Here is a 121,896-nt window from a genome sequence, read left to right as displayed (position 1 = left end):
ACCTCTGAAGATACTTATTTCCACTTAAGGTCAACCCTGAAATGCAGTTTTGAGGCCCCTCGCCATTTTGAAATATTGATGCCTACACTTCCCGAAAAATAGACCGTTTTCAGACACAGATATCTTCCAAATATCACTGAGACGCTAGCTTGTATACTCTTTACCCGTCTAAATTTGACTTTTCTACAAATCTTCAAGTTCCTGGGCCGCAAAATGCTCTATTTCGTTGAGGATTTGCGTGCACACAAATTGTGATTTGGCTAGCGAGAGCAAGCAGTTTTCGGCCTATTTACTCTCCTGCATCCTTTAGAAAACGCCAGTTTTGACAATTTTCCCCAAAACGTGTAAAACAGAGGGGGAAAAGGTTCCAATATCGGTTTGGGGTGAAAAATTAGGAAAGGTTGTCTCTCATCCAGGTTATGGGCCTATGACCTAAGGGCTTATAGTGCAAAACTGCGTAGTTTGGCCGTTAGGCTAACGTCTGTGAATTTCCAACTTTTTCAACTGCTGGAAATAATCGCATGTGACTGCAAGCTAGGGTCAATTTCTGCTGCGCTGATGAGCGTCAGGGTTTTGCCGACTGTTGGTTCGAAATTCGCAAACAAGGTTTGCCCTTGACCGGGGTTGGGCGCAGTACAGTACTCATGTTTTGAAACTTAAACTCTATGCTGGACCAATCAGGCCTTTGAGTTTCAAAATTCAAGGCAGCCCATCGCTCTCCTATCTTGTAATAGCACATTACACCCACCAGTCAAAATATTTAAATCGACCAAACGTTTTCAGACAAGCCAGTGGTTGTTTCCCAATCCATCAGCCTTGAATATGGAAATGAAATTTGCTCAAGACAAGCCCCTAAGCCCTGGCCGCCGAGTCGACCATACGTCTCGAACCTGTACTAAGGCGCTCACCTGGACTTCGCGGACAGTCCCAACAGAAGAGCTTACCCGGTAGGCTAAGGTACTGATGGTATTTGACAGGGTGAATTTAGCGTCTCTTATAGCTACTGTCTGACAGCAAGTGCTGGGAAAATAAAAAGGTACCGCTGGGATTCGAACCCACCGACTATCGATGTGAAAACCGCGCCTTTAACCATTTGGCCATTTCAAAGAAGTTGCATTTCGCTGTTCATATCAACTTAAGGAGATAACAAAACCATTAACCTTACTGTATAGAGAATGTTTCTGCGTACAGACTGAGGGACGAAAACTCTACAGTAGTGCATCACGTAGCCAAAAATACACATAAAACAATGGTCGTCAACATGAAATGTTTTTCCTGACAGCTTCTCCTTAGTATTTCATAAACGCGCGCATTAACACGGGCAAGTGCCCGTACCGTGCACGTCTGGACACCCGTCTACACGCATGAACTATTATGTTAATGCACGCGATTTTTTCTCCTTTTTTTGGAGGGGGGGGGGTTTATTTGCACAAAATGACAGCCGAAGGTTGGATCATGACCCCAATAGTTCTGCTAAATAATATGTTAAGTGGTGGATCTGATTTGTGGTGTAGTTCTCAAGACACGTTCCCCTGCCCCGTGAATGGTGCCTCTTAAAGTGAATTTCTTCTCTATAAATATGTAATTGAAAAGTGAGTAAATTTCCTGTCATGTTATAGTTCATTTTTAACATATGGACCTTGAGTTGTCGTATTTTCAGTAGTGTGAAATGTCAGTGCGCTTCTTCCTATCAATACTATCTTGCGTTGAGGATTTCTCCCGGGGTAGCATCACAGTTGTGCCATGAATTTCGAAAAACTCGTAGCATGAAAAACAAAAAGGCAATAAAACACCCTTTGAAAATCTTGAGACAAAGTTGAAATTAAGGTTAACTGAGACAGAAAGGTGCTCGTTGAAGGGTTACATTAAAGACATTGTTTATAAGCTGTCCTTTGTTGCAAATTCAAATTGTCAAAATGTAACTTGATGCAAGATAGGTTGTCACTGAGTATTCAAATTGTATAAATCACATGATCGCGTCATCGTTTTGTGCCATTTTGCACATGTCAGTCTGAGTACAAGCCAGAGTTGGAGCAAAGGGTTTGATCCTCAAGGCCAAGACTTTGACCCACAAGCCTTACGTCCAAGGCTTTATTAACCCTGAAGGTCAAGGTTCTGCATTGTACTACGTCTGTAAATCATGTCACATCATATCATGACTTGAGTATCGCCGGATTGGCAGTTGTTCTCAATGCCAGCCAAATTAGATTTATTATTTTATTACAGTGATATCAAATCGTCGGTTGTCGCCATGCTATGTGACTGTTATGCAGCATATAATTGTGCCGTCGCGTCGTGCCGTTGCATCGTATTATCCTGCCGTCGTGTCGCACTTTGGCGTCCGATCGAGCCTTGCGTCGTGCCGTCTTGTTTGCACATTGTGCTGTTGCGTTGTGCCGTCGCAACGCACGTTTGCGTCATGCCGGCGAGCTGTCGCGTCGTGCTATTGCAGTGTCGAGTCTTTGTCCTGCTGTCGCCTCACATTTGTGGAAAATAGACGCACCCTTACAGACGTCGCCCTGTTCCTACAGACTCATTAAAAATGTCTGTAGACCGACAATAGAGGCTGCAAGAACGTAGTCTCTATGCTCGAGTTCGGGTGTCCTGTTCTTCGCGTTCTCGCGCTCGAACGGCGGGAACACGACTCAAGAACAATGTTCTCGGAACAGAAGCACACACCACCTTGTCGTCAGGTTTTTACAGGAACACACGGGAGAACTCGTGAGATTTTTATTTTTGAACCAGCCGCCAAAAATAGCGAAATGGTTCACAAAGCCAGAGACACTTCTTTGTTATTTTCCATAACAAAGAAATAAATGTTCCTTTTTAAACAGAAAAAACTCTGTCCAATTTTCTAAAGTTTACTTTGAAAGAACGTACATGGATGCCGCCATGTTGCATGCAACAGCCAGCGATGACTGGTTGTACATTCCCGGCGTTCGAGCGTCCGACTAACGAGCACCAAATTGAGCTGTTCGTGAACATACAATGAAGCCGCCCGAACTCAGCCTCCGGTTGCACTCACAGGTTATTTATGTCTATGGTTGCAATACAGCAAATACGCGCCCATAGAAAACAGCGCAAAATCGGACCGAAACGGTGCCGCGCCGCCTGTTGACTCTCGTGGAGAGGTTGGCCTCCATTTTTCAGCAGCAAAAATATGCGCTCAGCTCTGAATGTAGCCGCCCGCCTCTATCCAAAATAGGCCCGCAATTTTGGGCTTTTTGTGAAAGAAATTCCCCGAACAGTAAACTATTAGTCCCAAATTCGCGATCTGTAGAAATATTTCCACGTTCCCTCCTGATTATGGCATGTCTTATAGTAATATCCCCGTGGGATCACAAAATATTAATGAGTTCGCGCGCAGAAATACATGGAACATGGTGGAATAGATAATACCCTAACTTCAAAACATCAGGAAAAATACTCACGAGAATCTCAGGCGTTTTAAATGCACTTCAAATTAAAGCCCAGTTCATGATTTTCAAATTTCCATTCATTAACCGATGACCTCTGAAGATATTTATTTGAATTTTATCGCTGGAATATTCTTTAATTGTGCATAATTAAATTCCTTATACCGAGGGGTGAATTTGGCCACACTTTTTGATTTAGTCACGGGCCATCTATTGCACAGACATATAAACGCATAGACCACCAGGTCCTATCAAAACTACAGCGGTTTTTCGCGACCTGCGCGGCGCCCGTCTAAAATCAAAACTATGAAGCAAACTCACCCTTCGATATAGGGAATTTACGCACAGTTAAAGAATTCCAGCCATAAAATTCTACGAAGCCATTTTGATTGCAAAAAAACCTCTTACTTAATCTGGCCCAGAGGGATTCAAAACAACAGTGCGGTTGGAACAGTTGAAAAGAAGAGATAGCTGTACCCGGCCGGGAAGAGCAAAAAAGGCGAACGTATTTGGGAGCACGTGTAAAAAAGTACCGGCACTGAACGTGCTGCCATCTATCGTTTCGCCTTTGTTTGGCCATACTAGTTTTTTTAAATCATGGGTATACGCCCAAGACTTGGCGGTCTAGACATGCGTTTTTGTCTGCGGTCTGTGGTACCAATCATAGACTTAACCAACGGGTTGTCAATAACGCCCTCTTTTGATATGCACGGCGAGGATAATGATCAACCGTTGCAAACGAGCGTGGGAACGGCTGCTATGTGTAAATAAAGAGCGTCCTCAATTGACAATATTGAAGCATTCACCTTGTACGAAGTTATACGTGTACGGTGTAGGCCTAGATTTCTTTCCCGGACTTTTGAAAAAGTTCTACAACATGTCCAAGAATACCGCCCAGAGCATTGACAGTCACCAGTCAAACATGTATGAGATCAACATGCAACGAGAATCGTGGTGCACAGTGGAGATGAATAGTCGGCAGGACTGGTGCAGAGCCGAGCGGAAACACAGCAAGAACGCTTTCAAAAGCACCGTGTTCAGCGAGGGACAGTCACAACCCGAAAGCGATTCCCGCTGTACCTTTGAAGTTAACGACAAGACGCACAAGGAGCGGAGGCATTTCCCGAACAGATCATGTAAGTTCTTGTGGAAGATTGTGAACTCGATTACCATACAAAATAAAAAGGAGCAAGCATTGCCCCTTTTCCTTCCCACAATGCCTTTCTACTATTGTGCAAAATCACCCATGCAGTATTTGCGATAAGACTCAGGCCTGGGCCTGTGTAGGCCGACAGGGTGTTGGTCACCTTGCCCCATTTGAATCTGAAAATTGCCTTTTGCCTTGTTTTTCTGGCCACTACATGTAGTACAAGCTTTCCGTGTCCACTTTGGCCCACTGAGTTGTCAGGTTGTGCTTGATTGTTTTTGAAAATGTTGATAGCAACGAGCAACGGTACGTGTATGTGCTTAGCTCTGAATGTAGCTGCCTGCCTCTATCCAAAATAGGCCCGCAATCTGGGGCTTTTTTGTGAAAGAAATACCCCAAACTGGAAACTGGAAATCAATCCCAAATTTGGGATTTATAGAAATATTTCTATGACTCTTGCTGATTTTGACATGTCTTATTGTAAACACCCCGTGAGATGATGAAATATTAATGAGTTTGCATGCAGAAATACAATGATTTGGTGGAATTCACCCTTAGCCATGTGACAGTGGATTTGACAATAAAATGGAACTAATGAAAGAAAGGATATAATTGATTTCAACTGTCATCAAACTTTCCCCCATAGTCTCTCATGGATCGACCCCGGTCTTTTCTTCCATTTCAGTCCTTCCATTTGAAACATTTCACGATAGGAGCAGTAAAGTTTTTGGAATCCGTTACAAACAAACTTGACTTGTAAATGAGACACGGAACACAAAATTGAATTTTAATTAAAAAACACAACAAAGACATCACCAGGCAGTGAGAGATCATCTTACCAGTGTGCACTGCCTGATACTTGAGATTGCTTGACATCACAAATGCAATATTCACATTATGTGATCAATAAAGAGTTGAAGTAAACCAAAGGTTTCGATAACTAGTATATTTTGATGCAACTAAGTATGTGCATTACAACTCTTTTCAACATAACTTCGCTCCTAAAGGCAAAGACCATCGCTGACTTTGCCAAATCGAAAGAATTAGATAAATTTGTTGCCTGGCCATGTTACTCTGTATTGCATTACTTTGCATAGGCTTGTAGGCAGAGATCTTATGGACCATTATGTACATGTAAGCTTTTCTTTGGCAAATTTCCTAAATTGGAATCTTTTGGGCATTAACCGTCCAGGTTGCAGCATCTGCCTATAAGTTCAAACCAAAACTAAAAGTAATGAAGTTTACACTGGGGGTGAATTGGTGACCTGTAGGGTGAAATGGGGCAAAGTGGGTATAGTGCAAATTAATTGAGGATAAGTGGCATGTCTGGGGGCACACATTTTTTCAGGGCACAACGAGAAAAGAAGTTACAGCTGCATAGTTATTATTCACAGATTCCAAATGGAGGGAGCACATGCATCCACTTGGCAACCCCCCTCCCGTTAGGGCAAAGGGAAATGGGGTGAAACTGTAAAGTCAGGTACTTCACCCACAGCTCAAGCCCCGTTGTCTCTATGATTTAATTGATTTGGGTAATGCTTATCAAAATACAGGTAATTGCTTATTCTACAGACTACAGCCATCTAGACATTTAACTGCCAAAGAAACAGTGGGCCATGTGCAACACTTAAGTGAATGGGCAAGCTTCAAGTCATCTTCACTGGACACTGGGCTGACGAACTGGTGACGAACTATGCTGGTGTGTGCTGACACAGAATTAAACTTTCTGCTGGCCTCAGGGTTAGTTTTTTGGTCAGTTTGTAGTCAAATCATCACAAGGCCTCATGAGACCATCAAAAGACTTCCTAAAATTCCAGTCAGGCTATTTAAGCGCACTGCAACAAGGGCATCATTTATTTTACTTGTAACTGTTCATGTGGACATCTTGACAACACTGATTTTAGTTAATTAAGGGGGTAATACCTAATCTCTGTTTGCTGCTGTATTATTATTGGAGGTCGGCTTTTATGACTTTAACTCTATCACTGTAGGTAGCTCTGGCCATACATAAGCACATGTACAGGGCGTACATTACTAGAAACTGGTTTCACTATAATTTTTTGTAATGCTTTGAAACACTGCATAACCATGATACAATCAAAGTGTACATATATTTTGTATATAAATTGCTTTTCATTTGTGTTTATTTTCTTTAAAATGCATCTGAGAAGCAATGTAAGGGGTGAGATTTGTCCAGAATTTTCTTGAATTCCAAATTTCTTAGCAACATTTTCCTGATTTCGGACTTTTCAACCAATCTTAATATCTTGAAAATCCTGAGTTGATCACTAAGGCATCTTAGAAACTTAATATATAAGCTGATGTGGAATACAAGATATGGGTGTTTTTAGGACGCTTTCAGGCAAACAAAAATGAATACTACAGACTCTATGCGACCCTCAAAACGTCTGGTTATTATTTTGTAAAGATTTTATTTCCTACAATACAATGTGTAAACAATGTACACATCAATAGCTGACCTTGCAAAATCTACATACATTGTACATTGTTTAAGCAAGATTGTGACAAGAGCATAGGCCTAGTATTTATTCAAATGCTGTAACTAATGTCTATCAGGAAGCCAATCAGCAGGCCTATTCAACATACATGGAGCAAAAGCTTAGCTACCATGCGGCAATTTATTAATGTTTTTAAAACGCATAGACCGCCAAGCCTTGGGTGTATACCTATGATTTTAAAAAGTATGGCCAAACAACGGCGAAACGATAGATGGCAGCACGTTCAGTGCCTGTCCTTTTTTTACACGTGCTCCCAAATATGTTCTCCTTTTTTGCTCTTCCCGGCCGGGTACAGCTATCTCTTCTTTTCAACTGTTTCAACCGCACTGTTGTTTTGAATCCCTCTGGGCCAGATTAAGTAAGAGGTTTTTTTTTCAATCAAAATGGCTTCGTAGAATGTTATGGCTGGAATTCTTTAACTGTGCGTAAATTCCCTATATCGAGGGGTGAATTTGCCCCGTAGTTTTGATTTTAGACGGGCGCCGCGCAGATCACGAGAAACCCCTGTAGTTTTGAATAGGACCTGGTGGTCTATGCGTTTATATGTCTGTGCAACAGGCAGCTCGTGACTATATCAAAAAGCGTGCCCAAAATAAACCCTCGGTATAAGGAATTTAATTATGCACAGTTAAAGAATATTCCAGCGATAACATTCAAGGAAGCCATTATCGATTGTGAAACTTCCTCTGTTTACTTATTAAATTTTGCCCATGCAGATTCGAAACAATTTTGCGGCTGCAACATTTGAAAAGAAGAGATCATATCAGCATTAAAGACGGAAGGTATTTTGAGAGCACATGTAAACAAACACATGCTATCTAACTGCACCACACGCAATTCACACGGAACGCACTTGTAGACTTTGCGTTATGTCTGTGATTGGTACGCACCACATTAATACGTCATAAGTAAAACTTATTGTGTACTATTTATGACACATTTCTGCCCCTCTCGCTGTAGGCAACGCAACTGTACGACGAAACGGTATGACGGCTTCCTTGCGTCGTGCCATCGCGTCGCATCGTCTCCGCGTCTTTATTGCCATTACGCGGTTTGTATACACGACGTCGCCTGTCACGTCGTACAGTGAGCCAGCTCAAGGTCAAACTGCGCCAAAATTGTTTGGCGTATTTATTTGTGCTAACATGAAGGTATTGGGGGTTTTATGACCAGCGAAAGACAATAGACATAATTCCAACACGCTGTGACGTCATTTAGATGCTGAATTTTTATTGGCTGAAATAAGAGTGCGTCTTTTATTGTGTTTTTGACGAGAATTTGAAAATGTCTTCTTTGATTAAGTTTTTAGGTATTTTAATTGTTATACAAATGTATGTCAATGGTTTATAATCTCATTTGAAGCAATGTTCATAATATTTTATAACCATTATAATTTTGATTTTGTATTACCACTCGATCGTTGTTTTCAAAATAAAAACAATCAGAACTGAACAAATTAACACATTTTACTCAACACTATGACAAAATATTTATTTTGTCGAGGTATGAAACCAAAATAAAAAAGAAAAATTGATTCTAAGTAAACATAAGAATTAACCAATAATCATTCATTTTGCGGCGTAACTCATTTCTACCTATTTGTGTTTGTTATTTAGTAGTTCAAATCAACACTTATCTTCTAAGCACGTCAAAACAAAATATAGTTTTAGGCAATATCGGTTAGAAAGCAGAATTATGCATGTTCACTTTATGTCCAGTCACATAGCATGGCGACAAGCGACGATTTGATTTCACTGTAATAAAATAACCAAAAGGCTGGCATTGGGAACAACTGCCAATCCGACGATACTCAAGTCATGATTGTTACTGAACGTCATCGTCAGTGCACTGGTATTAGACCTTACTTTTTAAAAGAATATTGCTACTATCCCTGAATGAACCAGGTTTTTCTTTTCGGACCATCTCACAGGCGGTGTTTGTGTATGTGGGTGGAGGGGGGGATAAGCCCCAAGAACTCGGCCGTCCCATGCTAGATCAATCTAAAACTCGGGGTGCATTCAAAAACATGGCGTTTGAGTGCATCTGAATTTTTTTTGGTGAAGTTTTTTAGAAGCTGTATTTCAACACAACGTGATGTTTGTTGTTATGGTTTGCAACCTCAAGAGCGTCGGAAAGCGTCCGTTGAACACGTCAATGGGAAAAGTTCACATTAAATTTTGGTGGACATGTCTCGGGGGAAAAGGTGGTTTGCGAAAATCGTGAGTCCAATTTTCATAAAATTGAAATCGATGGGTTTGACAGAAAATGTATTCGCAACAACATCAATGAAAATGTGGGGGAGGGGTCGGGTTCCAAGCCGGCTGTGTAAAGGTCAAAGGGATCGGCGTTTACTTACTTGCTATACGGTAAACCTCGGCTAATAAGGAACCCAGGAAAACTTGACAATATGCTTATCGTGTCATGCATGCACATTACAATGCAGCTATACTTTTAATGGCATGAGTTCTGTATAATTATTATGAAAATTCTCACTTTTACCGCACCCTCCAGTTTCAAGTCACTAGGTATTTGTCAACCCACTTTTTGGTCCGTCCCATTAAAAAATTTGATGAAAATAATTAAAAATACATGTATTGTCAAAATACCAGTACGTGATCAGCGAGAGTTAAATTATAAGGGTGCTCTGAAGTGAAAATCATGGACAATTCGGCTCTGAAAGTGAAAATGGCACAAAGAACTCCGTATCAAAAACAGCAAGACTTCCCCAGCAATGATATCTTAAACTTCTCTAGTTCTTACTTTAATTGTAGCTTTGGTACCTTGTATGTGTATTTGTTTTTTCGGGGGAGGGGGTGTAAACTTGTGGCTCAAAAACGGTCAGAAAGTGAAGGGAGTCGGAATGTATCGCCCATCTCAAGTATATAAGCATACAAGTGTATTGAGCAATATTAAAAATAAGGCAGCACTTTAGGATAGGTTAAAATAGGCCCAAGTATCTAGCCAAAACCTCCACACCCGGCAACGGTTTTGGAATCAATCATGTTCGTATACAGTATATCCGAAATTCAGTGGTTATGTCGGGGGTGGGTAGGACCGAATGGTATTGCTGGTTCCAAATGTCCGATTCCGGGTATCAAAACGGGTCAAATTGCTCGTCCCTATGACGACTGATAAAATCAACGACAAGCAGAGGGCCGTTATCACCGAATCCTCAATTGCATTTGGGAGCAAGGAATTAAAAAACCAGAAGCGACCACGGTAAGTGGTAAAAATGTTACGAACGAGCTTGAGGGTGCATCTTTATATTTTCAAATTTTATGTACGCATGCATTTAAAAAGCATTTTGAAAACAACATAAAAACGGTGAAATGGTTGGGCGTGGTTTTTTGACATGACTGACAATTAAAACAACCACGGTAATACATATGTAAATTACAAGATAGTGGTCGTTAATGGAACTTTTAAAAGTCTCCAATTTTAATGTATGCGTTTGTAGCATGTGTCCTCTACAGTCACTTGTAAAACGGAAGGATGCAAAAAAATATCTTCTTTTCCAGTTTTGATGATTGGTGATTGAAGTTTTAATGCTAATTAATGAAAGACAAATGCTTTGTCAAACGTTTCATGCACAACGGCTGTTGTTACGGGGTCCTGTCCGTCTCATCTGAACTATTACATGTATACATGTTTTTCGAGAGTTAACTTGATACTTGAAATAAATACCACACTATTATACACACAAGCTGCACTGAGATTGTAAACAAATCTATTTACATCAGTTTGTAAACAACTTCGTAAAAAGGCTGTACACAGGCTTACACTGCCTGACTGAAAACGTAACATGGAAATTTGTTTATAAAGTGAGTTTAATGACAAGGAACGAGGTTGATATTTTCAGCCAATGTTTATTGTGTAGACAATTTCAGCTACGTTTGGCAGTTTATCGCATGTTGCTGCATGCATTATTATACCATATAATATGTTATTAATATAACAACATGTAAGCACAACCTTTTTAAAGAGTCATGCAATGCCAAGTTGGATGCTGTTCCTACAAATGGATATTTTTACCTTTCGCAAATTTTGTTTACTTTGGTAAATTGTTGGCGCTGAAGTAAATCTTTTCCATTGTGCACATTTTGGATGCACCAATTAGAAAATGACATCACAGCTGCAGTATCCTCATTTGGCAGGGAAGACGTGGGCCATTTCAAATTTGTTGAAGTGCACTTTTAATTTATAGGGCAACCTAAATGATGGCACATAGCTTTCTTATACGTCTAAGAGTTGTGACAAGTTGCACATAACATAACGTTCCTGGTGAAAGCTCATCATCAACTCTTTTTTAACGGGCGAGAGTGTGTAATTTCATAAAGTAAAGAAGCAGAGGTGAAGTGTAGTTGACAGGTTTGATGCCCTTTTTTGAAAGTGGGTATCTTTGTATGTAATGCATAGGCCTCATAAAGTGTATAATGTGTTAACCTTATTGTAACGTCCTTTAACGGATATTTGTAGGTTCCCAACTTGCCCTGAAAGTTTGATGGCAACATGGCAGACTCGTAATTATGGCGATACTCCACGCTTTTTCGGTAACACACGCTCTATAAAGTATATTTAGATCGAGAAAATAATAAAGCATACCTTTGTTATATGAAAGTATAGTTACAGTGACATTCGACACTCAATGCGTCTTGTCTTTGTTTTTCACGGGCCTCAACCCGCAAATTTGAACCTGTGCAGTAACGACATTACACGAAGTTTTGATGTTGTCAGCAAGCATGTATTTCTGCCAAAACTGGTTAAAACCTGAAATGGAGTTTGATCTAAATAATTAGAAAAAAATGAAAAAAGAACGCGCTCGAGACCACTGTAAGTTTTTGTGAATACTTGAAGATGGCGCAGTGTTGAAAGTGGATAACAGGGGGTTGGGGATTTTCCCTTGCGGGAAGATCAAACGGAACGACCGGCAGCAGAAATGGGAAAACCGATTTGTGGCAGCCATAACATTCTTTATACGTTCTTTTGAAAGGGAACTTTCGAGTGCAAAAAAAAAAAAAATTGCATGGCATTTTTATACGGTATGCACTAAATTAACCCATTAGCACCTGTACATATACACAATATTGATATCTGCTCATTAGAGAATATTGTGAAAAATAGGAACTAAAGGGTTAAATGGATATAAATACTTTCTGCAGAACAGCTTCAGGGGAAAGGTGTGCGAATAAAAATTTGAAAAGCTTTCAAAACGTTCCTTAACGGTCTGTCCCTTAATGTATCCTTAAAATCGCCCGAAATGGATTTTAATGGTCTTAGTATCAGGAAGGATTATGGCTCAGCGACTTGATATGCGACAGTGTAACTCAATTATCAAACCCACTAGAAGTCTGAAATGCGATGACGGGGATATCCAGCGGGAAGGGGGCAAACCGTTTTGTGAAAACTGAAAACTCCAGCACTTTAGAAGTATGGTAATGGCCCTTTTGTTGAGGATGTATTTGATCATTTAGTTAAAAAAGAACAATCATTCAAGAAAAAGAATCCCAATTTTACTCCCATGGACTAGAGAATGGTTTCCGCATCGATGTAAGAAACGCAGAGAGCAACGCAATTAAGACGCAAACCACAACGCCCACAAATGGAAACATTTGGTGCGTTCGATTAGCTTCCCTGAATACACCAGTGTTAAACGCAAAGGAAGCCTCGAAATGAGGGTTATCGAACGCTACAGTGTACTCGCCAAAGCATTCTGGGAAAAGGTCAAGTCCTCGCCACGTTCTATCATGGACGTCCATGCACGAACAGTCCATCCGTAACGTCATTACGCTCCGGCAACCTCCAGAGACCCGCTCGCCAGCCGGGGTAGTAGTGGCTGACACCAGGGCAAGCACGAGGATCACGTGATGGCTGAACGAACGCTCACGTGTAAGTTTGATTTACACGTGTAAGCTAATCGGATGCATCCATGATGTTGGTCTCGCCGACAACTCAGACAAACACAAACCAGCTCGCGCACGATCGGCAAAGTTCAGTTAGGTTCAACTTTGCTGACTGTCTGCGTCGAGTTGCCGTGGTATTCCCATACAAACACGCCTGCTGACATGACCGGCATACAACGATGTCCCTCTTCCTTTGTTTCACGAATTTTGCCCATTGTTCTCCTCGGTGCTTAAATATCACACCCTTATGATCAACTAAAGAGCTGAAGATCAATGAAATGCATGAAACTGGAGTACAGGTTTGGCATCATGAGGCCGTACTGTCAATCTATGAGCACATTTTTCGCAAAGAATCGTGGAGTTTCAGACGCCATTTTGTTCAACTTTTAGGTGTACATGTAATGACATGCACCGTCTCTTCCGTTCGTGTCTGTGTCTTCATGTCCTGGGGACCGTCTGCGTTACAAACGACTATATGGAAACCAGACCTTAAACCTAAACATTTACATTACCACTAATGAAATGAATTATCGATTGGAAAGTACGATTAAACAGACGGGATTCGGAAAGAAAGCGTACACATTGCTGCATAAAAAGATAGAATGGATCCACAGCGAGCAGACAATGCCAGAATAAAAAGCGGCACTGCTGATCAATGCTAGACTGTTATTTTACTAGGAAAGTTAATGCTAGAAATTTGAAATTTATACTTATTCACACTTTCAAATATAAGTAAAAGCAAAAACTGGAGCTGGCCCTCAATTAGTCAGTAACTATCTTGGCCTTTTTCGCATCTTCCTTTGTAAGAACCATGCGGACTTCTTGTTGCAGTTTCTCTAGACCGAGTCTTGTGTAAAATATGGGCACATTCTCCCCTTTGGCTTCCCCCGTCTCATCGCTGGGCTCTGCCCCATTCCCCTTTCCGCGAATTCGCAGTGCATAAGGGGTCCTTGAGAGCGATTTGACAGCGGGGAGTTCCGTGGCGGATCCGCTGCACCCCGCTTGGTCCGTTCCTTCGTTTTTTGGCAAGCTATCGGGTGCTGAATTGGCGGCTGATGGATCGTCAGGCTTTGTGACCTCGTCTCTTCCACCTCTGACCGATTGGAGTTGCTGCTGTCGGTGAGTCAGGAGCAAGCTCTGCTTGGCCCGCAGATGCGCAGGCGTAGTGACGACCTCATCGATGTGGCGCAGCAAACCACTTCGGTGCCGGTCCAAGCTCTCCAGTGACTTCTTGAACTGTCTCTTCTGGCGGTCCATGACGGCGGTGCTGTAGGCCTGCTCCCCGTCGATGCGTCCCATGACGTTGCTCAGCCGGCTGCGCTCCTCGTCGTTCAGCACGGAGACACGTGACGCAGTGCATCTGGTCTGACGCACAATGTTCATGTACTTGCTGTACGTGGCCGACTCTGATTTGCCGATGTTCACGCCGCTTTCACCACTAAGCGCGCAGGCCTTTAGAGGATCCACATACGTTTCTGTAATATGAAAAGAGAACAATCTAGTTTCATATCGGTGCTCACAAAATTGAATGTTTCGATCGTGTGATGCCAACCTTCAACAAATTGGATCCCCTTTTACCCTGCACAATCTCTCGAAAAACACGTAATGATGAGGAAAAACAATTTCTTCAAATAATAGGGCGACAGCAAAAAGTCGCCCTTTTTAAAATGTCGCCATATTGTGGTACTTTTTACCATAAAAAGTCAACCATTTGCAGGATTAACAATAATACGAATAATGGCGACAGAAGCTTAAGTACCGTATATATGTACATGTGTGTATTTGTGAAGCCTGCAGGATATGGGTCGGATATACCGCAAGATCTATACTCGAGCTCCACATGAAAAAGGAGTTACAGGTATAAAGAAATAATGGCTTTGGAAATCACATATGTGGTCTTCACCTTTTTTAACTTTCAGTCTCAATTTCAACTTTACCATCGGGTGACAGATTTCTCCTAGCCCTTACAACACAAGCAGGGGCATAAATCTGAGTTTGGGAGGTGGTGGCAATAATCCTAAAACTTGCCAACCGTGGAAATTTCCCCCGAAATGTGTATGTAATGGGGGGGGGGCTCTAACGCTGGGGGCGCTGTCGTCTGTGTGCATGTCGGTGTATGCAGTAGGTGCCTGCGCCGTTTTGTCAATTATGCTCTACCTGTTATTTTCCATGACGTTGGCATTTTCGTATTAATTCCTAGCTTCCTCTTTCATTCTTCGTTTCTAAAATTTTCACTCTACAAATCTAGAGAATGACCCTTTGGTACACCCTGTCAAAATTGCATAGAGATAAACCCCAATCTCCTCGTGAAATACGCCATTCATCAAACACACGTTAAGATTATTGCAATAAAACTCACAGAGACGACAGCACATACGACAGAAAGCAAAAGGGTGGATGACGATTTGTAAAACGCAAGAGGCGTTTCCTGCAACGGGCCGTGCTCTGCTCTCTTGTATTGCTGTTCTTAAAATATTAATCGTTTAGCAGGAAGAATTTGGTTACCACATGCGATGGAGGATTTGCCTCTTCGTTTGCGAGACATGATTTATGATCAATTCACTAATGTCTCTGCATATCTCATTACAACGCTCCTGTTACACCATTTAATCTATTTATCCTGCGTACAATCAAGGATGTACATTTGTTGTTACTGAAGATGCTTTTCACTCTAACGGTTTAGCAGATGGCATCTGAAATGCAACAGACTTGTACTTGGTATGCATTCTATTCACCTGATCGGCAAAGTTCAGCTAGGCTCAACTTTGCCGACTGTCTGCGTCGAGTTGCCGTGGTATTCCCATACAAACACGCCTGCTGACATGACCGGCATACAACGATGTCCCTCTTCCTTTGTTTCACGAATTTTGCCCATTTTCTCCTCGGTGCTTAAGTATTACACCCTTATGATCAACTAAATGGCTGACCATCAATGAAATGCATGAAACTGGAACACAGGTTTGCATCACCAGGCGGTACAGTCAATCTATAAGCACATTTTCTGCAAAGAGTCATGGAGTTTCAGACGCCATTTTATTTTAACTTTTAGGGTGTACATGTAATGACAGGCACTGTCTCTTCCGTTCGTGTCTGCTTTTTCGTGTCTTGGGGACCGTCTGCGTTACAAACGACCATATTGAAACCAGACTTTAAACCTAAACATGTACATTACCACTAATGAAATGAATCAGCGGTTGGAAAGTACGGTTAAACGGATGGGATTCGGAAAGAAAGCGTACATATTGCTGCATAAAAAGATAGAATGGATCCACAGCGAGCAGACAATGCCACAATAAAAAGCGGCCCTGCCAATCAATGCCAGACTGTTATTTTACTAGGAAAGTTAATGCTAGAAATTTGAAATTTATATTTATTCACACTTTCAAATATAACTAAAAGCAAAAACTGGAGCTGGCCCTCAATTAGTCAGTAACTATCTTGGCCTTTTTCGCATCTTCGTTTGTATTAACCATGCGGACTTCTTCTTTTAGTTTCTCTGGACCGAGTCTTGTGTAAAATATGGGCACATTCTCCCCTTTGGCTTCCCCCGTCTCATCGCTGGGTTCTGCCCCAGTCCCCTCACTGCGAATTTGCAGTGCATAAGGGGCCCTTGAGAGCGATTTGACAGCGGGGAGTTCTGTGGCGGACCCGCTGCACCCCGCTCTGTCCGTTCCTTCGTTTTTTGGAAAGCTATCGGGTGCTGAATTGGCGGCTGATAGATCGTCAGGCTTTGTGACCTCGTCTCATACACCTCTGCTGTCTGCGAGTCAGAGGCAAGCTCTGCTTGGCCCGCAGATTTGCAGGCCTAGTGACGACATCATCGATGTGGCGCAGCAAACCACTTCGGTGCCGGTCCAAGCTCTCCAGTGACTTCTTGAACTGTCTCTTCTGGCGGTCCATGACGGCGGTGCTGTAGGCCCGCTCCCCGTCGATGCGCCGCATGACGTTGCTCAGCCGGCTGCGATCCACGTCGCTCAGCACAGAGACACGTGACGCAGTGGGTCTGGTCTGACGCACAATGTTCATGTACTTTGCTGTACGTGGCCGACTCTGATTTGCCGATGTTCACGCCGCTTTCACCACTAAGCGCGCAGGCCTTTAGAGGATCCAGATAAGTTCCTGTAATGTGAAAAGAGAACAATCTAGTTTCATATCGGTGCTCACAAAATTGAATGTTTCGGTCATGTGATGCCAATCTTCAACAAATTGGGTCCTCTTTTGCCCTGCACAATCTCTCGAAAAACACGTAACGATGAGTATAATTCGAATAATAGTGACAGAAGCTTAAGTATCGTGTATATGTACATGTGTGTATTTGGGAAGCCTGCAGGATATGGGTCGGATATACCGCAAGATCTATACTCGAGCTCCACATGAAAAAAGAGTTACAGGTATAAAGAAATAATGGCTTTGCAAATCACATATGTGGTCTTCACCTTTTTTAACTTTCAGTCTCAATTTCAACTTTACCATCGGGTGACAGATTTCTCCTAGCCCTTACAACACAAGCAGGGGCATAAATCTGAGTTTGGGAGGTGGTGGCAATAATCCTAAAACTTGCCAACCGTGGAAATTTCCCCCGAAATGTGTATGTAATGGGGGGGCTCTAACGCTGGGGGCGCTGTCGTCTGTGTGCATGTCGGTGTATGCAGTAGTTGCCTGCGCCGTTTTGTCAATTATGCTCTACCTGTTATTTTCCATGACGTTGGCATTTTCGTATTAATTCCTAGCTTCCTCTTTCATTCTTCGTTTCTAAAATTTTCACTCTACAAATCTAGAGAATGACCCTTTGGTACACCCTGTCAAAATTGCATAGAGATAAACCCCAATCTCCTCGTGAAATACGCCATTCGTCAAACACACGTTAAGATTATTGCAATAAAACTCACAGAGACGACAGCACACACGACAGAAAGCAAAGGGGTGGATGATGATTTGTAAAACGCAAGAGGCGTTTCCTGCAACGGGCCGTGCTCTGCTCTCTTGTATTGCTGTTCTTAAAATATTAATCGTTTAGCAGGAAGAATTTGGTTACCACATGCGATGGAGGATTTGCCTCTTCGTTTGCGAGACATGATTTATGATCAATTCACTAATGTCTCTGCATATCTCATTACAACGCTCCTGTTACACCATTTAATCTATTTATCCTGCATACATTCAAGGGTGTACATTTGTTGTTACTAAAGAGGCTTTTCACTCTAACGGTTTAGCAGATGGCGTCTGAAATGCAATTGACTTGTACTTGGTATGTATTCTATTCACCTGTTCGGCAAAGTTCAGCTAGGCTCAACTTTGCCGACTGTCTGCGTCGAGTTGCCGTGGTATTCCCATACAAACACGCCTGCTGACATGACCGGCATACAACGATGTCCCTCTTCCTTTGTTTCACGAATTTTGCCCATTTTCTCCTCGGTGCTTAAATATCACACCCTTATGACCAACTAAATAGCTGACCATCAATGAAATGCATGAAACTGGAGTACAGGTTTAGCATCATGAGGCGGTACAGTCAATCTATAAGCACATTTTCCGCAAAGAGTCATGGAGTTTCAGACGCCATTTTTTTTTAACTTTTAGGGTGTACATGTAATGACAGGCACTGTCTCTTCCGTTCGTGTCTGCGTTTTCGTGTCTTGGGGACCGTCTGCGTTACAAACGACCATATTGAAACCAGACTTTAAACCTAAACATGTACATTACCACTAATGAAATGAATCAGCGGTTGGAAAGTACGGTTAAACGGATGGGATTCGGAAAGAAAGCGTACATATTGCTGCATAAAAAGATAGAATGGATCCACAGCGAGCAGACAATGCCACAATAAGAAGCGGCCCTGCCAATCAATGCCAGACTGTTATTTTACTAGGAAAGTTAATGCTAGAAATTTGAAATTTATATTTATTCACACTTTCAAATATAACTAAAAGCAAAAACTGGAGCTGGCCCTCAATTAGTCAGTAACTATCTTGGCCTTTTTCGCATCTTCGTTTGTATTAACCATGCGGACTTCTTCTTGTACTTTCTCTGGACCGAGTCTTGTGTAAAATAAAGGCACATTCTCCCCTTTGGCTTCCCCCGTCTCATCGCTAGGTTCTGCCCCAGTCCCCTCACCGCGAATTCGCAGTGCATAAGGGTCCTTGAGAGCGATTTGACAGCGGGGAGTTCCGTGGCGGATCCGCTGCACCCCGCTTGGTCCGTTCCTTCGTTTTTGGAAAGCTATCGGGTGCTGAATTGGCGGCTGATGGATCGTTAGTCGGCTTTGTGACCTCGTCTCATACACCTCTGCTGTCTGCGAGTCAGAGGCAAGCTCTGCTTGGCCCGCAGATTTGCAGGCCTAGTGACGACATCATCGATGTGGCGCAGCAAACCACTTCGGTGCCGGTCCAAGCTCTCCAGTGACTTCTTGAACTGTCTCTTCTGGCGGTCCATGACGGCGGTGCTGTAGGCCTGCTCCCCGTCGATGCGCCGCATGACGTTGCTCAGCCGGCTGCGCTCCACGTCGTTCAGCACAGAGACACGTGACGCAGTGCGTCTGGTCTGACGCACAATGTTCATGTACTTGCTGTACGTGGCCGACTCTGATTTGCCGATGTTCACGCCGCTTTCACCACTAAGCACGCAGGCCTTGAGAGGATCCAGATAAGTTCCTGTAATGTGAAAAGAGAACAATCTAGTTTCATATCGGTGCTCACAAAATTGAATGTTTCGGTCATGTGATGCCAATCTTCAACAAATTGGGTCCTCTTTTGCCCTGCACAATCTCTCGAAAAACACGTAACGATGAGTATAATTCGAATAATAGCGACAGAAGCTTAAGTATCGTGTATATGTACATGTGTGTATTTGGGAAGCCTGCAGGATATGGGTCGGATATACCGCAAGATCTATACTCGAGCTCCACATGAAAAAAGAGTTACAGGTATAAAGAAATAATGGCTTTGCAAATCACATATGTGGTCTTCACCTTTTTTAACTTTCAGTCTCAATTTCAACTTTACCATCGGGTGACAGATTTCTCCTAGCCCTTACAACACAAGCAGGGGCATAAATCTGAGTTTGGGAGGTGGTGGCAATAATCCTAAAACTTGCCAACCGTGGAAATTTCCCCCGAAATGTGTATGTAATGGGGGGGCTCTAACGCTGGGGGCGCTGTCGTCTGTGTGCATGTCGGTGTATGCAGTAGTTGCCTGCGCCGTTTTGTCAATTATGCTCTACCTGTTATTTTCCATGACGTTGGCATTTTCGTATTAATTCCTAGCTTCCTCTTTCATTCTTCGTTTCTAAAATTTTCACTCTACAAATCTAGAGAATGACCCTTTGGTACACCCTGTCAAAATTGCATAGAGATAAACCCCAATCTCCTCGTGAAATACGCCATTCGTCAAACACACGTTAAGATTATTGCAATAAAACTCACAGAGACGACAGCACACACGACAGAAAGCAAAGGGGTGGATGACGATTTGTAAAACGCAAGAGGCGTTTCCTGCAACGGGCCGTGCTCTGCTCTCTTGTATTGCTGTTCTTAAAATATTAATCGTTTAGCAGGAAGAATTTGGTTACCACATGCGATGGAGGATTTGCCTCTTCGTTTGCGAGACATGATTTATGATCAATTCACTAATGTCTCTGCATATCTCATTACAACGCTCCTGTTACACCATTTAATCTATTTATCCTGCATACATTCAAGGGTGTACATTTGTTGTTACTAAAGAGGCTTTTCACTCTAACGGTTTAGCAGATGGCGTCTGAAATGCAATTGACTTGTACTTGGTATGTATTCTATTCACCTGTTCGGCAAAGTTCAGCTAGGCTCAACTTTGCCGACTGTCTGCGTCGAGTTGCCGTGGTATTCCCATACAAACACGCCTGCTGACATGACCGGCATACAACGATGTCCCTCTTCCTTTGTTTCACGAATTTTGCCCATTTTCTCCTCGGTGCTTAAATATCACACCCTTATGACCAACTAAATAGCTGACCATCAATGAAATGCATGAAACTGGAGTACAGGTTTAGCATCATGAGGCGGTACAGTCAATCTATAAGCACATTTTCCGCAAAGAGTCATGGAGTTTCAGACGCCATTTTTTTTTAACTTTTAGGGTGTACATGTAATGACAGGCACTGTCTCTTCCGTTCGTGTCTGCGTTTTCGTGTCTTGGGGACCGTCTGCGTTACAAACGACCATATTGAAACCAGACTTTAAACCTAAACATGTACATTACCACTAATGAAATGAATCAGCGGTTGGAAAGTACGGTTAAACGGATGGGATTCGGAAAGAAAGCGTACATATTGCTGCATAAAAAGATAGAATGGATCCACAGCGAGCAGACAATGCCACAATAAAAAGCGGCCCTGCCAATCAATGCCAGACTGTTATTTTACTAGGAAAGTTAATGCTAGAAATTTGAAATTTATATTTATTCACACTTTCAAATATAACTAAAAGCAAAAACTGGAGCTGGCCCTCAATTAGTCAGTAACTATCTTGGCCTTTTTCGCATCTTCGTTTGTATTAACCATGCGGACTTCTTCTTGTACTTTCTCTGGACCGAGTCTTGTGTAAAATAAAGGCACATTCTCCCCTTTGGCTTCCCCCGTCTCATCGCTAGGTTCTGCCCCAGTCCCCTCACCGCGAATTCGCAGTGCATAAGGGTCCTTGAGAGCGATTTGACAGCGGGGAGTTCCGTGGCGGATCCGCTGCACCCCGCTTGGTCCGTTCCTTCGTTTTTGGAAAGCTATCGGGTGCTGAATTGGCGGCTGATGGATCGTTAGTCGGCTTTGTGACCTCGTCTCATACACCTCTGCTGTCTGCGAGTCAGAGGCAAGCTCTGCTTGGCCCGCAGATTTGCAGGCCTAGTGACGACATCATCGATGTGGCGCAGCAAACCACTTCGGTGCCGGTCCAAGCTCTCCAGTGACTTCTTGAACTGTCTCTTCTGGCGGTCCATGACGGCGGTGCTGTAGGCCTGCTCCCCGTCGATGCGCCGCATGACGTTGCTCAGCCGGCTGCGCTCCACGTCGTTCAGCACAGAGACACGTGACGCAGTGCGTCTGGTCTGACGCACAATGTTCATGTACTTGCTGTACGTGGCCGACTCTGATTTGCCGATGTTCACGCCGCTTTCACCACTAAGCACGCAGGCCTTGAGAGGATCCAGATAAGTTCCTGTAATGTGAAAAGAGAACAATATAGTTTCATATCGGTGCTCACAAAATTGAATGTTTCGGTCATGTGATGCCAACCTTCAACAAATTGGGTCCTCTTTTGCCCTGCACAATCTCTCGAAAAACACGTAACGATGAGTATAATTCGAATAATAGCGACAGAAGCTTAAGTATCGTGTATATGTACATGTGTGTATTTGGGAAGCCTGCAGGATATGGGTCGGATATACCGCAAGATCTATACTCGAGCTCCACATGAAAAAAGAGTTACAGGTATAAAGAAATAATGGCTTTGCAAATCACATATGTGGTCTTCACCTTTTTTAACTTTCAGTCTCAATTTCAACTTTACCATCGGGTGACAGATTTCTCCTAGCCCTTACAACACAAGCAGGGGCATAAATCTGAGTTTGGGAGGTGGTGGCAATAATCCTAAAACTTGCCAACCGTGGAAATTTCCCCCGAAATGTGTATGTAATGGGGGGGCTCTAACGCTGGGGGCGCTGTCGTCTGTGTGCATGTCGGTGTATGCAGTAGTTGCCTGCGCCGTTTTGTCAATTATGCTCTACCTGTTATTTTCCATGACGTTGGCATTTTCGTATTAATTCCTAGCTTCCTCTTTCATTCTTCGTTTCTAAAATTTTCACTCTACAAATCTAGAGAATGACCCTTTGGTACACCCTGTCAAAATTGCATAGAGATAAACCCCAATCTCCTCGTGAAATACGCCATTCGTCAAACACACGTTAAGATTATTGCAATAAAACTCACAGAGACGACAGCACACACGACAGAAAGCAAAGGGGTGGATGACGATTTGTAAAACGCAAGAGGCGTTTCCTGCAACGGGCCGTGCTCTGCTCTCTTGTATTGCTGTTCTTAAAATATTAATCGTTTAGCAGGAAGAATTTGGTTACCACATGCGATGGAGGATTTGCCTCTTCGTTTGCGAGACATGATTTATGATCAATTCACTAATGTCTCTGCATATCTCATCACAACGCTCCTGTTACACCATTTAATCTATTTATCCTGCGTACAATCAAGGATGTACATTTGTTGTTACTAAAGATGCTTTTCACTCTAACGGTTTAGCAGATGGCATCTGAAATGCAATAGACTTGTACTTGGTATGCATTCTATTCACCTGATCGGCAAAGTTCAGCTAGGCTCAACTTTGCCGACTGTCTGCGTCGAGTTGCCGTGGTATTCCCATACAAACACGCCTGCTGACATGACCGGCATACAACGATGTCCCTCTTCCTTTGTTTCACGAATTTTGCCCATTTTCTCCTCGGTGCTTAAGTATTACACCCTTATGATCAACTAAATGGCTGACCATCAATGAAATGCATGAAACTGGAACACAGGTTTGCATCACCAGGCGGTACAGTCAATCTATAAGCACATTTTCTGCAAAGAGTCATGGAGTTTCAGACGCCATTTTATTTTAACTTTTAGGGTGTACATGTAATGACAGGCACTGTCTCTTCCGTTCGTGTCTGCTTTTTCGTGTCTTGGGGACCGTCTGCGTTACAAACGACCATATTGAAACCAGACTTTAAACCTAAACATGTACATTACCACTAATGAAATGAATCAGCGGTTGGAAAGTACGGTTAAACGGATGGGATTCGGAAAGAAAGCGTACATATTGCTGCATAAAAAGATAGAATGGATCCACAGCGAGCAGACAATGCCACAATAAAAAGCGGCCCTGCCAATCAATGCCAGACTGTTATTTTACTAGGAAAGTTAATGCTAGAAATTTGAAATTTATTCACACTTTCAAATATAACTAAAAGCAAAAACTGGAGCTGGCCCTCAATTAGTCAGTAACTATCTTGGCCTTTTTCGCATCTTCGTTTGTATTAACCATGCGGACTTCTTCTTTTAGTTTCTCTGGACCGAGTCTTGTGTAAAATATGGGCACATTCTCCCCTTTGGCTTCCCCCGTCTCATCGCTGGGTTCTGCCCTAGTCCCCTCACTGCGAATTTGCAGTGCATAAGGGGCCCTTGAGAGCGATTTGACAGCGGGGAGTTCTGTGGCGGACCCACTGCACCCCGCTCTGTCCGTTCGTTCCTTTTTTGGAAAGCTATCGGGTGCTGAATTGGCGGCTGATAGATCGTCAGGCTTTGTGACCTCGTCTCATACACCTCTGCTGTCTGCGAGTCAGAGGCAAGCTCTGCTTGGCCCGCAGATTTGCAGGCCTAGTGACGACATCATCGATGTGGCGCAGCAAACCACTTCGGTGCCGGTCCAAGCTCTCCAGTGACTTCTTGAACTGTCTCTTCTGGCGGTCCATGACGGCGGTGCTGTAGGCCTGCTCCCCGTCGATGCGCCGCATGACGTTGCTCAGCCGGCTGCGCTCCACGTCGTTCAGCACAGAGACACGTGACGCAGTGCGTCTGGTCTGACGCACAATGTTCATGTACTTGCTGTACGTGGCCGACTCTGATTTGCCGATGTTCACGCCGCTTTCACCACTAAGCGCGCAGGCCTTGAGAGGATCCAGATAAGTTCCTGTAATGTGAAAAGAGAACAATCTTGTTTCATATCGGTGCTCACAAAATTGAATGTTTCGGTCATGTGATGCCAACCTTCAACAAATTGGGTCCTCTTTTGCCCTGCACAATCTCTCGAAAAACACGTAAAGATGAGTATAATTTGAATAATAGCGACAGAAGCTTGAGTACCGTATATATGTACATGTGTGTATTTGCGAAGCCTGCAGGATATGGGTCGGATATACCGCAAGATCTATACTCGAGCTCCACATGAAAAAGAAGTTACAGGTATAAAGAAATAATGGCTTTGCAAATCACATATGTGGTCTTCACCTTTTTTAACTTTCAGTCTCAATTTCAACTTTACCATCCGGTGACAGATTTCTCCTAGCCCTTACAACACAAGCAGGTGCATAAATCTGAGTTTGGGAGGTGCTGGCAATAATCCAAAAACTTGCCAACCTTGGAAATTTCCCCCGAAATGTGTATGTGTATGTAATGGGGGGCTCTAACGCTGGGGGCGCTGTCGTCTGTGTGCATGTCGGTGTATGCATGCACGTATGCAGTAGTTGCCTGCGCCGTTTTGTCAATTATGCTCTACCTGTAATTTTCCATGCCCTTGGCATTTTCGTATTAATTTCTAGCTTCCTCTTTTATTTTTGTTTCTAACATTTTCACTCTACAAATCTATCGAATGGCCCTTTGTTACACCCTGTGAAAATTGCATAGAGATAAACCCCAATCTCCTCGTTAATACACCATTCATCAAACACACGTTAAGATTATTACAGTAAAACTCACAGAGACGACAGCACACACGACAGAAAGCAGAAGGGTGGATGACGATTTGTAAAACGCAAGAGGTGACTCCTGCAATGGGCCGTGCTCTGCTCTCTTGTATCGCTGTTCTTAAAATGTTAATCGTTTAGCTGGAAGAGTTTGGTCACCACATGCGATGGAGGATTTGCCTCTTCATTCCCGAGACATGATTTATGATCAATTCACTAATGTCTCTGCATATCTCATCACAACGCTCCTGTTACACCATTTAATCTATTTATGCTGCGTACAATCAAGGATGTACATTTATTGTTACTAAAGAGGCTTTTCACTCTAACGGCTTAGCAGATGGCGTCTGAAATGCAATTGACTTGTACTTGGTATGTATTCTATTCACCTGATCGGCAAAGTTCAGCTAGGCTCAACTTTGTCGACTGTCTACGTCGAGTTGCCGTGGTATTCCCATACAAACACGCCTGCTGACATGACCGGCATACAACGATGTCCCTCTTCCTTTGTTTCACGAATTTTGCCCATTTTCTCGTCGGTGCTTAAATATCACACCCTTATGATCAACTAAATAGCTGACCATCAATGAAATGCATGAAACTGGAGTACAGGTTTGGCTTCATGAGGCCGTACTGTCAATCTATGAGCACATTTTCCGCAAAGAATCATGGAGTTTCAGACGCCATTTTGTTTCAAGTTTTGGGTGTACATGTAATGACATGCACCGTCTCTTCCGTTTGTGTCTGCGTCTTTATGTCTTGGGGACCGTCTACGTTACAAACGACCATATGGAAACCAGACTTTAAACCTAAACATGTACATTACCACTACTGAAATGAATTAGCGGTTGGAAAGTACGGTTAAACGGATGGGATTCGGAAAGAAAGCGTACATATTGCTGCATAAAAAGATAGAATGGATCCACAGCGAAAAGACAATGCCAGAATAAAAAGCGGCCCTGCCAATTAATGCCAGACTGTTATTTTACTAGGAAAGTTAATGCTACAAATTAGAAGTTTATATTTTTTCACACTTTCAAATATAACTAAAAGCAAAAACTGGAGCTGGCCCTCAATTAGTCAGTAACTATTTTGGCCTTTTATGCATCTTCCTTTGTATTAACCATGCGGACTTCTTCTTGCAGTTTCTCTGGACCGAGTCTTGTGTAAAATATGGGCACATTCTCCCCTTCGGCTTCCCCCGTCTCTTCGCTGGGTTCTGCCCCAGTCCCCTCACCGCGAATTCGCAGTGCATAAGGGTCCTTGAGAGCGATTTGACAGCGGGGAGTTCCGTGGCGGATCCGCTGCACCCCACCTGGTCCGTCCCTTCGTTTTTTGGCAAGCTATCGGGTGCTGAATTGGCGGCTGATGGATCGTTAGTCGGCTTTGTGACCTGGTTTCTTACACCTCTGACCAAATGGAGTTGCTGCTGTCGGCGAGTCAGGGGCAAGCTCTGCTTGGCCCGCAGATGTGCAGGCGAAGTGACGACCTCATCGATGTGGCGCAGCAAACCACTTCGGTGCCGGTCCTAGCTCTCCAGTGACTTCTTGAACTGTCTCTTCTGGCGGTCCATGACGGCGGTGCTGTAGGCCCGCTCCCCGTCGATGCGCCGCATGACGTTGCTCAGCCGGCTACGCTCCACGTCGTTCAGCACAGAGACACGTGACGCAGTGCGTCTGGTCTGACGCACAATGTTCATGTACTTTGCTGTACGTGGCCGACTCTGATTTGCCGATGTTCACGCCGCTTTCACCACTAAGCGCGCAGGCCTTGAGAGGATCCAGATAAGTTCCTGTAATGTGAAAAGAGAACAATCTTGTTTCATATCGGTGCTCAGAAAATTGAATGTTTCGGTCATGTGATGCCAACCTTCAACAAATTGGATCCTCTTTTGCCCTGCACAATCTCTTGAAAAACACGTAACAATGAGTTTAATTCGAATAATAGCGACAGAAGCTTGAGTACCGTATATATGTACATGTGTGTATTTGGGAAGCCTGCAGGATATGGGTCGGATATACCGCAAGATCTATACTCGAGCTCCACATGAAAAAAGAGTTACAGGTATAAAGAAATAATGGCTTTGCAAATCACATACGCGGTCTTCACCTTTTTTAACTTTCAGTCTCAATTTCAACTTTACCATCCAGTGACAGATTTCTCCTAGCCCTTACAACACAAACAGGGGCATAAATCTGAGTTTGGGAGGTGGTGGCAATAATCCTAAAACTTGCCAACCTTGGAAATTTCCCCCGAAATGTGTATGTGTATGTATTGGGGGGCTCTAACGCTGGGGGCGCTGTCGTCTGTGTGCATGTCGGTGTATGCATGCACGTATGCAGTAGTTGCCTGCGCCGTTTTGTCTAGTATGCTCTACCTGTTATTTTCCATGAGGTTGGCTTTTTTGTATTACTTCCTAGCTTCCTCTTTCATTCGTCGTTTCTAAAATTTTCACTCTACAAATCTAGAGAATGACCCTTTGGTACACCATGTTAAAATTGCATTGAGATAAACCCCAATCTCCTCGTGAAATACGCCATTTATCAAACACACTCTAAGATTGTTACAATAAAACTCACAGAGAGGACAGCACACACGACAGAAAGCATCAGGGTGGATGAAGATTTGTAAAACGCAAGAGGCAACTCCTGCAATGGGCCGTGCTCTGCTCTCCTGTATCGCTGTTCTTAAAATATTAATCGTTTAGCAGGAAGAGTTTGGTCACCGCATGCGATGGAGGATTTACCTCTTCATTCGCGAGACATGATTTATGAGTAATTAATTAATAATTAATATTAATAATAAAGTAGTGATCAATCACCACTATCTCTGTATATTTCATTACAACGCTCGTGTTACACCATTTGATTTATTTATGCTGCGTACAATCAAGGATGTACATTTGTAGTTGCTAAAGAGGCTTTTCACTCTATCGGTTTAGCAGATGGCATCTGAAATGCAATTGACTTGTACTTGATATGCATTCTATTCACCTGAAACAACATACAATCCAAAGGTCGAAGTTTAAAGAATGATTTGTTTGAATTTCATTTTATACATGTGTAGAGGGGACTCTTTTCACTTAGTTGTGTTTGCTTTACCTGCTTGTGTATAGGAGTTGCCCCCCTGCTTTTAACATTGAATTTCTTGTTACCTTGCCCTGAATTTGCTAGGAGTGGTCCCCCCTTTCCAAAATAATCCCCAGAGTAAATATCCTGCCATGCCCTATTGCACAAGACCTGATGCATGTGAGTTCCTTAGATATAGTCAGATGCGGACCGGCAGCAGGAGAGACCACAGCATCCACCTTAACCTCTCTCTCTTTGTACTAAGCAACTTCTGCCTTCAGCTTTGGTCTGCTGTGAACTTGGTGAGTTGAATTTGTTGATTATAAATTCTCAGGACTTTCTTACATTGTATCTTGATTGTACTATTTTTGATGTTTTTGAACCAATGGAGTATTGAGATGAAAACTTCGATGGAACTCTTGGTTTTGTGAAGTTTTGAGTTTTTTACATGTACGTACGCGGTACGTACTAGGTCAGCGAGCGGCTAATGCGCGCTGCGCTGCGACGACTGACAAACGCCTTGACCAAGGCTATATTCTCCCGGACGTGCTGTTGCAAAGCCGCCAGTATAACGCTTGACCTGACTCATGTCACAAGAAGCAGTCACAGTCACTGATGATATATTTTTCCCCATTGTGTTGCATTTTCAAAAAATAAATCAATAAACTCGTTTTAAGTTTAAAAACGAATCACTATTGTGATTTGTGAAGCTTCAAAAAGTAACTTCAAAACTGCGCCAGAGATCCGATGTTCAACCCTTTCAGACAACCATATCAGATCAAAATTGTTCCCTCGATCTTTGTCTTCCATTTTTGAGATGTCAACGTCTGCGTTTCTTGAACAAGAATAGCTATTCAGTGCTGGAGATGGTTCACTGATTTCAAACTCAACTTCTATATTGGTGAAGGCATTCATTTGCCAGGCAAAGATTTCAAGCATGGGTTTACCTGCATGTTAACTGGCAACTTCCTGCGGGGAATGAATGGGATATGTGCCGCGTGTGAACAGAACAATGAGAACACATTATCATGCAGGCCTTAAAACAGACCGAAAACTGCATGCGCTAGCGAAGTCATGATTTGCATATTAGAACATTTTGTGGTATTTGAACTGCGTGGTTTGTTAATGCTTTGCAAATGGTTTGCAAATGGATTGCCAGTTTGTATTTCCGAAATAAATCGGGGCGCTCCTTTTGACTCCATTTTGCACTAGAGAGTAGGCATTGATTTTCGAAATGGTGATGGGCTTCACGCCTTTTTTCTAGAAAGATCATCCAGTTTGCATGGGGGGCCTAGAAATATCTTTATAAGTCGTCAGCCAAGCCTGCTCTAAAATTCAAAAGAAAACGAAAGATGAAGAAATTAGCTCTTTTAGTTTGATGTGTGCTTTCAAAACTAGCGAAACTTCTTTGCATTTTTTCAGAGTGTTTGAGGCACTTGTCACTGTCTTCTACTGCAGCTTACAGAATGGTCTTGAAACACATGTTTACATGCTGTTGGTAGAGGCAGGACAAAACTAGGCTTACGACATGAAGCATACATCACAGAAGCGCTGCGGGATACGTTGTACGTTGTGCGTTTTATAACAACACTATCAAAACATCTCGTTTAACGAAGCGCTATTGTAAAAATGTACGAAGCAATTAGGGGTCACGGAGAGATTCCTTTCACGTTTTGATAAATGCGTCATTTGCAACTGACATCGTCCCAACACCCGCCGGGAAGCAGAATCGATTTGTGACTGCGCAGCCTGAGTTGGAATAATAAACCATACGGAGTTTTGACGGCAAAACGCTCCAGTCGGCACTTCCCCCCTTTTATTCCAAAGGACCTGTGTGGAGAAATGTAGTGTGCATATGTTGTTACGGCCAATAATGTTACAATCGGTCAATAATGTAATACCGGCCGATAATGTGATAACACGGGGGCCGATAATGTAATAACTGTAGATTTGCTAATTTCTTAGAAAGCTTTGGGGGACTTAGGTTTTCTTCGAGTTTACACTGCAGATCCCTCTTAGGCCCTATACTAAAGAAACTATAGAAAGCTCAAAAACAAGCTATGTGTACATGAGAACAATGAAGAACATAATTTGGTGGAAAAGGAGTAGCTTGAGCCAGGATGAGATTTTGACAGGTTTGTGCAAGGATATTTTTCGCTTTCATCTATTTTCGAGGTTAGAGTAGTAAGGACCGAGAGATAAGGACCACGCGCCGTTTTTAAAAAACCCTGGGTAGGTATACGACCCTAAGGTCAAAAATAATTTTTCTAAAATCGTTTTTGTCAACGACCCTTGAGTAGGTATACGACCCTACCCCCCGGCCCAAACCACCAAAAAGGCAGTCATCTTGTCGAGTTTAGCCAGTAAAAAAATAAAATAAAAATGGACAAACCAATCAAAACGCAAATTGTTTTTGCGTAAACAACGACAAATTAGACCGACTTGATAGATTTGTATGAATAAAAATGAAAAAAAAAATAGAAACCTATATATAAATAGAACATGTCAACTCAAATATATATCGTCTCAAATGACTACGAAAGTCTAAATGCCGGTAACAAAAACCCAAAAATTACCTATGGTCCCTTTGACTCTGAAAATTTAGTCATTTTAAGACCTACAAAGTGTTCTTCTAAGATCGCTTATCGCCACGAGGGACAAAACAAACGACTGTTGATTAGGCTCGAAGACCCTTGTTACGGAGTCAACCCAGTTTATAAATATGGTACTAAGGAACCTACTGGTCAAGACCAAATTTGTTATCAGATATCTCCCGAGACTGAGTCGTTGCTATTACGTGTAAATGATGAAGTTTATAATTATTTTGAAAACTCAACAGATAAGATGCTAGAAGATCTCCCCGCAAGTACGCGTAACTCTTTTAAAGTGTCTCAAAAACTACATGACATACCCGATAGGATCAATTGCTTAGTTAAACCGGCTTACACCGATAAAAGTAGGATGTACGTTAGGATCGACTATGATGCCCCTTCGGTAGATAAATCATTTAAAGAAATCGATCGCGCTCTTTTTGCGAATAAGAAATGCCAGGCGGTCTCTTTGATCTCTCCTAAAGATATTTACTATGGCGCCCACGGTTCACTTTCTTGCGGAGCGAGCGTTAGGTACCGAGTCACGTCGGCTATGCTCACGGTTGAAGAAAAACCTTGCTTTTGGGAAGCGTTTGATTAAAAGCGAGCAGAGCGAGCAAGTACGACTGAAGGGAGTTAATGAAAAGTTAGTGAAAATCAATTTAACCTTGGTTATCTCGATGTTAATTTTTTTTTACATTAAATAAATAAACCCTTATATAAAATGACTGATGCGGAACTTTGCCACTTGTTGAATATAAAGGAAGTACACACCATAAGACCCCCCCTTCTTTGTTCCTTTCCTATCCGATATTCTCCTAAGGAACCAAATCGAACCCAAACCAAATCGAACCCGAACCAAATCGAACCCGAACCAAATCGAACCCGAACCAAATCGAACCGAACCAAACCAAACGGAACCAAATCGAACCCGAACCAAATCGAACCCGAACCAAACGTGGAACCAAATCGAACCTATGCTGCACGTCGCGGTATAGGATCGAATTTGTTTTGCCCACCTACCAGGTACCAAACCGAAGAGAACCAAATCGAACCTATCCTATGCTGCACGTCGCGGTATAGAATCGAATTTTTTTTGCCCACCTACCAGGTACCAAACCGAACAAAACAGGAAAACAAAGAACCAAATACAGGTACCGAACCAGGAAAACAAAGAACCAAATCCAGGTACCGAACCGAGCTTCAAACCGGGAACAAAGCTAAAAACTGCCAAAACTTCGACAATAGGTACCAAAAACCGGGAACAAAGCCAAAAAACTGCCAAAACTTTGACAATAGATACCAAAAACCGGGAACAAAGCCAAAAAAACTAACAAAACTTTGACAATAGGTACCAAAAACCGGGAAAAACGCAAAAAAGATCTACATAGGAAAACACTATAGATATTGGAATCGTATACAATTTTTAAAATTATAATTCCTATATATTAGAAGAAGATGAAATCCAATACGATAGACACGAAACCAACAGAAACCAAAACAAATACAGCGAACGAACAAAGCACGTACGATCTAGTAGGCAAGAACAAGGTCGTATCCAATATCGAGCGAACAGAACCAGAGCGAGCAACCAAAGCGAGCAACAGAAACAAGAATAGCAACAAAACCAAAACCAAAAAAGAAACAAAGTCAAAGCGAGCAATAGCGAGTGAACCAGAACCAGAACCAAAACAGGAACAAAAAAGTATCTTTCTCCAAACACTTGGTCTTCGTACCCAAAAACGAATAGGACCTTGTCTGCTTTTGTCCAACGCGTACGAAAACAATTTGCTTTGCGACGTTTCCAGATTGGACTACGTATCCGGCTGTCGAGACAAACCAAAAGACCTAGAACCTATCCAAAGTGAATTCGTAAACGATATATACCTATTTGGTTTCGTACCCAAAGGCGCCGTATTGGAATCCAGAGGCCAGCTCCATCTTGTACAACGCGAAGAAAACCCGTACGCAAAATGCATCGTCAAAACGATTTCGCTAGCTTTCCAGCAGGTCTACGAATCCTTCTGTCCCACGAAAATCGTACACATGGCGAATGCAACGAGTGAATGCAAAATCGGAAAAACGATTCGCAGCAACGGCAAGTATCGAACGCTAGTACAAAGGTGGCAAAAACTCCAGAAACAAAAAGAAGAGCCATACGCGTACTACCAAACAAAAGTAGACGTATCGGAAATAGATATACAAAAAATAGCCGATCGATTGCCGGTGGTCGAGAATTTGCTTCTTCCACACGGAATCGGTTTCTACAGCATCGACTACACGCAGGATTTCGCTTTCACGTTTTGTCCTGAAATTCTAGAGAATCGAATCGAAAAGAAAGAATACAATCTAGAAGGCGACTTCTTTTTTCTACAAAGACAGAAAACGACCGGTAGAAATTGCGTTTCTTGGGTAGAACGGAAAGACGGAGAAGAAAAACGAACGAAAGTGTACAACAAAGTCCTATCCAATATCGAAGCGGGGGACGTTCGGAAGCAATTTGGTACGTACGTACGTCGTTCCAGACTTGGATCGTTTTGTATACAAAGTGCCATTCGAAGAACAAATATCGGTACATACGTATTCCAAACAACGGCTAGAATCTATTCTGGACCAGTTGAGAGAGACAGAGCTCGAACTCCAGTGGCAAACTAGCAAAGAAAACCTGGCCCGGCAAAAAGAAACTCAAGCGAGATTTGCGGAGACTTGGCCGGAAAAATCAAAGAGACACAAAGACAAGCCGCCCGAGAGGCCAGAGAAAGAAAATTGGTAGAAGCGACCAAAAACAAATGTATGTCCTGTATGAATTTCTACGATAGATATCGGTCTTTGAGAAATACCGAGGGGGAAATTCTCTGTACTATTCTGGGCTTTGTATTCTACGGTACCGAGGTCAAAAGAGGTTTTCCTTCGAATCTATCGATTCTGTTGGAATACGAATACGCCACCAGTGGAACGATTCTGGCAAACGCAGTGTCAGGCTATACGTAAATAGGCAAATCGTCGACATATACGACTGGTTGCAGGAGAAGAAGCTTCTACAAAAAACAAAAGACGAAACACGCGATTGCAATATTTTCTATTGCGAGAAGAAAATACAAATACAAATAGATCCTCCGGCTGTGGCCCATCGGGGAACAGCCAACGAGTTCTCGTACAACCAAATAGTGCTCTATTCTATAGACGACCCACCGGTGGTGTACACAGTTCGCGATGTGCCCTATTTGGAGGAAACGACGTGGACCCCGGACAAGAAAATTGTCAAAGTGCCAGAGGGTGTGTATACGGCGGAAAGATTTTTCACGAAATATATACGAGGGAAAGAACGAATTCGAATAGAACTAGTAGATTCGTCTGGGGAGAAATTTTGGTTTGGAAGCCATTGGCTAGACGACTATTTCAAAAAGAACGAAGTCGACGTTCGAACGCTAGTTGCCCCGGTATCTTGTAAAAAGACCACCCCGACGAACACGATGGACCAACGATTCGCGCTTTTGGTAGAGGAGTAGATTTGGAAAGAAACGTCCTGGTCGAGTACAAAAAAAAAACAAAAAAACAGAAACTAGATACAAACTCAGAAACTAGAAACCAGAAACCAGAAACTAGATGCAAACCAGAGATAGAAACCTGGAGATAGAAACTAGAATCCAGATGCAAACCAGAGACCAGAAACTAAAACCCAGAAACCAGAAACTAGAAACCAGAAACTAGATGCAAACCAGATAGAAACAAGATAGAAACCAGATAGAAACCAGATAGAAACCGAGAGATGTAAACCCAAAAGAAACCAAATGCAAACTTGATAGAACCGAGATAGAAACCTGGAGATAGATGCAAACTAGAAACCAGAAAGAAACCAGAGGTGCAAACCAGAAAGAAACTAAATAGAAACCAGAGATAGAAACTGGAGCCAAAAACTACAAACCAGATAAAAACCAGAGATGCAAACTAGAGATAGAACCGAGATAGAAACTAGATAGAAACCAGATAGAAACCAGAAACCAGAAACGAGATAGATGGAAACCAGAGATAGATAGAACCGAGATAGAAACCAGATAGAAACCAGAAACCAAATGCAAACCAGATAGAAACCAGATAGAAACTGGAGATAGAAACCAAGAGATGCAAACCAAAAAGAAACCAAATGCAAACTAGATAGAAACCAGATAGAAACTGGAGATAGACGCAAACCAGAAACCAGAAACGAGACAGATAGAAACCTGGAGATAGAAAGAACCAGAAAGAAACTAGAAAACCAGAGATAGATAGAAACGAGATAGAAACCAGAGATAGATAGAAACGAGATAGAACCGAGATAGAGAACAGAAACCAGCGATAGGTAGAACCAAGATAGAAACTAGATAGAAACCAGAGATAGATAGAACCGAGATAGAAACGAGATAGAAACCAGAAACCAAATGCAACCCAGATAGAAAAGAGGGAGAAACCGGAGATAAAAAACTAGAGATAGAAACCAGAAACCAGAAAGAAACCAAATGCAAACCAGATAGAACCAAGATAGAAACTAGAGATAGAAACCAGAAACAAGAAAGAAACCAAATGCAAACTAGATAGAAACCAAAGATAGATGCAAACCAGAGATAGAAAGAACCAGAAAGAAACTAGAAAACCAGAGATATCTATCTATCTGGTTTGCATTTGGTGTCTGGTTTCTATCTGGTTTCTATCTCGGTTCTATCTATCTCTGGTTTCTATCTAGTTTCTATCTTGGTTCTATCTATCGCTGGTTTCTGGTCTCTATCTCGGTTCTATCTCGTTTCTATCTATCTCTGGTTTCTGTCTCGTTTCTATCTATCTCTGGTTTTCTAGTTTCTTTCTGGTTCTTTCTATCTCCAGGTTTCTATCTATCTTGTTTCTGGTTTCTGGTTTGCGTCTATCTCCAGTTTCTATCTGGTTTCTATCTAGATTGCATTTGGTTTCTTTTTGGTTTGCATCTCTTGGTTTCTATCTCCAGTTTCTATCTGGTTTCTATCTGGTTTGCATTTGGTTTCTGGTTTCTATCTGGTTTCTATCTCGGTTCTATCTATCTCTGGTTTCCATCTATCTCGTTTCTAGTTTCTGGTTTTTATCTGGTTTCTATCTAGTTTCTATCTCGGTTCTATCTCTAGTTTGCATCTCTGGTTTCTATCTGGTTTGTAGTTTTTGGCTCCAGTTTCTATCTCTGGTTTCTATCTAGTTTCTTTCTGGTTTGCACCTCTGGTTTCTTTTTGGTTTCTAGTTTGCATCTATCTCCAGGTTTCTATCTGGTTTCTATCTATCTCTGGTTTCTATCTAGTTTCTTTCTGGTTTGCACCTTTGGTTTCTTTCTGGTTTCTGGTTTCTATCTCTAGTTTCTATCTCGGTTCTATCTAGTTTGCATTTGGTTTCTTTTTGGTTTGCATCTCTCGGTTTCTATCTGGTTTCTATCTGGTTTGCATCTAGTTTCTGGTTTCTAGTTTCTGGGTTCTAGTTTCTGGTCTCTGGTTTGCATCTGGTTTCTAGTTTCTATCTCCAGGTTTCTATCTCTGGTTTGCATCTAGTTTCTGGTTTCTGGTTTCTAGTTTCTGAGTTTGTATCTAGTTTCTGTTTTTTTTGTTTTTTTTGTACTCGACCAGGACGTTTCTTTCCAAATCTACTCCTCTACCAAAAGCGCGAATCGTTGGTCCATCGTGTTCGTCGGGGTGGTCTTTTTGGCACCGATTTTACAAGATACCGGGGCAACTAGCGTTCGAACGTCGACTTCGTTCTTTTCGAAATAGTCGTCTACCCAATGGCTTCCAAACCAAAATTTCTCCCCAGACGAATCTACTAGTTCTATTCGAATTCGTTCTTTCCCTCGTATATATTTCGTGAAAAATCTTTCCGCCGTATACACACCCTCTGGCACTTTGACAATTTTCTTGTCCGGGGTCCACGTCGTTTCCTCCAAATAGGGCACATCGCGAACTGTGTACACCACCGGTGGGTCGTCTATAGAATAGAGCACTATTTGGTTGTACAAGAACTCGTAGGCTGTTCCCCGATGGGCCACAGCCGGAGGATCTATTTGTATTTGTATTTTCTTCTCGCAATAGAAAATATTGCAATCGCGTGTTTCGTCTTTTGTTTTTTGTAGAAGCTTCTTCTCCTGCAACCAGTCGTATATGTCGACGATTTGCCTATTTGCGTATAGCCTGACACTGCGTTTGCCAGAATCGTTCCACTGGTGGCGTATTCGTATTCCAACAGAATCGATAGATTCGAAGAAAAACCTCTTTTGACCTCGGTACCGTAGAATACAAAGCCCAGAATATTACAGAGAATTTCCCCCTCGGTATTTCTCAAAGACCGATATCTATCGTAGAAATTCATACAGGACATACATTTGTTTTTGGTAGCTTCTACCAATTTTCTTTCTCTGGCCTCTCGGGCGGCTTGTCTTTGTATCTCTTTGATTTTTCCGGCCAAGTCTCCGCAAATCTCGCTTGAGTTTCTTTTTGCCGGGCCAGGTTTTCTTTGCTAGTTTGCCACTGGAGTTCGAGCTCCGTCTCTCTCAACTGGTCTAGAATAGATTCTAGCCGTTGTTTGGAATACGTATGTACCGATATTTGTTCTTCGAATGGCACTTTGTATACAAAACGATCCAAGTCTGGAACGACGTACGTACCTTGCTTTTTGACAGGCTTTTTCTCGCCAGGTCCATCGAATGTGTCGTATATCGGGTAGATACGTCGATATATTCGGTTTGTATTCTCGAACCGCGGTTGGGGCATTCGCGTTGCATAGAATCGTCTCGCCTTCTTTTTTGTACCACACCTGCGCCGGTTCTAGAAAAAATTCGCTATACTCTTTTTCGTAGCTAGAAACTACCAGCACAAATATCGGCAAATCGACAAAGCCGTATTCCGCGATTGCAGCTCGAATGGCCGTGGACATCTGTTTCTCGTTTTTGGCCTTGGACGGAATGGCAACGCCCACGACGTGCCTGGTCGCTACGTTTGCGTACCAACCTACGTAGATCGTCGAATTTGGGACGTCAACTACGATGCACTGCCGGTCGATCGAACTCGCCACCGTTTGCCAGTGGGAAGGAATGCTACAAGAAAGGAATATATTCCCTTCGATCGATCTCTCTTTCCAACATCTCGCGAACCTGCTCTATTTCGCGTTTGGCTCGTTTGGTCATTTTCATCAAGTCTGGATTTCACACCGAGACCTCGATTCTTGTACACTCGTGGCGGATTGCTCGAGGGTCGGAGAACGTCTCCCGCAGATGCCTATTCCGACAAGAGACGATGTCCGCGAGATACGTACCAAATTGCTTCCGAACGTCCCCCGCTTCGATATTGGATAGGACTTCGTTGTACACTTTCGTTCGTTTTTCTTCTCTGTCTTTCCGTTCTACCCAAGAAACGCAATTTCTACCGGTCGTTTTCTGTCTTTGTAGAAAAAAGAAGTCGCCTTCTAGATTGTATTCTTTCTTTTCGATTCGATTCTCTAGAATTTCAAGACAAAACGTGCAAGCGAAATCCTGCGTGTAGTCGATGCTGTAGAAACCGATTCCGTGTGGAAGAAGCAAATTCTCGACCACCGGCAATCGATCGGCTATTTTTTGTATATCTATTTCCGATACGTCTACTTTTGTTTGGTAGTACGCGTATGGCTCTTCTTTTTGTTTCTGGAGTTTTTGCCACCTTTGTACTAGCGTTCGATACTTGCCGTTGCTGCGAATCGTTTTTCCGATTTTGCATTCGCTCGTTGCATTCGCCATGTGTACGATTTTCGTGGGACAGAAGGATTCGTAGACCTGCTGGAAAGCTAGCGAAATCGTTTTGACGATGCATTTTGCGTACGGGTTTTCTTCGCGTTGTACAAGATGGAGCTGGCCTCTGGATTCCAATACGGCGCCTTTGGGTACGAAACCAAATAGGTATATATCGTCTACGAATTCACTTTGGATAGGTTCTAGGTCTTTTGGTTTGTCTCGACAGCCGGATACGTAGTCCAATCTGGAAACGTCGCAAAGCAAATTGTTTTCGTACGCGTTGGACAAAAGCAGACAAGGTCCTATTCGTTTTTGGGTACGAAGACCAAGTGTTTGGAGAAAGATACTTTTTTGTTCCTGTTTTGGTTCTGGTTCTGGTTCACTCGCTATTGCTCGCTTTGACTTTGTTTCTTTTTTGGTTTTGGTTTTGTTGCTATTTTTGTTTCTGTTGCTCGCTTTGGTTGCTCGCTCTGGTTCTGTTCGCTCGATATTGGATACGACCTTGTTTTTGCCTACTAGATCGTACGTGCTTTGTTCGTTCGCTGTATTTGTTTTGGTTTCTGTTGGTTTAGTGTCTATCGTATTGGATTTCATCTTCTTCTAATATATAGGAATTATAATTCAAAAATTGTATACGATTCCAATATCTATAGTGTTTTCCTATGTAGATCTTTCTTGCGTTTGCCCCGGTTTTTGGTACCTATTGTCAAAGTTTTGGCAGTTTTTTGGCTTTGTTCCCGGTTTTTGGTATCTATTGTCAAAGTTTTGGCAGTTTTTTGGCTTTGTTCCCGGTTTTTGGTACCTATTGTCGAAGTTTTGGCAGTTTTTAGCTTTGTTCCCGGTTTGAAGCTCGGTTCGGTACCTGGATTTGGTTCTTTGTTTTCCTGGTTCGGTACCTGTATTTGGTTCTTTGTTTTCCTGTTTTGTTCGGTTTGGTACCTGGTAGGTGGGCAAAAAAAATTCGATTCTATACCGCGACGTGCAGCATAGGATAGGTTCGATTTGGTTCTCTTCGGTTTGGTACCTGGTAGGTGGGCAAAACAAATTCGATCCTATACCGCGACGTGCAGCATAGGTTCGATTTGGTTCCACGTTTGGTTCGGGTTCGATTTGGTTCGGGTTCGATTTGGTTCCGTTTGGTTTGGTTCGGTTCGATTTGGTTCGGGTTCGATTTGGTTCGGGTTCGATTTGGTTCGGGTTCGATTTGGTTTGGGTTCGATTTGGTTCCTTAGGAGAATATCGGATAGGAAAGGAACAAAGAAGGGGGGGTTTGTTCCCGGTTTGAAGCTCGGTTCGGTACTTGGATTTGGTTCTTTGTTTTCCTGGTTCGGTACCTGTATTTGGTTCTTTGTTTTCCTGTTTTGTTCGGTTTGGTACCTGGTAGGTGGGCAAAAAAATTTCGATCCTATACCGCGACGTGCAGCATAGGATAGGTTCGATTTGGTTCTCTTCGGTTTGGTACCTGGTAGGTGGGCAAAACAAATTCGATCCTATACCGCGACATGCAGCATAGGTTCGATTTGGTTCCTCGTTTGGTTCGGGTTCGATTTGGTTCGGGTTCGATTTGGTTCCGTTTGGTTTGGTTCGGTTCGATTTGGTTCGGGTTCGATTTGGTTCGGGTTCGATTTGGTCGGGTTCGATTTGGTTTGGGTTCGATTTGGTTCCTTAGGAGAATATCGGATAGGAAAGGAACAAAGAAGGGGGGTCTTATGAAACGTTTTGTTTATTTTTTCTTCTTCCTGAGAAAGTGATTCTACAAAATTAACGGCCGCGTCTTGACCTCTGTAAGTCTTTCGGCTAGTACAAACTCCATCGCATCTGACGACAGCGTATGAGTATCCGCAAGGTATATGTTTTTGAGTTTTCACCATGTTTGTGCCTACTGGCGGTAATTTTTCTAAAACCGACTCAAAATCGGCGTAAATGACAAAAGGCGCGTCTTGCTTATTTTTGTAATTTTTGAACTTAAGTATATTCTCGCCTTTGACTGGCATTTCGACTTTACACGTAGGAACGTTTAAGCCTTGGCAATCTTCTTTGTGACTGACTAACTTTTCTTCCGTTTGAAAATGTGACATGCATTTAAAACACCAGTATTTTTTTGCCGTTGTGATGATTGATATCGCCCGTCAGCCGAGAAAAGTTTTTAATCCAACAATAATGGTTCTTCTCGCCCTTGTTAAATAAAAGTAAATTGATCGGTTCTTCTGACCGCTTGCTTTTGTGGAGAATATAAATACCGTCTTTTTTGGTGTAACCAAACACATTGATTGCCAAGTTATTTTGCGATTCGATACGTGGAATTTGTGAAATCGGTGTTGGAAAGCTTATGTTTGTAAAATTTAAACCATCTGATTCTGACTGGTAAGTCGAAGGGCGATCCTCGTGTATTTTATATTTTGGGTTTGTTTCTAGTTGGCTTTTGACACCGTCTGAATACAGCTTTAAAGCTGCTCTCAACGCCCATCAGATACATTCTTGATCTTTATTTTAGACGTTTATGATTGCTTTTTTGTCTAACAGTTCCTTAGGCAACGGAATGTAAGAAGAACCGACTGGATTATATTTAACCACGTTGATGTAAAAAGCGACAACCTTGTCAAAGATCCAACCCGAGCCTTTTTGTGTATGAGCCTCCACTTGTTCGATTTGTTCTTCGCGTTGCTTAGCGAGTGCATTTTTAACGTCGGCTTTATTTGTTACTACGTCTTGATCACTCTGAAAGGGAAAGGTGCCGTAGTCAATCGTTCCGTCAATTTTTTCCAATCTAAACTGCACTTTAAGATGTGTTTGTAATTTGTAACTCCCGATTTCTTTGAGTTCAGCTAACGCTGTTTTCTCTATCAACTGCTTGTAAAAATAAAAAAAAAATGTATTAAATCGTCTTCATAGAAGCGAGGAATCAACTCCCAATTACGAAAATTATCTTTAAAATGCCTTATACGTTTAATGTCTACTTCCTCGAGTTCTTTAGGTTGTGTATAAGCTTTAATCGCAACAATAAAGTCCTGTTTGACATATCTGTCTTTATTGCATAAGGAATATTATATTTTTGTACCGTTTTCAACAGCTGCCGATATGACTGGCGCAGGAGGTACCTAAATTGTTTTTGATCCGCTCGTATAGCGTTTATTAGTTCAAATCGCGTATGATGTTTACGTTTTGGCGCCGATAGCGGAACATTATACCGCTTGACAAAATCTTCTAAAAACGCCTTCTTAAATTGAATAAAAGACGTTAGTATAGGTCGGTGTTTTGGTTTCCTCATGTCTCTTTTTATATATAGATTTATTATATTTTTCTCATTTTTATTCACCATGTTTTTTTTTATTACTACTATTTTTTATATAAATAACATTTATTTAAGGCGGTTGCAAACCAACAAATCTAACGAGGCATTTTGATTGGTTTGTCAATTTTTATTTTATTTTTTTACTGGCTAAACTCTACACGATGACTGCCTTTTTGGTGGTTTGGGCCGGGGGTAGGGTCGTATACCTACTCAAGGATCGTTGACAAAAACGATTTTAGAAAAATTATTTTTGACCTTAGGGTCGTATACCTACCCAGGGTTTTTTAAAAACGGCGCTTGGTCCTTATCTCTCGGTCCTTACTACTGTTAGAGGGTAGGAATCACAGTAATACTGCTGAACTGAGAGTTTGGCTGCTGACCTGCTGGGGGACACTCTGGCTTGCTTCTTAGGGAGTATCATATTCATTCTGACGTGATGAGCTCCTCATTAAATTGAGCTAATGTTCGTTTATAACACAACAGTTTCGCACTACCCGCAAAGAGTCAAGTCAGTCGGACATGACATACTTTAGAAGATGCAGGGCTTTAAGAGATACATCTCCAAGGGTGCACCGCTACAAATAAATTCCCATAGACTGCAATGATAAATCCCCACACTTTGCAATAATTTTAAAAATACTCACAACTCTCACAGGTGTCCAGGCTGCACAGAAATACACTGATCGACATGTCCCCTTTCATTTTCCTTTCAATTTCCGGGGGGTTGACCAATGAATTTTTGAGAAATTTTCACCAGAAGCAGACCACCCCTAAAATGAAGAAAATGTCCCTGCCCAGAAAAGTAGCCATTTTGGAAAACCATCCCTCTGCAAAATGGCCAAATAGTGCCATTTTCGGACCCAACTGCATCCAAATTACTCAGAATTTGAAGCCCCGAGTCCGGGCCAGGGGTTCAGTGCCATATTTCTCCAATTCCTCAATTTCATGGCTCTCAGGACTCTCTAATATAGAATATTTTCAGTGTATAACTTTTATTAATGAGCTCAGCGGACATATTTCTGGCCTAATTACCAGGGTGCACCCTCCATACGGCCAGAGATCGCTACAAGTGCAAACACCTGTGCCACTGTGATCATTATCCATTTTATGTTCATAAACTCTTAACTGGCAATAGGCCACCTTTTGTATCTTACCAGTTTGCCCACTTCATCACCAGGCATAATATCGAGGACTATGTAACTGCCCGATCCAAGCAATAGAAGACAACATTCTACATTAACAGTAAGCGTCGACTGGTGAGTGGGCAAGAATTAAACAACGATTAAAGCATACTCAAGAAGGACGGTAACACTCGTCTCTTTTGTTCAGATTTGTTTCACAAACCAAACAGACACGGGCACAAGAAACATTAATAAATAAAGCATGGATTTATTAAAAAAAATAAATAAGCCGGTGCTCAGGGAGTGCGAATTTACAGATTATAAAGTTAAGATGATTCAGATGATTTTGCCCTCCTTTTCCATACATTTCTTGTTTATTTTATGAACTTCATTGATATGCCGCTTTCTGATCATTGAAACTATACTTCCACCCACAGAAAGATGAAATACTTGTCCTGTTTGGTTCAGGAGATGTGAAGGAAGAAATAAATGTTCTTACAATTGTTCCTTGTCTGCCTTACTTTTATATCTTGGCGTACACTTTCAACATGGCACGAATGCTTTGCCAAGATATAGTTAGGAATATTGTTATGCATGGGGGGCATTTCATTTTAATTCAAAATTAAAAACATGCCAAGCATAAATCAATAATTGACCTATTTTTTGAACGGTTGACATTCAGAATAACTTTGGACAAACTATGTAGAGTGTTTGGGTCTGTGACAAACATTTAAAATCTCGGTTCACAAACCTCACAAGGCATACTTTTTCGATATCCTGTAATTTTCCCCATTCTTCTTACATTCAGAAGCTGACGTACTGGTTTCAGCACCTCCGCGATGGCGCCGACTTCACTGATGGTTACCTTCGCATTAACCTTGTGCTCCGTTAATGGTGTATACTCTACGTGTTCAAGTGTCGGTGAGGCATACGCAATTATGATTGTTATTGTTAGATCGGATATCTCCAGCAATTTCATTCCACTTGAGAGCGCAAGGGCGCCAAATTATTGTTGATTCTGACCGAAACATTTCGACTAACACATAAGAAATATATTCAAAACAAGAAAAGCCGGATGTATTGAGTGAATGCTCATACGGCTCGATTCTCCTTCGAAGTGTGTTGCATTATATATCGAGTAAACTAAATTTTCTCCTCCTGGGACACAGAGTTAACACCGTGAGGATTTACGGTCTACTAAGAGGACCGTGTCAGCAGCAACAATCTAATAACTATTCCATGAACAGCCTCTGAGGAAGTTTCCTGTTATAACCTATTGCATTAAAGCTTTTTACACGTATTTTATGATCAGACATGCGAACTTTTTTTTTTTCAGAAAGCGTACTTTGTCAGTCTGTGTGCAGATGTACGATTTTAAGATGTCAGTGTTTTCAAGGCTGGAATCCTCAAACCATTCGTAGTTTAAACAAGAAAATCCGTTTGCTGTAAGTTTCACTTGTTTCTGCACAAAAATGTCTAATGGCCACGTTATTCTACCTTGCTTATTGTACTTGTCGCATTTTTCATTTAATAATTTCTTTAGAATACTTTTTTTCAAACAATTACGGATTAGCCAGTGGACTGTCATGAACAATCCGTTGCATTGTACTTACATAACCTTGTTTGCTGGACGCAGTAGCTCAATTGAATGCCTTGAAAAAGTTTAAAACAAGTTTTCGAGGGACGCTTGTGAAAAACTGAATCACTTATCAGGCATCTTACCTGTTGGTTTACCAGAGATTTGCGAACAATGATATATGCAGAGATCCAACCCCAAAATCCATCCCACAAACGTAGCCCACAATCAACCCCCACGCACCACTGAACACCGCCGGCCAGCCAACCAGCAAGTCCTGAGACTGGTTTTTTTTGGTCTGGATTAGCTATTTTTTGCCTTTAGATGTTGATGAAGTGATAGTGATTGATGGACAACCAAAATATCAGTGGCAAGAATATCTAAACAAGAAAGATCGGGTTTGTACACACTCGAATAATGAAAATGAAAATAAGTAAATGTCGTCTGGCGACGAGATTTCAATAGTCGCCTTAATACAGCTAAAACAAACGCAAAAAGCATCCACGTTGGCAGCGCAGTCACTTGTTGACCACGATGATGTACCCATTGACCCAGAGCGTAGAGCAGACGTTAACATCATAGACGAACACCATCACAAGACACCACAGCACAGACCAAGTAATCCACAAAGACGCCGAGGCCAGTCAAATCAAGCTACACACCTTTCAGAACGACTTTACCTGTGAAAGGAAATTCCAGACGATAATCAGTAAAAATATATGTGGAACTACAGCAAAATTTGTTGTCATCAACAGCAGAATCAACTCGGCCCCACGTTCAATTCAGTTCAATTCAATATAACTTTATTATCCCATTGAAGGGAATTACTTTGGCCTTTTTGCACACATAAAACAAATTTAAATGTAAATTAAAAATACAAACTTTAAGTGTCAATAGTTGATAGCTACATTATAAAAACCTTACTAATACTATACGACAAACTGATCACTATACAACATTAAAAGTTATAAACAGAGAACGACGAAACTCCAACCAGATGGCTTCCTTGCCAAAACGAATGACCTTGGGATTTCAGACAAGACTGTCACGACAATCACCAGCACGCTACATACAGCACAACATTACACACAGAAATTGACTAGGAAATACTAACATGTACTTCAGAGTAAAAGCCTGACCCAGGATATTAAGAATGACAAACAAATCTTTGTCAAATTCGGCATGAAACCAGGTGCAATACAATTTGCCCAGAAGCTGTTGCCAATCTTCAGAAATACAGTGGTAGGCCTTATGTATCGAGGAGACAACTTTGAGACAGTTATAGTAGTAGGGATTGGAGAGTTCTGGACCACACGCCCTTTTCACCCCCTTTCACACATCACACTCACCGCTCGCTACGCTCGCTCAACTTTTGACCCCGGCGCCGCGCTCGCTCGCTCGCTGGCTAAACAACTCGTGACTAGCGCCGGGGATTTCCACTTCACTGACCTTGAACTTTTGACCCCGGCTGTAAACAACTCGTGACTGGCACCGGCCTGCACCAGCACTCACTCGCAAACAAAAAGGGATTTCCCCTTGCTTTTCCGGTCTGAACTCATGACCTCTACTTAAAGCATGGCTCTGTTCAAAGCAAAACACGTTATATTTACAACCGCCTTAAATAAATGGTCTATATATAAAAATAACAATATACAAAAAACATGTCAAGTCAAGGCGTCAGAAAAAAATGATGAAAATTTTAGAGATCTACACATAAATAGAGACATGAGCAAACCACAACACCGGCCTCTACTAACGAACTTTAATCGATTTAAGAAGGCGTTTTTAGAAGATTTTGTCAAGCGGTATAACATCCCATTACCGGCAATCACCCGTAAATCTCACACTAAACCCGAGCTCATTGAAGCTATACGGGCAGATCAAAAACAATTTAGATATCTCCCGCGTCAGTCATATCGGCAGCTGTTGAAAACGGTGCAAAAATATAATATTCCTTATGCAAACAAAGACAGATACGTCAAACAGGACTTTATTGATGCGATTAAAGCTTACACTAAGCCCGAGGAAATTGCGGAAGTCGACATTAGAAACGTCAGGCGCTTTCAGGGTAATTTTCGCAATTGGGAATTGATACCCCATTTCTTTGAATATGACCTGGTACACTTTTTTGATTTTTACAAAACTGTCATCGAGAAAAAAGCTTTGGAAGAACTAAAAGAAATTGGTTCGTACAAATTGCAAACGGCTCTAAAAGTTCAGTTTAGATTGGAAAAACCTGAAAAAACTGAATTTGGCGTATTCCCCTTTCCGAGTGACAATGATGCCGTCGCAAATAAAGCCGACATTAAAAATGCACTCGCTGAACAACGCGAAGCGCAAATAAAAGAGGTTGAGGCTCATACACAAAAAGGCTCGGGTTGGATCTTTGACAAAGTTGTCGCTTTTTACATCAACGTGGTTAGATATAATCTAGTGGGTTCTTCTTACATTCCGTTGCCTAAGTAACTGTTAGACAAAAAAGCAATCATAAACGTCCAAAATAAAGATCAAGAATGTGTCCGATGGGCGTTGAGAGCAGCTTTAAAATTATATTCAGACGGAGTCAAAAGTCAGCTAGAAACAAATTCAAAATATAAAATACATGACGAGCGGCCTTCGACCTACCGGTCAGAATCAGATGGTTTAAATTTTACAAACACAAGCTTTCCAACACTGATTTCACAAATCCCTCGTATCGAATCGCAAAATAGATTGACGATCAATGTGTTTAGTTACACCAAAAAAGACGGTCTTTACATTCTTTACAAAAGCAAGCGTCCAGAAGAACCGATCAATTTACTTTACTTTAACAAAGGTGACGAAAATCACTACTGTTGGACTGAAAATATTTCTAGGTTAACGAGTGGCGTCGATCATCACAACGGCCCAAAACACTGGTGTTTCAATTGCATGTCGCATTTCCAAACGGAAGAAAAGTTAATCAGACACAAAGAAGATTGTCAAGGCTTAAACGTTCCCACATGTACGGTCGAGTTGCCGGTCAAAGGTGAGCATATACTCAAGTTCAAAAATTACAAAAATAAACAAGACGCGCCTTTTGTCATTTACGCCAATTTTGAGTCTGTTTTAGAAAAATTACCGCCGACCGATACAAACACGGTCAAAACACAGATTCACAAGCCTTGCGGATACTCATACGCTGTCGTCAGATGCGATGGAGTTTGCACTAGCCAAAAGACTTACAGAGGTCAAGACGCGGCTGTTGATTTTGTAGGGTCACTTTCTCAGGAAACAGAGAATATCAACGAAACGTTTAAAAACAAAGCGAAGTTGATCTGGTCACCCGAGTTACAAAAAATTTACGAAAAATGTAATAGATGTTGGATCTGCGAAAAGTTGATAGATCGAGCGAAAGCGAACGAATCTCAATGTCAGTGTGATATTCCAAATGAACCAAAAACAAAAGCTGACAAAATTGCTTTCTGTCATAAAAATGAAGCTGGGTTCAGAGAATGGGTATGTTTAGATTGCAAAAAACCAATCAACAATTTTAGAAAGGTTAGAGATCATTGTCACGTGACGGGGAAGTACCGAGGCCCAGCGCACGCTAGTTGTAATCTCAAGTTAAGAATAGTGGTCGATGAAACACCCATTCCGGTGATCTTACACAACTTGGAGAAATACGACGCACACTTGATTATGCACACTTGATTTTATGGCGGCTTCGCTAGATCGGTTGGTTAAAAATTGTTCGCCCGATGATTTTAATTTACTTTGCGAAAGGTTTCCAGAAAACAAAAGCGCAGCGAGTACGACCGAAGGGAGGACGAGTTTACTCTTGGAAAAGGGAATTTACCCCTATGAGTATATAGACTCCTTTGATCGGTTCCAAGAGAGACGGCTCCCACCTATCGACGCTTTCTATAGCTCTCTGAAGCAGGGAGGAATAACCGAGCAAGAATATGCTCGTGCGGAGACAGTATGGGAAAAATTTAATTGCCAAAATCTAGGTGACTACCACGACCTATACGTGGAAACGGACGTGCTATTGTTAGCGGCTGTTTTTGAGAACTTCCGCAAAGTCTGTAAACAACACTGCGGCCTTGACCCAGCCAACCATTATACGGCGCCGGGCCTGTCGTGGGATGCCCTCTTAAAATACTCTGACATCCAATTGGAACTACTGACAGACATCGACATGCATTTGTTCTTTGAAAGGGCCAAAAGAGGCGGGATTTCTTCTGTGGGAGCCAAACGATATGCAAAGGCCAATAATCCAAAACTACCCGACTACGACCCGAATAAGCCAGAGTCACAGATCATGTACTTAGACGCAAATAATTTATACGGCTGGGCGATGAGCAAATATCTGCCTGTAGGGGAATTTACCTGGGAAACAGACTTAGAAAAATTCAATTATTATTACATCCAAGAGTTGCGACTAACTGACGACTACGGTTACATGTTTGAGATTTCTATGGATTACCCGGAACGTCACCATGACAAACATAATGACTTTCCACTCGCACCCGAAAATATGTCGGTACCGAACGAATGGCTTTCGAGTTACCAACAGGATTTAATTGGTAATGGCGAGCAAGTGACCTCAGTAGACAAACTCGTGGCTACTCTCGACACCAAAGAAAAATACGTGGTTCACTATCGTACACTGCAAAAATATCTCAAACTCGGGTTGTGGATCAAAGAAGTTCACCGGGTACTGCGTTTCCGTCAAAAGCCGTGGATGAAAAGCTATATTGACAAAAACACGAAATTGCGCAAATTGGCCAAGTCTAATTTTGAGAAAGACTTTTTCAAATTGATGAACAACTCGGTCTTTGGCAAGACGATGGAAAATGTTGGATATCGAATTGACGGTCATTTACTGAGAGACGTACAAGACGCAGACAAATACAAAAAATTAACTTATAAACCGAATTATAAATCGACGGTACCATTTGAGGACTGTTCCCTTTCGTTTGTGGAGATGTACCGAACCAAAACAAAATTAAATAAGCCAATCTATTGCGGTGTAAGTATTCTCGATATCTCAAAAACGTTAATGTACGATTTCTACTACAACGAACTAAAATCAACTTTTGGTGAAAAAGTAAATTTACTTTACACAGACACTGATTCTCTATTTGTTCAAATCGAGCGAAGCTCTGACGATTTAACTGGTTACCTAAACGAAAAGCGTAATTTATTTGACTTTAGTAATTACCCGCCCAATCATCCGCTTTACAGCGTCAAAAATAAAAAAGTTATAGGCAAAATGAAAGACAAATTTGGTGGCAAAACAATTTTAGAAGCCGTTTGTATTAGGCCAAAAATGTATTCGATCTTAACCACTGATCACAATTTAAAGAAGGCGAAAGGGGTTTCCAAGGTAGTAACCGAGAAAAGCTTAACCCACGGGATGTATAAAAGCTGCCTATTTGACAAAACGCATTATTGCAATAAACAACAACTATTTAGATCGGGTAAACATCGAGTGTTCACCATTTCACAAAATAAACTTAGTTTGTCACCTTTAGATACAAAGCGCTACATATTACCGAATGGAATCGATACGTTGGCTTACGGGCATAAGCAAACGAAGTGAGCTGACGGAAATTACCTACTCCGGTAATTCGGTGTCTTCGGGTACTACCTGAAGTTCCTCTTTGACGAAACTCCTATTCGGGCCGTTTAAAAGGTAGTATAAAGTTGGACCCGTTTTGACGCGTTTTCCTTTCACCCGTTTAAATTGACTAGTTCGCTTTTCAATTTGGTAGACGTCCACGGACCAAATCGGATCTGCCGCCCTTCTGACGGTGCCGCCCTCTTGCTCGCCCGGGTAATAAAGGTACCTAACGATCGCGTCTGGAGGAAGTTCTCTTTGGGTAGTTCTTACAGGTGCACTGGGTGTTTGTTTCACTCCGCTCGCTAATTTTATAGCTTCTGCATGAACGACATCGATTAACCGCGTTTTTTCCTCGTTTAACGATTTCATAACTTGAGGCAAACGTTCCACCCATTCCACGTTACGCACACCCACGTTTAACATTTCTTGAGCGTATTGGTGGCCAAATAACCTTTCGGCTAAAGTGCGGTTAAACCTTTCTAAAATTCCTTGAGATCTGTGTACCCCAGGTTCACCCACTTGAATTTGTACTTTATTTTTTGTCATTAACTTTTTAAACTCGCCTTTGAATTCAGATCCCGAGTCTACCATTACGAATTTGGGCCAGGTCAGAGGTGATCGCTCGTAAATTTTCTTTATTGCCTCACTCACTTGCTCGGCGGTTTTACTGGTCAACGGTTCTGCTTCTTTATACCGGGAACCCACGTCTACTACGGTTAAAGCGTACTTAAATGTTTTTCTTTTAACTCGGTCCCAGGGTAAATACAAAATGTCCATTTGATGCGCGTAATTAGGTTCGATCGATTCTGATTGCAACATTGTAGGTCTGGGTACGTAATTTGGTTTTGGTAAGTATATTTGCCAAACGGCCTGCTTTTTTAGCCAGTTTCTGACGACCGATTTGTCTGCACCAGTCTTTTCGTGGAGGCGACCGACAGCACTTTCTCCTCGCCAGTAACCCTGTGGACTGTAAAACAACTTTGAAAATTCTCTCTCCATTTTAAAATAAGTTACACGTATCGAGCGAGCGTAGCGAGCTACGACCGAAGGGAGTACCGATAAGCCAACGACCCGACTATCGCAGTTCCACCTATAATCCAAACATACGCATAATCTCGTATGGCTTCGTCTATGTTTACAAATTTCTGCTGGCTCCTGAGTTTTTGTTGCCTTCGTTCATTTAAAAAGTCTAACAGGTGTACGCGGTTTTTTTCCCACTCTTGTTTTGCTTGCGCCAATTGTTCTAACGCGAGGTCGTGACGCTTTCGTTCTTCGTCGACGTTATCTTTTGATAAACTGCTAAATAAAAAAATTGAGCCTGTGAATGCCAAGGCGTTCACTATTGCTCCTCCAACCATCATCAAAGCACTAGCCATTTTTAAAATAAGGTTACTATTATATAAAAGTAAGATGTACACCAAAAAGCCTAACCCAAGTCGCAGACTTAAAGTTCCTCGCGCGATCAAAGGCTAAAGGCGCGAGGTCACCATTACGCACAACCCGAGCACTATAGCCGCGGGTCACACGTTGAACGTAAAATTTCCGGCTTTAGGTATGGACGAAGTCATGGTACCCGGTACGGCAAAGTTGGCTTTTAAACTGGATCTAGACGGCGCCTCGGACGACAACCGGACAGTTTATAACAACGTGGCGAGAAACCTGGTTTCAGAAATAAGCTACCTGGATGCTGACGTATTTCACAATTTTAAGGACAATTGGTTACCCCCGTCGCAGACCAAAAATATGGCGTACTTTGGACTAGAGAAAGAAAACGTAGCCAAGATACGTCTAGGGCCTGACAATGCTAATGACGCCGCAAACGACGGTAAGGACAAGGCAATTGCCGACGCTTTTAAAAACAGGTATGCGATTCCACTGGACACGCCGATGTTGACGGATCATACCCCATTTTATCCTTCGTGGTTTAAAGAGCCTCTGACATATCAACTAACTTTTAACGGACACGACAAAGTGGTTAACGCGACAGATACCGCCGCGGAGTACTCCATTTCAGACCTGACATTGGAATACGAAGTTGTTACCAATCGAGACTTGGCGCAAACCTTGAGAAACAAAAAACGATGTATTACCTATTCGACCGGATTCACTCGTGGAAGAAGCAAGCGGTAAACAAGAGTGACACGCTATGGAACATTAGCATCGACCAGAGTATTAGAAGCCTAAAAGGTGTATTGGTCCTGTTTAGAGAACCGGCGGTCAAGAGCCCGCAAAAATTTTACAATCCACACATCACAAAAACGGTTGTGACGGTTGAAGGGAAACCAAATCAATTGTACTCGCAGGGTCTGTTTGAGTATCAACATTGGAATGAAGTCACTAAATATTTTGGAGACTCGGACACCGAGTCAGCGAGAGCGGTAGCGAAAGACCTAAATTTAATCGGGGTAGACATGGCAGACTATCTAAAAGACAAGTACGGTTTGTGGCTCGACTTCAGAAGTTCCGACGATAATTCTGCCCACGGATCGGGTCGGCCTCTCGGTGGAGGAGGAGATATTTCTATACAGATGGAACGAACGGCCGAAACCACAGGACCGCTGACGATGTACGTATTCCTAGTAATGGATTCTCAACTCACGGTAGAAGACGGAAATTTTAAAAGTCTGGTTTATTAAATGAGTCAGATGTTTAGAAATCCCCATTGTGCCTTAATCGTGGGCAAGACTGGATCGGGGAAGACCAACTGGATCTTAAATCTTTTAGAGACGGAATACCGTTTTACGTTTGAAGCTATCGTTATCATCTGCCCGACCCTTTTTAAGAATAAAACGTATTTAGAACGACTGTGGATATACACCGACGAAAATGTCTACCTATGTGACCTAGATCGGGAAAGACTAAAACTAAATGAGGAGATTGAACTTTATCAGAGAGTATTCGATGGGATAAATACTTTGTTTATTATCGACGACTGCGCGGCCGATCAATTTATTAAATATCGAAAGAAGTCTAACAGTGGTTCAGTTTGCGCGTTGTCTAAAATGGCTTTTAGCGGTAGACATTATCTTCATTCGTGCTGGCTTCTAACGCAAAAGTACAATTCTGTTTTAAAAGACTTTCGCGAGAATACCGCTTGGACCGCGATATTTCACTGCAAGGATGGTAATTCGTTTGACCAATGTCTCGATGAGAATGACGTTGTACCGGACGAAAAGAGAGAAGAGATTAAAAGACACCTACGCGACGTGAAATTTACCAAGCTAATTTTAAATACCGAACAGCCCGTAAGTTATTTAGTTCAACGCTAGAAAGGTAGTTATTTATTTGCTTTACTTTGTTACAGCTGGGCTGATATAGCTCGGTTGTAACTAAATTTTATTTGCTTTGTATTAAATGATAACCGTGCTAGAATACGTTCAGCTAGTTATTCAATTAGTTATAGCAGCTAATTTAAGTTACTATACGATCGAGTACCTACACCTAAAGCATACCTACAACAAATTTAAAACGTATATATTTAAATGGACGACATCAAAAGCATACTCAACGAGCGAAGCGGAGCGAACAACGAATCAACTGAAATCAACCACAAAGACTGACTTTGCGCGATAGCTGCCTCGGGCGAGGGCAAAAAATACCTTGGCAAAAAATTTTCAATCAAAGAGATCGAAGCTCTTTCACCCAAAGATCAAGAAAAGCTTTTTAATTTGTACGAAGTTAAGTTTGGGAAAGAAATCGTTAAAACTCTCGGTTACTCGATTTTAAGTTTGTATTCTCGCAGGCTAGGAATAGCTACTCCGATTGAATTTTTGGGCTTTAACGTCAACATAAAATCAGAGGAAGCACTTACTAAAGATCTAAACGACGACCCTATCATCAGCCAAACTATGGGTAGACTACTTACCGAGGTTTGTTACAAATACGGTGTGTACTTGTCTCCACTTACAACTATGTTAATTACCACTAAGCATCTAGAGTTCAACAAAAGTTCTATTATATTAAAAGAAGATGACAACAGAAGCAGAAGTAAATCAAACGAATCAGCAACAGGAGACCAAAGGGAGTACAACGGAAGTGAGCCAGCAACAGGAAAACAAAGTGAGTCAACCGGAGAAAGCAGTTAAGTCAGTTACTAAGCGAGTTGAAGAAACTACGACTGAAAGGAGTACTAAAGCCAAAAATCCAAAGCGTGTAGAGCAGGGTAAAAAATTGGCTGAGCATAACAAAAAGATGAAGCAACAACTAGTCAAGATGAAATTAGCGGGTGAACCGAGTGAAGAAAACACCGAAAAATCTAGCTTTACCCAAACGGCCTTTGAAAACAGAAGCTTGATATTCGGTGGACTGGTCGTCTCAGCGCTTGCGGTCTACTTAATTTGGAGAAACAAGTCGAGCAGTTCACAACCCAGTGCACGACAAATTAGCGTTCAACCAAAGCAAGAAGCAAGTACGAGCGTAGCGAACCAAGAACCGGATTTGGATATGGAATAAATCCTCGCTCGCTTTGCTCACTTTATTTAAAAGTTCTTTATATATAAATATGAGTAACGCTAAATCAATCGACGTAAACGGAATCGCCAATACTGTTTACCACGGCGCCGTCGTCTCGGGACTATCACTAGGTTACGCAATGCTATCGAGCAAGTTATTCAAGGTCAAACCACCAGACCTAAATAAGTTGACCGCCGAAGACGCGTTAAAATTGACTGCGCTGTCTAGCGGTGCATTGGCTACCCAGGGTTGGTTGGTGTCACAAGGTATTCTACCCCCAACATTTCCTATGAGTAGTACTAGTTAAGTTTTCTTATTTTAAATGGATGAAGACGAACAAGACGAACAAGACGACCAAGATGACATAGAATGGGACGATACCTTTGATACAACGCTACAAGAAACGAGCCTTGCAGAAGGAAATGACCCCATATTGAGGCCGGGGGTGACCACCTATGACTTACGACTAGCGTTAGTTGAAGATGTGATGGATAGCTTTTACGATGAGATTGAAAAATTTGACGGAGTTAACCCAGTCATAAAAGACCTAAATATATTTAGCCTTGATTGGAAAGGAATACTCTACGTAACCCATGGAGACAAAGAAATCCGTCTGACAAGATTAAAAATAGATAAAAGTGGACGACGGTTTCGCGCGTTGTCTACCTTAGAAAAAGAAGGTGGCATAGATTTTATTAGACGCACTTTAGGGTTAGAAGACTACAAAAACCCCGCTATTCGATCAATGGAAGAGATGGAAGTCGTTTTAGAAAATGAAGTACCCGTAGACCAACTCGATGAGACGCTCGACAAACTTCAAGACATAGCGGGTCGGTATAGAGACTTTGACCCTCTTCTTTCAGAATATGAACCAAGAGAGATTTTAGGTTACATCCATAACATGAATTTAGAAAGGGGTCAATTAAAACTCGTAGAAGCTAAGATTGCTAGATTAAAAGAAAATATTCAGACAACCGAAGATGCGTTGAAGGAGCCGGGTATCACTCAAGAACAAAAAGAATCAGAGTTTAAAATGCTCGAAGATCTTAACAACGAGTTAGAAGCAACCATTACACAACAACAAGATTTAACCTCAGGATTTAAAAACCAACTTAGAATGTTAAAAGAAACGATTAAAACAGCTCTAGGTAAAGATTTAACGCTGCGTGAGAGAATTAATATTTTATTTAGAGAACAAGGCGTCACGATCGCGAGCATTTTAACGGCTATTAGTTTAGCGATAAGTACCATCGTTAGTAGTATAGTGGCTGGCGTTAGGGGTGTTGGAGCGAGTGAAACGCCTAAACCCGCACCTAAACCAATGCCTAAACCAACACCTAAACCAACGCCTGAACCCGCACCTAAACCAACGCCTGAACCCACGGTCACCGATTGGATCAAACAGCAACTAAAAAACCTGGCTAACGTGTTAAAAAAACTCGGGGTAAGCGCTATAGCAGCTTTGCCTGGGATCATCGGTAGCATTTTGAGTTGGTTTTTTGACCAGGCGAGTAAAGCTGTCGGATGGGTGGCAGATCACGTGTGGACCTTGTTCGTAGGCTTGGGTGTTTTTCTTTTAACGTACGTGCAAAAGAATGGGTAAAAAGAGATTTAAAAATTCATCCCAAATTTGGGGTGAATTTTTTTTTTTGCTCTAATTCAAACCGTTTAAGTGAAAATCTTGTACAGTATTAAACCAACGACAATTGCTCCAATACTTAAAGACAGTTTCTCTTCGTTGTGGACATCCAAAGGCTTTCTAGCTGGGGGAGTTTTGATTGGTTCTTCAGTGACGCTTGGTTCTTCGGTGACTGGGGGCGTTGCGTTTGGTTCTTCGGTGATCGGGGGCGTTGCGTTTGGTGGATTAAAACTGTCTTTAACCACCGGGTTTAAATTTAGACCTGGTATGCGACCAGTCTTCATATCCTTAGTCGCGACTATTAAATTATTGTTATAACCCTCAAAAGTGCCTACGCGTAAGTCCATGTCTGAAGGTATCAGATATAGCCCTGTACCTATTACATAATCCAATGGTGTTTTCGCGTATTGTAGTGTATCTTGAAATCGGTTGATCGACTTTTCGAGATCGGGGCCCGCATTAATTAAAGATTCCACAATCGTAATAAATTGCTGTTGGGATTCTAATCCTTTTCCAGGGTCAAAGACACTTGCCTTGGTCTGCGCCTGTGCTCCGAGTAACGCGTAGACGTAAGCTCGAATAGATTCCTTCATTTTTCTAGTTCCCACTTCTGTCAACTGGGTCGTTTCGCGAGGTATAAAACCCCACCACCCGGTAGTCGCAACTTTTGGGTCTTGCGCGATATAGTCCACTACATAATCCGCCGTTACGCCAGAGTCAACCTTAGAGTAACCGAGTCGCATGACTTTGTGTACAAAAGAAAGGTTAGGCTTTGTGGCGCCTAACCTGAGACCTAAATAAGTTGCGACCCAGTCTTTGTCTACCTCATCAGCATCTAATTTTGGAGTATAATCGTTTCCTGGTACGGGCAACCACTGTCTAACACCCGTGTTCATCAAACCGGCTCGGTCAAAATAATAAGCGGTACCAAGGCCATTTGTATAGAGATCGACTTTTTGCCTAAAGTTCATATCTGGGTCAACTCTAAAGTCGTTGCAAACACTTATAAGCTTCCCACGATCGTAATTATTATTAACCGGATCAAAAATGCTATCAGACGGTAAAGGAAAATCACACGAGTTAAAGATTCTTCTTACCATGTAATATATGTGAAAGTTGTACAAGGCGGATATATATGGGTCCGTGACGACGATTTTCCCAAAGTCGAGTCCACAAGCCGTCGTCGCGCAATAGATCGCAAAATTTAATTGGTTTTGATAAAATGCCAACGGATCCGAGTGCCATCTATTTACCACTTCATCTGTGGTAACGTGTTCTAATTTATAAGGTGTTGCCATATCAAGGATGTTTGCCGTAAAAGAATCGTCTTTGTTTACTACAATGTTTAACTGACTAAAGTTGGTTCCCATTTATTTTAAAAGACTTTTAAAAAGGAGGCGCTGTTGGAAAGACTAAATTTTGATAAGCGGGTCGTGATTCTGGTAATTTTGAACACCTTAAACATTCTGGTTTCTCTTTATACTCACTACGCTCGTTCTCGCTACGCTCGTACTCAACCGACTTTGTAAAACTTATTTGCCAAGTTTTTTCATAAGATCTTTTTTTAAAACCGCCGCCCGTTCGTTGGCCAGCGCTTCTGCTCTTTCGTTGACTTGACGTTCAAATTCTTGCTCGCTTCGCTCGCTGCTCGCTTTGCTCGCCCCCAATTTTGTAGACGTACGCGATCTGATCTTTTCTTTCATCTCGTTAAACTTTTTCAGCTCAGATAAAATAAGGACAAATACTTCATGGGATTTGTTACCGTCTTCAATCGCGTGAGATACGTATTCCTCGATGGTGTTTAATTTAGCGTCTGCCAAAATTCGAATTTGGTCATGTTTTTTAGTTTTGTGGGTGAGTCTACGGGAGGGGTACTTTAGAACCGCGTAAAAGCAAAACGCGCCAATAGCAGCGCCTTCCATCACGAGCCCGACGGGTCCGGTGATCACTCCCAAAATAGCGGGAATGCCTACGGCTGCCGATGTGACTCCAATTGCTTCCACGCCGTGCTCTACGTATCTGAACGTATCTTAAAAGTTGTTTGATCTTTTTGTAACTATTTTCCCTTGCGTCGCGTTCTCTTTGGATTTGAGATTTAATTTCTTCGATCTTTCTGAGTCTGTAAACCTTTGTCTCACTCGCTTCGCTCGTTTCAGCCGAGTTTAAAGTCAAATCAGGGTATATGTTAGTCGTCATCTTTTATAATTAAGAGTTTTTAAACGATATTCACCTCGAGTAAAATTCCATCTCCTTCGCCGCTTACTAACCTACCTTTGTCGCTTTTTAAAGAAAAGGTGAGTTCGTCTATATTGCGATCTACGAGCCTTTTACAGGTGGGGTTGACCTCTAAATTGCATAAATCTGTGTCTCTGGTGTCGAGTACCGTCGAAGACTTCCCGTCATAAAAGTTATAATTTGGGTCGAGCTGCTCGCAGTGTATAAACAGATATTTGATACTATCAATGTCATACTTGCCTTTGTATACAACTATGCTTTGTAGTTCGTCTTGGGGCAGGCCGAGCAATTGACCCACGCGTTTGTTTAGTTTTAGTTTTAAATACGGGTCAAAAATTAACAGGGTTACTATTTGAGATTCTTTGTAAACTTTAAAAATAACACCCGGGATGGCGTTTAAAATAGAATCAAACCAATCGATTCCGTAATACCCGGGTTCAAGGGTGATACTTATACTAAAAGACGAAGATATACTTACTGACTACAAACGCTTTATTGGCATAAAGTAGTCCAAAATTAAAACGCTCTTGGCTCGGTTTAATGGTAGAAGTCACGGTATCCCAAACAAACGCCTGTTTTTCTTCGGTTAGCTCTGGTGCATGGCTAATATGACCATCTGTGAGATAAACTCCATAGTCTAGTCCATCAAAAATTTTATGCAACGAGTGATAAATGCTGCTTAATACTACTTGAAGATTATGATCAGTAGTAGACACACCTCTTATTGAATAAACAGTCGAACCAGGTTTCCAAGAAAAAGGTAAAAAATGTTCACTAAAAATTTTGTCATAACGTAAAAACCAAATATCTCTTCTCATTTTTCTATAATAACTTGCATATAATCTGATAAAAAAAATCATCATCCAGCGGATAATTAAAATACGCAGGTTCATATTCTTCGCCAAAATAAAAAGAAGAACAATCAATAAATTTGTCTTTTATTGCTTGTATTATAGATAACATGTGTAATCTATATAATATTATTCGAGAAATGTTATAGCTCCAATTTTCAGCATATTTATTTACGTTTGCTAAAAAATTTTGGGTAGCTTCAAAAAATCCAAAAAAAATATCTATTAAGCGAAAAGTCGGTTCTTCAATCTCATTTCTTTCACCTGTATATATATCGATGTATTTTTGCGCCAACGCATCAATAAAGTCCTGTCTAGAATGGACTGGAGGCGATAAGATCTCTCTCAACTCCCACTCGATCTCTGTCTCCCTCGTAATGTTTAAAAACTTCTTTTCAAGCTGAATATTTTTGACGCAGATACGTTTGTTACCTTCTTCATTTTTGATCTCGTTTTCAAGTTTAAATGTCTGCGGATTTTTAGTCAAGTAAAATGTGTGGGTCTCAATATCTTCTCCATTTTATTGATAGATATCTAATTCAATCAAAATTTTGCCGACGTTGTTCAAGAGTTCATCTCGCTCGTTTCTCAAAGAAAAGGTCAATTTGCCTATGTTGCGAGATAATAGCTTTTTAGGTGTTTTATTCGTTGATTCATAAGAGATAACGTCAAGCAGGTTAGAAGACTTTCCGTTATAAAAATTGATGGAGTGATCCAATTGTTGACAGTGAATAAACGTAGGAGTTGAGTTATACTCACCTATATAAATAACATTGGGTGAAAGTTTGTTTTCGGGTAAGTTTAACAAGTTAGCCACCTCTCTATTGAGCCGCAATTTGAGATTGGGATCCGTAATGGTTAAGGTCACTTTTTTCGATTCCGAGTGCACCTTAAAACTTACTCCAGGGATGGCGTTTAAAATAAAATTAAACCAATCGATTCCGTAGTACCCGGTAGACACCACGATGCTTCCTCTTTGCGACTCGGGCAACGGTTGAGTCAAACTTGGAGCTAGCAAAGCATATATAGGTTCTTTCATTCCCTTCAAGATAAGTTTTGGAGCCGTCTCTTTTCTTCTTTTTTCGTTTCTGTCCAAATTTGTATCCCATTGAATGTCGGTGTCTTGCGCCACGTATAAACATTCAGTTTGAAGCTGAATGTTTTTGACTCGGACTACTTTATCGCCTTTAATGTTGTTAATCTCGTTTTTTAATTCAAACGTTTGAGGATTTTCAGTCAAGTAAAACGTACGTGTTTCCATTTTTAAATTAAACTATTTTTAAACTTCTCCATAGCGTTTTCCCAGTGCTTATCCGAAACTTGAAATAGATCTTTCACTTTAGATTCGGTTTCCCCAGTTGTGTCTTGATAACACACTGCGATTAAAGCCTTCAACGGTTTACCTTGAGAGATCTTACCGTTTAAAACTTGGTTTAACTTGTATTCTATTTCACCTGCTTCGCCGTTTTCAAAACAAATGTTATATTTTTGTAGGGTTTTTCTCGATTTTGGCGGCTTGGGTTTTTTCCGAACGTGATGCTTGTAGTATCTATCTCCCATGTCTGCGGGGGTGTACGAAGAAACCCACCCAAAAAATTGGCCGCAATTTTTACACGCAAATCTTTCATCTATTTCAAATATTTGGTGATTGCAAGGTGGCCTCGGTTGACTTTGTTGCCCGCTTCCAGCTATGTGTACTTCCTTTATATTCAACAAGTGGCAAAGTTCTGCATCAGTCATTTTATATAAGGGTTTATTTATTTAAAGTAAAAAAAAAGAAAAAAAAATAACCCCGGGATAACCGAGGTTAAATTGACTTTCACTAACTTATCTTTAATCAAACGCTTCCCAAAAGCAAGGTTTTTCTTCAACCGTGAGCATAGCCGACGTGACTGGGTACCTAACGCTCGCCCCGCAAGAAAGTGAACCGTGGGCGCCATAGTAAATATCTTTAGGAGAGATCAAAGAGATCGCGTCACATTTTTTGTTCGCAAAAAGAGCGCGGTCGATTTCTTTACGCGATTTGTCCACCAAGTTGGCATCATAGTTGATCTTAACATACATCCTACTTTTATCGGTGTAAGCCGGTTTAACTAAGCAATTGATCCTATCGGGTATGTCATCTAGTTTTTGAGACACTTTAAAAGAGTTACGAGTAATCACGGGAAGATCTTCCATCATCTTATCCGTTAAGTTTTTAAAATAACTATAAACTTCGTCATTTACGCGTAATAGCAACGACTCAGTCTCGGGAGATATCTGATAACAAATTTGGTCTTGACCAGTAGGTTCCTTAGTACCATATTTGTAAACTGGGTTGACTCCGTAACAAGGGTCTTCGAGTCTAATCAACAGGCGTTTGTTTTGCCCCTCGTGGCGATAAGCGATCTTAGAAGAACACTTTGTAGGTCTTAAAATGACTAAATTTTCAGAGTCAAAGGGGCCATAGGTAATTTTTGGGTTTTTGTTGCCGGCATTTAGACGTTTGTGGTCATTTGAGACGATATACATTTGAGTTGACATGTTCTATTTATAATTAGGTTTCTAAAATTTTTCTCATTTTTATTCAGGCGGGATTTCGACGTCAGCGTTGTATTCAATAATTAATCCAATTTTGTATAAGTCCGCGTCGAGTTTAGTCGATGAATCGGGCAGTGACTCGTTCTCTCGCGCGTGCCTCAGCTTTTTATGCTTGTCGTCTACGAGCACCACGTGATCCATTCCTTCCAACTCGTCACAATTCACGCAGCAGGTGCAGTACGTACAACCAAAACACTCGATACAATTGACACAGTCGTAACAGTCCTCGCAACTGTCCAAGGCATTCGAATTTCTGCAGTCGTATGAATTAAAACAAGCCACGCAATTTATACATCTACCGCAATCGTCGCTGGTGAAGCAGTACTTACATCTGACGCAGTCTTGACATTCGTGACAATTGCGACATTCTTTACAACCGATGCATTTGCGTAAACTTTTTGAATTAAAACAACGAGAGCAATCGTACGAATCTATCAAGTCAACCGAATTACTCGTGTCTTTGCAAAAAAAAAAAACAATTCACGTAGTTTGATCTACCATTTATTTTTATGTATTTTTATTATTTTTTTATCAATTTTTTCTCGCGAGTGATTGCCAGTCACGAGTTGTTTACAGCCGGGGTCAAAAGTTCAAGGTCAGTGAAGTGGAAATCCCCGGCGCTAGTCACGAGTTGTTTACCCAGCGAGCGAGCGGGCGGCGCCGGGGTCAAAAGTTGAGCGAGCATAGCGAGCGGTGAGTGTGATGTGTGAAAGGGGGTGAAAAGGGCGTGTGGTCCAGAACTCTCCAATCCCTACTACTGTTATCGAGGCGAGCCAGCGACACGGTGTTCCCCACTCTTTACAATCAAAGCCGGTATTCTAAAGGACGTCGAGAGATGAACTAGCCTAGACATAGTCAAAACCAGTGTCGATCTACACGTTCCAAACAAATTCATTTAAGGGAAAATGATAACTAAAGGGCTAGTTGTTGAGGATTTCAAGTATACGTTCCACGACTGCACGGTCTTCTCTCAGCTTGAGATAAAATAGGTCTAGGCCTATGTCACAAGCACTTACTTGACGCAAAATCGGAAGGAGTAGTAACCTTTAGCCCACCACTGGGAGGGGAAATCTGAAAAATCTTTTCTGTCAAGTCATTTCAAGTCCTCTTTGATGAAACAACCTTCTAAATCTATGGGTACATTCCAAAATCAGCTAGACGACATTCTGTGTGGGAGGGGAGAAACATCGAAATATTCACGAAACTACAAGCAAGCTTGCAGAGAGCCCAACACCTGGGTATTACCTTCAGGCTTATCTTCTTAAACCAATTGTGGTCTTAAAATAATTGGCATAAGACTTCCTTTGGACTTCCACATCGGTCGTCTGTGCCTAAGGCTAGGACTGATCACTTGGCTGTGGCTTGAAAATAATTAAAAGGAAAATAAATAAAAGGAAAATTTCATGAATAGAAACTAGGCCCTTGTCTAATTGCTGGCAGTCAGCTATAATCTAACTGGGTGGACACAGTGGCAGACATTTGGTATCACTTGACAGTTCTTAAAGAATTACTGGACATGTACACGTACCGTAAAAGTGTAGTGGTACACATGGAAATTGTTATGGCATAATAAATAGTAAGTGCGTACGTGTATTTGTAACTCAAGTGAGTTAAACTCATCTGTCTCAAATTATAAGTCTTCAGTTGGTGCCAGGCCCTGTTTAATTTTTACAGTGAAATATCTTGTAGGCCTACTTGAAGGAAAAGACATGTGGCTTGCTTTTTTATGGACCAAACTGCTTTGCGACTTGACTAGTGACTGGACCAAATGACTTGTGACTTGGTTTAGATTGCAACAATTTACAAGTGACTTGACTTGGACTTACAAATACTGACTTGCTACCACCTCTGTCACAAACCCCAGATACCCGTGTTAGGAATAAAGCGGCCAAACTCTCTATCTGAAGCAAGAAGTGGGAAAAATGACACAGATGTCGACATTGAAGTGGTCTATGAACCAGTCTAGACGAAGCAGATCTCCTTGACACTTTTCCAGACACCCCTCGCAGGAGACTGGGACAGATGACCCTAAGAAGTTAAATCACCAATTAATATTGAAGCCCCTAATCAGCTCGAAGTTAAATGGAGCTTCCCTCTTGCATCTAAAGCATGTTGTTTAAAAGCGTTTGAAGCAAATGCCATTGTGTTCAATATTCTTGTATTTTCCGCAAAGTTTGCGTTTTTTTTCTCATAAAATTCTCTACACTTGAGCATTTTTCAATTGTAAAAAATAAACGATATTAAGCAAGTATTTAATCTTGGTCATTTGGCTTGACTTAGGGGCTTTTCGAATAACGTTATTCAAGTTGTCTCATCGCAAAGAAATGAACTCTGACGAATTTTGAGATTCAACGTTTTGAACAAAGAAGGCTTTAAATGGCAATTTGCGTTAAGTTCGCCCAGGTAACGACGTTTTAGCACAAACTGGAAGGCGAGTTACTTCTGAACACAAATAGACTGTATTCATGTATCAGGCTACCTTGAATTTAAACTGATGCAGACGTTTTCAGTTCGGGAACATGATGAAAATAAGAATAAATCAACGCAATAAACGTTCACACAAATTCATGCTAGTTTTTGTTTAGAATAATTTAGAAAATTGTGATCAATGATTTCTAAATATTTAAACTCTTATAAAAAGTTAAAAGTGAGATTTTGATTCCAAAATAACCTGACACCAACCCACTGTAATAGATTACATCGAATACAATAAATCTCGGGGGATAAGATAAAAATGCCTTCTCTGTGGCTTGTAATCAGTATATATCAGTGAAATACGCCAGTAACCATTGGTTGAATCTTGAAAACCACACATGAAGAAAATGGAGTTATGATGTTTTTGCTCTAACGACATATCGACATCAACACTAGTCCCATGGCGATTTGTTTAGTTTCGTTTGGCTGCCGATTTTACTATCTGGGACAAATCTATAAGCTCTTATGTCTGCCACGTAGTGGATTTTACTTGATTCATTCTTATATTTTGATTTGTCTGTTGTTTGATTTTGTTCGGTTTATCTGTAGGTTGAGTACGCAACGGCTACAGGCCTTGTTTCGTCGAGTGGACTGGATGCCCTTATATTCCTTATCTACGGTTTTGATATAATGCAACACGGATCAGAGATGTTTGTGCTTTTCTTAACTATTAGTTGGCTGTCCCCTGCAGTGTGATCTTTAATTAAAATATACGTTACATCTTTTCACTAATTTCTCGATTGTGTTACACTCTTTTTGTTTGACAGGCACCTGACAGCCATGAACATCGACAACATTAAATCTAATGCGTTCAGTGGGCTCTCCTCGCTTGTTAATTTGTAAGTTTACTGATCATTGATTTGTGCTATTATAGAAAACAATGAAATCCGAACACCAGCTCTCATAGGGATTTCTCGGTGCTAAATGTAGTCACAAAGAATAAGCATTAGGCTCCACGTTCAGAAAGCTGAATATAGCCTTTTACAAGGTGGAATCCAAAAAAAACGGAAGTTCTTAAGATCGTGTAATTTTGTCACCACTGCGCAATGTTGTTAATAACATCTGCATTGTTTTGTGTGGGGCATCTCTGAATTGAAGTCATTACCAATATCGATACGAAATTTTTTGTGGACATAAACGTTACAGTGTTTCGTCCCTCCAACGATTAATTTCTCAAATACACTTGCAAATCCAGTTGATTGAGCCTGCATCTTTCCCCTCTCTTTGAAAAGGGGGTGGCCCGTTTAATCAAGGCACCTGTGTTTTGTTTTGCGAAAAACTAGAAAATATGTCCTGAAAGGTTCACGCGCATAAGCCCGTAGTAAAATACATTAAGATATATGCATCCGTATCATGAACCGCTGTTCACTATTTCATCCACTTGTTATGTCAGCTGAGTGTTTCTTCTTCTTGTCAGCCAAACTTGGTCAGTTCCATAGGCCAAGACCAAGACCAAGACCATAGATCAAGCCTCGTGTAGGGTTTACAAAGAATTCGGTTAAACGTTACCTGCCGGTGACGAACGGTCATTTGATGAAATGTCTGGAGCGGCTCCCTCGTGCTGATTGGACTTGCTAATTATAAGAGAATATTAGCGTCAGTTGTTCGAACTCTGAGCGAATAGAACCCAGCTGTGAGGAGTATACAATCATGCGAGTGTCGTGGCTGTATACATGTAACGCTGATGAAAACTGCTGCATTTCTAAATTTGCTGCTTCTTTGATTTTTGACGGCAGGCTTTCAGAAACCAAGATCTTCTGCCAAGTACAATTTTTTTTTTCTTACCGTTTTGCGCTCTCGTGTCTGGTCCAAAATAAATTTTGAAAACTCCATGCTATTGAATCCGCCACTTTGCATGAAATAGGTGAACAAACGCAGGAAAGATGGAGGAAATAATCAGTTTCATCACAAAAGCAGGATATCATGACGCGTCAAACTAAGACAGTCACAAAAGTGATTCTACGGCATTTAGTCTCATGCTTTTCTTCAATTATACCCGGTTCTATAAGCCGTCGTCGGGAAACAACATCTCCTTGAGAGAATACGTTTCAAAGGGCCCATGAAAAGTTGTTTTTATTATTTAAAATCGAAAGATTGCCGTTTTAAACGATATCCAGTATGTAAAAGTTGCTGTGGAACAGAAGAGGGGCCCTTTGTCGCTTTCTTGTAGCAATAAGGCGTGTCGATACAGCCAAATCCAAATCAAAGCCTGTAGAGCTCCTTTCGGGTTACGAATGAATAAAGGTAGGTCCCTTGTGGGGTTTTTCCATACTTAATCGCATATTTTTTGTCGCAGTTTCTGGATTTTTTTCTTTCTTTCTTTTGGTCAATGACAACTGCAGGGTCTGCTTCTAGGACTTTCTTTATCATCTTCTTAGGGCCATCTGTTCCAGTCTCCTGCGAGGGGTGTCTGGAAAAGTGTCAAGCAGAGCTGCTTCGTCTAGACTGGTTCATAGACCACTTCAATGTCGACATCTGTGTCATTTTTTTCCCACTTCTTAATTCAGATAGAGAGTTTGGCCGCTTTATTCCTAACACGGGTATCTGGGGTTTGTGACAGAGGTGGTAGCAAGTCAGTATTTGTAAGTCCAAGTCAAGTCACTTGTAAATTGTTGCAATCTAAACCATGTCACAAGTCATTTGGTCCAGTCACAAGTCAAGTCGCAAAGCAGTTTGGTCCATAAAAAAGCAAGCCACATGTCTTTTCCTTCAAGTAGGCCTACAAGATATCTCACTGTAAAAATTAAACAGGGCCTGGCACCAACTGAAGACTTATAATTTGAGACAGATGAGTTTAACTCGCTTGAGTTACAAATACACGTACGCACTTACTATTTATTATGCCATAACAATTTCCATGTGTACCACTACACTTTTACGGTACGTGTACATGTCCAGTAATTCTTTAAGAACTGTCAAGTGATACCAAATGTCTGCCACTGTGTCCACCCAGTTAGATTATAGCTGACTGCCAGCAATTAGACAGGGGCCTAGTTTCTATTCATGAAATTTTCCTTTTATTTATTTTCCTTTTAATTATTTTCAAGCCACAGCCAAGTGATCAGTCCTAGCCTTAGGCACAGACCACCGATGTGGAAGTCCAAAGGAAGTCTTATGCCAATTATTTTAAGACCACAATTGGTTTAAGAAGAATGTCGACATTGAAGTGGTCTATGAACCAGTCCAGATGAAGTAGATCTCCTTGACACTTTTCCAGACACCCCTCGCAGGAGACTGGAACAGATGACCCTAAGAAGATGATATAGAAAGTCCTAGAAGCAGACCCTGCAGTTGTCATTGACCAAAAGAAAGAAAGAAAGAAAAAATCCACAAACTGCGACAAAAAATACGCGCTTAAGTTTGGAAAAACCCCACAAGGGACCTACCTTTATCCATTCGTAACCGGAAAGGAGCTCTACAGGCTTTGATTTAGATTTGGCTGTATCGACACGCCTTATTGCTACAAGAAAGCGACAAAGGGCCCCTCTTCTGTTTCACAGAACTTTCTGAATTTGCCAACCAAGACGCATTTTCCAACCCTAGATCTACAGTGGATAATGTCAGAGTAAACAGAGAAGCTGAAAATGTCACGAAGTTGCAGAACAAAGCAGAGGAGATTGCCCGTCTCCAGATGAGTTAGGGAAACACCATCATCCAGGAGATGCTCATCGGATACCATTCACACCCACACCCAGCGACTAACACCACACCGTGCAAAGCGCTAATGAGCAGACCATGTAGAACAAATCTTGGCCGTTAACCTGGAAAACAACCCAAAATATTATGGCATAAACAGCACAGTGAAAGGAAACAATAGAATACTGAAAACAAGAACAGAAATTAACTCCAACTTCGTTGTTAGAGATAACGTCTCTCTCACACAGACAGATTTTAACGAATGAAGTTGAAAACGAACAGGTAATCTACATCGCATACGTGTACATCAGAACATCACATGAGTGACGTTCTGCTTTTTTAGCACACGTGGAAATTTCTCTGTTATATAATAAACACAGTCCATCCCTTTGTAGAGATAACCTACCATGCGTTATTTTAAGACGAAATGTTGGTTCTCGTCCTATTCCAGAAGCAAGGACTTTGGTTTACCCTTCCCTGGCACTCATACACTAGTCCCATGGCGATTTGTTTAGTTTCGTTTGGCTGCCGATTTTACTATCTGGGACAAATCTATAAGCTCCCATGTCTGCCACGTAGGGGATTTTACTTGATTCATTCTTATATTTTGATTTGTCTGTTGTTTGATTTTGTTCGGTTTATCTGTAAGTTGAGTACGCAACGGCTACAGGCCTTGTTTCGTTGAGCGGACTGGATGCCCTTATATTCCTTACCTACGGTTTTGATATAATGCAACACGGATCAGAGATGTTTGTGCTTTTCTTAACAATTAGTTGGCTGTCCCCCGCAGTGTGATCTTTAATTAAAATATACGTTACATCTTTTCACTAATTTCTCGATTGTGTTATACAAATTTAGAAACCGATCCGACAATGCATCCCGTATACAAAAGAATATGTTTAATTGCTGAGCTCCAGCCCTGTCTTATGATACTTAGCCTGGAGCCTCAGCCCTTCGATGCGCCTCTCTATACCAAGTTGTGCCATCACAGCGCAACGGAAGTGGCTTTCTCTTTCCATTAATTTTGTTTAAAGATGCTCATTTCCCCTCTATTTTTCCCAAGAGGATGAGCGTAGTATTTATCTGCATTATTTCTCTACGGAAAATGGCCTGCGAATTATCAATTTTCTTTCCAACTTTGCATGTAATACTTTTTTCACTAATTTTCAATGATGTTACCCCTTAATTTGACAGGCGCCTGACAAACGTTACCATCGGTAACATTGAGTCCAATGCGTTCAGTGGGATGTCTTCTCTCCAAAGAATGTAAGTTCTCTGCGATTTATTTATGCATTTTGTCACTTTTTGTCGGAGAGAAGACAAGTGCGTGCTTCTTTCCACAACAAGCTAATCGGTTTTTTTCATTGCAAAAAGTCCTATCTCGGTTTGGAGTACTTTTGATAAAAACGCATAAAATGGTTTCTGTTCTCACAGTAATTGTGTTTTGCTGAATTACTCTATACTTGTGGTAGATAAGATATTTAAAATCTTTTTTTTTCTGTCTGAGTTTAGGCATCTTCATCGAGTTTCAGTGAATAAGGTTTTTTAATGGAACCACAATTAGCATAAACGGCGCGCTATGCATATTCCGGTCAAACATAATAAAATGCAGGCTGATATACGACATTTTATGCCCTATAGACACAACACGATGCCTCTTTACCAATGATTTAGGAGATTATTCTCGTTAAATCACCAATTAATATTGAAGCCCCTAATCAGCTCGAAGTTAAATGGAGCTTCCCTCTTGCATCTAAAGCTTGTTGTTTAAAAGCGTTTGAAGCAAATGCCATTGTGTTCAATATTCTTGGATTTTCCGCAAAGTTTGCGTTTTTTTTTCTCATAAAATTCTCTACACTTGAGCATTTTTCAATTGTAAAAAAATAAACGATATTAAGCAAGTATTTAATCTTGGTCATTTGGCTTGACTTAGGGGCTTTTCGAATAACGTCATTCAAGTTGTCTCATCGCAAAGAAATGAACTCTGACGAATTTTGAGATTCAACGTTTTGAACAAAGAAGGCTTTAAATGGCAATTTGCGTTAAGTTCGCCCAGGTAACGAAGTTTTAGCACAAACTGGAAGGCGAGTTACTTCTGAACACAAAGAGACTGTATTCATGTATCAGGCTACCTTGAATTGAAACTGAAAAAGAAGTTTGCAGTTCGTGAACATGATGAAAATAAGAATAAATCAACGCAATAAACGTTCGTAAAAATTCATGCCAGCTTTTGTTTAGAATAATTTAGAAAATTGTGATCAATGATTTCTGAATGTTTAAAGCCTTATAAAAAAAATTAAAGTGAGTTTTGATTCCAAAATAGCCTGACACCAACCCACTGTAATAGATCACATTGAATACGATAAATTTCAGGGGATAAGATAAAAAAATGCCTTCTCTGAGGCTTGTAATCAGTATATATCAATGAAATACGCCAGTAACCATTGGTTGAATCTTGAAAACCACACATGAAGAAAATGGAGTTATGATTTTTTTGCTCTAACGGCGTATCGACATCAACACTAGTCCCATGGCGATTTGTTTAGTTTCGTTTGGCTGCCGATTTTACTATCTGGGACAAATCTATAAGCTCCCATGTCTGCCACGTAGGGGATTTTACTTGATTCATTCTTATATTTTGATTTGTCTGTTGTTTGATTTTGTTCGGTTTATCTGTAAGTTGAGTACGCAACGGCTACAGGCCTTGTTTCGTTGAGCGGACTGGATGCCCTTATATTCCTTACCTACGGTTTTGATATAATGCAACACGGATCAGAGATGTTTGTGCTTTTCTTAACAATTAGTTGGCTGTCCCCCGCAGTGTGATCTTTAATTAAAATATACGTTACATCTTTTCACTAATTTCTCGATTGTGTTACACTCTTTTTGTTTGACAGGCACCTGACAGCCGTGAACATCGACAACATTAAATCTAATGCGTTCAGTGGGCTCTCCTCGCTTGTTAATTTGTAAGTTTACTGATCATTGATTTGTGCTATTATAGAAAACAATGAAATCCGAACACCAGCTCTCATAGGGATTTCTCGGTGCTAAATGTAGTCACAAAGAATAAGCATTAGGCTCCACGTTCAGAAAGTTGAATATAGCCTTTTACAAGGTGGAATCCAAAAAAAACGGAAGTTCTTAAGATCGTGTAATTTTGTCACCACTGCGGCATGCACGCAATTTTGTTAATAACATCTGCATTGTTTTGTGTGGGGCATCTCTGAATTGAAGTCATTACCAATATCGATACGAAATTTTTCGTCGACATAAACGTTACAGTGTTTCGTCCCTCCAACGATTAATTTCTCAAATACACTCGCAAATCCAGTTGATTGAGCATGCATCTTTCCCCTCTCTTTGAAAAGGGGGTGGCCCGTTTAATCAAGGCACCTGTGTTTTGTTTTGCGAAAAACCAGAACATGTGCCCTGAAAAGTTCACGCACATAAGCCTGTAGTGAAATACATTAAGATATATGCATCCGTATCATGAACCGCTGTTCACTATTTCATCCACTTGTTATGTCAGCTGAGTGTTTCTTCTTTTTGTCAGCCAAACTTGGTCAGTTCCATAGGCCAAGACCAAGACCATAGACCAAGCCTCGTGTAGGGTTTACACAGAATTTGGTTAAACGTTACCTGCCGGTGACGAACGGTCATTTGGTGAAATGTCTGGAGCGGCTTCCTCATGCTGATTTGACTTGCTAATTATAACAGAATATTAGCGTCAGTTGTTCGAACTCTGAGCAAATTGAACCCTTTCAGTGAGGAGTATACAATCATGCGAGTGTCGTGGCGGTATACATGTAACGCTGATGAAAACTGCTGCATTTCTAAATTTGCAGCGTCTTTGATTTTTGACGGCAGGCTTTCAGAAACCAAGATCTCCTGCCAAGTACAAATATTTTCTTACCGTTTTGCGCTCACGTGTCTGGTCCAAAATAAATTTTGAAAACTCCATGCTATTGAATCCGCCACTTTGCATGAAATAGGTGAACGAACGCAGGAAAGATGGAGAAAATAATGTTTCATCACAAAAGCAGGATTTCATGACTCGTCAAACTAAGACTGTCAGAAAAGTGATTATACGGCATTTAGTCTCTTGCTTTTCTTCAATAATGCCCGGATTCTATAAGCTGTCGTCGGGAAACAACATCTCCTTGAGAGGATACGTTTCAAAGGGCCCATGGTTTTTATTATTTAAAATCGAAAAATTTCCGTTTTAATTAAACGATATCCAGTATGTAAAAGTTGCTGCTTTTGATGAATAAATGGGAGGGAAAAAATGTAAAGTTTTTTAACAAACTGTCCACGGAGAGGTATCACATTAACATAGACAATTTGCATATCTGTGACGCTCATTTGAGAAGACATAGTTGTGTGCCGCGAGCGAGTCAATGCTTGCCATGGGTCCAGTTTAGAACATTCCTTCTAGCTTTTTGGTGAATTAAGAGATCACGCCGATCAAATCTGCTGGCGAAGCCTGCGGCAACACCTACAAAGATGGGACAAGCCTGCCTTACTTTCCAACTACAAGCGAAATTTAGGCTAAATTGGCGATTGGAAGTCAGGGTGACCAGGGCCAAATGGTCAGGACCGACAGCGAGCTCCAAACTGTTCAGTCTATATTTCAAGCCACGGTGTTTTCTCCCGAATATTTATAACTCGTTTTGGGTCAGATTTGCACGATTGCTGAAGCCGGAGAGGATAGGAAAATGCTAGGAAAAGATAGGAAATGCTTCCAAATTGGCCAAGGGCTATTCCTTTCATTATAAATGTCTAGTGGGTATTACAGTAAGTTTAGTTGGATATGGGATATTGGAGAAAGAGCATTCTCGTAGGTTTCTACAGCGAATGTCTCGATTAGGAGAGATTGAACATTCCCATGCGTTTCTAAAGCTAACGTCTCAGTTGGAGAGATTGAACATTCCCTTTGGTTTCTGCAGCGAATGTCTTGGTTTGGAGAAATTGAACATTCCCATGCGTTTCTACAGCGAATGTATGGATTTCTTAGAGATTGGGGTCATGGTGTCCACGAATGTCATATAGGCAATCACATTCCCTTCTATTTGTTAATTAAGACATAAGCTCTTTGTTCCAAGGTTTGGCAATAACTTATAGGCTCAGATTTGCCACTTCATATTCATAAATATATCAGTTTTGTACTACCTTTCATTTGCCAGGAGAATGAAAGGTTTAAGCATCGGCACCTTAGAATCCGATGCCTTCAGTGGGATCTACAGTCTCAAAACACTGTGCGTTTTCTGTAATCCCTCATTTGTGTTGTCACAGAGAGCACTGCAAGCTGTTTTTCCATGACAAGCTATGTAATTTAATACCAATGTCCAGGGAAAGTGCTCGAGTCGGGAGTTTTGGGTACCAGTTTTGTTGTCAGAGAGAACACCGTAAACTTGATGTATGCCACAACTTGTATGAATTAACAACATCAGGTGCCCTATCAATAAAGTTGCCCTGATCCTTGTAAAATGAAAAAGACTTAAAAACTTTGCAGACTCATATTTCATCATAAATGCAATGTCTTGAGCGACATCTCTGTGGATTTTACTTGCAAGATTATATACGTGGCGTCTTCCTTGACGTCTTTAGGTAGTCAAGACTAATAATTCTTGTTTTACAAAAACTGTTTTTCAAAAAAGCAAACAAACTCTATGGTTTCCGGCCCTTCCAACGTTTATTTTTCATATAAACTAAAACATTGCGGTAAATCTGGAAGATGTTTTTTATGCCATTCCTCCATATTTTACAAGAAGTGATCCATTTAATCATTTAATCATTCCATACCTGTGCTAGTTGTCAATTTATAACACCCTGAAAGTGCACCTTTGATGCCTATAGCATAAAAATTCTGAACCAGATCGGACTATAACAAAAATCAGGCTACCTTGAATTGAAACTGAAAAAGAAGTTTGCAGTTCGTGAACATGATGAAAATAAGAATAAATCAACGCAATAAACGTTCGTAAAAATTCATGCCAGCTTTGTTTAGAATAATTTAGAAAATTGTGATCAATGATTTCTGAATGTTTAAAGCCTTATAAAAAAATTAAAGTGAGTTTTGATTCCAAAATAGCCTGACACCAACCCACTGTAATAGATCACATTGAATACGATAAATTTCAGGGGATAAGCTAAAAAAATGCCTTCTCTGAGGCTTTGTAATCAGTATATATCAATGAAATACGCCAGTAACCATTGGTTGAATCTTGAAAACCACACATGAAGAAAATGGAGTTATGATTTTTTTGCTCTAACGGCGTATCGACATCAACACTAGTCCCATGGCGATTTGTTTAGTTCGTTTGGCTGCCGATTTTACTATCTGGGACAAATCTATAAGCTCCCATGTTCTGCCACGTAGGGGATTTTACTTGATTCATTCTTATATTTTGATTTGTCTGTTGTTTGATTTTGTTCGGTTTATCTGTAAGTTGAGTACGCAACGGCTACAGGCCTTGTTCGTTGAGCGGACTGGATGCCCTTATATTCCTTACCTACGGTTTTGATATAATGCAACACGGATCAGAGATGTTTGTGCTTTTCTTAACAATTAGTTGGCTGTCCCCCGCAGTGTGATCTTTAATTAAAATATACGTTACATCTTTTCACTAATTTCTCGATTGTGTTACACTCTTTTTGTTTGACAGGCACCTGACAGCCGTGAACATCGACAACATTAAATCTAATGCGTTCAGTGGGCCTCTCCTCGCTTGTTTAATTTGTAAGTTTACTGATCATTGATTTGTGCTATTATAGAAAACAATGAAATCCGAACACCAGCTCTCATAGGGATTTCTCGGTGCTAAATGTAGTCACAAAGAATAAGCATTAGGCTCCACGTTCAGAAAGTTGAATATAGCCTTTACAAGGTGCAATCCAAAAAAAACGGAAGTTCTTAAGATCGTGTAATTTTTCACCACTGCGGCATGCACGCAATTTTGTTAATAACATCTGCATTGTTTTGTGTGGGGCATCTCTGAATTGAAGTCATTACCAATATCGATACGAAATTTTTCGTCGAACTAAACGTTACAGTGTTTCGTCCCTCCAACGATTAATTTCTCAAATACACTCGCAAATCCAGTTGATTGAGCATGCATCTTTCCCCTCTCTTTGAAAAGGGGGTGGCCCGTTTAATCAAGGCACCTGTGTTTTGTTTTGCGAAAACCAGAACATGTGCCCTGAAAAGTTCACGCACATAAGCCTGTAGTGAAATACATTAAGATATATGCATCCGTATCATGAACCGCTGTTCACTATTTCATCCACTTGTTATGTCAGCTGAGTGTTTCTTCTTTTTGTCAGCCAAACTTGGTCAGTTCCATAGGCCAGACCAAGACCATAGACCAAGCCTCGTGTAGGGTTTACACAGAATTTGGTTAAACGTTACCTGCCGGTGACGAACGGTCATTTGGTGAAATGTCTGGAGCGGCTTCCTCATGCTGATTTGACTTGCTAATTATAACAGAATATTAGCGTCAGTTGTTCGAACTCTGAGCAATTGAACCCTTTCAGTGAGGAGTATACAATCATGCGAGTGTCGTGGCGGTATACATGTAACGCTGATGAAAACTGCTGCATTTCTAAATTTGCAGCGTCTTTGATTTTTGACGGCAGGCTTTCAGAACCAAGATCTCCTGCCAAGTACAAATATTTTCTTACCGTTTTGCGCTCACGTGTCTGGTCCAAAATAAATTTTGAAAACTCCATGCTATTGAATCCGCCACTTTGCATGAAATAGGTGAACGAACGCAGGAAAGATGGAGAAAATAATGTTTCATCACAAAAGCAGGATTTCATGACTCGTCAAACTAAGACTGTCCAGAAAAGTGATTATACGGCATTTAGTCTCTTGCTTTTCTTCAATAATGCCGGATTCTATAAGCTGTCGTCGGGAACAACATCTCCTTGAGAGGATACGTTTCAAAGGGCCCATGGTTTTTATTATTTAAAATCGAAAAATTTCCGTTTTAATTTAACGATATCCAGTATGTAAAAGTGCTGCTTTTGATGAATAAATGGGAGGGAAAAAATGTAAAGTTTTTTAACAAACTGTCCACGGAGAGGTATCACATTAACATAGACAATTTGCATATCTGTGACGCTCATTTGAGAAGACATAGTTGTGTGCCGCGAGCGAGTCAATGCTTGCCATGGGTCCAGTTTAGAACATTCCTTCTAGCTTTTTGGTGAATTAAGAGATCACGCCGATCAAATCTGCTGGCGAAGCCTGCGGCAACACCTACAAAGATGGGACAAGCCTGCCTTACTTTCCAACTACAAGCGAAATTTAGGCTAAATTGGCGATTGGAAGTCAGGGTGACCAGGGCCAAATGGTCAGGACCGACAGCGAGCTCCAAACTGTTCAGTCTATATTTCAAGCCACGGTGTTTTCTCCCGAATATTTATAACTCGTTTTGGGTCAGATTTGCACGATTGCTGAAGCCGGAGAGGATAGGAAAATGCTAGGAAAAGATAGGAAATGCTTCCAAATTGGCCAAGGGCTATTCCTTTCATTATAAATGTCTAGTGGGTATTACAGTAAGTTTAGTTGGATATGGGATATTGGAGAAAGAGCATTCTCGTAGGTTTCTACAGCGAATGTCTCGATTAGGAGAGATTGAACATTCCCATGCGTTTCTAAAGCTAACGTCTCAGTTGGAGAGATTGAACATTCCCTTTGGTTTCTGCAGCGAATGTCTTGGTTTGGAGAAATTGAACATTCCCATGCGTTTCTACAGCGAATGTATGGATTTCTTAGAGATTGGGGTCATGGTGTCCACGAATGTCATATAGGCAATCACATTCCCTTCTATTTGTTAATTAAGACATAAGCTCTTTGTTCCAAGGTTTGGCAATAACTTATAGGCTCAGATTTGCCACTTCATATTCATAAATATATCAGTTTTGTACTACCTTTCATTTGCCAGGAGAATGAAAGGTTTAAGCATCGGCACCTTAGAATCCGATGCCTTCAGTGGGATCTACAGTCTCAAAACACTGTGCGTTTTCTGTAATCCCTCATTTGTGTTGTCACAGAGAGCACTGCAAGCTGTTTTTCCATGACAAGCTATGTAATTTAATACCAATGTCCAGGGAAAGTGCTCGAGTCGGGAGTTTTGGGTACCAGTTTTGTTGTCAGAGAGAACACCGTAAACTTGATGTATGCCACAACTTGTATGAATTAACAACATCAGGTGCCCTATCAATAAAGTTGCCCTGATCCTTGTAAAATGAAAAAGACTTAAAAACTTTGCAGACTCATATTTCATCATAAATGCAATGTCTTGAGCGACATCTCTGTGGATTTTACTTGCAAGATTATATACGTGGCGTCTTCCTTGACGTCTTTAGGTAGTCAAGACTAATAATTCTTGTTTTACAAAAACTGTTTTTCAAAAAAGCAAACAAACTCTATGGTTTCCGCCCTTCCAACGTTTATTTTTCATATAAACTAAAACATTGCGGTAAATCTGGAAGATGTTTTTTATGCCATTCCTCCATATTTTACAAGAAGTGATCCATTTAATCATTCCATACCTGTGCTAGTTGTCAATTTATAACACCCTGAAAGTGCACCTTTGATGCCTATTAGCATAAAAATTCTGAACCAGATCGGACTATAACAAAATCAGGCTACCTTGAATTGAAACTGAAAAAGAAGTTTGCAGTTCGTGAACATGATGAAAATAAGAATAAATCAACGCAATAAACGTTCGTAAAAATTCATGCCAGCTTTTGTTTAGAATAATTTAGAAAATTGTGATCAATGATTTCTGAATGTTTAAAGCCTTATAAAAAAAATTAAAGTGAGTTTTGATTCCAAAATAGCCTGACACCAACCCACTGTAATAGATCACATTGAATACGATAAATTTCAGGGGATAAGATAAAAAAATGCCTTCTCTGAGGCTTGTAATCAGTATATATCAATGAAATACGCCAGTAACCATTGGTTGAATCTTGAAAACCACACATGAAGAAAATGGAGTTATGATTTTTTTGCTCTAACGGCGTATCGACATCAACACTAGTCCCATGGCGATTTGTTTAGTTTCGTTTGGCTGCCGATTTTACTATCTGGGACAAATCTATAAGCTCCCATGTCTGCCACGTAGGGGATTTTACTTGATTCATTCTTATATTTTGATTTGTCTGTTGTTTGATTTTGTTCGGTTTATCTGTAAGTTGAGTACGCAACGGCTACAGGCCTTGTTTCGTTGAGCGGACTGGATGCCCTTATATTCCTTACCTACGGTTTTGATATAATGCAACACGGATCAGAGATGTTTGTGCTTTTCTTAACAATTAGTTGGCTGTCCCCCGCAGTGTGATCTTTAATTAAAATATACGTTACATCTTTTCACTAATTTCTCGATTGTGTTATACAAATTTAGAAACCGATCCGACAATGCATCCCGTATACAAAAGAATATGTTTAATTGCTGAGCTCCAGCCCTGTCTTATGATACTTAGCCTGGAGCCTCAGCCCTTCGACGCGCCTCTCTATACCAAGTTGTGCCATCACAGCGCAACGGAAGTGGCTTTCACTTTCCATTAATTTTGTTTAAAGATGCTCATTTCCCCTCTATTTTTCCCAAGAGGATGAGCGTAGTATTTATCTGCATTATTTCTCTACGGAAAATGGCCTGCGAATTATCAATTTTCTTTCCAACTTTGCATGTAATACTTTTTTCACTAATTTTCAATGATGTTACCCCTTAATTTGACAGGCGCCTGACAAACGTTACCATCGGTAACATTGAGTCCAATGCGTTCAGTGGGATGTCTTCTCTCCGAAGAATGTAAGTTCTCTGCGATTTATTTATGCATTTTGTCACTTTTTGTCGGAGAGAAGACAAGTGCGTGCTTCTTTCCACAACAAGCTAATCGGTTTTTTTCATTGCAAAAAGTCCTATCTCGGTTTGGAGTACTTTTGATAAAAACGCATAAAATGGTTTCTGTTCTCACAGTAATTGTGTTTTGCTGAATTACTCTATACTTGTGGTATATAAGATATTTAAAATCTTTTTTTTCTGTCTGAGTTTAGGCATCTTCATCGAGTTTCAGTGAATAAGGTTTTTTAATGGAACCACAATTAGCATAAACGGCGCGCTATGCATATTCCGGTCAAACATAATAAAATGCAGGCTGATATACGACATTTTATGCCCTATAGACACAACACGATGCCTCTTTACCAATGATTTAGGAGATTATTCTCGTTAAATCACCAATTAATATTGAAGCCCCTAATCAGCTCGAAGTTAAATGGAGCTTCCCTCTTGCATCTAAAGCTTGTTGTTTAAAAGCGTTTGAAGCAAATGCCATTGTGTTCAATATTCTTGGATTTTCCGCAAAGTTTGCGTTTTTTTTTCTCATAAAATTCTCTACACTTGAGCATTTTTCAATTGTAAAAAAATAAACGATATTAAGCAAGTATTTAATCTTGGTCATTTGGCTTGACTTAGGGGCTTTTCGAATAACGTCATTCAAGTTGTCTCATCGCAAAGAAATGAACTCTGACGAATTTTGAGATTCAACGTTTTGAACAAAGAAGGCTTTAAATGGCAATTTGCGTTAAGTTCGCCCAGGTAACGAAGTTTTAGCACAAACTGGAAGGCGAGTTACTTCTGAACACAAAGAGACTGTATTCATGTATCAGGCTACCTTGAATTGAAACTGATAAAGAAGTTTGCAGTTCGTGAACATGATGAAAATAAGAATAAATCAACGCAATAAACGTTCGTAAAAATTCATGCCAGCTTTTGTTTAGAATAATTTAGAAAATTGTGATCAATGATTTCTGAATGTTTAAAGCCTTATAAAAAAATTAAAGTGAGTTTTGATTCCAAAATAGCCTGACACCAACCCACTGTAATAGATCACATTGAATACGATAAATTTCAGGGGATAAGATAAAAAAATGCCTTCTCTGAGGCTTGTAATCAGTATATATCAATGAAATACGCCAGTAACCATTGGTTGAATCTTGAAAACCACACATGAAGAAAATGGAGTTATGATTTTTTTGCTCTAACGGCGTATCGACATCAACACTAGTCCCATGGCGATTTGTTTAGTTTCGTTTGGCTGCCGATTTTACTATCTGGGACAAATCTATAAGCTCCCATGTCTGCCACGTAGGGGATTTTACTTGATTCATTCTTATATTTTGATTTGTCTGTTGTTTGATTTTGTTCGGTTTATCTGTAAGTTGAGTACGCAACGGCTACAGGCCTTGTTTCGTTGAGCGGACTGGATGCCCTTATATTCCTTACCTACGGTTTTGATATAATGCAACACGGATCAGAGATGTTTGTGCTTTTCTTAACAATTAGTTGGCTGTCCCCCGCAGTGTGATCTTTAATTAAAATATACGTTACATCTTTTCACTAATTTCTCGATTGTGTTACACTCTTTTTGTTTGACAGGCACCTGACAGCCGTGAACATCGACAACATTAAATCTAATGCGTTCAGTGGGCTCTCCTCGCTTGTTAATTTGTAAGTTTACTGATCATTGATTTGTGCTATTATAGAAAACAATGAAATCCGAACACCAGCTCTCATAGGGATTTCTCGGTGCTAAATGTAGTCACAAAGAATAAGCATTAGGCTCCACGTTCAGAAAGTTGAATATAGCCTTTTACAAGGTGGAATCCAAAAAAAACGGAAGTTCTTAAGATCGTGTAATTTTGTCACCACTGCGGCATGCACGCAATTTTGTTAATAACATCTGCATTGTTTTGTGTGGGGCATCTCTGAATTGAAGTCATTACCAATATCGATACGAAATTTTTCGTCGACATAAACGTTACAGTGTTTCGTCCCTCCAACGATTAATTTCTCAAATACACTCGCAAATCCAGTTGATTGAGCATGCATCTTTCCCCTCTCTTTGAAAAGGGGGTGGCCCGTTTAATCAAGGCACCTGTGTTTTGTTTTGCGAAAAACCAGAACATGTGCCCTGAAAAGTTCACGCACATAAGCCTGTAGTGAAATACATTAAGATATATGCATCCGTATCATGAACCGCTGTTCACTATTTCATCCACTTGTTATGTCAGCTGAGTGTTTCTTCTTTTTGTCAGCCAAACTTGGTCAGTTCCATAGGCCAAGACCAAGACCATAGACCAAGCCTCGTGTAGGGTTTACACAGAATTTGGTTAAACGTTACCTGCCGGTGACGAACGGTCATTTGGTGAAATGTCTGGAGCGGCTTCCTCATGCTGATTTGACTTGCTAATTATAACAGAATATTAGCGTCAGTTGTTCGAACTCTGAGCAAATTGAACCCTTTCAGTGAGGAGTATACAATCATGCGAGTGTCGTGGCGGTATACATGTAACGCTGATGAAAACTGCTGCATTTCTAAATTTGCAGCGTCTTTGATTTTTGACGGCAGGCTTTCAGAAACCAAGATCTCCTGCCAAGTACAAATATTTTCTTACCGTTTTGCGCTCACGTGTCTGGTCCAAAATAAATTTTGAAAACTCCATGCTATTGAATCCGCCACTTTGCATGAAATAGGTGAACGAACGCAGGAAAGATGGAGAAAATAATGTTTCATCACAAAAGCAGGATTTCATGACTCGTCAAACTAAGACTGTCAGAAAAGTGATTATACGGCATTTAGTCTCTTGCTTTTCTTCAATAATGCCCGGATTCTATAAGCTGTCGTCGGGAAACAACATCTCCTTGAGAGGATACGTTTCAAAGGGCCCATGGTTTTTATTATTTAAAATCGAAAAATTTCCGTTTTAATTAAACGATATCCAGTATGTAAAAGTTGCTGCTTTTGATGAATAAATGGGAGGGAAAAAATGTAAAGTTTTTTAACAAACTGTCCACGGAGAGGTATCACATTAACATAGACAATTTGCATATCTGTGACGCTCATTTGAGAAGACATAGTTGTGTGCCGCGAGCGAGTCAATGCTTGCCATGGGTCCAGTTTAGAACATTCCTTCTAGCTTTTTGGTGAATTAAGAGATCACGCCGATCAAATCTGCTGGCGAAGCCTGCGGCAACACCTACAAAGATGGGACAAGCCTGCCTTACTTTCCAACTACAAGCGAAATTTAGGCTAAATTGGCGATTGGAAGTCAGGGTGACCAGGGCCAAATGGTCAGGACCGACAGCGAGCTCCAAACTGTTCAGTCTATATTTCAAGCCACGGTGTTTTCTCCCGAATATTTATAACTCGTTTTGGGTCAGATTTGCACGATTGCTGAAGCCGGAGAGGATAGGAAAATGCTAGGAAAAGATAGGAAATGCTTCCAAATTGGCCAAGGGCTATTCCTTTCATTATAAATGTCTAGTGGGTATTACAGTAAGTTTAGTTGGATATGGGATATTGGAGAAAGAGCATTCTCGTAGGTTTCTACAGCGAATGTCTCGATTAGGAGAGATTGAACATTCCCATGCGTTTCTAAAGCTAACGTCTCAGTTGGAGAGATTGAACATTCCCTTTGGTTTCTGCAGCGAATGTCTTGGTTTGGAGAAATTGAACATTCCCATGCGTTTCTACAGCGAATGTATGGATTTCTTAGAGATTGGGGTCATGGTGTCCACGAATGTCATATAGGCAATCACATTCCCTTCTATTTGTTAATTAAGACATAAGCTCTTTGTTCCAAGGTTTGGCAATAACTTATAGGCTCAGATTTGCCACTTCATATTCATAAATATATCAGTTTTGTACTACCTTTCATTTGCCAGGAGAATGAAAGGTTTAAGCATCGGCACCTTAGAATCCGATGCCTTCAGTGGGATCTACAGTCTCAAAACACTGTGCGTTTTCTGTAATCCCTCATTTGTGTTGTCACAGAGAGCACTGCAAGCTGTTTTTCCATGACAAGCTATGTAATTTAATACCAATGTCCAGGGAAAGTGCTCGAGTCGGGAGTTTTGGGTACCAGTTTTGTTGTCAGAGAGAACACCGTAAACTTGATGTATGCCACAACTTGTATGAATTAACAACATCAGGTGCCCTATCAATAAAGTTGCCCTGATCCTTGTAAAATGAAAAAGACTTAAAAACTTTGCAGACTCATATTTCATCATAAATGCAATGTCTTGAGCGACATCTCTGTGGATTTTACTTGCAAGATTATATACGTGGCGTCTTCCTTGACGTCTTTAGGTAGTCAAGACTAATAATTCTTGTTTTACAAAAACTGTTTTTCAAAAAAGCAAACAAACTCTATGGTTTCCGCCCTTCCAACGTTTATTTTTCATATAAACTAAAACATTGCGGTAAATCTGGAAGATGTTTTTTATGCCATTCCTCCATATTTTACAAGAAGTGATCCATTTAATCATTCCATACCTGTGCTAGTTGTCAATTTATAACACCCTGAAAGTGCACCTTTGATGCCTATTAGCATAAAAATTCTGAACCAGATCGGACTATAAACAGTTCTCTTGTTATAAGTCCTTGAAATATGCAGCTTTAAACCGACGTAACGTTACTATGTTGACGTCATCACAATTTCATTTTAATATTTACCTACAACACTTCCCGTCTATCCACTTTCTAAACGTGAACCCATTCGAACCGAAAGTTCTCTGGTTAAAGAGTCGCCATGCACCGTTAACATAAAGCCACGCGTCTTTATTTGATAATGGCGTAACGTCAGTTTTCATCAAGACCTCATCACCGTTTGTCTACCTTTACTCCAAAAGAAAACCCAATCAAACTCAAAGTTTTTAGTTAATAAAAATTTATGTACCTTTTAAGATCACGCCCAAGGACCCCTGATTACATCATCCAAACATTTCTCCCAACTTCCTACTGTAACACATTACTCTTTGAAGAAAAAGAGATGTTCAACAAATATTAAACATCATGCTCAGTCACATAACATAAGTGCCACGAAATTTGATATCGCGTCTTGAATCAAATTGACCTTTTATACCTGAGTGCTAAGAATGGATGTTTGCCTGGGCGCAAACGCTGTTCTCTGACTGCTATCTTCTTAACTTTTAATAATCATGCTATAAATACAGGTTTTTTTTTAAAGGCTTCATTATCCTGTAAAGGATTCTAAAAGTAATTACCTTCCCTCGAATTTTAAATACCGTCATGACCTTTTCAGTGTGTTTCAATTAAGTTATTGGTTTCGCTTTTTGAAGGACCATTGCTACTGTTAGCATCGACTCCATTGAATCAAATGACTCTACGGGACTCTCCAGTCTTCTAAGCCTGTAAGTGTCGTGTGGCTCCAGGTTTTTCTCATATTGAGCAACATCCCAATGTGTAACGTAACCGTCGCAAACGCACTATTTTAATAAGCATCGTCTTTCGTCATAAAACTGGGCTGAGCTGCTTTTATTAGAAGGAAAGATTTTTCATGATTGAAAAAGAAAGAAATTGAAAATAAAGCAATCTGTTTGGACTATCTATTTGGATTTCATTAATTGCAAGATTTTGCGAGATTTCTCCTTAAGCAATCCAAAGGAGGTAATAATCTTATAAAGTTCAGCGAAGACCACAGCTCAATGGATTCCAGGATTACGTAATGATGACATCAGTGACCATGAAACACGCTGTTCAAAGAACCATGTTATTACCCTGCGTCGAAAAAGACACCAGCACAAGAATTTGCTTATCGCCGTTTTGACTAAGATACGCCCCTCCGACAATCTTTAAGAATTCCGTACATCAAGTTTTTGTCTGAGATTTTGCCCGTCCCACGTATATTGTGTGTATCATTTGATTGGACAATTACCTTTATTTTGAAAGCTACTTGATTCTGTTTCAGTTAGTGATATGATTAAGCATCGTTCGGAAGGATTGCCGTACAATTTTCTCTCCTGTTAGTATTAAAGGAGAACAAAAAATTGTTGGCCTAGTTAAAACCATCGAACTAAGGCATTCGATTAGGGGCGGGTGTCAAGTTAACCTATTCAGGACGTCTTGTTTCCTCAGCACACGCAATGTGAGTTATGCTACAGTTCTTCCATCATTTTTTTTAGGTTCAAGACGAATGCTCACAACATCTCCATTGATTCAAATTTCCTCAGTGGACTCTCCTCTCTGGAGGAACTGTAAGTGTTCAGTAATTTATGATCCTTGTTGTTACAGAGAACAATGACAGCTGATTTGAAATAAATTATTTGATTAAACGGCTTTTTGAACATATATTATGAAAGAAACTATATAGGGGGAACTGACTAAATGATAATAAAGATGAACAAAGAAAATGACTTGAGCGGGATTTGAACCTGCGGCCTCTGGAATACCGTACCAGTGCTCTACCAACTGAGCTGTGTTGGTGGCTCTTCCCATTTGTCAATATCTCTGTTCGGGGGCTGCTAGTCTGAAGCCATTAAACCTGAAACTCTATGTAGCCAGGGATCATACTCCAGTAACACGATACAACCTGGGAAGTGGTGAACAGGGATCACTCAAAGAGGATACGGCTTGTTGAACATATATTATGAACTTATATAGGGAAACTGATTAGGTGCTTATAAATGATTGTAAAGCACCCCCTCTCTTTCAACAAATTATTTGAATGAACCCTATTCTCCCTATACCGGATTAAAGGTGGCGTCAGCAATATAAGCTTAAGTGGAAGTAACATTTTGTTGGTTATAAACAACTGTTATTTTTTGGCATTGTACCGTAAATTTGGACATCATTTGCAAGATTTTCGGGTCCCCTTCCTTGGTTGGTTATATTTATTAGGCCTACAATCTGAAATCGTTCGTCGAAAAAGCAGATTTCAATGGTATTTCAACCATAATAGATAATTGATAGATAGCGCAGATATGTATCATAATGAATTCATTAATAAAAAAGCGGAAAGTCACTCCTACGAAGCTCTGCCAAGTAGTCCAATTTCTTTTATTTTCTTCACTGTCAGTAAAAGGTTGACGCTGCAGTTCGATATTGTATCTATGTATTGATCAATCCCTAAATTGTTTAATATGCAAATATATAAGGAGAAAAATTACGTCAGCTCCCTTCTCCACTTAGAACAGCTTAGCCACGGGTGGTACTCCGCCCACTCCGCCCTTTGATTTTTGATTGAATGGCAACTCTTCCTTTACCATCAGTACTGATGATGAATTCTTCAATTTTACCCCCCTGTCAATATGACTTTGCCAAGCCAGTGGACGATTCCTTTGTTGAATGCACTGTCATAAATCAAGCCAGATGTGAAATTGGCAAAAGGTAATTGTTGGCAATATAGAAATAAAGCTGTTTAAAGCCTTTAGGGATTCCTTTTGAAATAAGCTTGCCTCTTCGTTGGCTGGATGCTTTCGGACAAGTGACGTGTGGTCAATAAAAAGAAAAATATTTTGCTTGGGATTCGTGATAAATCGAGAAAATATCTTGTGTGATATAGATATTGTTTAACTTAAGTAGCTTAAGTAGGGTGCTAATTCTGCAAAAGGAGATCGATTACAGGAAATCTCTTTACAAATATACTGAACACAGAACAATGGGCTGAGAACTAAACGTAATTAGAAAACAGATCACCAAAAAGTAGTGCAACCACATTATTCTGACTTGCAACAAAACACCGTGTTTGATTTCAATGTGACTGAGTTCAATTTGACTTTTGCATGATGTTCCCGTTTATTAGGGCCTGACCCAAGTAATCGACCCGCGGACTTGGTTTATTGTTCAAGAATCCCACGGGGGCAGAGCTTAATAAACATGATCGATTAGTTAATCGATGCAAAGGAAACTGAATGCCATAATAAACAATTCAGCAAAGATTGTGCATAATGCTTCATAGATAAGAAAGGTGTGTGTCGCTGGCGCGATAGGGTACGTTTCACAGGAAGCATTGTAATTTCTGAAAGGGGATCCTCAGGATCTTAACTACTTCGTTCTCATGAAGTAAAAGGTAACACAACCACCACTGCGGACAAACACGTGATTTTTCCTTTTTTTTTTGTTAATGGGGCATATGCCTCTAATGAAAAACGAGGTGCCTCCACCCCTACACTAGTCACACCTGTAGAGTGCATGGGTGGCCGTTGCTTAAATGGAAGTTGGAGTTGATGCTGAAATTTTAATCTGTGCACTAGTTTGATCCATTTGGGTTAGCCCACCCCCAAACGTCTCCGGTTTCGGGTCAGGAGCTGTTTCCAAGCATGGTGTGGCGACGCGCCTTCTTTTACCCTCATGTACGCGCGATGTCCATCGCAACTGCTTGCGCACGTAACGCCGGCCGCTAAAATAGACTGACCCCCACACTTTTTACTGTGTAAAAGCTTTTCAGCTTGTACATGTACACAGGACATAAGAGCATCTTGTTTGTCTGGTTTCCAGATGTAAATGAATTATACAGAAACGACGTCATCTGAAAAAAGAGAGCCACCACTAAATGTTTGAGGAATGAGAGAGATTCCCTTACTTTACATATTACTCAAGGGTTCCCAATGAAAACTTGTTAAAGTTACGCAGTAGCCGGATTCCAGTCGATTTAGCAAGTTTGATAGCTTCGGAGATCGTTTCATACCAAGTAACGTCAACGTTCACCGAACGGTTAACAATAAATGTTTACTGGCAAATTGACCGGCGGCTTATTTCTTTCCAAATTTAAATACCAGAATTCCTTTTTTCCTTTCATTTGGCAGGTCCCTGAGAGGCGTCAGCATCGGTAGCATTGAGGCAAATGCTTTCAGTAGGCTCTGCAATCTCCAAACGCTGTAGGTTTTTTTGTACTGTCTAATTCGTGTTGTCATATCTAGAACACTGCAAGCTGAATATCCATAACAAGCTATGCACATTAACACGAATTTCCATTGACTTCGCTCTGATCCCGACGCTCCCTTGGTTAGCAATTTTGTTGTCACGGAAAACAAAACTCACCGCAGTTTTGATGTTTACGGAGGGTAGATATGTATTAAATAGTCATCTTGTCCTAATTCCGAAAGGGTTTCTAACAGATGGGGTGGAATTCATTTGATCCATTCAACAGCGAGTATCTAAGGAGTCGGTTCATTTTTGGCGAATGATGATGTTTTAGAAGCCTGAAAAACACGAACAGATTGATTCTGATTCAAGGTGCAGTTTAAGGCCTATATAATTACACTTTGGATGTGAATGATCCTTTTGCATACCTTCCCTGCATGTCAGCCCATCTGACTGATTGCAGTGTCAGCGTAGTTAGGTTAAAACGTGGGACAACCAGGGGGGGTGGGGAGCCTTTGTAGCAGTAGTGACGTCGATGGGGCGATATTTAGTGAAACGTCTGTTCAAATTGGGTTATAGGAAGAACAAATGGAATGTATTCCTCTCTCTAAGATGCCCGATATTAGGTTGAGTGAACCATCATTTCATCAGCCACATTACAAGAAGGAATCAACTGAAGGACAATATGGAAGTTACAATTCCGTATAGATCACAACCGTGCGCTCACTGTGGCCTGACCGACAACCACCCGCAGAGTAAAAACGCCCAGCCTACGGCAAGACTTTCAACAAACCCTTAAAATAAAACCGCTTTTCCGCTTGCCAAGCTGATCGACCACGCAAACAAAGCAACCAGGCACCCCCCCCAAATCTACGAAAACAAAAAGACGAGCATGAAAACAAGTAAATGTTGTCTGGCGACGAGATTTCAATAGTCGCCGTAATACAGCTAAAACAAACGCAAAAAGCATCCATGTTGGCGGCGCAGTCATTTGTTGACCACGATGATGTACGCATTGACCATAGACCTGAAGGAGAAAATACAATGGACTGCCAACTCCAGCGGGCGCACGTCGATCTTGCGTCAACCGGAAGTGCCGAAATTACCGGCACAGACAACTTCCGTTTTACTGTCGTTCGTATACATGATCGTGCTGCGTCGATAAGGTGTGGATATTTCCTCCTCAAAATGGCATAAAGTTTCAGGTAATGATTGTGTAGTAGCTGACAGCAGCGCCCAAAGACAAAAATAGGCGGGTTGAGTTTCTATTGTATACCGAAGAGGCCAGATCCAGCCCAAAAACAGCGAAAAGACGAAAATGGAGGCAACACCATGTAGGCCTAGTTAAGAATCGTCAAGATCTAAAGATAACATTGTTTTATTGTAGGCATGATAGGTGAGTTCATAAAATGTGACTATCGGAACATTATGGTTTTAATACCAAAGTCTTTTTCTTCTTCAGCTTAGTTGAAATATCATCAGCTTATCACAATTATGCTTATCATGTAGAAGTACTGCCAAAGAGTGGGGTGATAATTTTAACATTATAAAAACTATAAAAAAAAAAATTAATAAGAAAAAATGAGTTGGTTTGCTTGTGGTTTGGTCCAGTATTCTTTTTCACTTCACAGTAATTCTCCTTATATTTCATTGTGTGGTATGTGCAGGTGCCAACTTAGCCTACCCACTGAATTTCTGCCCGCATCATAAGTTAATCACTCTGGTCCTGGTAAGTTCATTGAAATGGTTGTTTGAGTTGGTCGTTGACTTGAGTTTTCCTGTGTTAAATATTTGAAATTTGATTTCTTAAATTGCAATTTTGACAAGTTTCATTTTTTTCTATTTCAAGCATTTTCTTGCGTCTGGCTCCATGTATGGATGTTTAATCCACATTGCAATGCAATGCATGCTTTTCTGTTGATGTTCACATGTATTAAAACCCCTCATGTTAACCCCTCTGTAAATGTTTGTTGAGTAGTAACCAGAATTTTATGCATGCTATAACCATTCAAAAGCAAAAAGTCAGATTTTAACTCTTGTTCAAAAGTAATTCTCGGCCAGATGCCAGATCTTAGGTTCATGTCATCAAATTGGGCCTATCCAACCAAGCAGATCTGAACCCCTTTAGTTTTTATTTATTTTTAAAGGTAGTTATGAAACCATTTTTGCATAGTTTAATATTTTTCTGTAAATTATGAATAAAATGTTACTGTTAATGAACGTCTTGTGAATGACCAATGTACGTTCCTTCACACTAATTGGAATATGGTCTTTTGGTGATCCTTGGATTGTAACAGTTCAGAATGTTGTCACACCTTCAAAACTGGCATTTGAAATGAAAAATAACAATGCAAGAGCAATACATTCTTGAATGTGATAAAAAAACGTTGGGTTTGAACCCCATTCAAGCGGGCTTTTATTCACTCCGACTTTGTTGAATCCCACTCCTTTAGGTTATGCCAGCATCAATTACACCATCCCCTAACTCGGTGGCTCACATGGACATGAACGATGTACGAAGGGGCGCCACAATGTTGAGGACACAACAGGTACTGACAGCAGACTGCAAGGAGTACACTGATTGATCTTTTCAGCACTTGCAACACCCATAAGGAGCATAAAACTTTAGCTGGCCACATGCTTTAATCGTATATGCAGGATATTGTGTGCTTGATCCCAGCTAGCTGGCACACTGTGGATTTTTTCCTCAGGGAAGCAATATTTATTGATAATAAAGTTATGTTGCAGGAAAGAAATCACAAGCTTACTTTATATTGAAATTTCCTCATTCGTTTCATCTTACCTCCTTGAAAACTGAAGTAGTTGATTTTAAAGAATGACGATTTTAGGAGGCGTTCTTTAATCACTAATATTAATGCCAGAGTCCACAGGTCAAGTATCATGGTGACTAGTGCACATTACACATTTCAAATGTGTCACATAATGTTGTACACGAGTACCTGCATAATCTTTAAGAACTCTGCTCTATTCCATATCTTTGGGGATACCACTGCCCTCAGTTACGCCACCTACATAAAAGCCTGTCGTGAATATGGACAAAATCAACTAATAAAGAAAGGCGTCTTACAGGATGTTTTAAGGAAACCTCAGTTTTATTTGACAAAATTGATAGAGACAACTTTGAAACTATTATATAATAAATGAGGTGCTTGAAAAAATATAATGTTTGTATGTGTATATTGTAAATCTGTTTATTTTACATTTTGTAATTCAGAATTTTGGCGGATTTGGTCGTTTACAAACCAATTTGAGTAATGTTTGGAAGTTTTGCTTGCTTCTCTGACCAAGGGAAGCCAGAAACCCGTCATTAATATTCTGCCCGAAAATTTACCAAGCCGATGCATGTTGTCACTTTTTTTGCCTCAAAACAATTCTGACTGTATAAAATCAGCTTATAAAGATCCTATTAGTTTTACATACAGTTATGAAGTATGGCATGTACATGTACGAAGTCATTGGGGAAATTATGCTATGGGCCTTCATGTTTCCCACTCATTTTTCCCAATATAACACGATGTCCCTTAAATTTAAATCTTGTAGAAAAACACAAATTTGCTCATAGCCCTAGCATTGAAAATATTTTTTAAACACTTGAATATGAACGGGGAAACATTTACTATTTTTTCCCCTTGAAAAATACGACAACCCCACCAGATGAGTATTTATAACTCTAAAAATTGCTTTACGAGTCAGAAAAATAGGTTTTGCTGGGTCAAGCCAACCAGACCTGGAAGTGTCGGTGGGGATGAGAGTACTCGATCATGTTTGCCGATTGTCACGATCGTGCATGAGAAAAGAATACATACACAACTTTCCCTGTCTAAACGGGCTCACTAATTGTTATTAATGCTCACGCTAGTATACTGATAAATATAACAATGTCATAACACACTTGTATACTGTCTATCTCGTCCATTTTGCGATTGTTTTTCCACGAAAAAGAAAAGTTCCGAGGCAAAATTACGAGCGCAGCGCCTGTCGCCATTGTTAATCGCACGTGAACAACGCTACAAAGGTCAACCGGAAGTTTCCTGTTTCGACAACTCCAGAGCTTCCGGCTGACGGAACATGTTTACGCGCAATGCTCGGTGCGCCCGCTGGAGTTGGCAGTCCATAGTATTTTCTCCTTCAGGTCTATGCATTGACCCAGAGCGTAGAGCAGACGTTAATATCATAGACGAACACCATCACAAGACACCACAGCACAGACCGAGTAATCCACAAAGACTACAGGCCAGTCAAATCAAGCTACACACCTTTCAGAACGACTTTACCTGTGGAAGGAAATTCCAGACGATAATCAGTAAAAATATATGTGGAACTACAGCAAAGTTTGTTGTCAGCAACAGCAGAATCAACTCGGCCCCACGTTCAATTCAGTTCAATTCAGTATATAACTTTATTATCCCATTAAAGGGAATTACTTTGGCCTTTTTGCACACGTAAAACAAATGTAAATTACAAATACAAACTTTAAGTGTCAATAGTTGATAGCTACATAATAAAAACCTTACTAATAATATACGACAAACTGATCACTATACAACATTAAAAGTTATAAACAGAGAACGACGAAACTCCAACCAGATGACTTCCTTGCCAAAACGAATGACCTTCGGATTTCAGACAAGAGTGTCCCGACAATCACCAGCACGCTACATACAGCACAACACTACACACAGAAATTGACTAGGAAATACTAACATGTACTTCAGAGTAAAAGCTTGACCCAGGATATTAAGAATGACAAACAAATCTTTGTCAAATTCGGCAAGAAACCAGAAGCAATACAATTTGCCCAGAAGCTGTTGCCAATCTTCAGAAATACAGTGGTAGGCCTTATGTATCGAGGGAGGCAACTTTGAGACAGTTATCGAGGCGAGCCAGCGACACGGTATTCCCCACTCGTTACGCAATCAAAGCCGGCATTCAAAAGGACGTCGAGAGATGACCTAGCCTGGACATAGTCAGAACCAGTGTCGATCTACGCGTTCCAAACAAATTCATTTAATGGAAAATGATCACTAAAGGGCTAGTTGTTGAGGATTTCAAGTATACGTTCCACGACTGCACAGTCTTCTCTCATCTTGAGATAAAATAGGTCTAGGCCTATGTCACGAGCACTTACTTGACGCAAAATCAGTAGAAGTAGTAACCTTCAGCCCACCACTGGGAGGGGAAATCTGAAAAATCTTTTGTGTCAAGTCATTTCAAGTCCTCTTTGATGAAACAACCTTCAAAATCTATGGGTGCATTCCAAAATCAGCTAGACAACATTCTATGGGGGGGAGAAACATCGAAAGATTCACGAAACTACAAGCAAGCTTGCAGAGAGCCCCACACCTGGGTATTACCTTCAGCCTTATCTTCTTACACCAATTGTGGTCTTAAACTAATTGGCATCAGACTTCCTTTGGACTTCCACATCGGTGGTCTGTGCCCAAGGCTAGGACTGATCACTTGGCTGTGGCTTGAAAATAATTAAAAGGAAAATAAATAAAAGGAAAATTTCATGAACTGAAACTAGGCCCTTGTCTAATTGCTGGCAGTCAGCTATAATTTAACTGGGCGGACACAGTAGAGGACATTTGGTATCACTTGACAGTTCTTAAAGAATTACTGGACATGTAAATGTACTGTAAAAGTGCAGTGGTACACATGGAAATTGTTATGGCATAATAAACAGTACGTGCGTACGTGTATTTGTAACTCAAGCGAGTTAAACTCATCTGTCTCAAATTATAAGTCTTCAGTTGATGCCAGGCCCTGTTTACTTTTTACAGTGAGATGAAATAAGGCGCAACTTACCTTGTAGACTTGAAGGAAAAGACATGTGGCTTGCTTTTTTTATGGACCAAACTGATTTGCAACTTGACTTGTGACTGGACCAAATGACTTGTGACTTGGATAAGATTGCAACAATTTACAAGTGACTTGACTTGGACTAACACATACTGACTTGCTACCACCTCTGTCACAAACCCCAGATACCTGTCTTAGGGATAAAGCGGCCAAACTCTCTATCTGAAGCAGTAAGTGGGAAAAATGACACAGATGTGGACTTTGAAGTGGTCTATGAACCAGTCTAGACGAAGCAGATCTCCTTGACACTTTTCCAGGCTCCCCCCCCCTGGAGACTGGCACAGGTGGCCCTATGAAGAGGATATAGAAAGTCCTAGGAGCAGACCCTGCAGTTGTCATTGACCAAAATAAAGAAAGGAAAAAAATCCAGAAACTGCGACAAAAAAAAAGTTTGGAAAAACCCCACAAGGGACCTACATTTATCCATTCGTAACCCAAAAGGGGCTCTACAGGCTTTGATTTAGATTTGGCTGTATCGACACACCTTATTGCTACAAGAAAGCGACAAAGGGCCCCTCTTCTGTTCGACAGAACTTTCTGAATTTGCCAACCAAGACGCATTTTCCAACCTTAGATCTACAGTGGATAATGTCAGAGTAAACAGAGAAGCTGAAAATGTCTCGAAGTTGCTGAACAAAGCAGAGGAGATCGCCCGTCTCCAGATGAGTTAGGGAAACACCATCATCCAGGAGATGCTCATCGGATACCATTCACACCCACACCCAGCGATTAACACCACACCGTGCGAAGCGCTAATGAGCAGACCATGTAGAACAAATCTTGGCCGTTAACCTGGAAAATAACCCAAAATATTATGGCATAAACAGCACAGTGAAAGGCAACAAGAGAATACTGAAAACAAGAACAGAAATTAATTCCAACTTCGTTCTTAGAGATGACGTCTCTCTCACACAGACAGATTTTAACGAATGAAGTTGAAAACGAACAGGTATTCTACATCGTATACGTGTACATCAGAACATCACATGAGTGACGTTCTGCTTTTTAGCACACGTGGAAATTTTTCTGTTATACATTAAACACAGTCCATCCCTTTGTAGAGATGACCTACCATGCATTATTTTAAGACGTAATGTTGGTTCTCGTCCTATTCCAGAAGCAGTTAAAGGCCTTTGGCTTGCCCTTCCCTGGCACTCATACGTTGTGGATCTGTCTGCGTTTTTTGCTAATCCAAATGTCATTTAAGTCACAAGGAATTGTTGTTAACATATGCATTTGGTGTCACTGATGACGTCTTTATTAATAATGTTGGAAATGTTATTTACATTCCCTGGTGCATTCGACACCTTTACGCGAGGAAACTTGTTTTGGGAGACCCTGGCATATCAATCGTGAATCTATTTCTTCGAACCAAAAGGGAGCTGAGTGCAATAATACTGGCCCGTATAAATGGGAGGTAACGAAGAGGAATTCATCACTGTTTGTGTTTTGAAAACGGAACGGGAGTTGTGCGCATTTCTAGATTTAATACAGACAAATAAAAAAGGCATACAAATTTAGAAACCCATCCAACAATGCATCCCGTATACAAAAAAGAATAAGTTTAATTGCTGAGGCCCAGCCCTTTCTATACCAAGGTGTGCCATCACAGCGCAACGGAAGTGGCTTTCTCTTTCCATAAATTTTGTTTAAAGGTGCTCATTTCCCCTCTATTTTTCCCAAGAGGATGAGCTTCGTAGTTATCTGCAATATTTCTCTACGGAAAATGGCCTGCAAATTATCAATGTTCTTTCCAACTTTGCATGTAATACTTTTTTCACTAATTTTCAATGATGTTACCCCTTAATTTGACAGGCTCCTGACAAACGTTACCATCGGTAACATTGAGTCCAATGCGTTCAGTGGGCTGTCTCATCTCCGACAAATGTATGTTCTGTGCGATTTGTCATGTATTTTGTCACTTTTTTTCGGAGGTAACACAAGTGTGTGCTTCTTTCCACAACAAGCCAATCGTTTTTTCAGTGCAAAAAGTTTTATCTCGGTTTGGAGTACTTTTGATAAAAACGCATTAAATGGTTTCTGTCCTCACAGTAATTGTGTTTTGCTGAATTACTCTATACAGGAAAATGTAACTTGTGGTAGATAACATATTTAAAATCATTTTTTTCTGTCTGAGCTTTGGTATCTTCATCAAGTTTCAGTGAATGAGGTTTTTTAATGGAACCACGATTAGCATAAACGGCGCGCTATGCATATTCCGGTCAATCATCATAACCTACAGGCTGAGATACGACATTGTATGCCCCATAGACACAACACGATACCTCTTTACTAATAATTTAGGATTTAATCAGCTCGAAGTTATATGGAACTTCCCTCTTGCATCTAAAACTTGTTGTTTAAAAGCGTTTAAAAGCAAATGCCATTGTGTTCAAAGTTCTTGTATTTCCGCAAAGTTTGCGTTTTTTTCTCATAATATTCTCTACACTTGAGCATTTTTCCATTGTAAAAAATAAACGATATTAAGCAAGTATTTAATCTTGATCATTAGGCTTGACTTAGGGGCTTTCCGAATAACGTTCTTCAAGTTGTCTCATCGCAAAGAAATGAACTCTGACGAATTTTGAGATTCAACGTTTTGAAGGTTTTAAATAGCAATTTGCGTTAAGTTAGCCCAGATAACGACGTTTTAACACAAAACTGGAAGGCGAGTTACTTCTGAACACAAAGAGACTGTATTCATGTATCAGGCTACCTTGAATTGAAACTGATGCAGACGTTTTCAGTTCGGGAACAAGATAAGAATAAGAATAAATCAACGCAATAAACGTTCATACAAATTCATGCCTGTTTTGGTTTAGAATAATTTAGAATTTGTGATCAATGATTTCTGAATGTTTAAAGCCTCATAAAAAGGTTAAAAGTAAGATTTTGATTTCAAAATAGCCTGACACCAACGCACTGTAATAGAATACATTGAATACGATAAATCTCAGGGGATAAGATAAAAAAAATGCCTTCTCTGTGGCTTGTAATCAGTATATATCAATGAAATACGCCAGTAATCATTGGTTGAATCTTGAAAACCACACATTTAAATTAAGAAAATGGAGTTATGATGTTTTTGCTCTAACGACGCATCGACATCAACGCTAGTCCCATGGCGATTTGTTTAGTTTCGCATGGCTGCCAATTTTATTATCTGGGACAAATCTATAAGCTCCCATGTCTGCCACGTAGTGGATTTTACTTGATTCATTCTTATATTTTGATTTGTCTGTTGTTTGATTTTGTTCGGTTTATCTGTAAGTTGAGTACGCAATGGCTACAGGCCTTGTTTCGTTGAGCGGACTGGATGCCCTTATATTCCTTATCAACGGTTTTGATATAATGCAACACGGATCAGAGATGTTTGTGCTTTTCTTAACTATTAGTTGGCCGTCCCCCGCAGTGTGATCTTAATTAAAATATACGTTACATCTTTTCACTGATTTCTCGATTGTGTTACACTCTTTTTGTTTGACAGGAACCTGGAAGCCGTGAACATCGGAAACATTAAATCGAATGCGTTCAGTGGGCTCTCCTCGCTTGTTAATTTGTAAGTTTACTGTGATCATTGATTTGTGGTATTATAGAAAACAGTGAAATCCGAACACCAGCTCTCATAGGAATTTCTCGGTGCTAAATGTAGTCACAAAGAATAAGCATGAGGCTCCACGTTCAGAAAGCTGAAAATAGCCTTTTACAAGGTGGAATCCCAAAAAACGGAAGTTCATAAGATCATGTAATTTTGTCATCACTGCAGCATGCATGCAATGTTCTTAATAACATCTGCATTGTTTTGTGTGGGGCATCCCTGAATTGAAGTCAATACCAAAATCGATACGAAATTTTTCGTCGACATAAACGTTACAGTGTTTCGTCCCTCCAACGATTAATTTCTCAAATACACTCGCAAATCCAGTTGATTGAGCATGCATCTTTCCCCTCTCTTTGAAAAGGGGGTGGCCCGTTTAATCAAGGCACCTGTGTTTTGTTTTGCAAAAAACTAGAAAATGTGCCCTGCAAAGTTCACGCACATAAGCCTGTAGTGAAATACATTGAGATATATGCATCCGTATCATGAACCGCTGTTCACTATTTCATCCACTTGTTATGCCAGCTGAGTGTTTCTTCTTCTTGTCAGCCAAACTTGGTCAGTTCCACAGTACAAGACCACGACCATAGACCAAGCCTCGTGTAGTGTTTACACAGAATTTGGTTAAACTTTACCTGCCGGTGACGAACGGTCATTTGGTGAAATGTCTGGAGCGTCTTCCTCATGCTGACTTGACTTGCTAATTATAACAGAATATTAGCGTCAGTTGTTCCAACTCTGAGCGAATTGAACCCGGCAGTGAGGAGTATACAATCATGCGAGTGTCGTGGCTGTATACATGTAACGCTCATGAAAAACTGCTGCATTTCTAAATTTGCTGCGTCCTTGATTTTTGACGGCAGGCTTTCAGAAACCAAGATCTTCTGCCAAGTACAAATATTTTCTTACCGTTTTGCGCTCACGTGTCTGGTCCAAAATTTATTTTGAAAACTCCAGGCTATTGAATCCCTCACTTTGCACGAAATGGGTGAACAAACGCAGGAAAGATGGAGAAAATCATCAGTTTCATCACAAAAGCAGGATATCATGACGCGTCAAACTAAGACTGTCACAAAACTGATTCTACGTCATTTAGTCTCATGCTTTTCTTTAATTATGCCCGGTTCTATAAGCCGTCTTCAGGAAACAACATCTCCTTGAGAGGATACGTTTCAAAGGGCCCATGAAAGTGGTTTTTATTATTTAAAATCGAAAATTTTCCGTTTTAAACAATATCCAGTATGTAAAAGTTGCTGTTTTTGATGAATAAATGGGAGGGAAAAAATGTAAAGTTTTTTAACAAACGGTCCACGGATAGGTATCACATTAATATAGACAATTTGCATATCTGTGACGCTCATTTGAGAAGACATAGTTGTGTGCCGCGAGCGAGTCAATGCTTGTCGTGGGTCCAGTTTAGTTTTAACATTCCTTCTAGCTTTTTGGTGAATGAAGAGATCACGCTGACCAGATCTGCTGGCGCAGCCTGCGGCAACACCTATAAAGATGGGACAAGCCTGCCTTACTTTCCAACTAAAAGCGAAATTTAGGCTAAATTGGCGATTGGAAGTCAGGCTGACCAGGGCCAAATGGTCAGGAACGACAGCGAGCTCCAAACTGTTCAGTCTACATTTCGAGCCATGGTGTTTTCTCCCGAATATTTATAACTCGTTTGGGGTCAGATTTGCACGATTGCTGAAGCCAGGCGCAACGCTCACGATCTTTGGGACATCAAAGAAAGCCCGTGAACAAAGACAGAGAGGATAGGAAAATGTTAGGAAGAGATAGGAAATGCTTCCAAATTGGCCAAGGGCTATTCCTTTCATTATACATGTCTAGTGAGTATTACAGTAAGTTTAGTTGGATATGGGATATTGGAGAATGAGCATTCCCGTAGGTTTCTACAGCTAATGTGTCGGTTTGGAAAAATTGAACATGGATGGGTTTCTGCAGCGCATGTCCCGGTTATAGAGAGATTGAACATTCCCTTTGGTTTCTGCAGCGAATGCGTCGGTTTGGAGAAATTGAACATCCCCACGGGTTTCTACAGCGAATGTGTTGATTTCTTAGAGATTGGGGTCATGGTGTCCACAAATGTCATATAGGCAATCACATTCCCTTCTATTTGTTAATTAAGACATAAGCTCTTTAGTCCAAGGTTTGGCAATAACTTATAGGTTGCAGATTTGCCTCTTCATATGCGGAAATATTGTGGCAAAATAGGGTAACTGTGTAGACTTGTGTTAAGTCTGGGCTATTAATAATTTATGCCCGTGGAAATCATAAGCCGCAACTTACCTTGTAGGCCTACTTGAAGGAAAAGACATGTGGCTTGCTTTTTTGTGGACCAAACTGATTTGCAACTTGACTTGTGACTGGACCAAATGACTTGTAACTTGGTTTAGATTGCAACAATTTACAAGTGACTTGACTTGGACTAACAAATACTGACTTGCTACCACCTCTGTCACAAACCCCAGATACCTGTGTTAGGGATAAAGCGGCCAAACTCTCTATCTGAATCAAGAAGTGGGAAAAATGACACAGATGTGGACTTTGAAGTGGTCTATGAACCAGTCTAGACGAAGCAGATCTCCTTGACACTTTTCCAGGCTCCCCCCGCTGGAGACTGGAACAGGTGGCCCTAGGAAGAGGATATAGAAAGTCCTAGGAGCAGACCCTGCAGTTGTCATTGACCAAAAGAAAGAAAGGAAAAAAATCCAGAAACTGCGACAAAAAAATATGCGCTTAAAATTGGAAAAACCCCACAAGGGACCTACCTTTATCCATTTGTAGCCCGAAAGGAGCTCTACAGGCTTTGATTTAGATTTGGCTGTATCGACACACCTTATTGCTACAAGAAAGCGACAAAGGGCCCCTCTTCTGTTCGACAGAACTTTCTGAATTTGCCAACCAAGACGCATTTTCCAACCTTAGATCTACAGTGGATAATGTCAGAGTTAACAGAGAAGCTGAAAATGTCTCGAAGTCGCTAAACAAAGCAGAGGAGATCGCCCGTCTCCAGATGAGTTAGGGAAACACCATCATCCAGGAGATGCTCATCGGATACCATTCACACCCACACCCAGCGATTAACACCACACCGTGCGAAGCGCTAATGAGCAGACCATGTCGAACAAATCTTGGCCGTTAACCTGGAAAATAACCCAAAATATTATGGCATAAACAGCACAGTGAAAGGCAACAATAGAATACTGAGAACAAGAACAGAAATTAACTCCAACTTCGTTCTTAGAGATGACGTCTCTCTCACACAGACAGATTTTAACGAATGAAGTTGAAAACGAACAGGTATTCTACATCGTATACGTGTACATCAGAACATCACATGAGTGACGTTCTGCTTTTTAGCACACGTGGAAATTTTTCTGTTATACATTAAACACAGTCCATCCCTTTGTAGAGATGACCTACCATGCATTATTTTAAGACGTAATGTTGGTTCTCGTCCTATTCCAGAAGCAATTAAAGGCCTTTGGCTTGCCCTTCCCTGGCACTCATACGTTGTGGATCTGTCTGTGTTTTTTGCTAATCCAAATGTCATTTAAGTCACAAGGAATTGCTGTTAACATATGCATTTGGTGTCACTGATGACGTCTATATTAATAGTGTTGGAAATGTTATTTACATTCCCTGGTGTATTCGACACCTTTACGCGAGGAAACTTGTTTTGGGAGACCCTGGCATATCAATCGTGAATCTATTTCTTCGAACCAAAAGGGAGCTGAGTGCAATAATACTGGCCCGTATAAATGGGAAGTAACGAAGAGGAATTCATCACTGTTTGTGTTTTAAAAACGGAACGGGAGTTGTGCGCATTTCTAGATTTAATACAGACAAATAAAAAAGGCATACAAATTTAGAAACCCATCCAACAATGCATCCCGTATACAAAAAAGAATATGTTTAAATGCTGAGGCCCAGCCCTTTCTATACCAAGGTGTGCCATCACAGCGCAACGGAAGTGGCTTTCTCTTTCCATAAATTTTGTTTAAAGGTGCTCATTTCCCCTCTATTTTTCCCAAGAGGATGAGCTTCGTAGTTATCTGCAATATTTCTCTACGGAAAATGGCCTGCAAATTATCAATGTTCTTTCCAACTTTGCATGTAATACTTTTTTCACTAATTTTCAATGATGTTACCCCTTAATTTGACAGGCTCCTGACAAACATTACCATCGGTAACATTGAGTCCAATGCGTTCAGTGGGCTGTCTCGTCTCCGACAAATGTAAGTTCTGTGCGATTTGTCATGTATTTTGTCACTTTTTTTCGGAGATAACACAAGTGTGTGCTTCTTTCCACAACAAGCCAATCGTTTTTTCAGTGGAAAAAGTTTTATCTCGGTTTGGAGTACTTTTGATAAAAACGCATTAAATGGTTTCTGTCCTTACAGTAATTGTGTTTTGCTGAATTACTCTATACAGGGAAATGTAACTTGTGGTAGATAACATATTTAAAATCATTTTTTTTCTGTCTGAGCTTTGGTATCTTCATCAAGTTTCAGTGAATGAGGTTTTTTAATGGAACCACGATTAGCATAAACGGCGCGCTATGCATATTCCGGTCAATCATCATAACCTACAGGCTGAGATACGACATTGTATGCCCCATAGACACAACACGATGCCTCTTTACTAATAATTTAGGATTTAATCAGCTCGAAGTTATATGGAACTTCCCTCTTGCATCTAAAACTTGTTGTTTAAAAGCGTTTGAAAGCAAATGCCATTGTGTTCAAAGTTCTTGTATTTTCCGCAAAGTTTGCGTTTTTTTCTCATAATATTCTCTACACTTGAGCATTTTTCCATTGTTAAAAATAAACGATATTAAGCAAGTATTTAATCTTGATCATTAGGCTTGACTTAGGGGCTTTCCGAATAACGTTCTTCAAGTTGTCTCATCGCAAAAAAATGAACTCTGACGAATTTTGAGATTCAACGTTTTGAACAAAGAAGGTTTTAAATGGCAATTTGCGTTAAGTTCGCCCAGATAACGACGTTTTAACACAAAACTGAAAGGCGAGTTACTTCTGAACACAAAGAGACTGTATTCATGTATCAGGCTACCTTGAATTGAAACTGATGCAGACGTTTTCAGTTCGGGAACAAGATAAGAATAAGAATAAATCAACGCAATAAACGTTCAAACAAATTCATGCCAGTTTTGGTTTAGAATAATTTAGAATTTGTGATCAATGATTTTTGAATGTTTAAAGCCTCATAAAAAGGTTAAAAGTAAGATTTTGATTTCAAAATAGCCTGACACCAACGCACTGTAATAGAATACATTGAATACGATAAATCTCAGGGGATAAGATAAAAAAATGCCTTCTCTGTGGCTTGTAATCAGTATATATCAATGAAATACGCCAGTAATCATTGGTTGAATCTTGAAAACCACACATTTAAATTAAGAAAATGGAGTTATGATGTTTTTGCTCTAACGACGCATCGACATCAACGCTAGTCCCATGGCGATTTGTTTAGTTTCGCATGGCTGCCAATTTTATTATCTGGGACAAATCTATAAGCTCCCATGTCTGCCACGTAGTGGATTTTACTTGATTCATTCTTATATTTTGATTTGTCTGTTGTTTGATTTTGTTCGGTTTATCTGTAAGTTGAGTACGCAACGGCTACAGGCCTTGTTTCGTTGAGCGGACTGGATGCCCTTATATTCCTTATCAACGGTTTTAATATAATGCAACACGGATCAGAGATGTTTGTGCTTTTCTTAACTATTAGTTGGCTGTCCCCCGCAGTGTGATCTTTAATTAAAATATACGTTACATCTTTTCACTGATTTCTCGATTGTGTTATACTCTTTTTGTTTGACAGGAACCTGGAAGCCGTGAACATCGGAAACATTAAATCGAATGCGTTCAGTGGGCTCTCCTCGCTTGTTAATTTGTAAGTTTACTGTGATCAGTGATTTGTGGTATTATAGAAAACAGTAAAATCCGAACACCAGCTCTCATAGGAATTTCTCGGTGCTAAATGTAGTCACAAAGAATAAGCATGAGGCTCCACGTTCAGAAAGCTGAAAATAGCCTTTTACAAGGTGGAATCCCAAAAAACGGAAGTTCTTAAGATCATGTAATTTTGTCATCACTGCAGCATGCATGCAATGTTGTTAATAACATCTGCATTGTTTTGTGTGGGGCATCTCTGAATTGAAGTCAATACCAAAATTCATACGAAATTTTTCGTCGACATAAACGTTACAGTGTTTCGTCCCTCCAACGATTAATTTCTCAAATACACTCGCAAATCCAGTTGATTGAGCATGCATCTTTCCCCTCTCTTTGAAAAGGGGGTGGCCCGTTTAATCAAGGCACCTGTGTTTTGTTTTGCGAAAAACTAGAAAATATGTCCTGAAAGGTTCACGCACATAAGCCCGTAGTGAAATACATTAAGAAATATGCATCCGTATCATGAACCGCTGTTCACTATTTCATCCACTTGTTATGTCAGCTGAGTGTTTCTTCTTCTTGTCAGCCAAACTTGGTCAGTTCCATAGGCCAAGACCAAGACCAAGACCATAGATCAAGCCTCGTGTAGGGTTTACAAAGAATTCGGTTAAACGTTACCTGCCGGTGACGAACGGTCATTTGATGAAATGTCTGGAGCGGCTTCCTCGTGCTGATTGGACTCGCTAATTATAAGAGAATATTAGCGTCAGTTGTTCGAACTCTGAGCGAATAGAACCCAGCTGTGAGGAGTATACAATCATGCGAGTGTCGTGGCTGTATACATGTAACGCTGATGAAAACTGCTGCATTTCTAAATTTGCTGCTTCTTTGATTTTTGACGGCAGGCTTTCAGAAACCAAGATCTTCTGCCAAGTACAATTTTTTTTCTTACCGTTTTGCGCTAACGCGTCTGGTCCAAAATAACTTTTGAAAACTCCATGCTATTGAATCCGCCACTTTGCATGAAATAGGATGAATAAACGCAGGAAAGATGGAGAAAATAATCAGTTTCATAACAAAAGCAGGATACCATGACGCGTCAAACTAAGACTGTCACAAAAGTGATTCTACGCCATTTAGTTTCTTGCTTTTCTTCAATTATGCCCGGATTCTATAAGCTGTCGTCGGGAAACAAGATCTCCTTGAGAGGATACGTTTCAAAGGGCCCATGAAAAGTGGTTTTTATTATTTAAAATCGAAAAATTTCTGTTTTAAACGATATTCAGTTTGTAAAATGTTGCTGCTTTTGATGAATAAACGGGAGGGAAAAAATGTAAATTTTTTTAACAAACGGTCCAGGGAGTGGTTTCACGTTAACATAGACAACTTGCATATCTGTGACGCTCATTTGAGAAGACATAGTTGTGTGCCGCGAGCGAGTCAATGTTTGCCATGGGTGCAGTTTAGAACATTTTTTCTAGCTTTTTGGTGAGTTAAGAGATCACGCCGACCAGATCTGCTGGCGCAGCCTGGGGCAACACCTATAAAGATGGGACAAGCCTGCCTTACTTTCCAACTAAAAGCGAAATTTAGGCTAAATTGGCGATTGGAAGTCAGGCTGACTAGGGCCAAATGGTCAGGACCGACAGCGAGCTCCAAACTGTTCAGTCTACATTTCGAGCCATGGTGTTTTCTTCCGAATATTTATAACTCGTTTGGGGTCAGATTTGCACGATTGCTGAAGCCATGCGCAACGCTCACGATCTTTGGGACATCAAAGAAAGCTCGTGAACAAAGACGGAGAGGATAGGAAAATGCTAGGAAAAGATAGGAAATGCTTCCAAATTGGCCAAGGGCTATTCCTTTCATTATACATGTCTAGTGGGTATTACAGTAAGTTTAGTTGGATATGGGATATTGGAGAAAGAACATTCTCGTAGATTTGTACAGCGATTGTCTCGATTAGGAGAGATTGAACATTCCCATGCGTTTCTACAGCTAATGTCTCGGTTAGAGAGATTGAACATTCCCTTTGGTTTCTGCAGCGAATGTCTCAGTTTGGAGAAATTAAACATGGATGGGTTTCTGCAGCGCATGTCCCGGTTATAGAGAGATTGAACATTCCCATTATTTTCTGCAGCAAATATCTCGGTTTGAAGAAATTGGACATCCCTTCGGGTTTCTACAGCCAATGTCTCTATGGAGAAATTGAACATCCCGTGCGTTTCTACAGCGAATGAGTTGATTTCTTAGGGATTGGGGTCATGGTGTCCACAAATGTCATATAAGCAATCACATTCCCTTCTATTTGTTAATTAAGACATAAGCTCTTTAGTCCAAGGTTTGGCAATAACCTAGTTTTGCCACTTCATATGCGGAAATATTGTTGCAAAACAGGGTAACTGTGTAGACTTGTGTTAAGTCTGGGCTATTAATAATTCATGCCCTTGGAAATCTTGCATTAAACATGCACGGCAACTAATCAGACGAGCGCGTTATCTTAGTTCCTGGTGCTGGCTGCGCGCGTGGGTTGCCGGGACTTCGTAAGATGATAGGATAGGATGATAGGAGTAAGCCGATAGGAGTTTTGCAGGTTTGGTTGTATCGTCCTATTAGCGAAATCACGACTGACGTACGACCGCTACTGGTGGGGCCCTATCCTGAGTGGGCTTGGTGCGTGTTTGTTCTTAGTTCTTTAATTCCGACCTTGCCAGCAACATTTTTCTCCACTGATAAAGCCTCAGAACTTCGGCTGCTCGGGGCTGTGCTGTTTCTTCAAACTGGTTGGATGAATCCTCGTATTCCCCAGTTGGTCAATGTACTATGGAAGAGGTTGGCGGCTTAGGAACCGACATAGGGAACCTACATGTATATCTCTGGTATAAACAAACAATCCAACCTGAATCAAGGAGGTAATAGAAAATATGTTTTGCTGCCAGAACAGGGGGCAAAGGTCGCTAAGTGGTCAGTCAGTAGCTGTAATTTCCTGGAAAATAGACATCATTACATCATGTCCTCACTTTATCACCAATTCAAGCCGAAATCTATCATTCTGGACCTCTTGCTTTGCCGCAGACTTGGGGCAAAGGGTACCTCGTGTTCTTTGTGGGAATTTTCATGCAAAACACGGGGAAAGCTTTGTTTTGATGGCTTTTAAAGCGAATTGTTATAAATGTTATCAGTTACAGCCCTCAAAAGCACCTGAAAGTGACTTTGCAGAATTCACGTAAAAAAGCGTCAGCGGTATCATTTCCCAATAGATATTCAAATGTTGATGCAGCGCATTGATTGGGCACCAGTGTTTTTCAGTGAAATCAACATCGAATGAACATTATTTGTAGACAGAGGTCGATGTTTACCAAATTTCTATTAGTGGCATAGGTACCACCGGCTATATTACTTGATTGAATGTTAATTAAGTATTTGATCAATTTATAAAATGATTCTTTCTTTCAAATTTTAAATATATCAGTTTTGTACTTCCTTTCATTTGCCAGGAGAAAGAAAGGTTTAAGCATCGGCACCTTAGGATCAAATGCCTTCAGAGGGCTCTACAGTCTCAAAACACTGTACGTTTTCTGTAATCCCTCATTTGCGTTGTCACAGAGAGCACTGCAAGCTGTTTTTCCATGACAAGCTATGTAATTTAACACCAATGTCCAGGGAAAGTGCTCGATTCGGGAGTTTTGGGTACCAGTTTTGTTGACACAGAGAACACTGTAAACTTGATATGGGTACCACAACATGTATGAATTAACAACATCAGGTGCCCTGATCTTTGTAAAATGAAAAAGACTTAAAAACTTTGCGAGTTCACGTCATTTTTCAGCATAAATGCAATGTATTGAGCGACATCTCTCTGGGCGTCTTCCTTGACGTCTTTAGGTAGTCAAAACTAATAATTCTTGTGTTACAATTTTTTGTTTCAAGAAAGCAAACAAACTCTGTGGTTTCCGTCCTTCGAACGTTTATTTTTCATACAAACTAATACATTGCAGTAAATCTGGAAGATGGGTTTTATGTCATTCCTCCATATTTTACAAGAAGTGATCCATTTAATCATGGCATACCTGTGCTAGTTGTCAATTTATAACACCCTGAAATGGCACCATTGAGGTCTATTAGCATAAACATTCTGAACCAGATCGGGCTACAAATAGTTCTTTTGTTATAAGTCCTTGAAATATGCAGCTTTAAACCGACGTAACGTTACTATGTTGACGTCATCACAATTTCATTTTAATATTTACCAACAACACTTCCCGTCTATCCACTTTCTAAACGTGAACCCATTCGAACCGACAGTTCTCTGGTTAAAGAGTCGCCATGCACCCTTAAGATAAAGCCACGCGTCTTTATATGATAATGACGTAACGTCAGTTTTCATCAAGACCTCATCACCGTTTGTCTACCTTCACTCCAAAAGAAAACCCAATCAAACTCAAAGTTTTTAGTCACTAAAAAATTATGTACCTTTTAAGATCACGGCCAAGGACCCCTGATTACATCATCCAAACATTTCTTCCAACTTCCTACTGTAACACATTACTCTTTGACTCCGTGTGCCCCTACTACGTAACTGCAGAAGAAAAAGAGATGTTCAACAAATATTAAACATCATGCTCAGTCACATAAGTATCACATAAGTGCCACAAAATTCGATTTCACGTCTTGAATCAAATTGACCTTTTATACCTGAGTGCTAAGAATGGATGTTTGCCTGGGCGCAAACGCTGTTCTCTGACTGCTATCTTCTTAACTTTTAATAATCATGCTATAAATACAGGTTTTTTGGAAAAGGTTTCATTATCCTGTAAAGGATTCTAAAAGTAATTACCTTCCCTCGAATTTTAAATACCGTCATGACCTTTTCAGTGTGTTTCAATTAAGTTATTGGTTTCGTCTTTTGCAGGACCATTGCTACTGTTAGCATCGACTCCATTGAATCAAATGACTCTACGGGACTCTCCAGTCTTCTAAGCCTGTAAGTGTCGTGTGGCTCCATGTTTTCCTCATATTGAGCAACATCCCAATGTGTAACATAACCATCGCAAACGCACTATTTTAATGAGCATCGTCTTTCGTCATAAAACTGTGCTGAGCTACTGTTATTAAAAGGAAAGATTTTTTCATGATTGAAAAAGAAAGAAATTGAAAATAAAGCAATCTGTTTGGACTATCTATTTGAATTTCATTAATTTGCAAGATTTTGCGAGATTTCTTCTTGAGCAATCCAAAGGAGGTAATAATCTTAAGTTCGGTGAAGACCAGAGCTTAATGGCATTTTGATTAAACCAATTTTAATTTTTTACTGGGAAAAATGTTAAACTTACAATAGATTCCAGGATTACGCTATGATGACATCAGTAACCATGAAACACGTTGTTCAAAGAACCATGTTATTACCCTGCGTCGAAAAAGACACCAGCACAAGAATTTGCTTATCGCCGTTTTGACTAAGACACGCCCCTCCGACAATCCTTAAGAATTCCGTACATCAAGTTTTTGTCTGAGATTTCGCCCGTAATGCGTATACTGTGTGTATCATTTGACTGGACAATTACCTTTATTTCAAAAGCTACTTGATAAGCATCGTTCGGAAGGATTGCCATACAATTTTCTCTCCCGTTAGTATTAAAGGGGAACAAAAATTGGTGGCCTAGTTAAAACCATCAAACTAAGGCATTTGATTATGGGGCTGGTGTTAAACGTATTCAGGACGTCTTGTTTCCTCACCACACACAATGTGATTTATGCTACAGTTCTTCCATCCTTTTTTAGGTTCAAGACGACTGCTCACAACATCTCCATTGATTCAAATTTCTTCAGTGGACTCTCCTCTCTGAAGGAACTGTAAGTGTTCAGTAATTTATGATCCTTGTCGTAACAGAGAACAATGACAGCTGATTTGAAATAGATTATGTGAGTATACGGCTTTTTGAACATATATTATGAAAGAAACTATATAGGGGGAACTGACTAGGTGCTTATAAATGATAATAAAGATGAACAAAGAAAATGAACTTGTGGCCTCTGGAATGCCGTAGCAGTGCTCTACCAACTGAGCTACCCAGCCCTATGTTGGTGGCTCTTCCCATTTGTCAATATCTCTGTTCGGGGGCTGCTAGTCTGATGCCATTAAACCTGAAACTCTATGTAGCCAGGGATCATACTCCAGTAACACGATACAACCTGGGAAGTGGTGAACAGGGATCACTCAAAGAGGATACGGCTTGTTGAACATATATTATGAACTTATATAGGGAAACTGATAAGGTGCTTATAAATAATTATAAAGCACCCCCTCTCTTTCAACAAATTATTTGAATGAACCCTATTCTCCCTATACCGGATTAAAGGTGGCGTCAGCAATATAAGCTTAAGTGGAGGTAACATTTTGTTGGTTATAAACAACTGATACTTTTTGGCATTGTACCGTAAATTTGGACATCATTTGCAAAATTTTCGGGTCCCCTTCCTTGGTTGGTTATATTTATTAGGCTTACAATCTGAAATCGTTTGTCGAAAAAGCAGATTTCAATGATATTTCAATCATTTTAGACAATTGATAGATAGCGCAGATATGCATCATAATGAATTCATTCATAAAAAAGCGGAGAGTGACTCCTACAAAGCTCTGCCAAGTAGTCCAGATGAGAAATTGGCAAGAGGTGATTGTTGGCAATATAGAAATAAAGCTGTTTAAAGCCCTTAGGGATTCCTTTTGAAATAAACTTGCCTCCTCGTTGGCTGGATGCTTTCGGACAAGTGACGTGTGGTCAATAAAAAGCAAAATATTTTGCTTGGGATTCGTGATAAATCGAGAAAATTTAATGTGTGTGATATAGATATTGTTTAACTTAAGTAGCTTAAGTCGGTGCTAATTCTGCAAAAAGAGATCGATTACAGGAAGTCTCTTTACAAATATACTGAACACAGAACAATGGGCTGAGAACTAAACGTAATTAAAAAACAGATCACCAAAAAGTAGTGCAACCACATTATTCTGACCTGCAACAAAACACAGTGTTTGGTTTCAATGTGACTGAGTTCAATTTGACTTTTGCATGGTGTGTCCCGTTTATTAGGGCCTGACCCAAGTAATCGACCCGCTGACTTGGTTTTTTGTTCAAGAATCCCATGGGGGCAGAGTTGATTAAACATGATCGATTAGTTAAACGATGCAAAGGAAACTGAATGCCATAATAAACAGTTCAGCGAAGATTGTGCATAATGCTTCATAGGTAAGAAAGGTGTGTGTCGCTGGCGCGATAGGGTACGTTTCACAGGAAGCATTGTAATTTCTGGAAGGGGATCCTCAGGATCTTAACTACTTCGTTCTCATGAAGTAAAAGGTAACACAACCACCACGGCGGACGAACACGTGATGTTTCCCTTTTTTTCTTAATGGGCATAGGCCTCTAATGAAAAACAAGGTGCCTCCACCCCTACACTAATTACACAAGTAGAGTGCATGGGTGGCCGTTGCTTAAATGGAAGTTGAAGTTCGTGCTGAAATTTCAATCTCTGCACTAGTTTGATCCATTTGGGTTAGCCCACCCCCAAACGTCTCCGGCTTCGGTCAGGAGCGGGTTCCAAGCATGCTGTGGCGACACGACTTTTTTTTACTCTCACTTTTTCCTGAGAAAATGCGCGATGTCCATCGAAACTGCTTGTACTCGTAGCGCTGGCCGCTGAAATAGACCGACCCCACACTTTTTTACTGTGTAAAAGCTTTTCAGCTTGTACATGGTTTCCAAATGTAAATGAATTATACAGAAACGACGTCATCTGAAAAAGAGAGCCACCACTAAATGTTTGGGGAATCAGAGAGATTCTTTTACTTTACTCAAGGGTTCCCCAAAAAAACTTGTTATAATTACGCAATAGCCGGATTCCAGTCGATTTAGCAAGTTTGATAGCTTCGGAGATCGTTTCATACCAAATAACGTCAACGCTCACCGAACGGTTAACAATAAATGTTTACTGGCAAATTGACCAGCAGCTTATTTCTTTCCAACTTTAAATACCAGAATACATTTTTCCTTTCATTTGGCAGTACCCTGAGAGGCGTCAGCATCGGTTGCGTTGAGGCAAATGCTTTCAGTTTGCTCTACAATCTCCAAACACTGTAGGTTTTTTTGTACTGTCTAATTCGTAATGTCATATCTAGAACACTGCAAGCTGAATATCCATAACAAGCTATGCACATTAACACAAATTTCCATTGGCTTCGCTCTGATCCCAACGCTCCCTTGGTTAGCAATTTTGTTGTCACGGAAAACAAAACTCATCGCAGTTTTGATGTTTACGGAGGGTAGATATGTATTAAATAGTCATCTTGTCCTAATTCCGACAGGGTTTCTAACAGATGGGGTGGAATTCATTTGATCTACTCAACAGCGAGTATCTAAGGAGTCGGTTCATTTTTGGCGAGTGATGATGTTTTAGAAGCCTGAAAAACACGAACAGATTGATTCTGACGCAAGGTGCAGTTTAAGGCCTATATAATTACACTTTGGATGTGAATTATCCTTTTGCATGCCTTCCCTGCATGTCAGCCCATCTGACTGATTGCAGTCTCAGAGTAGTTAGGTTAAAATGTGGGACAACCGGGGGGTGCGGAGCCTTTGTGCCAGTAGTGACGTCGATGTGGCGATATTTAGTAAAACGTCTGTTCAAATTGGGTTATAGGAAGAACAAATGGAATGTATTCCTCTCTCTAAGATGCCCTGATAATAGGTTGAGTGCTAACCAGAGTCATCCGAGCTTATCTGTGGGGGAATGTATCTCAATTATCAGAGGCTGAGTATCACAAGGCGCCTGGGTCGCACAAGAAATAGGGATTGGCAGCTTGGTTTTTTCCAGTTACCACACGTTGCGTTGCTGATACACTGACAATGGGGTTTGAAAAAGGGGCTTTGTCATTAGTGCCACTATGCTGGCTCCCACACAGAGCTTTCAACCTGTACAGGCGTGTCATACGCAGTGTGGACCTCCGCACAAAAGAAGTCCACATAATACAGGCTCCAATGGCGTTGTGTGGACTTGCACACGTCCACACAATGCTTTCCCCTCTCTTAATTAAAAACAGTTTCAGAGACATTTTGGGGTCGAGGTTATCTGTGGCAAAATGAAGAGGAACAGTCCAGGAAATCATCATCAGACTCGAAGGAGTTATCCTAGTGGGAGAAAAAGGAGCATTTACCACAACCACACGAGAACAAAGGAATATCCACACTTCGTATGATAATTCGGCTGTATGGCCTGTCCACGATGCCGTTTACACCTAGAGTGCCTTCAGTCTAGATGGTACGAACAGCAATTTGTATCTATTATAATGGATCAACCTCGGTTTCCTGAGTGTACTTGAAAATCCGGCTAATTTGCCTTGTTGCTAAGAGAAAAGAGTAAAATAATCTTTCGCTCAGGATAAATAGTACTATGGAAATTCTATTGGTGCAAACTCGCATGGGAATGGAAACTGTTGTTAGGGGAATATGGAAATGTGAATTGGCCCTGTACAGGTAAGCTGAGGGTATAAAGGAAATGTTGTTACCCATACATTGCCAGCATGCACTTATAAATCAAGGTCTTGTCTACCTCTTCTCGTAGCCGTTAGTGGTAGGTCCAACCCTTGAAAGTGACCTTCAAGTGATTAATTTTATTTTCGACTTTAAAGTATTTTTATTTTCTTTTAACTGATGTTTTTAATCGTGTTTGTTCTGTCCTTCATTTGACAGGTTCCTCCGGGACTTCAACATCAGTAACATTGAGTCAAATGCATTCAATGGGCTCTCCGAACTCGATTGGCTGTGAGTTGTTAAACATTCGATATATATATATTCGATATATATTTCGTCAGAGAGAACACGTCATACTGTCTTCCCTTGACAATATTCCTCACGTGGACACATTCGATCTAGCGAACTGACAGCTTCAATCCTTGCAGTTACTCCCCCCGTCCATCAGCTGCCATAATTCCCCTTTCGGCTTGATACAGATGCCTGCCCTCTTTTGCGCACACCAGAAAGTATCACTCTTTTTTTTTAGCACCGGGCATACATGATCAGGTGTGCCCCAGCCCATTCCAAGAGCATGATACATTCCTCCTTCATTAAAAGAAAAGAGTACTGTCTTGCTAAATCGAAATGCAAACTTTGAAATCAACAATAAACTTCGAAAGAACAGTGTAAAAACACTTTTAACAGCAAAAGGCAAAGCTGGGATGCCATAAAATAACTAAAAACAGCCCCCAGTTGGGGCTACACGGGTACGTGCCGTATAGCGTGCGTGTATGAAGCACAGACATTATTAAGTACGGTAAACATATCCAACTTCATGGAAAGGCTGCAACGTTAGTGCTTAGAATAGTAATAGCAGTCTTTTTTCACTGCACAGGTTGCCGTCCACGTAGGCCTTAATATCACATCGTGATAAAAAGAAGAACCATTGCAGGTGGCTTCGAATGTAACAGTGAATAATAAGCCGGGCGGTTTCGATATTATTTTGAAACAGGACGACGGAGGTACATCGCGAGATCAAATTTTCCCGCAGTCCGTTGTGAAAATCACATTTTGAAGAGGGCCGCGAGCGAAACCACTGAATATGGGCGTTTCACAATAGCGCACCATGAAGAGTTTGCAACTCGCTGGCCAATCACAATGCGCAAAATCTGTGGACCGTTTCCAAACGCACATTGGGTCGACAGATTTCTGGCATTGTGATTGGCCAACGCGTTGCAAACTCTTGGAGGCACGCTCTTGTGAAACGACCCTATTAGATCAGTTCATCTAGTCTAATTTTTTTTCTTTGGGATTCAAATTTAAATTCCTCTTGTCTAGGATTTCCCACCACTACTACCGGTATCTAAAGTCATCATCATCATGACTATGTCATTGAATCCGAAGTGTTTTAATTTACCGATGGGGTTTGGGTGAGGCTGCTGTGGGATGATTTTTTACAGGTAGTGTATTAAAGGGTTAGGGCTAGGCTAGGGTTAGGATTAGGGTTAATGTTATGGCTAATCCAACCGTTGGATGAATCTAACGGGGAGGGTTAGGGTTAGGCTGATGTGGGATGACTTTGACAGGTAGGGTTAGGGCGGCCGTTGGATCTATTTTACTGTTGGGTTAGGGCTACGGTTAGGGTTAGCCCAACCGTTGGATGAATCTAACGGGGAGGGTTAGGGTTAGGCTGATTTGGGATAAATCTAACGGGTGGGGTTAGGCTGATGTGGGATGAGTTTGCCAAGTAGGGTTAGGCCGACCTTCAGATGAATTGAACGGGTAGGGTTAGGGCTAAGGTTCAGGCTAGGAAGACCGTTGGATGAATCTAACGGGTAGGGTTAGGGTTAGGCTGATGTGGGATGACTTTGACAAGTAGGGTTAGGGCTAGGGTTAGGTCGACCTTTGGATCTATTTTACTGTTGGGTTAGGGCTAGGGTTAGGGTTAGGCTGACCTTTGGATCTTTTTAACGGATAGGGTTAGGGTTAGTCCGGCCGTTGGATGAATCTAACGGGTAAGGTAGGTTGATGTGGGTTGAATTTGCCAGGTAGGGTTAGGGTTAGGTTGACCGTGGAATGAATCGGCTAGGGTTAGGATTAGGGTTAGTGTTAAGGCTAGTCCGACCGTTGGATGAATCTAACGGGGAGGGTTAAGGTTAGGCTGATTTGGGATGAATTTGCCAGGTAGGGTGAGGCCGACGCTTGGATCATTTTAACGAATAGGTTTAGGGGTAAGGCAAGGCCGACCATGGGATGAATCTAATGGATGGGTTAGGGCTAGGGTGATTGTGTAGGGACCGTTGACCGTATGAATCGGCTAGGGTTAGGGTTAATGTTAAGGCTAATCCGACCTTTAGATGAATCTGACAGGGATGTTTAGGGTTAGGCTGATTTTGGATAAATCTAAATAATTCTTACGCAAGGTGCAGTTAAAGGCCAATATAATTACACTCTGGCTGTGAATTATCCTTTTGAACGCCTTCCCTGCATTTCAGCCCATCTGACTGATTGCAGTCTCAGAGTAGTTAGGTTTAATTGTGGGACAACCGGGGGTGGGGAGCCTTTATGTCAGTAGTGACGTCGATGTGTCGATATTTAGTGAAACGTCTGTTCAAATTGGGTTATAGGAAGAACAAATGGAATGTATTCCTCTCCCTAAGATGCCCTGATATTAGGTTGAGCGCGAACCAGAGTCAGCCGAACTTATCTGTGGGGGAATGTATCTCAATTATCAGTGGCTGAGTATCACAAGACGCCTGCCTCGCACAAGAAATAGGGATTGGCAGCTTGGTTTTTTTCAGTTACCACACGTTGCGTTGCTGATACACTGACAACGGGGTTTGAAAAAGGGGGCTTTATCATTAGTGCCACTATGCTGGCTCCCACACAGAGCTTTCAACCTGTACAGGCGTGTCATACGCAGTGTGGACCTCCGCACAAAAGAAGTCCACATAATACAGGCTCCAATGGCGTTGTGTGGACTTGCACACGTCCACACAATGCTTTCCCCTCTCTTAATTAAAAACAGTTTCAGAGGCATTTTGGGGTCGAGGTTATCTGTGGCAAAATGAAGAGGAACAGTCCAGGAAATCATCATCAGACTCGAAGGAGTTATCCTAGTGGGAGAAAAAGGAGCATTTACCCTTACCACACGAGAACAGAGGAATATCCACACTTCGTATGATAATTCGGCTGTATAGCCTGTCCACGATGCCGTTTACACCTAGAGTGCCTTCAGTCTAGATGGTACGAACAGCAATTTGTATCTATTATAATGGATCAACCTCGGTTTCCTGAGTGTACTTGAAAATCCGGCTAATTTGCCTTGTTGCTAAGAGAAAAGAGTAAAATAATCTTTCGCTCAGGATAAATAGTACTATGGAAATTCTATTGGTGCAAACTCGCATGGGAATGGAAACTGTTGTTAGGGGAATATGGAAATGTGAATTGGCCCTGTACAGGTAAGCTGAGGGTATAAAGGAAATGTTGTTACCCATACATTGCCAGCATGCACTTATAAATCAAGGTCTTGTCTACCTCTTCTCGTAGCCGTTAGTGGTAGGTCCAACCCTTGAAAGTGACCTTCAAGTGATTAATTTTATTTTCGACTTTAAAGTATTTTTATTTTCTTTTAACTGATGTTTTTAATCGTGTTTGTTCTGTCCTTCATTTGACAGGTTCCTCCGGGACTTCAACATCAGTAACATTGAGTCAAATGCATTCAATGGGCTCTCCGAACTCGATTGGCTGTGAGTTGTTAAACATTCGATATATATATATTCGATATATATTTCGTCAGAGAGAACACGTCATACTGTCTTCCCTTGACAATATTCCTCACGTGGACACATTCGATCTAGCGAACTGACAGCTTCAATCCTTGCAGTTACTCCCCCCGTCCATCAGCTGCCATAATTCCCCTTTCGGCTTGATACAGATGCCTGCCCTCTTTTGCGCACACCAGAAAGTATCACTCGTTTTTTTTTAGCACCGGGCATACATGATCAGGTGTGCCCCAGCCCATTCCAAGAGCATGATACATTCCTCCTTCATTAAAAGAAAAGAGTACTGTCTTGCTAAATCGAAATGCAAACTTTGAAATCAACAATAAACTTCGAAAGAACAGTGTAAAAACACTTTTAACAGCAAAAGGCAAAGCTGGGATGCCATAAAATAACTAAAAACAGCCCCCAGTTGGGGCTACACGGGTACGTGCCGTATAGCGTGCGTGTATGAAGCACAGACATTATAAAGTACGGTAAACATATCCAACTTCATGGAAAGGCTGCAACGTTAGTGCTTAGAATAGTAATAGCAGTCTTTTTTCACTGCACAGGTTGCCGTCCACGTAGGCCTTAATATCACATCGTGATAAAAAGAAGAACCATTGCAGGTGGCTTCGAATGTAACAGTGAATAATAAGCCGGGCGGTTTCGATATTATTTTGAAACAGGACGACGGAGGTACATCGCGAGATCAAATTTTCCCGCAGTCCGTTGTGAAAATCACATTTTGAAGAGGGCCGCGAGCGAAACCACTGAATATGGGCGTTTCACAATAGCGCACCATGAAGAGTTTGCTACGCGCTGGCCAATCACAATGCGCAAAATCTGTGGACCGTTTCCAAACGCACATTGGGTCGACAGATTTCTGGCATTGTGATTGGCCAACGCGTTGCAAACTCTTGGAGGCACGCTCTTGTGAAACGACCCTATTAGATCAGTTCATCTAGTCTAATTTTTTTTCTTTGGGATTCAAATTTAAATTCCTCTTGTCTAGGATTTCCCACCACTACTACCGGTATCTAAAGTCATCATCATCATGACTATGTCATTGAATCCGAAGTGTTTTAATTTACCGATGGGGTTTGGGTGAGGCTGCTGTGGGATGATTTTTTACAGGTAGTGTATTAAAGGGTTAGGGCTAGGCTAGGGTTAGGATTAGGGTTAATGTTATGGCTAATCCAACCGTTGGATGAATCTAACGGGGAGGGTTAGGGTTAGGCTGATGTGGGATGACTTTGACAGGTAGGGTTAGGGCGGCCGTTGGATCTATTTTACTGTTGGGTTAGGGCTACGGTTAGGGTTAGCCCAACCGTTGGATGAATCTAACGGGGAGGGTTAGGGTTAGGCTGATTTGGGATAAATCTAACGGGTGGGGTTAGGCTGATGTGGGATGAGTTTGCCAAGTAGGGTTAGGCCGACCTTCAGATGAATTGAACGGGTAGGGTTAGGGCTAAGGTTCAGGCTAGGAAGACCGTTGGATGAATCTAACGGGTAGGGTTAGGGTTAGGCTGATGTGGGATGACTTTGACAAGTAGGGTTAGGGCTAGGGTTAGGTCGACCTTTGGATCTATTTTACTGTTGGGTTAGGGCTAGGGTTAGGGTTAGGCTGACCTTTGGATCTTTTTAACGGATAGGGTTAGGGTTAGTCCGGCCGTTGGATGAATCTAACGGGTAAGGTAGGTTGATGTGGGTTGAATTTGCCAGGTCGGGTTAGGGTTAGGTTGACCGTGGAATGAATCGGCTAGGGTTAGGATTAGGGTTAGTGTTAAGGCTAGTCCGACCGTTGGATAAATCTAACGGGGAGGGTTAAGGTTAGGCTGATTTGGGATGAATTTGCCAGGTAGGGTGAGGTCGACGTTTGGATCAATAACGAATAGGTTTAGAGGTAAGGCAAGGCCGACCATGGGATGAATCTAATGGATGGGTTAGGGCTAGGGTGATTGTGTAGGGACCGTTGACCGTATGAATCGGCTAGGGTTAGGGTTAATGTTAAGGCTAATCCGACCTTTAGATGAATCTGACAGGGATGTTTAGGGTTAGGCTGATTTTGGATAAATCTAAATAATTCTTACGCAAGGTGCAGTTAAAGGCCAATATAATTACACTCTGGCTGTGAATTATCCTTTTGAACGCCTTCCCTGCATTTCAGCCCATCTGACTGATTGCAGTCTCAGAGTAGTTAGGTTTAATTGTGGGACAACCGGGGGTGGGGAGCCTTTATGTCAGTAGTGACGTCGATGTGTCGATATTTAGTGAAACGTCTGTTCAAATTGGGTTATAGGAAGAACAAATGGAATGTATTCCTCTCCCTAAGATGCCCTGATATTAGGTTGAGCGCGAACCAGAGTCAGCCGAACTTATCTGTGGGGGAATGTATCTCAATTATCAGTGGCTGAGTATCACAAGACGCCTGCCTCGCACAAGAAATAGGGATTGGCAGCTTGGTTTTTTTCAGTTACCACACGTTGCGTTGCTGATACACTGACAACGGGGTTTGAAAAAGGGGGCTTTATCATTAGTGCCACTATGCTGGCTCCCACACAGAGCTTTCAACCTGTACAGGCGTGTCATACGCAGTGTGGACCTCCGCACAAAAGAAGTCCACATAATACAGGCTCCAATGGCGTTGTGTGGACTTGCACACGTCCACACAATGCTTTCCCCTCTCTTAATTAAAAACAGTTTCAGAGGCATTTTGGGGTCGAGGTTATCTGTGGCAAAATGAAGAGGAACAGTCCAGGAAATCATCATCAGACTCGAAGGAGTTATCCTAGTGGGAGAAAAAGGAGCATTTACCCTTACCACACGAGAACAGAGGAATATCCACACTTCGTATGATAATTCGGCTGTATAGCCTGTCCACGATGCCGTTTACACCTAGAGTGCCTTCAGTCTAGATGGTGCGAACAGCAATTTGTATCTATTATAATGGATCAACCTCGGTTTCCTGAGTGTACTTGAAAATCCGGCTAATTTGCCTTGTTGCTAAGAGAAAAAGAGTAAGGTAATCTTTCGCTCAGGATAAATAGTAGGCCTACTATGGAATTTCTATTGCCGGGAACTCGCATGGGAATGGAAACTGTTGTTAGGGGAATATGGAAATGTGAATTGGCCCTGTACAGGTAAGCTGAGGGTATAAAGGAAATGTTGTTACCCATACATTGCCAGCATGCACTTATAAATCAAGGTCTTGTCTACCTCTTCTCGTAGCCGTTAGTGGTAGGTCCAACCCTTGAAAGTGACCTTCAAGTGATTAATTTTATTTTCGACTTTAAAGTATTTTTATTTTCTTTTAACTGATGTTTTTAATCGTGTTTGTTCTGTCCTTCATTTGACAGGTTCCTCCGGGACTTCAACATCAGTAACATTGAGTCAAATGCATTCAATGGGCTCTCCGAACTCGATTGGCTGTGAGTTGTTAAACATTCGATATATATATATTCGATATATATTTCGTCAGAGAGAACACGTCATACTGTCTTCCCTTGACAATATTCCTCACGTGGACACATTCGATCTAGCGAACTGACAGCTTCAATCCTTGCAGTTACTCCCCCCGTCCATCAGCTGCCATAATTCCCCTTTCGGCTTGATACAGATGCCTGCCCTCTTTTGCGCACACCAGAAAGTATCACTCGTTTTTTTTTAGCACCGGGCATACATGATCAGGTGTGCCCCAGCCCATTCCAAGAGCATGATACATTCCTCCTTCATTAAAAGAAAAGAGTACTGTCTTGCTAAATCGAAATGCAAACTTTGAAATCAACAATAAACTTCGAAAGAACAGTGTAAAAACACTTTTAACAGCAAAAGGCAAAGCTGGGATGCCATAAAATAACTAAAAACAGCCCCCAGTTGGGGCTACACGGGTACGTGCCGTATAGCGTGCGTGTATGAAGCACAGACATTATAAAGTACGGTAAACATATCCAACTTCATGGAAAGGCTGCAACGTTAGTGCTTAGAATAGTAATAGCAGTCTTTTTTCACTGCACAGGTTGCCGTCCACGTAGGCCTTAATATCACATCGTGATAAAAAGAAGAACCATTGCAGGTGGCTTCGAATGTAACAGTGAATAATAAGCCGGGCGGTTTCGATATTATTTTGAAACAGGACGACGGAGGTACATCGCGAGATCAAATTTTCCCGCAGTCCGTTGTGAAAATCACATTTTGAAGAGGGCCGCGAGCGAAACCACTGAATATGGGCGTTTCACAATAGCGCACCATGAAGAGTTTGCTACGCGCTGGCCAATCACAATGCGCAAAATCTGTGGACCGTTTCCAAACGCACATTGGGTCGACAGATTTCTGGCATTGTGATTGGCCAACGCGTTGCAAACTCTTGGAGGCACGCTCTTGTGAAACGACCCTATTAGATCAGTTCATCTAGTCTAATTTTTTTTCTTTGGGATTCAAATTTAAATTCCTCTTGTCTAGGATTTCCCACCACTACTACCGGTATCTAAAGTCATCATCATCATGACTATGTCATTGAATCCGAAGTGTTTTAATTTACCGATGGGGTTTGGGTGAGGCTGCTGTGGGATGATTTTTTACAGGTAGTGTATTAAAGGGTTAGGGCTAGGCTAGGGTTAGGATTAGGGTTAATGTTATGGCTAATCCAACCGTTGGATGAATCTAACGGGGAGGGTTAGGGTTAGGCTGATGTGGGATGACTTTGACAGGTAGGGTTAGGGCGGCCGTTGGATCTATTTTACTGTTGGGTTAGGGCTACGGTTAGGGTTAGCCCAACCGTTGGATGAATCTAACGGGGAGGGTTAGGGTTAGGCTGATTTGGGATAAATCTAACGGGTGGGGTTAGGCTGATGTGGGATGAGTTTGCCAAGTAGGGTTAGGCCGACCTTCAGATGAATTGAACGGGTAGGGTTAGGGCTAAGGTTCAGGCTAGGAAGACCGTTGGATGAATCTAACGGGTAGGGTTAGGGTTAGGCTGATGTGGGATGACTTTGACAAGTAGGGTTAGGGCTAGGGTTAGGTCGACCTTTGGATCTATTTTACTGTTGGGTTAGGGCTAGGGTTAGGGTTAGGCTGACCTTTGGATCTTTTTAACGGATAGGGTTAGGGTTAGTCCGGCCGTTGGATGAATCTAACGGGTAAGGTAGGTTGATGTGGGTTGAATTTGCCAGGTAGGGTTAGGGTTAGGTTGACCGTGGAATGAATCGGCTAGGGTTAGGATTAG

General features: G+C 41.0%; 4 protein-coding genes, 2 long non-coding RNA genes and 2 pseudogenes across 7 annotated transcripts; 3 read left to right on the top strand and 5 right to left on the bottom strand.

Moving 5' to 3' along the window:
* The first annotated feature begins 4,278 nt into the window (after positions 1–4,278).
* Positions 4,279–9,422, top strand: LOC147800354 (protein SPATA45 homolog). Its single transcript, XM_087147494.1, has 2 exons — positions 4,279–4,552; positions 6,136–9,422. The coding sequence occupies exons 1-2, from the start codon at positions 4,294–4,296 to the stop codon at positions 6,156–6,158; spliced, it is 282 nt and encodes a 93-aa protein (XP_087003620.1). The 5' UTR covers positions 4,279–4,293; the 3' UTR covers positions 6,159–9,422.
* Positions 9,423–10,445: 1,023 nt separating this feature from the next.
* On the bottom strand, positions 10,446–15,527 carry LOC147800353 (uncharacterized). The gene is made up of 2 exons (XM_087143683.1): positions 15,488–15,527; positions 10,446–14,457 (listed from the first exon to the last, which is right to left on the bottom strand). Exons 1-2 carry the CDS (start codon positions 15,525–15,527, stop codon positions 13,745–13,747), a joined length of 753 nt encoding a protein of 250 aa, XP_086999809.1. The 3' UTR covers positions 10,446–13,744.
* A 35-nt stretch (positions 15,528–15,562) lies between these two features.
* LOC147800352 (uncharacterized) lies at positions 15,563–17,683 on the bottom strand (annotated as a pseudogene).
* Positions 17,684–18,092: 409 nt separating this feature from the next.
* LOC147800351 (uncharacterized) lies at positions 18,093–20,588 on the bottom strand. The gene is made up of 2 exons (XM_087143639.1): positions 20,549–20,588; positions 18,093–19,632 (listed from the first exon to the last, which is right to left on the bottom strand). Exons 1-2 carry the CDS (start codon positions 20,586–20,588, stop codon positions 19,235–19,237), a joined length of 438 nt encoding a protein of 145 aa, XP_086999765.1. The 3' UTR covers positions 18,093–19,234.
* A 35-nt stretch (positions 20,589–20,623) lies between these two features.
* Positions 20,624–23,119, bottom strand: LOC147800350 (uncharacterized). Its single transcript, XM_087143623.1, has 2 exons — positions 23,080–23,119; positions 20,624–22,163 (listed from the first exon to the last, which is right to left on the bottom strand). Exons 1-2 carry the CDS (start codon positions 23,117–23,119, stop codon positions 21,766–21,768), a joined length of 438 nt encoding a protein of 145 aa, XP_086999749.1. The 3' UTR covers positions 20,624–21,765.
* An 823-nt stretch (positions 23,120–23,942) lies between these two features.
* On the bottom strand, positions 23,943–25,285 carry LOC147800349 (uncharacterized; annotated as a pseudogene).
* Positions 25,286–28,601: 3,316 nt separating this feature from the next.
* LOC110981435 (uncharacterized) lies at positions 28,602–45,284 on the top strand. Of its 2 annotated transcripts, none has more exons than XR_015427790.1 (4): positions 28,602–28,828; positions 43,331–43,409; positions 44,083–44,195; positions 44,611–45,284. It is a non-coding gene; the product is annotated as an uncharacterized LOC110981435 (long non-coding RNA). The 2 variants fall into 2 exon arrangements; XR_015427789.1 differs by having other exon boundaries at positions 43,311–43,409.
* A 39,178-nt stretch (positions 45,285–84,462) lies between these two features.
* Positions 84,463–92,004, top strand: LOC147800348 (uncharacterized). Its single transcript, XR_015426228.1, has 5 exons — positions 84,463–84,537; positions 85,309–85,380; positions 87,931–88,002; positions 89,656–89,717; positions 90,442–92,004. It is a non-coding gene; the product is annotated as an uncharacterized LOC147800348 (long non-coding RNA).
* Positions 92,005–121,896: the final 29,892 nt, after the last annotated feature.

The sequence above is a fragment of the Acanthaster planci genome, linkage group LG01 (assembly GCF_054643075.1).
Source record: "Acanthaster planci isolate LZ-2023a linkage group LG01, COTS_SCS, whole genome shotgun sequence".
NCBI classification, from domain to species: domain Eukaryota; kingdom Metazoa; phylum Echinodermata; class Asteroidea; order Valvatida; family Acanthasteridae; genus Acanthaster; species Acanthaster planci.
This window is presented reverse-complemented; position numbering and strand designations above follow the sequence as displayed.

Bases quoted from the DNA above. Each gene is read 5' to 3' on its own strand.
- LOC147800354 (XM_087147494.1), top strand. From the start codon at position 4,294: ATGTCCAAGAATACCGCCCAGAGCATTGACAGTCACCAGTCAAACATG. The intron at 4,553-6,135 runs GTAAGTTCTTGT...CTTATTCTACAG, and splicing joins GCATTTCCCGAACAGATCAT to ACTACAGCCATCTAGACATT.
- LOC147800353 (XM_087143683.1), bottom strand. From the start codon at position 15,527: ATGTCTCGCAAACGAAGAGGCAAATCCTCCATCGCATGTG. The intron at 14,458-15,487 runs GTAACCAAATTC...TTCATATTACAG, and splicing joins CAAATCCTCCATCGCATGTG to AAACGTATGTGGATCCTCTA.
- LOC147800350 (XM_087143623.1), bottom strand. From the start codon at position 23,119: ATGTCTCGCAAACGAAGAGGCAAATCCTCCATCGCATGTG. The intron at 22,164-23,079 runs GTAACCAAATTC...TTCACATTACAG, and splicing joins CAAATCCTCCATCGCATGTG to GAACTTATCTGGATCCTCTC.
- LOC147800351 (XM_087143639.1), bottom strand. From the start codon at position 20,588: ATGTCTCGCAAACGAAGAGGCAAATCCTCCATCGCATGTG. The intron at 19,633-20,548 runs GTAACCAAATTC...TTCACATTACAG, and splicing joins CAAATCCTCCATCGCATGTG to GAACTTATCTGGATCCTCTC.